This window comes from Pituophis catenifer, unplaced genomic scaffold (genome assembly GCF_029215685.1).
Source record: "Pituophis catenifer annectens isolate HBS135680 unplaced genomic scaffold, rPitCat1.0.hap2 SCAF_7, whole genome shotgun sequence".
Taxonomy (NCBI): domain Eukaryota; kingdom Metazoa; phylum Chordata; class Lepidosauria; order Squamata; family Colubridae; genus Pituophis; species Pituophis catenifer.
The window spans coordinates 62,428,632-62,561,672 of record NW_027256887.1 but is presented as its reverse complement, the minus strand read 5'-3'; the positions used below and the strand labels follow the sequence as shown (position 1 = coordinate 62,561,672).

The 133,041-nt window shown below is 39.7% G+C and overlaps 3 protein-coding genes across 4 annotated transcripts; 1 reads left to right on the top strand and 2 right to left on the bottom strand.

The window, feature by feature from the left end:
- Positions 1-56,254: 56,254 nt before the first annotated feature.
- PICK1 (protein interacting with PRKCA 1) lies at positions 56,255-74,443 on the top strand. 2 transcript variants are annotated; one of them, XM_070946671.1, is made up of 13 exons: positions 56,255-56,374; positions 59,277-59,363; positions 60,941-61,052; positions 62,172-62,300; positions 62,407-62,473; positions 62,594-62,683; positions 63,087-63,140; positions 67,660-67,722; positions 68,693-68,826; positions 70,730-70,822; positions 71,092-71,142; positions 72,296-72,440; positions 73,332-74,443. In XM_070946671.1, the coding sequence occupies exons 2-13, from the start codon at positions 59,323-59,325 to the stop codon at positions 73,583-73,585; spliced, it is 1,233 nt and encodes a 410-aa protein (XP_070802772.1). In that variant the 5' UTR covers positions 56,255-56,374; positions 59,277-59,322; the 3' UTR covers positions 73,586-74,443. The 2 variants fall into 2 exon arrangements, with proteins under 2 accessions (XP_070802772.1, XP_070802771.1); XM_070946670.1 differs by having other exon boundaries at positions 56,255-56,378.
- Positions 74,444-80,213: 5,770 nt separating this feature from the next.
- On the bottom strand, positions 80,214-86,318 carry SLC16A8 (solute carrier family 16 member 8). The gene is made up of 4 exons (XM_070947891.1): positions 86,090-86,318; positions 84,287-84,430; positions 82,090-82,947; positions 80,214-80,593 (listed from the first exon to the last, which is right to left on the bottom strand). Exons 1-4 carry the CDS (start codon positions 86,316-86,318, stop codon positions 80,214-80,216), a joined length of 1,611 nt encoding a protein of 536 aa, XP_070803992.1.
- Positions 86,319-99,807: 13,489 nt separating this feature from the next.
- On the bottom strand, positions 99,808-129,775 carry BAIAP2L2 (BAR/IMD domain containing adaptor protein 2 like 2). The gene is made up of 14 exons (XM_070947362.1): positions 129,715-129,775; positions 126,863-126,938; positions 126,022-126,108; positions 122,976-123,037; positions 115,790-115,861; positions 115,340-115,456; positions 114,388-114,534; positions 113,293-113,433; positions 110,891-111,020; positions 109,668-109,902; positions 108,717-108,770; positions 107,509-107,695; positions 102,230-102,270; positions 99,808-99,980 (listed from the first exon to the last, which is right to left on the bottom strand). Exons 1-14 carry the CDS (start codon positions 129,751-129,753, stop codon positions 99,908-99,910), a joined length of 1,461 nt encoding a protein of 486 aa, XP_070803463.1. The 5' UTR covers positions 129,754-129,775; the 3' UTR covers positions 99,808-99,907.
- Positions 129,776-133,041: the final 3,266 nt, after the last annotated feature.

The following is a 133,041-nucleotide window of genomic DNA, read 5'->3' as shown; positions in this document are numbered from 1 at the left end:
ATAAAGAAACAAAGATAGGAAAATATGGACTACAGATTCTGGATTCCGTTTTCCCACAGAACTTAATTAATTATACTTCCCATTTATTTCATGATTTCCATTTTCTGCTGCATAACAATTGCAATTTTGTAGCAACATTAATAGGTATATTACATACCAGCCTTTTAAGAGTCATGTATGCCCTTCAATTCTATGTCCCTACTGGAGCTAACAGCAGTTCTTCAGGATCTCTGGCAGATGACATGTTAGCACTTGCTTATTTCTAATTGAATTTATTTCTAATTGAAAGTGTCAGTGACTGAATATTAGATTTTTCTGAGTGTAAAAGATACCATTAAGTACTAACTGTATTAAGGTTCCTTCTCCTTTAGGCTGCCATTAACGAAAATGCATTACAAGTATGTTACATTAATAAAAATTGGACTAGTGTGATTGTGGTGGTTCCTGTTCAGCATTAGTCTCCTTTGCACTAGTATTATTCTACTTTTGATATTTTTTTGATATTGGCTAGTATGAACTTCTCTACATAGTGATGTCCATCTTAACTTTCTCTGTTTAAATCAACAGCAGAAACAAAGGCCTAATCTAGACCTCCCCAACTGAACTAATTTTCTATTCAAAATTAAATAGAGAAATTAATGAACACATTAGAAAAACAACTTGTCAGAAGAGAAATTAGTCAATAGATTCCACATATCAAGGAGAGCTGAAGGAAGAAAATTAAGCTTCCATATATTATTTATTTTCTTAGAAAACGTTTCAGCCACTGAAGAGTTCTGATGTTTTAATTATCTCAACCTTTGGGGGAAATATACACACAGGTGGGTTATATACCCTCAATTCCACAACCGATGTGTCCAGACACATTGTAAATATGATAGAGGTATCTGTTGCAGATGATGCTTGTCTTGGGGGCAACAGACTGGTGTCATACCCCTTTGGAAAATTGGAGGGACTCTATTAATTATTTCTATACACTAGAGCAATAACGGGTGAAGGAAAGAGGGGAAAACGTTCAACACGCAATGGCTGAACAATAACGCCAGTGTGTAGACAGAAAGAGAGACCCATGAATTGAAAGTTTGATAAGGGCTCTCTCTTTCTCTCAACAACCCCTTCAATTTCTCCCCCCTTCTCTTGCCTGCTTTCTTGTTTGGGCTTTTTAACAGTGCACTGCCTTTGTTCAAGATACAGGTGAACAATAATCATGTGATTAAAACGCACACACACACACACCACACACATGCACACAGCTTCTTAAAGGCCCGTCCTTTTTGCCCAGAACCAGGCAGCATTTAGGGCTGTAAGAAGCAGAGACCACAAGAGCCGGGCTAGTGGTCACAGCACAACTATGGCTGAGCCTTTTCTGATGGCTCTGGACTGTTCAGGGCCTCCCTGGAATGCAATGCTTCCTCACAGAACAAGAAGTAGCCTCAGACAGTGGGAGAATGGGAGGAGAGGCCCATTTTATTCCTTGCTTCAGAGGGAACTATAAACCCCTGGTTGGTGGTACCTTTTTTTATATCTTTGAGATCACCATGCCGGTTTTCTGATTCTCCACCATTTTCCTAGGTTATACTGGTAGAGCAGATCATTGGCACTACTTGGAACTGTCAACTTAATCTGCCACTGCCAATGCTTGGAAGTCTTGCTGGAGCTAAATCAGGGGAATGAAGGTTAGTTTTATTTATTTATTTATTTTCTTTTAGTTTTATTCTGTAGAAGGAGGAGATGTATAAAATGCAGACTTCTAGCTTCTCTTCAAGTTCTGATAGATGCTAAGATGCTAGACCCCATTCAAGAAAGGACTCACATGTCATCTTCCTTTTTTCAGATGTCATGAAAAACGTCTAGGTTACTTCTTTGGTAGAAACACAGAAATGAATGTCACCCTCTACTGGGTTCTGTGGGGTAGGTAGGCTCCCTTGCAAGAGCAGATAAGCAAAGAGATGGAAATTTTCATTAGATCTTTTCAAACTGGGGTTAAGGCAAAAGGCTACAAATGGGAGTCCATGTATTTCAAACAATTTATAATCTAATGGAGATAAATTTAAATGATTTTGTTATGATGAAGTCTAGTGGGTAAAAAAGTAATAAAGCCACAGGTGTTGAAGAATTGGAAGAAGTAACAGTATATTTACATTTGTATATGTAATTTCTTCTTCTTCTTCTTCTTCTTCTTCTTCTTCTTCTTCTTCTTCTTCTTCTTCTTCTTCTTCTTCTTCTTCTTCTTCTTCTTCTTCTTCTTCTTCTTCTTCTTCTCCTCCTTCTCCTTCTTCCTGTTCACCTTATTTCTATCTTTTCTACTTTATTTAATCTTTTCTGTATTACAAATAGTGAACACTTTTGCTGCATGGACTTTTAATATTCCTCCAACATAAAATCCTGGGATTTGAGAACTGCTGCCCAAAGACAGTTCTATGACACAACAATCTGAATCCTTATCTCAAGCCTATACAAAAAGAAATGCCTGTAAAGTCAGACAAATTTGCATAGGATCTACAGAACATGCCCTTTGTGCAATATAAATTCAAAGATGATGAGTAGAAGGAAGGAAGAATGGAATGCCTCTCTTAGGATGATGTTAAATCTATGTCTTTAATTATGAACATGAATGTAAATTGGCTGATTATTCCTCATATTGTTAGATATTGATCTCTATTTTATTAAGACCATTTAACTTCTGTGACAGTCTGAAGTCTATCAGGTCTATGCCACAAATATACAAATGTTCTTTGTGCTGGATGTTAGGTACTACAAAATTACACCCACTACAAAATTAGTGGGTGAAACCTAAAAAAGGAAATTGGTTTCCATTTATTTGCATTACATGTAATTAGAATTAATATAGTTGATATTATTATTGTCTGATAATGTACAATAATTATCTGATAATTTACAGTATATATCAGCTTTTTTTCTCACAAATTGATAACTGTTCTGAGATGTCTCTATGGTTGTATCCAAAAGTTTCAGGAATATAATGGAACTTAAGGCCTCAGAGGACATCTTTATTTTTATAAAGATACCATTTATTAATTTCCTTGCTTAGAATGAAGCTTCAGATTTGTAATCTAAGTCTATATTGTGAATATATGCACTTAAAGAAACAAGTCTATTTTTAACATATTTCTTTTTCAGAAGTATGAGATGTGAATGAACTCTGTGGAGAAATAGAACATATAGGGCACAATCCTATCTGAGCCATCTTTTCTACGTAGTTATTGACTCTTTTGAGGCTACAAATGTAGTGATATGTCAAATTATAATTCCAATCCACAAAAGATTGGAAAGGAATTTGGCTACCCCAATAAACATGTCCAATTTCTCTCTTTCTCCCCCTCTCTTCCTCCCTCCCTCCCTCTCTCCATCTCTCCATCTCAGCTCATTGTGGGATCCCCTTGTCTAGCTGACTAGCTGACTAGCTGACTAGCTGACTACCTAGCTATGTGCTTCTGAATGATGCTGCATCTCTGTAAGCACATTTGACTTGCATAAGGAATAAACATGCAAATTCCCATACTCTTCTATATCAAGAAAGCCCTTACTAATCCTGTTTCATTTCATGTTGAAGTAAGATGATTTAAGCCACAGAAAACTGGAAGCACCATGAGGACAGTAGCAGCTATATAGAACCTATGGCTATCCTTCCCCAAAGAATTTTGGAAAATACAATTCTAGTTATGTATGGTGGCCATATAAATCAATTTATTTTATACACAAGGGATCACTTTGAAAATGGATCATTATTACCAGTGATGTATTTAAAGGCCTTCTTGGTCCCAATTTATCTTCATGTCTGTTTAACTGGTTCAGAAATCAGAGTGCCATGCTTTCTGTTGACTTGATCACTGATAAGAATCACTCTACATCACAGGTTGACATATTATGTTAAACAGATCTCCAAGATATTGATTAGCAGTTTTAACTTTTTTCCTTCAAAGTGTTTCCAACTCTCCCAGAAATTCCCGTAGTAGGTGAAATCTAGTGATGAAAACCTAACTAGGGAATATCTCTGAATATTAACGTTCCTGATAAGTTTTAGTAGCTAAGTAATTAATTATTCTTATTCTTATTCTCTAATGAGTTATTTAACAAACATCCTGGATTAGACACTGCAGTTTATTTAGTCTTTTTCCATAGCCTGGAAAGTAGTCTCATTCATGTGCTGGATTGCTGCGTGCACATACTCAGTTCTTAAGGAGATTAAAGGAAAGCTTGAAAAAAGGCATGCCCTTCCATATAAGAGTAACTTTTAAGCCGGGATTCTCAGGTACTGCAGCTAAGTTTTAGTAAATGCTATTAATCATAAGAGTGGTGACAGAGTGTTAATATCTGCAATATATGCGAAGAAGTCTGTCAATTTGCTCTGCTCCTCAGGGCTCCCAATACAGATGCTTGGTTATCACTGTGGTTTATTACATAAAGAGGTGAAAGAAAGAAAGAAAGAAGGAAAGAAAGAAGGAAGGAAGGAAGGAAGGAAGGAAGGAAGGAAGGAAGGAAGGAAGGAAGGGCCCTCGGTTATGTAATAGGTTGCATGTCTTCTGTCTGTCCTGTTTGGACAACCGTGTAATTGATTAGATTAACCGTATGTTCAGGTTGGGTATCTTTGTGCTTCAAAACATCTTTTAGGATTTATATTATAGTTTACATATGCTTCCTGCCATGAAATGTATCTCTGCTGACTTGGGGTGAAATGATCAGGAAAAATTTATGAACTGCAGGTTATCCATCACTGGTTGAGATGAATTTAGAAGATCATAATATAATTCAAAATCCTGGTACAATTCTGAGTTTTACTGACATCTGTGATTTTTTTTTTACTTGTTGGCATGCTTGCCAAGAATGCTATAAATTAAATATTGTTGTATTACACCTCTATGAATTGAAAGAAATTTCAGGACCTAAATTTTGTTTCTTTTAGAAAGTAGCTAGCTGGAAATTTGCTGGCAATAGATGTTAGATGATAGGTAGGTACGGTAGGTAAGTAGATAGGTAGAGATAGCTAGCTAGCTAGCTAGATGATAGATAGATAGATAGATAGATAGATAGATAGATAGATAGATAGATGATAGATAGGTAGATAGGTAGATAGATATGCAGGCAAGTAGGCAAACAGAAAGCAGACAGATAGTAAACATTAAAATATATAGAATTCTTGAAATGTAACATTTAAATTTACTCAGAAAAAACAAGGACGAAATGAACATTTTTTTCACAAACAAATGGAGGTGAGCTTTTAATATTGAATGCATGCATGCATGCATGCATACATACATACATACATACATTTGAATATAACATTGAATGCCCTTGTCTCAAATGGAATTGCTAGGCCCCTGGATAGCACTCAGAGAAGCCAGCATGCCAAGGACACACACACATAGACATACACACATGCAGCAGTGAAATCCGGCCGGATCGATCAGGCTCATGCAAACCGGTAGGGCTGGTGGCGGGAGACTCCGCCCACCAGCTGGGATGTCATCAAGTGCCATTTTTGTCCCTCTGCGCATGCGCAGAAAGCTCTGCGCATGCACAGAAGAGGTGCACGCTCTCTCATTTCCGAACCAGTAGCGAAGGTAACTGCATTTCACCGCTGCACGCACACCCAGGCTTCCTGCTTCACCTAATTTTGCACATTACAATAATAAATACATAGGAAGCTGGGATGGTACAAAGGAAAAGTATTTTTATTTCAAAAAATGTTTTTGGGGCACAAATGGCTCCATGCTCATTTAAAAAAAATAAAAAATATCTGTGCATTCATATGCAATCATTTAATAATGCTCTACCGTATCTCAGCAATACTTTTATGAAAGTATTCCAAATGAATCCATCTTAGGATAGCTAAAGACCAAAGTCAGGTCTGCATCTTCCAGTGTCTTTCTCAAGTTACTAAATCTGCGTTACTATTAATCTTCTCATCATTCCTATCACCCATCTTCTCCCACTTATGATTATATGACTGTAACCTTGTTGCTGGTATCCTTAAGATTTATATTGACTGTTTCCCTATGACTATCATTAAGTGTTGTACCTTATGATTCTTGACGAATGTATCTTTTTTTTTATGTACACCGCAAGCGTATGCACCAAGACAAATTCTTTGTGTGTCCAAACACACTTGGCCAATAAAGAATTCTATTCTATTCTATTCTATTCTATTCTATTCTATTCTATTCTATTCTATTCTATTCTAAAGTTGCATTCAGACTGTGGTGATTTTGTCTTTAATGACAAAACATTTTGTATCCTTCCCTTACATAGAGGAGTGTGGGTCTGTAATCTCTTCTGATCATCATCAAACCTTCTCGCCTAGCAATTAACATCATGGATGATTAGGACTACTTTATCAAATTAAGATATGGCTCCTGTGCCAACCATACTGATAGGCCTACTTGCAGAGAGTTCAATCTAACAGAAGTTAAGAACATAGGAATATTATCACTATCCTGTATCTCATTTGTGGAATACTGTATACTTGAAGTATTGCACACTGTGTCTTTCTCTCTTTTAAATATTTATAGGCAAAAGTAACTGGAATGATTTTTATGAATTTGGGAATCAAAATGTAACTAGATTAGGCTTTTCTTACACAGTACCTGGCAAATTACCCATAACATTTTCTTTGGGGACCCAGATATATCTGTTCATTATTTGTAATTTGTTTTGAACTTTTCACACTGTTCCTTCTTTATTCTGCCCTCTGGAATGACCTACCCCCAGAGATACGCATGATACCAGACCTCCGGACTTTTCGTTGGGCCCTGAAAACTCATTTATTTCATCTAGCCGGGCTGGCTTGATCCCATCCTTTCGGTTTTAATTTGAAATTGGTTTTAACTGGGTTATTTTAAATTGTGGGCTGAAATTATTTAATGTCTTTTAAACTGTTTTTTAAATTTTATATGTTGTGTTTTATCTCGGCTGTTCACCGCCCTGAGTCCTGTTGGAGAAGGGCGGTATAAAAATCAAATCAAATAAAAATAAATAAAAAATAAATTTTGTGCATGAGGAAAATGTAGAATAGCTATGCAGTATGATTTTATTGAAATCTTTGGATCGATCTGAAAAATGTAAGAGAGTCAGCGTAACATATCCAACTATTTTAGAAAGAAAACAATGTCTACAATTGCCAGAGGATCAATTTCTTTGCCTACTTCCCATTTTAAAGGATGAAAGAGGACAGGTGTACCTCTTCACTTCCTATTCCTTTGTTCTTAACCCTTCCTGCCCTGATGGAGAATAAAAAGTTTCTAATATCAACTACAACATCAGTTTTAATAGCTTTTTAAAATTAGCTTTCACCCTCCCAGACTTGCATTATCTACTGTAAGATTATGGGTATCTTTTACCATTAAGTCCTATATACTGTAGGTTTTGATACAGTAGTGGGTTTCAATTTTGTCCGCTACCGGTCCGCTCAAGGGTACAGACATGCGATGCTTCTGCACATGCGCAGAGACGTCCGGGAAGGTGGGCGGAGCCTCCCGCCACTGATGCTACTGGTTTGCCCGATCCCGGGCGAACCGGTAACAACCCACCACTGTTTTGATATCATAATCAGTGTGACAAAGAATGTTTTTAAAACAATTTGCTAGGCTGAAGGTTAGCCTGTATGCGTGAAACAGATATGAGGGTGTTTGGCCATGTTTTGGCAAGGCACTCATCTTTTAGGGAATATTCATGGAAAACCAGAATCACGCAGCAGTACTTGTGTCTTTGGCACCCTTGCTCTGTGAAACATCCCAGGAAGTCAGGGAAAGGGTTAAGCCAAGAACATTTCGGCCTGCTGCCTCCTTCCTTGTAATTCCTCCCAGGGAATAAGAACAAGGAGCTCTTTCTGTTTTCAAGAATTAATAGCAAAGAGTCATCTGGGGTGTCATTCAAACCCTGATCGGCTCCCAGAAGAATGTGTGTGTGTGTGTGTGTGTGTGTGTGTGTGTGTGTGTGTGTGTGAGTAAAAGAGAGAGGGAGAGAAAGAGAGGGTCCCTGAGGCCGAGATGCCAAAGCAAGGGCAGAAATAATTCTGTTGGCAAGTAGAGAACAAAATGGAAAAGGTTCAGAAAGACATTTTTCCTTTCTTTAAATTGTTTCCTTCCCAATGGCCCAACCAGAGATTAAATGTTTTGAGCCACATTGATCAGATCTCTCTCCTCTACCATATAGTTGCTCTTTCCTTATTTGCTGTACCTGTGCCTGAATCTATATTCTGAGAAATTTCTGATTAGATCAACATTACCTGCTTTAAAATACGAAGTGCAACTTTTTCTGTGCATGCATATGCAATCATTTAATAATGGTCTATCCTATCTCAGCAAGACTTTTATGAAAGTATTCCAAATGAATCCATCTTAGGATAGCTAAAGACCAAATTCAGGTCTACATCTTCCAGTGTCTTTCTCAAGTTACTATGTCTGCATTACTTTTATCTTTTAATAGATTAACACTTAACGCATTGTAAGCCGCCCTGAGTCTCTGGAGAAGGGCGGCATATAAATCAAATAAAAAAATAAAATAAAATTTAAAAAAATCTTCTTAACGTTCCTATCACCCATCTCCTCCCACTTATGACTGTATGACTATAACCTTGTTGCTGGTATCCTTAAGATTTATATTGACTGTTTCCCTATGACTATGATTTTCTGGCTCAAGAGCTATAATTGGGGCATGTTTGGGGCATGTTGCATGTTCTTCACCTGCAAAATTTTATAGCTTCCAAGTCAATTTTGTGTCCATGTGGTCAGATTCTATAACCTCTGTTGGGACAGTAGGACTGATTAACTTTGCCAAGATACAGTACAAAAAGAATCACTGTTAATGTATCTTGCAGCTGGATTTTCCCACTGACAAGGGTTCCCAAGTCCTAAGCTTTTCCCCCTCCCTTAAACTTCTCATCCATGTTACCCTTGCAACAGTCCTTTTAAACTGGACCCAAGAGACACTATGCAATTTACCCTCACAGTGATGTTTTTTAAGCTGCCAAGGGAAAAAGCATTGCATTAAGATCTGGGTAGGAGGTAGATATTAGGAGGATGTGTTGCAGTGGTGGGTTTCAATTTTTTTTACTACCGGTTCTGTGGGTGTAGCTTGATGGGTATAGCTTGGTGGGCAACGCAGGGGAAGGAAACTGTAAAATATCCATTCCCTCCCCACTCCATGGGAAGGTTACTGCAAAATTCCCATTTCTTCCCGATCAGCTGGGATTCGTGAGGCAGAGAATAGATGGGAGCGGGGCCAGTCAGAGGTGGTATTTACTGGTTCTCTGAACTACTCAAAATTTCCGCTACCGGTTCTCCAGAACTGGTCAGAACCTGCTGAAACCCACCTCTGATGTGTTCCCTTCTTGCTTAGTTGGAAGGCCAGCACAAATGGCATGGTGGAACTCTTCTCAGTCAGCAGAATGAATTCCAATAATACCCAACTACACCAGAATTATTATCTTTTCTGTTTTTATACTATATTACAGTGTACAGATATTTGCCTTTCCTAGAATATGCAACTCCTAATTAATTCTAAATTCCAAATGATTGGATAGGAAAGTTCTTTCAGTTTTATATGTGATAGATGGACAGACAGAGACTCTGGATAATGAGATGGGCAGCATATAAATTTAAAATGAAATAATAAATAAAATAATAAAATAAATAATAAAATAAAATATGATCAGTCTTACAAGTTCACACATTAATCTTCAGAGTTTGATATATTTAATCAAGAATGCCTACTTATTTTTCCCAGCACAACCTGCAGACTACAAATATATTTTAGCAACTAGATGTTGGAAAGATATAAAGTTGCCAATGAAACTTTCAAATTATAAAATGAATATAGAAAGTGGAATGGCAATTGCTATTTTGTAACTACTGATTGATGTCAATATTTGTAAACTGAAAATAATGGATAAATAACTGAAATCAGGAACATCTTAATTGAGGTGGCACATTTTAAAGTTAGTGCAGGGACAAATCTTAAATTCTGTTAATACATTTTTCATAATTTTTATTCATCAGACTAGTAAAAAGTAGCAATAAAAATATTTCACACCTATTGTTCCACTATGCTATTTGCTAATATGTACATCTGTTTTATCATACCATGTTTTTCTTTACGTCCTCAACATTTCAGTTTCTGCATTTTGTCATTTGATTTTCAGTTATAATCTTTTATCTTTGGGGCATATTCTTTGGGGCTATTCTTTTTTCCTCTGTTTGCTATTGATTTGCATTGCTTTATCATCACTTCAGTTTTATAAACTGAGTTATATTTCATACTAGCCATCATCCATTGGAGCTCAAAAAATGGAAAAATGCCTACAGCTGAATCTCTGTGTGCTTCTTTCTCAGTACCTCAAAGAAATTCTGAATATACAAACCCTTCACCCTATAAAATAAGGGCCCATTGTACAGGAAGGGTTAATAAATGATGTAAAGAGGGGACCATTTAAGACACGACAAACCTTGACCTTTCATAAATCATACTAGCTTGGGTGCAAGTGTGTGGGGGCTCTATGCAGCTGCGCGCGACGTTGACATTGTTCCCACCATCTCTAAATGCAACAAATCCCTCTATTGTCTTCCTGGTTTATCTGGTTCCTCTTGTTTATTAGCAGAGGTTGTTTGGCACTGGTTCCAGCTCTGGGCGGGTGGAAAGAGTGCTGGCACGCACCAAGGAGGGAGGGAGGAGCGGGTGATGAGAAGGCTGTATCAATGGCGTTATTGTCCCACCATTTTTGTTTCGCTGTAATGATATGTTTGAAAAAAAGGGGGGGATTTAAAAAGAAAAGGAGAGAGAGAGAGAGGGAGGGAGGGAGGGAGAGAGAGAAATCTGTGCGAAGGACTTGGTAGGAATTGTTGTCTGGGTCTCGAGCGGATGCTACTGCAGCTGGAGGATGGCCCAGGACATGGGCATGACAGGGCTGCAGTAGCCCTTTATTCTACTACTTTGGATTCTGATCTGTCACTCTGTGACAAGCACTGGAATCCACAGGTGTCAATTATTAAAAAAAGATCAGTGGTCATCCTCCGACTTTCACATCCGCTCACCAGAAGCTCGCTGTGACAAGGAGTTCACACCACATAGATATCAAGGGCATTATTGTAAAGTTATTGCTAATGTGTTTTTGTCACAACTCTTCTCTTTATTCCTTCTTTTCTCTTCCTTCCCCTTTCCAGAAAAGCTATATTTATATAATAATCCTCTCATAGGATTAGACTCCATGTATCTGATGATTACACTGTCAACAAAAAGTTAGGTAATAATAAATTTGCTTTTATAATGCCACAAGATTCTTCTTTGAAGCATTTCCTAATTATTATTGTAAAAAGGAGCAGAAGTGATATTTACTAACCCTGAATTTCATTTTATGTTTTTTTTTTTAAATTAGCACATTGTTTTAACCAACCCCCGCTGGCATTGTGTCTTGATTAGACAGATAATTTAGGGCTAATTCATGCATTGTGTAGAATGGTACACTTTTGATATGGTAGAAATTTCTCCCCAAGTTTCATATAGGAAAGTATTCACTTCAAGGAACGTTCCATCTTCTTTTTCTAAACTGGACAGAATTCTAAATTAATCCTTCTTTCTGATCCATGTGAATGGGAATTATTTTTAAATACAGCAGTTTTCATTTAATGTCTCTCCGTTATTGGGGAAAAAAAACCTCCTGAGCTAATACAGACATGTGAAAACTTAATTGCATTATGAATGCAACTTTGGGAGAAAAAAGGAAGAAGTTATAATTCCAAAGCCTGACAAGAGATTATTGCCAAAAAAGGGAAAATGTGCTGCAAAAATGAGCTTAAAACATGATATTAATTTGCATGAAATGTGTGCTAGTTTACATGTTGAGATGCACATGTAGACATAATTATCATTATATAAATAAAGTGCTTTTATCATAAGGAACACTGTGATTGGATGGTTATGGGCTAGCTCAGATTGTCGTCAAAGTATTGAAGGTTCCTACTCAACTTTCTTAAGGTTCTTTATATTCTCATTGAAATTGATCTAGGCAATTATTAGGACTGTGCTTAACAAATTCCCACAAGTAGACCACAGTTGGTCAATCAATGTATCATCTATAATTTCATTAATAGTGCTTACTGATTTGTATTCCCACTATACTAGCCTTCCTTAACTTGGCACTTTCCATCATTGCTAACTAGGAATTATGGCAGTATAATTCATTATGTCAGGATGGCATCCAATAGGATTAGTTTTTCAAAGCCTATATTACATGCTAGCGGACATTGAGAAGATTTAAGTGGTATTATTGACATGAATAAACATGAACATGAATAAACATGAATAAAAGCTTTACATCCCAAAGACAGATAAGCACTTTATTTAATTTTTAAATCAATAAGTCAATATTTTGATTTTTGGAAGAATTGAGCCAATGAAATAGTAAAAATGGTAATGTACCTTATTTGGAAAAGGCGAGCAGTTTTTTTTAAAAAAAGAGTTATGGGATCTCATCAAACTTGACTCATAACTATAGAATACAAATCTTATGGACCTCGTTTCCTCAAATCATCATCAATTAATTGATTTTCAACCAAAGATATTTCTTTTATGAGGTTAGGTTTCAGGATCATCCATTGAAACTAAATATAGAAAAATATAGAACTGAAAAAAGAAGTATTTCTTTACACAGTGTATAGAACAGATTATGTTGAATTTGTTTCCAACAAATATAGATGGTTTTAAAGAGGAATGAACAGATTTAGGGAGAATCAGACTATCAATGAACCTAGTGTTGTTGGTTGGCTACTACCTCTGGAATCATAGGCAGCAGACTTTGAAAACCAGCTGCAAATGGAGCAACATCAAAAGAAAAAAATCACCCACATGTCCATGCTTATGAGCTTCCTGAATGCTTTTGATTGGCAACTATATGGCAAATTCCAGAATTAGATGGTATGTTTTCTGATCCACAGGGTTCTTCTTATGTTACTCTCCACAATAAAAACTCCTCTGGGTCCCTGACTTTGTTCATTCTGCTGTACTAGTTTGCAGAATTAGTGCATCAGATGATGCTTCTGTTTCATTGTTGATAACCTACTGTCAGTTTATTACTCAGGATCTTAGTGCAAGTGGGGAGATCAGGGAGTGATCTTGGGCAATAGAAATGCCATGTCTTTTTGCAATCTTTGGAATCAAACCTCAGAGAACCAGTCCATCCATTACCAGCAGCTTCCCACCCTTTTCTCAGAAATACACATTGCAAGGAAACTGGCCAAGACCTTTTAAAAGAATTCACATTCAGATGGAAGAGTTTCACATGCTTTCAGCTAGATTTATCCTTGAAACTGAAAATGGAGATAAAATAGTCTTTGTTGCAGGATCTAAAGAAAAAAATATGATTTGTTCCAGAAAACAAATTGTAGGAAGGATTACTCCTTGCTTCACTCATTTTGTCTCACTCTCTAGCAAACAGATTGTTGTTCTATTTCAGAAATAGAACAATTCTAGCAATCAGATTGTTGTTCTATTTTTATTTGGCCTCATTAGTAAGAATGAAGGCACATCTACACATTCTGTTTCCCAGTCCTTCAGTTCCCAAAGTGGTGTCGCTATAATTCACAATAGTCTACTTTTGAATAGGTAAGGAATCCTTGTATGGATGTGCCCTTAGTCAAATAGAAACAGTGTGATGAAATAACAATTTTCTCAAGTAATTGATAACATTCTTAAATTGTCTTTTCCAGTCCTGCATCATTATAAATTAAAGTTGGATGGATACGACCTAACAGATAAGACCTTGGAGTACTCATCTCAAATGATCTAAGTGCCAGAGCTCACTGGAACAGCATTGCTAAAAAAGCATTAAGAGTTGTTAATCTAATCTTGCATAGTTTCTTCTCTGGTAATATTGAACTGCAAACTAGGGCATAGAAAACTTTTGCCAGACCAGTTCTTGAATACAGCTCATCTGTCTGAAACCCGCATTGCATATCGGACATTAATACAATCAAATGAGTCCAGAGATATTTCACAAGAAGAGTCCTCCACTCCTCTGCTCGCAACAAAATACCTTATGCCACCAGACTTGAAATTTTGGGCTTAGACCACCTAGAACTTCACTGTCTTCGGTCTGACCTACGCATAGTACATAAAATCATCTGCTACAATGTCCTACCAGCCAATGAATACTTCAGCTTTAACCAAAACAATACAAGAGCACACAATAGATACAAACTCATGGTAAACCAATCCAGACTAGACTGCAGAAAATACAACTGCAGTAATAGAGTTGTCAATGCCTGGAATACACTGCCTGACTCTGTAGTTTCTTCCCCAAATGTCCAAAACTTTAATCTTAGACTGTCTACTGTAGACCTCACCCCATTCCTAAGAGGTCTGTAAGGAGTGTGCATAAGCGCACCAGTGTGCCTACCGTCCCTGTCCTAATGTTTTCTTTTATTTGTATCCTTTTCATGTATTTATAATTATGATTACACTTATATCTGTCATAAAATACATACTTGACGAAATAAATAAAAAATAAATAAAAAATAAAAAGTTAGTTCTATACATCCACATACCTTCTGAAATTTGACCAATGGGGACACTGCCCTTGACTATGATGCCTATATTCTTAAATATAAGAGTCTTCATATTACTGAAGAGGTCCTTTTTACAAAGTTGACTACGTGTCTATATAGCAAAGTCAGTTTTAACTATTAATTAGCTAGACAATAATTCTCATAACCCTCAGCCATTCTGATGAACAATTAGGAATGTTAGGAGTTTATTTATTAATCACATTTATATCACAATCATGAAATATTCTTGGTGGCCCACAACATATAATAGAACAATACATAATACTACAAGTCAGGTGTATAAAAGCTTACAAGCTGAAAAAACATCTGGCATCAACCCCTACATGGCTCATGGAAAAGCACTATTTTCAGCTGCTTTTGGAATGTGACCAAAGTTGTGGGTGACTTGGAATTCAGTGCTATTTAGGCTCCCAAAACTGGAAAGCACTGATATAGGGGTTGTTTAGGACTGTGAGTTAATTGTACCATGAACGTTATACATTGTGGTAAGCTGATATGAGTCTGGAAGAATTGGCAACATACAAATTCAATAAATAAAAATAAATCATCATCACCATCCTTCTTGGAAAGGACTCGATAGGTAGACAAAAATGTCAAATACAGTCTGAACATCTGATGAACCATCATCATCCATCATCAGCATCATCGTCATCATCATCATCATCACCATCGACAAATTCGTGTTCAGGCAATTGCAAAAGGCAGCTTTATTGGGAACAGCTTCCATCCCGCGACATCTGTAACACCATCAAACATCCAGATCTGCCTATCCCAGGTCCTTGGTAAGGACTCGGTAGATAGACAAAAATGCCAAAGCAACTCTGAACATCTGGCTGACTGTGTGATGATTAACAACAACAACAACAACAACAATAATAATAATTCAATCCTTGCCATGACAGAGGGCCTGATGGATTTTCAAAGACTCAGATTCCCAGGCAGAGGTCTTTCCATCACATGCTGCTTAATTCTTTTCATCATAGATCCTGAAGTTGAATTTGAGATCTTCATGTCAAAGCAGATGTCATGAAAAGCAGATGCTCTGTTACAGAGTCATCTTTTCCCTCAGGTTGTTAACTGAACCATCACAGTTTCCTGTGTGACTTTCAAGATAAGTTTCATGATCTGTCCCATCAGATTAATGAATACTAGAAACAGGACTTGTTCAATAGTTGTGCCAAAACATTGGAATGCCTTTCTTTGCAAATCCTTAGGCTCCTTCCTAACATTTTAGAGGGTTATTGTTTATTGTAACTTCTTTTTTTAATGAACTTTAAATGTCCTGATCTGCTGCTATTATGGAACACTCTGTGTTGAGTGTATGAATGATTTCAATACTGTGACAGTACTCATTTCAGTATTGATTGTTAGATTTTTAAATAATAATGCTTCATTTTGTTCAAGGTACTGTAGATATTTGGCATTACTGACTGAAAAGCAATGTGGTGATGAGCTCGGTTACAATAATAGTTATGCTCAGTGGTGAAATCTGAACCGGTTTGCCACCAGTTCGCTGGATGCGCATACGTGGTTTGCGCCAAATGTGCGCTGCATGCAGGCGCATGCACAGTGCGTGCCAAACGCATGCTTCGCACAGAAAAATGAGGCTTGGGATGGTAAGTAGAACAGCAAGGGGGGAATAACTGTGCCGCGCGATTTAGATTCACTAGAAAGGAGGATTTCCTGCTTTCTAGCGATTTTAAATTGTGCGGCACAGCTGGTAGTGTTTCACAACTGGTTATGCTGCAGTGAGTCCACTTTTAGTTATTAAAGACTAGCTGGCAGTCATGCTACAGTATTTAGCATCATGACCCAACTGTGAAAATGGCAGAAGAGGTTTTGTTGTTATCCTTTGCTGTTTATGCTGTCTTTATAAATGTTCGTTCAAGTTCAAACAGTTGCAGCCTATTGCAATCAAATAATGTAGGTTAATGTAGGTGGTTTATATCCTTTATTTTCTTTAAAAGCTTAAGATACTGTACATAGTATTCTGTTCTCCATTTTTTTTCACAGTTCCTTGAGATAAACTGGACTAAATAATAGTGATTGTCCCAACTCACTTTGTGAGCTTGTAGGGATGAGGCTGGGTTTGAACCTGGATCTTTATGGATTTAGTCCAATACTCTAATACTGGTACATCACTACATAATGACTGCTCCAGGCAGTCAAGCAAACATCTCTTCCTCCAGCAAGCCATTTGTTTGCAATGGATAGTCCTTATTCTGCATGGATGGCAGAGTTCATTTCTAGATTATGTCACTTTTGTGTCTGTTCATAAACCAGCCACATTCTAATTCCCTACATATCCATCTGCAGTTTTACAAAATCTGCATGGACAACATCCGATACGTTCTTAGATACATTTTCCTAAAAAAAAATTTGAATTTCTCAAGATATGGTCCTATAACATAGAAGAGATAGTGTGACTGATGATAAAGGAATTTCCAAGTTCTCCTCTGGCTGATGTTTTAGGTTCTTCAGGGTTTTTAATGCTGAGGCTTCCATGAAGAGCACATTTTACTGGCATTTATTTGTTGTTATTAACAATATTTACATGTTGCCCAATATTTTATACTTTGTTTTGTTATCAGTGCAGTTTACAAAAACTAACTGGTAAAATGTAACAATGAACAAAAAAGTAACCAAATAGATTGAAAAATAAATAATAATAATGGAAATAACACAGTAGACACATCATTCATGGTGAAGACTGTTTTTCCTCTTCTCTTTTTTAAAAAATGAAATGATTCCAATAATTAAAATAATATATTTTTATTGGTTCACACCAATAAGGGTGAACCGGTATTTGATTGCATTTGGTGGAACTCATCTGGGCTCGGTAACATAAGCAGGTTTGGTTAGTACTTGGGAGATTACAAGGGAATCTCAGGACTGGAAAGCAAAATAGGAATCCCTTTATCTTTTGCTCGACAGGTTGACAATAATAGTTCTCAAATGGCTGGAACTTGCTGGTAAATGGTCCTCAAGGGACTAATCTGAATAAGCAACTCAGTTTTACAATAGTGCTCTGGAAAATGCTCTAATGCTGGGAAACGTGGAAGGAAGGAGGAAAAAGCTAGAAGGATTGTAGACTCAATTGCAGTGGGGATTGGTGTATCTTTGGAAGACCTGAAAGATAAACCAGGTTAGGGACTGTTCATTATGGAGGAAATAATCCATGTGGTCCTTAGGAATTAAAAACAACTTGATGTTATATATAATCAGCATCTTAAGGAAAAATATAAATAATATAGCTGCTTAAATGCTGTTCTAAAATAATTATTTCTATTGTTCTTTTCTACTTTGGGGAACTTTTTCTTCTCTCTGCCCTAACTTTTATTTTTCTCCATCAACCTCCAAACATTGTAATAGCCAATTACTTTTTTCCAACCTTTTTTTAGAGACATGTTATCCCCGTCCCCTCTTCTAAGGAATAATAGTCATGCTTTAGTCATGAAAGCCAACTGTGTGACCTTGGGCCAGTCTCTCTCTCCCTCTCCCTCTCCCTCCCTCCCACCCTCTCTCTCCCCCTCTCCCTCCCAGTGTCAGGGTTCCAAGTAACACCCCCAGTGAAAGAAAACTCCAAGGCTTGAGTTTCCTCAAAGTTTCATTTTATTAGAGATGTCATATTGGCACATCTGGGAAAACCCGAATCTGAGAGCTTCCAGGTTTCCCCCACCCAAAGGAAAGTTCAAGTCCCTGCCCAACATCCATATGACCATCACATGGTCCAATCCAAGCACCATCCCAACTAGAGATGCCTCCCAGTTCCAGACGTCCAGGTGCAGGGCAAGATGTCCTTGACTTTCTAAGAAAGGAATGTTATTATGACTATCTATCACCCTGGCTTCGTACAATCCCACCTCCCAGTTTTCCACAGTGGTAAATGTGGCAGGCCTGAAGTTCCAATGAAAAAGATGGCTTCCAAGCCTGACATACTTCCTCTCTCTCTCCTTCCCCTCCCTCTCTCTCCCCTCTCCCTCCCACCTTCTGTCTCTTTCTTTCCCTAACTCACTCACCTAACAGGGTGGTTGTTTTAGGGAAAATAGAAGGAGAAAGGTGTGTTGGATATGTTCGCTGTAATGAATAATTTACAAAAATTATAATGGCAGGACACAAATACAGATATAAATCTATCTTTTGTGTGATCAGATGCTATAGTCATAGAAGGGAAAATGAATACACTAACCACAAGGCCTGTCCCCATTTCCAAGACACATTTGGGAAAATGAGAACTTCCTTCAATCCATCTCATTCAGAATTCCTAATTTTGCCCACCAGGGTCAGAACAATGGCAGTGAACTTTTCTACTGCTCTTTAAAAAGCACTTTGCAAAATAAATATGTAAATAAAAGTAAGATTGTGCTGCAAGGAAAACGTTCAGTTGTCACATTAGAAAGGCTTAGTTGTCCCAGATGCTAAAGCTTTGTTGTCAATCTTGTATTTATTCAAGAATAAATCATCCATAGACATTAGACACCTCTGTGGAGACAAGGGGTAATGAAATGATTTTTTAAAAAAATGGATTAAAATATTTGATATAATTAGAAAGCTTACTGGGTAAGTTATCATTAATTTATATGACTTCCAGTTAAGGTATAGAAATTATGGGTGGTCCTCAAATTACGACCACAATTGAGCCCAAAATTTCTGTTGCTAAGCAAGACAGTTTTTAAGTGAATTTTGCTCCATTTTATGATTTTTCTTGTCACAGTTGTTAAGTGAATCACTGAAGTTGTCAAGTTGGTAACAAGGTTGTTAAGTGAATCTGGCTTCCCCATTGACTTTGCTTGTCAGAAGGTGATCACAAAAGGTGATCACATGACCCTGGGACACTGAAACTGTCACAAATACATGCCAGTTGCCAAGCATCTGAATTTTGATCATGTGACTATGTGGATGCCGCAGGGACATAAGTATTAAGAAGTCATTTTTTTCAGTGCCATTGTAACTTTGAACAGTCACTAAATGAACTGTTGTAACTCAGGGACTACCCGTATAGTTGAGAATGGGATCAGCCCTCTCTACAAATTAATTGCAAAAGAAATAAAGAAAGGTCATGTGAAGGGAAGGAGTGAAATTAAGGAGGGAAACTGCTAACTTCAGCAATAGAAAACATGAAGCAAAATAATAATCACATCTAATGTTTCACTACAACATATAAAAAGGTGCTACCCTGTTTCTCCCAAAATAAGATATTATTCCCCTGATATTAAGCCCAATCGGGCTTTTGAGCACATGGCAATAAGGCTAAGCGCTTATTTCAGGGTTCAAAAAAATATAAGACAGGGTCTTATTTTCAGGAAAACACGGTAGTATGGGAAAAATACATACTAAGATGTAAGTATAATGTATAAATGAGATATCGGAAATCAAATGTAATAAGATTAGGGAAAATATGTTAGCAATAAATTGATAATTTATTAATAATAGAGAAATAAGCGTTGTGAGCCTATGAATGCAAAAATGGCAATTAACTACATTAAACTTGCTTCAATTAAATATTGCATATTCTGAAAATGTTTATTAGTTTAAAAGGTGAATCTCCAAGATGGCAGAGCACTGAACTACTATCCTATTCAATTTATGCAGCATGTCTTCATTATTTAGTTTTCCCCTAATTTGTAACTTTAAATATCATCACACATACTCCCCTCCACGTGAGCTTTGCCAGCTTTTCCTCTTGGGATAAAAGATTTGCCACTTTGGGACAAATAAATGCAATTTATCTTCTGCTTCCTCTTCCTCGCCCTCCAAGCAAAATTTCTTATGCCCCGCCACCTTGTCCCCCATTCCCCAAACCTGTGTGTGTGTGTATGTGTATGTGTGCGCACGCATGCGCTTCTCTCTCTCTCCCTCTCTCCCCCCCCCCCCTCTCTCTCTCTTACTCACTGAAAGTTCCCTGCAGCTGCAGAGCTGGCTAGACAATCGGGTGTTTTAGAGAAATACATTTTTGGGCTAATTTGCCATGCATAAGTGTTTCTCCTACCCTTTAAAGGCTGGGAACAAAGAGTGCATTCTGCGAGAACTCTGCCCTGTTGTGAGCGCCCTGCAGCTGTACAGAGCTAAGCTATGCTCCTCTCTCTTGCTCCATTCTCTGCTTTGCTTTTTAGAGAGCTGGGCCTCTGCATTTACCAATGCCCCAAAAGACCACGCCATCTCCAACTCCCACCAAATGTGCCTATTCTTCCTTTGAAAGGCAGAATGGAGCAGGTGGGGAGGACAAGAGGCAGTGGCAATATGGCCCTACCTATAGTGGCTTGTATCTTAAATAAGTTTATTTCTTTAAAGAACATTCTTTTGTTTTAAGAGACATCTCCAGCTTGGTACATGGCGCCCCATTTTCAGCATCATATTAACAAAAATGTCTGATGTGATGACAATCAGAAAAATGGTGACCCTAGATAGGATATGAGATTTAGATTATACATTATTGCATACTTAATGGTCAGAAGCATAATGTGGTTAAGCCTATACCGACTGAAAAGAATTTTTGAAGCTCAGGGTTGAACTGTAGGGTCCTTGCTCTGAGCTTGGTTGTTTTCTTGCAGACATTTCATTACCAAACTAGGTAACAACTTCAGTGCTAGTAGGGAGAAGGTTTGCTTTCATTTAATATGCTAGTGACTTGCTCTGTCAGTATTAGTGGGAATGGTCTTGGTGGTTCCTTGGGCTGTTGTTGGCTTTTAGCTTGTTAGTCTGATTTGCTAGATCCTTGATTGGGGTATTGTTTGCTTCTTTATTGTTGGTCTAATGTTAATCTTGGTGTTGATCTCTGCTCACCTGGATACAGGTTGCTGGTGCAGAGATGTTTTGGCCTTTTTGTTTCCTTTTTAGCTATTCGATTGTCTCCTTTGGATGGCCTGTAGATGTTTATCTCTATGTGGCTGTTTATGGCCAGTTTATGTGAATGCCAGGCTTCCAGGAATTCTCTAGCATTATTGGACTTGGCTTGGTCTAGGATGCTCACAGTTTTCCATTTAAAACTATCATTAAGTCTGTCCATGTGTTGTTAAATTAAGGAGTTTTTATCTTGTCTATTGACTGCTAGTTGGTGTTCATGGTTGTGCTCTGCTAGTCTTCTGCCTGTTTGTCCTACATATTACAGTCCTTTCACTGTATATTGTAGATGATTCCTGTTTTTTCTTCTGGGGATGCTGGGTCTTTTGGTTTTCTTAGGGTGTTTTAGAGGGCTTCAGTTGGTTTATATCAGTGGTGAAATTCAAATTTTTTTATTACTGTTTCTGTGAGCTTGGCTTGGTGGGCTTTATGTGGCTTGGTGGGCGTGGCAGGGGAAGGATATTGCAAAATCCCCATTCCCTCCCCACTCCTGGGGGAAGGATATTACAAAATCTCCATTCCCACCCCACTCTGGGGCCAGCCAGAGGTGATATTTGCAGGTTCTCCGAACTACTCAAAATTTCCGCTACCAGTTCTCCAGAACCTGTAAGAACCTGATGAATTTCACCCCTGGTTTATATGCTATGTTGATGCCATATAGTTGTAATAGTCTATAGTTCTGAGATGCTTTTGATGTATGGCAGTGTTATCTTTTTTAAACTTGTGTTGGTATTGCTATATTGGGTTGAATAGTTAGGCGCTTTTTGATGGGTACCCATTTTGTTTGACGATATATAGATATCTCTTTCCTGTTTCTGATGTTCAAGGTTGCCGCAGTGTGATTGTGTTCTTTGTTTTCTTCTTTCCTAGTGAATTTTATTCCTTTGAAAATATCGATGATGATTTTGTGTGTGTTCTCTAGTTAGTCCTTTTTTATTATGGTGAAGGTGTCATCTACATACTGGATCTATACAGCTAAGACAATGCCTATATTTGGAGCTGATTTAGTAGTATTTTATTTCTTCCTATGATTTTTCCCATGAGTGCAGAGTCCACATCATTGATCCATGGGCTGCAACAGAAATTAACAAACTGGCTTGTCACCCAAGCCTGACGTCATGGACTGAGACAGAATGACGGGCCCAAAGCCACCCAACTGGCTTTCACGCCTAAGGCAAGACTACTATGTTTCCCCGAAAATAAGACCAGGTCTTATATTAATTTTTGCTCCAAAAGATGCATTAGGTCTTATTTTCTGGTTAGGTCTTATTTTGGGAGGGGGGAATACGGTACTAAATGCATCCATCTGGCTGACAATCTTAACTGGGGCTTATTTTGGGAGTAGGGCTTATATTATGAGCATCCTGAAAAATCATGCGAGGATTTATTTTCCGGTTGGGTCTTATTTTCAGGGAAACAGGGTAGAACTCAGTTTCTGATTTTTAGCCTGGCTCTCGTAGCTGATTTAGTAGTAAACAGTAAACAGTAGTAAAGTAGTAAAAAAAAAAAATCCTTTAGCAGAAATCTTTATTTTGAAATAATAGAAAATACTTGTAGCTCAGGTTTTAGATTTTGTCAGTGGTTTGCTCTCCGAGCTTGTTTCAATTTAGTTTCTGAACGTTTCGTTACTAGACTAGGTAATATTATCAGCAGGATTTCTTTGTCCAATTCTTCTTTAGCTTATTATAAATCTCTTGTGTGCCAGTTTGGTCAGTTAGCTGTGTGATTGTTTGCTATTTCAATAATAGCCATAGGAAAAGGACAATCAGAACAGGAATAACAGATACTTTTCCCAGAGGCTGCAGTCCTAACAAAAATCCCTGAACTTATTAATATTTTTGCCTAGTATTTGTCCATTCTACAGGAGTGGGCGTTTTGGGCTTGTTTTCATGGCTTCTTGTTCTAATCCTGGTGAAACCATAGAAATCAGATATATTTATTTGTTTTTATTTATTTATTTGTTCAATTTGTATGCCGCCTTTCTCCGAAGACTCAAGGCAGTTTACAATGCATTTAAAAACCATATATAAAACATTAAAAGTTAAACCATTAAAAACAATTAAAACCCTTTCACACCATTCATGGCCGGATCTCGCCAAATCGCAGCAGCGAGATTAACGGCCCCAGGCCTGCCAGAAGAGCCAGGTCTTCACTGCTTTTCGGAAGGCCAATAAGGTGGGGATGGTCTGAATCTCAGGAGGTAACTGGTTCCAGGTAGAAGAGGTATCTAGAGGGAAATCAGGAAAAAGAAGAGATGGGTTCATAGAATTGAGATGCCATGCTATGGAGAAGTTCAAGGAGTACTGTGCTACTGAAAAATGATGAACTACCTGGACAACTAGTAGATTGGAGTAGGTGGGGTAGGGACTTGGAGTAGGGACTTAAGACTAAGTCCCTTCATGCTGCCATTGTGATGTTTTATTGAACATATTTTAGAGCACGTGGTTCTCTAAAAGAGCTTATTGCTTTGGTCAGTTGTCCCTAAGGCAGTGGTATCAAACTTGATTTCATTGAGGGCCATATCAGGGTTGTATTTGACCTCGGGAGCCAGTGTGGGTGTGGCCAGTTTGATGTCACTCATGTCGGGGGCGTCTGTGCTGGCCTGAGCACTCTGTCAGTGAAAATGGGCTCCTGAGCTCTGTTTTCAGCCGTGACGGCCTCCTGCCATCCTCTGCTAGTGAAAATGGAACTCGAGGGGCCATGTGCTGCCCTCCCAGCTCCATTTTCGCTGGCAGAGGGCAGCATGAGGCCGTTGCAGCCAAAAACAGAGCCTGGGAGGACCGTCTGCGGCCCTCCCGAGCTCCGTTTTCGCTGGCAGAGGCATCACAGGCCGGTCCTTTGCTGTTTCTAGGGCAGCTCCCCAGGCCAGATCTAAGCACCCCATGGGCTGGATCCAGCCCCCGGGCCTTGAGTTTGATACCCCTGCCCTAAGGCATTGCTTCAAGGAGGTTCTGGGGAATAGCTTTGGCATATGGCTGATAGTGGTGATAGAGTACCCCCTAGAGTAAACATGATTTTTGAGTTTCTTTTTTTTTTTTTTTTAATTTGATTTATATGCCGCCCTTCTCCGGAGACTCAGGGCGGCTTATAGTGCGTTAAGCAATAGCCTTCATACTTTTGTATATTTTATACAAAGTCAGCTTATTGCCACCACAAACTGGGTCCTCAATTTACCTACCTTAGAAAAGATGGAAGGCTGAGTCAACCTTGAGCCTGGTGAGATTCGAACTTACAGTAATTGCAGACAGTTGGTGTTAATCACAATGCTATCAGTCTGCTGAGCCACCAGGCCCTTCTTGGGCTACTTTCAAAATCTTCCATTTTTAAATCAGTACTCCTCTTTGGCGATGGATATAGTCCCTTTCCTAGAGTTGCCTGGGAAGTTCTTTGGCAAACTGAACAGTGAATAAAACCCCTTGTAACAAGTTTCGGATTGCTTGATTGTTTGTAAAGCTGTGTATGAAAAGATAGGTTACTGAATTAACCACAACTACGTTGAAGTGAAGTTATAAACTAATTGACCATTTAGTAAACTGGTACACTTTGGAACTAGACTATTTTTCCTTCTAGGGTTTTCAATTTGTTAGTTCAAAGTTTTCTCACTCGCTGCCTGTAACTAATATGGTAAAGGCTTGCAATTACTCTTTGGGAAATGAGGAAGCATTTTTTTCTTGTTACAATAATCAACAGAGCAGGGTATGAACAGAAACACCAGCCCAGGCTTTATTCCTGGCAGAGCCAAGGGCTTCTTTGCCTGATTGCTTGTTTCCAGAATAAAATGAAATCTTTCAACCAAAATGTCTGGATATAAAGAAAATACAAAGTGCTAAATATACATGAACAGGGAACTAGCATGCCCAAATGACTCCTTAACAATCAAATGAATGGCATGGCGTGGGAAAACTCATACTTTATCATTTTAGCTGCTTTAGTTTAACCTGTGGGTCTTTCATCCCTCTGTTGCGGCTCCCTGTCGCTCAAAATATGCGTCACAACCGCCAATGTGCGACACCTACCGGCATGTGATTTTTTGAGCTTTTCGACTCATCTTTGTTTTTGTTGCATATGCAGAAATAAAAATGTGTTTTCTCTGTAGCAGGTCATAGATTTCATAAATGCAACACACTATAGTTTTTTTTTAATACATAGCATAAAGGTAAAAAAACAACAACTCAATATATGCAATGTCATCTTCATTTTAGATGTCAAAAGGGTTTTGTGGCTCCCGGCGTTTTTTTTTCCTGTGGGAAACGGGTCCAAATGGCTCTTTGAGTGCTTAAGGTTGCCGGCCCCTGGTCTATACTGAAGTAGTAAGCAAAGACTGAAGAAATGTTTAATTAGTATTCCTTTTAAAAATGCTTTCAAAATAATAATAATAATAAAAAGATTTTCATTGTTGGCTTTCCAGTTAGATGTTGTACTATGTAGATTACCAGCCTTAGTCATATTAGTGCACTGCATGCAGCATTCAGTGGCTGTGATGGTCAATTCTGAGACATTTTGTCCTGTTTGCCACAAGCACATCAGGACCCCAGTTTTCCTTAAAGCCTGCTTGTGCAAGCAAGACTCTTTAATCTGGAACATTACACTGACAGAAGAGAATATTTGTGACTCAGAGTTGAACTCTGGGATCCTTGGTGCTCTCAGAGCTTGGTTGTTTTCTTGCAGATGTTTCAAGAAAGCTCTGGGAGTACCAAGGACCCCACTGGAATCTTTTGCTAGCTACATTCCTTCATCTTTGTCAAATGATGTGAAAGTCTCAGTTGATCACGAAGAGAAATGGTGAAGTCACACTTCAAATAAAATAAGGAGGAAGCTCAGCAATCAGCGAGAATCAAATTGCAAAACAAATCTATGAAGCAAGAGTAAATGGCCTTAGAAATGGAAAAATAAGACCACAAAGTTGTGGTTGACTTATTTGATGAAATCCTCAAAAAGGAAGGGGCAAGAATCTTAAATGCAAAGTGCAATGTATAAAGAACGTATGATTGATTGTTAGTTTACAAGGATAGAAAGCTATGGAGAGATATAGTGAATGGTTTTGGTGTAAACAAGATTCCTTTTTCGTGATTTAACTTTTTGACTTAATATTTTGTACTCTGTTTTGGCACTCTGCATACTGTTGTTTACCTCAAATGGAATTATTTGATAGGGGTGTGGGTATGCACATAATATACAGAAATCTCCATAAGAAAGATCAGCAAACTAATAAGGGTAGCCACAACCATACAGCTTTGCCCCCTTTTTATGTACATTATATGCACAAAGCATGTGGGAAAAGGAGTGAGGATTCAACAGTACGCCCACTGCTGCCTCCTTCACTTTTTTTTACCCCTTTTGTGGGGTGCATGTATATGTATATGTATACTAAAGTAAATGTGTGTCTATGTGTCTCTCTGTGTGAATGACAATCAGAATAGAGCTGCAACGGACCTTAGAAATCTACTAGTCCAGCCCCCGTTCAAGCAGGAGACCCTATACCATTTCAGACAAATGGTAATGCACTCTCTTCTTAAAAACCTCTAGTGATGAAGCACCCACAACTTCTGATGGCAAGCTGATTAATTGTCCTCACTGTTAGGAATTTTCTCCTTAGTTCCAGGTTGCTTCTCTCCTTGATTAGTTTCCATCCATGGTTTCTTGTCCTGCCTACAGGTGGTTTGGTAAATAAGTTGATCCCCTCCTCTTTATGGCAACCTTTCAAATACTGGAATACTGTTATCATGTCGCCCCAGCCCTTCTTTTCTCTAGACTAGCCAAACCCAAATCTTGCAACTGTTCTTCATATGTTTTAGTCTCCAAGTCTTTAATCATCTTAGTTACTCTTCTTTGCACTTTTTCCAAAGTCTCAACATCCTTTGTTGTTTGTCGTGGGGACAAAACTGGATGGAGTATTCCAGGTGTGGCCTTATTAAAGCTTTATAAAGTGGTACTAATACTTCACGTGAGTTTGATTCTATGCCTCTGTTTATGCAACCAAGGATTGTATTAGCTTTTTTGGCTGCTGCTACACACTGCTGACTCATATTTAAGTGATCCTCCACTAGAAGTCCAAGTTTCCTCTCACAGTTACTGTTTTTGAGCTAGGTTTTGCCTAATCTGTACTTGTACCTTTGGTTTTTCCTGCCTAATTGTAAAACCTTTCCTTTCTCCACCTTAAATTTCATGTTGTTGGATAGGGTCCATTGTTTAAGTCTGCCAAGACTTTTTTGGATCCTGAGTTTGTCTTCTGGGGTGTTGGCTATTCCTGTGTATTAGAAATTTGTTAGAGGAAAACTTAGGACATGTGATCATCTTATTAGATTATTGTACAATGAAAAAATCTAAATGTTATGCTCACACATAGTTTTCAATAAATTGATCAGAATATATTTCCAGATCAGTTCACTCCTATTGTCCTCCTGCTCATGATCTATAATTATTGACAAAAAAAATATTCAGATTATTCAGATAAATATATGATTTTCTGGATTGTTCATTGATTTTCATTCCCTGCATTAAATTTCAACTTATTATTTCATCTAAAATGATTGATTTGATTAAATAATTATATATGCTGTATGGTTAGGCTCTCAAATAGGAAGGGATAAATAGCAGGATTTATATATCATGCTAATCCATGTTGTTGCTTATTTAGTATTAATGCCTTGTTTAACAAAGCATCATTAAAGCAATTATGGTTTAGTACAAATGTATGAACTCCAGACATTCATAAATATTTGTTTGTATAATGTCTGAACACAAGCCAAGAGTAGTATGAATAACCTTCAGTTTAGGCCATAGTAACCTTCAATCTGGAGAAGAAGCAGAAACTGGGCAAGATTATATCTTTAGGGATAGATTACAGTCTGTTCCTCCTTACTGTACTGTATATCAGTTCTAATTTAAATCACCTTCTCTGTCCTTCCCAATTTCAATTAACTACAAAAGGGAAAATAGAAAAAAATATGATTTGAGAGCTTTCTTTCTCTATTTCTCTTTCTATTCCTGCAGCCAAAAGCAACTGGAGGCGGGAGGAGATTTCAGTCAGGAAAAAATGGATCATAGCCCCATTCAAAACCTCCTAAGCGATAGCTTAACATTTGCACAAAGATAATACTTGCTTACTCCTGAGTTGTTGAATAAGCCACAAGTAGCTAGACTCACCCAATGACAGCCCATAATTTCTGATTTGCAATAGAGTTTGTTTCCCATAGTTCGCTCACCTCCTGAAGCCACTAAGGCTCATTTTTGCAGACTCCACTCTACCTCTAGCATCATCAACATAAAGCAGCAAATTGTCAATTTTGTTTGGTGCAATGTTTCATGTTTAAAAAAATAATTGAAGTGTTTAAAATAGTTTTTGCTTTTCACTAGGGGTACTCCAGAAGAGGCAGCTGTGGCCATGGGAATGATGCCTTGCCCCTTGCAGCACACTTTTTGAAAAGAGACAAGGCTTTGATCATGCAATGATTGTTTGGGACAACCCCCCCACACACACACACACGGGGATGGCCTTGCAGTCCATAGAAAACCCACAAAGGCGGCTCTAACTTTTTGTTGTCCTGTTTGATAATATTATTACATCATCAAGAGCCTCTTTGTTGGGAAAAATTTTTAAAAATGTAATACAAATCAAACACACCATATTGTGATTTATGAATCGAATATAAAGCAAGCCACAAAGTAATTAATTTCCATATCTAGTGTGGGCCTGAGACTGCAATACACATGCAGAGAGATAATCTGAATTCAGTGATACAATATTGAAAAATCCATAGGGAATTGGCAGAGAAAATATTGATGAGCAGAGGTACGTAGCAAGAAACACCTCAGATCCCTTGCAAGAGGTACTATTCAGAGGTGGGTTTTAGCAGGTTCTGACCAGTTCTGGAGAACCGGTAGTGGAAATTTTGAGTAGTTCGGAGAACCGGTAGTAAAAATTCTGAGTCGCCCTGCCCCCATCTATTCTCTGCCTCCCGAGTCCCAGCTGATCGGGAGGAAATGGGGTTTTGCAGTAATCTTCCCCTGGAGTGGGGTGGGAATGGAGATTTTACAGTATCCTTCCCCTGCCATGCCCATCAAGCTACACCCACAGAACCAGTAGTAAAAAAATTTGAAACCCACCACTGGTACTATTGCTAGCATTTGTAAAGCCTAAAGAGAAGGCAAAGGAGATCAAAGGGAGCGATCGGGTCATGCTTCCACATGATTTCCTCAAAGTGCTGCTGAACTATACACACTTACAACACATGTGATCTCGTATTTACGAAAGCAAAGCATAAAGCATTTACAAAAGCATAAATCAAAGTGCATCATCATCTGCCTATCATCCCACCCAACCCACATGTCTCTGAAACGTCTAAGGGCTTTGTAGCACAAAGGGCACCAGGAGTATAGAGACAGCTAACCCGGGAAAATCACACAGCTCCTTCAGAGAAACCGTTAGCCTGGCCACCGCCTATTGTCATGCCCCTATGCTGAGGGTCAAGGGCAGTGGTGAAATGTAAAATTTGTTACTACCAGTTCTGTGGGCATGGCTTGGGGGGGGGGGTAAGGTGACTGGGTGGGCGTGGACAACTTTTTTTTTCTTTTTACTTTTAAAAGCATTTTTTTACAACCACTTTGGCCGAAGAGATTGTAGAAAAAATACTTTTTTGAGCCGCGCGATCATCAGAGGCTTTTTAAAAAAACTTTTAAAAGCACTATTTGGCTGAAGAAAAAATGCTTTTAAAAGTAAAAAAAAAAAGCCTCTGATGATCATGCAGCTCAGCTGGGCATGGTGGGGGGGCAGGGATTTTTGCTACTGGTTCTCCAAACCATCCTCCGGCATCGTTACTGGATCGGGCAATCCGGAGCATTTCACCCTTGACTCAAGGGTATTTCCAGGGACAGCATTATCATCATTATCCAGAATATGGATAATGGCTTCTCACTGGCTTGGTTTCCTGGAAATATTAAAATGTAGAATTTGTGGCTTGCTCTGCTTCACTCCAAGTAATCAGAAGTCTGAATAATCAGTACTGTCACATGTCTGATTAGTCCCTGATACTTTCATTGCTCCACAAAGCAAAGTGATTCTCCTTCCTTGGTTTTAGTGCAGATATAATGGGGATTAGTCCCATTCCTTTGAATTACAAGGGTTGCCCAACGAACACAAGTCTTAAATAGTGAGATTGTACTGAAATGGGTGGCATTAAAAATTCCATTCTGAAAATGTGAATCTTACTGGAAAGCCACAGAACAACCACAACAAAAAAAAGTCCAGTTAAACTGTGCTTTGTGGTTATCCCCACAACTGGCTAAACTATCTAAAGCTATTTTGAGGACTAAGTATCAAATATCATAAATATAAAATATCATAGACATCAGCATTTAATATTCCAGAGGCAAGTGCAGTTCAGTGTTCAGGATTGGAGTCTGCAAGTTTGGCATTTGCCAAATATGTCTAAATTAATGAAAACAAGAGCATGACTTGAACTTTTTTTATCTCCCTTGCCAAGCATAAGAACAGTGACAGTGCTCAGAGAAGGAAGAACAACACTGAATTGCCTTGCCATCTCTTTCTGACAATGGGGCTGTGATTGGGCTCAGCAGGACAACAAAGAACAGGTAGTGGTAGCAGTGAAAAAAACAGTTTTTTTCATGGCGGGCGGCTTACTGAAAGTTTCTTGCCTAAATATTTCCCACAATGTAATGCTACCAATTCTCCAGTGATTTTTCTCCCAAATAGTTCCAGATTTAGAGACTGATATATTCAGGGGTGGGATGCTGGAGATTCGCAGGGTTCGGGAGAACCTCTAGCTAAGATTCTGTGCAGTTCAGAGAACCCCCAAATCCCACTCCTGGCTGGCCCCGCCCCGCCCCACCCCGCCCTGTCCACCCCTCCCCTCCCTGGAGTCCCCACATGGCCTGTTTTGGATGCAGGTAAGTGCAGGGCGCGCACGGAGGCTTGGGGAAGGTGAAAAATGGGCCTACCAGACGTTTGGGCCCATTTCTGGCCTCCAGAGGGACTATGGAGCCTGGGGAGGCCGTTTTCACCCTCCTGGAAGCTCAAGGAAAGCCTCCGAAGCCCGGGGAGGGCAAAAATGCCTCCCCCCTGCCATAGTGCAGGAGGCCGACTAGGCCATGCCCACCATAGCCATGCCCACCCAGCAACCAGACAGCAAACCCCTTGCTAAAATTTTTGAAGCCAAGCCCTGGATATATTCTGAATATATTATTTTGTAGGTTTGTCAACTTTCATCCAGCTAATATTTGGAAGCTTTGACTGGTAGCACTAATGACAATTAGCCAGTAATGAAATCCTTAGGTTGGCGAGGAACAATCTACCATCTGAGCTTACAATAAGACAAAACACAATAATTTGGGGGTTCTTGTAGTTGCGGAATCAGTTTTAAGACTTGCTTTAATAAATCTTTATGTCCCGATTGAGGTCAGACGTGACAAAACCAATCATTGCTTCTCCTCATTCTCAAATAATATCCTTAACAGTAAAAATATAACTATGGCGCCTTCCTCTTACACCCTACTGCATTGCCCTCGTGAAGGGTTAATTTAGCCAGGCTCTTTTTGCTCGGAATTGTTTTTTAAGAATCAAAGAGAATAGTTCTCTTGTTACAAACATGGCTTCTGGGCATTTGGTGATGCTTTCCCTTTTTTCTTCTCTTCTTGTACTACAAAGGAATCTTTTGTTCCCTCCTCCCAGACTCCTTTCCTCACCCCCATCCTCCAGCTCTGGCCTCTTCCCCTCTTGGCTGCCAACTAGCTATGGAATGACAAAAAAATGACCAAACCATAGTCATGGCAAGTATTTCTCTGGTTATTATCTGAGTGGGATCTTACGGTTTTCTGTAATGGGTGTGTCCCATTAGTGGATGAGTCAAAATGGAAACAGATCTACTCAACCCAATACATGCATATGATATCTTTCCTAGGGATTGCAAACGAACATTCTCCAGAACTGGATAAACAGTTAGACCCGATCTGTGATAGGAAAGAGTTTGGATGCTTTGGACGAAATGGTCGTAACACCAGGCTATTAGTCACCTTGGTAAGGCTTATAGGACTTCTTTTCCAAAAACAGATTGAGGTTGGAAAACCTAGATTCCAATTGCTTCTAAAATATGAAGATGGGCTTGCTGAACCTGATCCTGAAAACTGAGCTTCCTCATAGATCTCAGTCAAAATATTCTTTTAGCCTATAGAAGAAGCACCAGATTGAGAATCAAAGTACAGAAAGGCAAAGGATTGCTTGAGTTCAAAGCAGTACACTTCGATAGTTCACTTGAAAAATAGGAGTTCCTTCTAATTTAAATTATATTGATATTGTTTCCTGATTGCTTATTTGTACCCTATGACTATCATTAAGTGTTGTACCTTATGATTCTTGATGAAGGTATCTTTTCTTTTATGTACACTGAGAACATATGCACCAAGACAAATTCCTTGTGTGTCCAATCACACTTGGCCAATAAAAAATTCTATTCTATTCTACTCTGATTCAAAATAATTAGAACCAGCTGGTTTCTCATAGAGGTTAGTTTTCTGTGTAAAAACTTCTGGTTGAAACTTGGATTAGTGATAATGCTGATCTTGTGATTTACCTCTGTAGAATATGTTTTTATGAATGCTAGATGCAGAGACACCTGCTGGAACTGGCAAGGGGATGACACAGGTTGAAGGTGGTGTTGTGAGATGGCTTTTGTCATTGTGAGAAATGTGTTGCTTCTGCCTAGATCACACCTTGTTGTTCAACCCTTGACATTGTATTTTTCTGCACTGTACAATGAGAAATCTCAACTAAATCCTTTTCTGTTGTGAATAAACTCAGCTTCTTTAAGTAGAGATTAGTGGAACTATATAAATATATAGGAATAGGGGGGGAAACCCTAAATTAATTATTTATTGGTTATTTCCCATGATATCAGTAATTACTTCTTTCTGTTTTGCTTTGTGGCAACTTTAGGAAGGGCTCTGAGAGCCACAACCAAAGCTATCTTGGAGCCTAGGATTGCAGATTGTGCACCATTGGTCTATCACCATTCAGAATTACAAATCATTTTTCTTAAAAATGCAATAGTAGTGGATTGGTATTACCAACTGTCTACTGTTAGTTATGAAGAACACAGAATGGATTATTCTTTAGATACATTTGTGTGCAAGACATTGATATGGAAACAACAAGTAATCTGAAACGTCCAGAAGAAAGTTTCCTTTCTCCCCCCTGTTTCTTCCAGGATTTGTGGTGACCGCTTGAAGAAGACAATCGGCAAGATAAGAATTGTAAAAGGAGAGCATCATTTGAACCATTTCCCTCTATTTGGGAGCTCTCCAATCCAAATCCACTTTAGAGAATTCAGATTAAAGACCCATATTAGGAAAGAAACTCAAGAACTTTGAACTTGGACATCGAGTGTGACTAGAGGAATCCTTGTTAGAGGTAGACAAATCTGCAGATACTATTATGCCTGAATCTGTGCCTGGCCCTGTTCCCAGCCCACCTGCACATAAATTTCTAATCCGACTGGCTGGCTGCCACAAAAGCCTTACTTCTCCAACACTCCCCAAATGCCTTAACTCTGATAAGAAAACTGTAGAGACAGACATATGGAGGTTTCAGGAATAGGCATTGAGCTGTTGTCTTTTTCTGTCTTCCCCATTCACCTAAAGCAGCTACTTTATCCTTTCTAAAGGAAGAATCAACCCTGACTTTATCCTGACAATACTCCAATCAGATATATTGTATTTCTCATCGAAAGTAGTCATTGATTCTTAATAAACAAATCCAATAAAATATTATGCAAATTAACATCCTCATCTCCTAATATTTGGTGATGCATTTCCTACCAAGGCTGGGTTAGTCAAAAGGTTCTGATTAATTGGGTTAAGTGGTATCATATAATGAACTTAGAGGTATGAAAAACACGTCTTTCAACAGTAATTTGTTCATTAATGGAATAAAAAATGCCTTCATTGCCCAAATGTTTAAACAAATTTTGAAAGTGACATCCTCTCATTTTAGAGCAAAGGAAGGCAGATTATGGTTTCTTATTTAGATGGTTGTAGATGGATAAGGAAAGGCGGGCAGGAGGGCTAAATAAAGCCAATGAGATCACATGTTCCGCCTTTTTATTTGCTTCTCTCGTTCTCCTTTTGGACAACAAGGCCTCCATTGATACTCAGTTGGAAAGGAACAGGGAGGGCAGAGGAAAGGGGGTGTCAGCATCACCCCAATGGCCCCCGGTCACTTCTCCACGCTCCTTAATGTGATGTTCCCATCAACACAGTGAGGCTGAAAAACAGAATGATCTCATGATTTCAAAACTGATTCATGCAAAAAACACTAAGAGATGAAGAGAGAGATGGACCTGAAAGAGAGGGGGGGGGAGAGAGAGAGAGAGAGGGGGGGGAGAAAGAAAGAAAGAAAGAAAGAAAGAAAGAAAGAAAGAAAGAAAGAAAGAAGAAAGAAAGAAAGAAAGAAAGAAAGAAAGAAAAAGAAAGAAAGAAAGAAAGAAGGAGGGAAGTGAGTGAAAAGGGACAGGTGCATAGGCAGAAGGGCGAACGTCCAAAATTAGTGGCAGGTAGATCACAGGGAGCAGTAGAGTGAAAAAAGGAACAAAAGGAGAGATCCTTGTGATGACAAATGGGGAAAATGAGATAAACGGACAAGTGGAAAGATTTGGACAGCTTGTTGGCAGAGTAAGAAAGAAGATTAGAGACTTGCAGAGCAATACAGAAATCCATACTGTTAATAAAGATCCATCCTGCATCAAAGATCTCTTATCACAGAACAGGTCAATCTTGTTTTCTACTTTTTAGATAATAAATCCAAGGAGTAAAACAGACAGGGGAACAGACATTATGTTTTAGATAAATTATTTTTGGAATGTATATATAGAATATCATTTTCATAAGGTGATAGGACAGTGCTCTAATTAGATAAGAGATTAAATAAGAGGAAGACTTGCATTTTTATGTATTTAAATTTCTGGCACCTCATCCTCCTTATGCTGGTCTTTGACTGTAATACAGGTTGATTTGATTTGTCCCTCAGGTTTGGTTTGGTTTGCTTGTTTTTTACTTCCTGGTTTTGGAAGGGGCCATCTAAACCACTGACTCCAATCCTCAGTTCCAGATGAAAGCATCCATGACAGATGGCTGTCCAGCTTTTGCTTGAAGACGCCCAATGAAGGGGAACCTGTCACTTCCCTTAGTAATTGGTTCCACTGTCAAATTTCTCTTACTGCTAGGAATTTTTCCGAATATTGAGTGGGATTTTGCCTTCCTGTAACTTAAATGTCCTTATTCAATGGCTTGCCCTCCGGAATTATTGAGAACATGTCTTGACCTTCTATACAACATCCGTTCTGATGCTAGAAGAGTGTTATCATATCCCTTTTCATTTTCCCTTCTCAAGGCTAAGCATGTTGAGTTCCCTCATTCTCTTTTCATAGGACTTTGTTGCTAGTTCCCCAATTATCTTGGTTGCTTTTCTCTGAAACTCTTCCTAATGATTCAAATCTTTCATAAAATCTCATGCCTAGGCTGGATCAAAATACTCTAGATGAAATCTTACCAAAATTGAATAAAGTGAGACCATTGCTCCCTATGATTTAAAAACAATCTTTCCTTACAATTTACAACTGCAATTGCAATTGCCTTTTTTCCAGCTACATCATACTGCTGATTCATATTCAATTTGCAGTCCAGTACTATTCCAATTTTTTGGGTAAGTAATACTATCAAGCTAGGTAAGGACCTCCCAACACATATTGCAACCTACACCTATTCATTGAATTTCTCTTGCCCAAGTGAAGAACTTTGTGTATGCATATTTGATAAGCATTCCTTTCACATCTTTGTCCATGTCTTTAATACTGTAATATTATTGAGGGATCAAAATGCTAGCCTGTGGCAACCACTTAGGAAATTCTTCCAGCTTGATGAGGAACTACTGATGAATTCTCTTTTCAAATGATTTTTAGCCCCCCTGCCCCCATATATCCACTGAACCAGTGGTAAAATCCAAATTTTTTTACTACCGGTTCTGTGGGCATGGCTTGGTGGGCATGGCTTGGTGGGCATGGCAGGGGAAGGGTACTGCAAAATCTCCATTCCCACCCCACTCCAGGGGAAGGATACTGCAAAATCTCCATTCCCTCCCCACTCTGGGGCCAGCCAGAGGTGGTATTTGCCGGTTCTCCAAACTACTCAAAATTTCTGCTACCAGTTCTCTAGAACCTGTCAGAACCTCCTGGATTTCACCCCTGCACTGAACTGTCACGTCATGATTTATCTAGCTTGTTAATCAAAGCAACAAAGGGATACATTGTCACACGCTTTGGTAAAATCAAGATATATTATACCTAAGCATTGTCTAATCCAGGGGTCTATAACCCATGGTCGATGGACCAGCACCGGTCCACGGTATGCCAAAAAACAGTCCATGCAAACAAGCAAAGCTTCATCTGTGGGATGGAGGCAGCACACAAAACCACGGCCCTTCTGGTTCACAGAAAAACCTCTCTCCACAGAACCAGTTCCTGGTGCCCAAAAGGTTGGGGGACACTGGTCTAATCTATGAAATAGGAAAAAACAGACTAAGGATAATCTGGCAAAAATTGCTCTTAACAAGCTTCAAATTATTGTCCGGCAATTACTAGATTTCTTTAAAAAATATGAATAATTATTTAAGAACTGTGATAGAAGGATGTACTGGGGAGGCTATTAGTCAGTTTGAGGTTATAAAATATTTCTCAAAATGAAACAACATTGGTTTGTGTGTGAGAGGGACACGTAGTCATTTTTGGCATTGCCCAACATAAAACTATATTTCTTTTTTTTTTTAATAAAATAAATTTTTATTAGAGTATAAATATTAAAAAACATAACATAACATACAAAAAACATTTATACAACATATAAACAAAAAGAAAAGGATTATGTTTCCTTCTTAAGCATTATTTCAAAGTGACATTCTGCTTATAATATGTTTCTTCACCTCTCCTTAATCTAATAACATTTTTTATACCGATAATATTTCCCCCTATATTTTTTGTTTGTTTCTAGTTTTTAACCAGTTATACCAATTGTTCCATACTTTGTAATAGTCTGATTCTTCTCTTTCTTGTATTTCTTTGGTTAACCTATCCGTAAACTATATTTCATAAAACACTTTGCACCATAATTTTTTATCTGTAAGGTCTTTGGAATAAGTTTTGGGATAGGTTTTGGGATAAGAGCCTTCAGGAAATGTGAAGAAACACGTAAACAAACAACCACTAAAATCACAGAAGGCAAAAGAAGAAACCAGCTGTGCATTTACTAACCCAGGAAAAACAAAACAGGCAAAGATGACATTGTGGGATGAAACTGGAAAATAGGGAGATCTCAGCTTTTCTCAATTCTTTGTCATTGGATTCTTTAAACTGGGCACAATCCAGTAAGCTTCAGAATGTCTGCAGGATATGGTTGAAAAGCCAAGAGGATGGCTATGATATGCTTCAATTGTGAATGCACTGAAGGGTATTGATTTTGCTAAATGTCTATGCTCATTTGTTATACAGAATGAAAATATCATTTCCAGCCTTATTAGGCAGTAGGACTGTCAGATGTAAATGCCTTATTCTCTAATGTGTAAATAGTATATGAACGGGGTATCAGGGGTTAACTTATTCTTCACTTCTTAATGTATTCATAATTCACCACTCCCATATCTAGCTCCACCCATTGTATATATAAGGAGCTGTATGCACCCACTTCCTTGCTTCTATCTGTGAATATTCAGTGAATATAGAATGCCTAATGTAAATAAAAGAAGATATATTTAAACATTTAACTCTTGTTAAATTTATTGAGTCTGATCCTGAAAATATTGCAACAAGCTGGTAGCAGAGGATGGTTAATTGACTCAATAAATACTTAAAAATGTCTAAGAAAGATAGGCCCAACACCAGGGCATACAGCAAAGAAATGGAAACAGAACAAGAAATAATCAACGAATCCACAAACGCGATTTCGAGAGAATCCGAAGAATACACCACTGAAGACGAAGAAATAATAGATGAAAATGATGATCAGGAGGAAATCGAAATAGAGAATAACGAACTCAGGTCAGAGATATTAAAACTATTGAAGAGCCAGAAGAATGATGAAAGCCTCATCGCGAATCTCCAAGATATGCTGAGGAACAGCGGAGCAGCGAGAGAGAAGTACATCACTAATGAAAAATCAAAAGACCCAAAAATAGTGAGTGATATGACTGCAGAAAAAATTGTTCTGAAGAAGAAAAACGGTGATCCCGCGCGAAATTTTGAATGGCAGCCATCTTGGTTTCAACAGACCTCCAGGGTGAGCGAAGCAGAGCCAATCAGAAAACTCAATTCAAAATTTCTGGCGCGAAAAACATTATCAGACAACGAAAACGAAAAAGAAGATTCAAACACCTCAGAAGAATCAGAATCAGAAAGTGAAGGTGATTCAACAAACAATCAAATAAAATCAGCAATGAAAACGCTTTTTGCTGCATTTGGGCCAAAACTAAGAATTACTAAAAAGCTAACGAAGAAGCGAACGAGCAAGCCAATGCCTCAAGACCTGCCCGCTCCCATCCTGACTACGAGAGCGCCGACGCCCGAACCCAGAGAGCCCTGCCGATACCGCCCCACGCCACAGACCGAAGCAAGCACCAACGCACTCAAAAGAAGAGGAAGAGCAGCCACCATCGTCAGGACTCCCAAGATCGAGCCAGAGACCGATTCGTCTGAGGAGGAGCAGAACGAGCGAGCCGCAACGAGGAGAACCTCTCACGACGACTCCAGGGAAGAAATGGACAACGCGCATGCGCAAGACTACGCAGACGGTCCGGGAAGACATGAATTGACGAGAAGACCATGCAGGCTCGTTGCGAGCATCCCCACGCCGTTTTGTAACTTTCTGCATTTACGAGACCACGGACTACCTCAGGTTGTAAGTAATGGACCCAATAATGTCGGAAATTTACCCAGTGACTTCCCAAAGCTAAGGATAGATGGCATTAATTTGCAAGAATGGTATCAGCAGCTCCAGGTTGTCTTTATGAAGGAAAACTTACTGTTTTTTATCACTAGTCCCCCAAAAAGACCTTGGACTCTAAAATTAGACTGTTTACACCATAGAGCATTTTTCTTATTAATATCTAGTGTATCTCCTGCAATGTATCACAGCATTAAGCAAAATCTGACTGTTTCAGAAATTATTCAATGCATGTTCAATTTGTTTCACAGTGACAGTGTAGCTACCACCACAAGGATGTCTAAAGATTTCTTTTCATCTAGGATAAAACCAGGGGTTTCCATAAGTGAGCACTTAATATCTTTAAACAAAATAAGAGCTGAACTGCATTTAAGGGGGGAGGTGATTTCAGACCAAACAATGAAAAGTGTTATTATCAACTCACTTGATCCATCATGGGACAATTATATGTCACATTTAGACACAATCAATCTAGGATACTTATCCATAGAAAGTCTATCCAATAAATTAATAGCAGAAGACAATTCAAGAAGGGATCGTTCTAACAATCACATAGAACACAAACCATATAGGAAAGTAACTTTCCAAGAAAAATATAATGAAACATTTAAATGTCATAACTGTGGATCCAGGGAACACAATAGAAGAGATTGCCCCAAAACTTCAAAAGAAAGACATAGGTCTGAATATAGAAACAAATACAATTATAGACAGTCTTCCATGGATAGACATAGATATAGAAGCCCACCAAATTACAAAGAGAATAGAGGGGGCAGAGATAATTCAAAGGATAGAAAATCTGGTTCACTGAATGGATTAAATAAACAAGACAACACTAACATACAGCAGAATGAGAACAATAATTGGCTTATTGATTCTGGAGCAACTAATCACACCACTAATAACAAAAATATATTGTCTTCATTTGTAGAAGATAAATTTGTAATAAAGGTAGCTAACCAAGAAAAGGTTCAAGTATTAGGTAGAGGGAATGTAACCTTGCCTGGTCTAGGAAAAATAGAGGGGGTATTGCTAATACCTGAAATACCTCATAACATACTAAGTGCCATAAAACTAAGTAGAGATTCTGATATTAACATTGTTTTTTCTAAAGGAAAAGCGACTTTGGAGAAAAATAAAATAGATATAGGCACTGTGATGATTAAAGGAGGCCTACCTTATCTGATAACAAAGGAAAAATGGTTGCATAACATTGATTCAAATATGGAAGATTGTATTGAAGTAGATGATGGAAACATTAGCAACAGTGACAATGATGAATGTAAAATATCTCATGATCACAAAGATGCACACAATGAAAAAAAACCAAAAATAGGTAAGCCAATTCATGATGAGTGTGCTCACATCTTACATAGGAAGTTAGGACATGCCAGTTTTCCTGTAGTACAAAAAATGACTGAACACGCAGAAGGTGTTAAAATAAAAAATTGTGAAAACTATTTGGAATGCTCAGTATGTAAATCCACAAAACTAAAAACTAGCCCCAGGCCAAGAAAATCTACTAGATCAACCAACAAAATTTTTGATTTAGTACACATGGACTTAGTTGGTCCACTAACTCCATCAATCACTTATAGAAAACGTTACTTCTTGACCATAGTAGACGATTATAGCCGCTATGGATTTGTTTATACATTAAAACACAAAGATGAAACCTTTCAAAAATTTAAAGAATTTTATAAACGCATAGAAACACAACACAATATCAAAATAAAACAAATCATGACAGATAGGGGATGTGAATTCATGTCTGAAGAATTCTCCCAATGGTTAAAGGACAAAGGAATGTTACATTACACATCTAGTCCATTTTCTGCGTTCCAGAACGGGATTGCAGAGAGAAAGAACTCAACATTACAAACCATGATTAGATGCACATTGGAAGATGCTGGCTTAAGCAAACAATTCTGGTCAGAAGCCCTACATTATTCCAATTACACACAGAATAGAACCTGGTCCAGCATTGTAAATAAGACACCATATGAAGTGATGTATAATAGGAAACCAAAATTGGCACACATGCACATATTCGGAGTCACTGCAGACGTACACATACCTAAGCAATTAAGAAGAAAGGGAGAGAACGTGTCCAGAAGACTCAGATTTATGGGATATGAGACAGGCACTAAAGGGTACAGATTCATTGATAATAATAACAAATTTATAGTCTCCAGAACAGCTGTGTTCCATGAACAGGCCAACTGGTCTAAAATACATCTTAATGAAATATTTCCAAGTAACAACAAAGATACAAAATCTCAAGAGAAAGGGACTATAGAAAAGCAAAATATCAACAAATATAAAAACAAAAACAAAACATGGATAAATAGCCAACACAAAATAAAGACAGACACACTAACAAAAAAGGAAGCAAGATATTTGCATGATAACAATAGTAAACCTGAAAAAACAATTAGAAACACCAGAAATCAGATGCCTAATAAATACAAGGATTATATAATGCATATGGATAGTGAGTCAACGACACCTAATACATATGAGGAAGTGTTAAAGCTCCCTCGTAAAGAAAAGGAAAAATGGGAATTAGCAATGAAAAAAGAGATGGAAAGCTTACAAGGATTAAATGTATTTACACCTGCAGTTGCACCAAAAGATAAAACAATTATTGGTACCAGGTGGATATATAAAATTAAGAACTTAGAGGGAGGCAATACCCTATACAAAGCTAGACTAGTTGCACAAGGTTATGCACAGAAATATCCGGAGGACTATACTGACACGTATTCCCCCACAGTAAGAACTGAGAGTGTCAAAACAGCTCTAGTGGTAGCATCAGCACTCAATCTCGATGTATTCCAATATGACATACAGACTGCGTATCTACACGCAAAACTAGATAAGGAAATATATGTAAGAGCACCTCACAGTCAATACACAAACAAGAATGAGACTTGGTTGTTAAACAAGAGTTTATACGGGTTAAAACAATCTGGTAAACGATGGTATGATTGTTTAGTAAAAGTACTTAAAACCATGGACTTCAATGCCACCACTGCTGATAACTGTTTCTTTGTCAAAAAGGGTGATGATTACATAGAATTTGTATTGATCTATGTGGATGACATTTTATACATAGGAAAACATAAAGAGAGAAGAGAAACTTTTGTGACTAAGCTAAGTGAACATTTCTCATTGAAATCTTTAGGCAAAGTAAACAAATATCTTGGTGTTCAAATTAATAAGACTAAAAGAGGATTCAAATTTACTCAGAGAGATAAGATCATAGAGCTCTTAAACAAATGCAATCTAAGTGATGCCAAACCTTGTGATACTCCTATGCAGACTGATTTTCTAAGAAATGCTGATGAATCATCCCCTGAATTTAAAGATAACACATTTTATAGATCAGTCATAGGTTCACTTCTTTATATATCTAATTGGACAAGACCAGATATCGCTTTACCCCTCAATTTATTATCCAGACATGTCAGCAAGCCAACAATGTACCACTGGGAAGCTGTTAAAAGAATATTAAGATATCTGAAAAATACACTAGACTTTTGTTTAATGTTGGAACCTAACGATAATAAAGAACCAAAGCTTACATGTTACGCAGATGCGGACTGGGCTGGAGACACCTCATGTAGAAAAAGCACATCTGGTTATATATTCCTCTTAAATGACTGTCCAGTTTACTGGTACACTGGTAAACAAGAATTAGTGGCCACTTCAACGACAGAAGCAGAATATGTTTGTTTATCTAAAGCTGCAAATAACCTTGTATGGTTTAATGATTTGATTTCAGATGTTTGGAAAAAACCTGCTTTGCCTTTTGTTATGCATGAAGACAATAAGGCAGCTATTGAAATATCTAGATCTGACGCCATTGGACAAAGGTCCAGACACATAGATATAAAATTTAAACATGTGAGACAATTATCTCAGGATGGATTTATTAAAGCAGTGCATTGTGAAACTTCAGAACAATTAGCTGACATATTGACAAAACCTTTACCTTCTAAGCAGCATAAATACTTAACTTCTAAGTTGTATGTTTTGTACTGTCCTGAATCTGAATGTAATTGGTGTTGCATAACGAATCGGCATTTAGAGGGGGATTTGTCAGATGTAAATGCCTTATTCTCTAATGTGTAAATAGTATATGAACGGGGTATCAGGGGTTAACTTATTCTTCACTTCTTAATGTATTCATAATTCACCACTCCCATATCTAGCTCCACCCATTGTATATATAAGGAGCTGTATGCACCCACTTCCTTGCTTCTATCTGTGAATATTCAGTGAATATAGAATGCCTAATGTAAATAAAAGAAGATATATTTAAACCTTTAACTCTTGTTAAATTTATTGAGTCTGATCCTGAAAATATTGCAACAAGGACAAAACTAGAAGCTACACATTCCTCAGAGCAACATTTGAAGTGGCATGGAATAGTAACATCAGAAACTGAATCTGTTATTCACACTCATTGTTTCACTTTCATCTTTTCCTGTAGTTTGGAGAGGCAGAAATATAGGTAGGGGGTTCATAAGTTGGTTAACCTTGCCTAAATGTAGGGTTAGCATATCAGGGCAATAACAATTCTGAAGATCAGTAGATGGCAACAAAGAGACAAAGAAAACATTAACTCTTTGCTGTCCTCCAGTGCTTGTTTGATTTTTGCAGCCCAAATGTAGCTGCATAGTAAACAGTGCTTGATAAACAGAATGTCTTTCTCCAGAGCCGTTTGGTGCAACAATCGTTAGATGACCTTCTGACAATTTTTCTATCATTTAATTGAGAATACAATAGAACAGGGGTGTCAAACTCAAGGGCCGGGGGCTGGATTCATCCCACAGGGTGCTTAGATCTGGCCCGCGGGGCTGCCCTGGAAACAGTGAAGGACCGGCCCACAGTCTGCCAGTGAAAACAGAGCTCGGGAGGGCCACAAGCGCTCAGGCCACCACAAGGGCCCCTGACATGAGTGACGTCAAGCTGGCCATGCCCACCATGGCCATGCTCACCCAGCCCCCCAAGGTCAAACACAATGCGGCCCTCAATGAAATCGAGTTTGATACCCCTGCAATAGAACAACTAAGCTCTGACCCTTTACTCCGTTATACCCATATTCTCAGTACAGTAGATTCTCCATAATGGGAAGGAGGGAAGAAACTTTCTGATATACTGTATATTTTTTCTATTTAAGATGGAAAGTTTAGGAAGGAAGGCAAAAAGGGTTTGAATCATAAAACCCAAAGGGAAATGAAAAGCTATTTCTTTGAGAATGCAGCAAAAATTCTTGGCATCCCACATCACTAGGTCTAAAAGTGTTCTATTTTTCCCCCCTTTATTTTTCCCGTAATCTTTGTTTCCGGGTATGGGTGCCAGAGATCAGTCACAGTTTTAGTTGCTGTGATCCTGACTGGCTTTCCCTGCACTTCAGGAGATTATAGTTTTTTTCAAATATGTATTCCTTCAATCAGGCTCCACATAGTAGATTACAGACCTGTAGTTATCCTATCAGAAATAATATTCTACCAAAAAAAAGAAAGAACTCTTTTTCTGTTCAGGGCCACATACCTTTGGGGATAAGCTGCAAAGGATTGGAAGCAGATGTGGCTAGAGATGGAGGGGGAAGCATAGCCCCTCTCTTTTTGTCTCCCTACTAGTGGACAAATCACTAGTCTGATCTCTTCATTTGCAGAGGGCTTTTAAGATTGCCTGCCACTCAACCTTCCTTAACATTAGGCAGTGGCAAAGTTCTCAGTGATGCCTTCCCCGTGTTCCCTCTTTGCTCCAACTACCAGAAGATAGATATGTCCATGGCTGCTTTTCAAACTAACTAGAAGAATTCCTTGCTGTGTTGGAACTAATGGCATTCTATTTGGATCAAATTGTGATTCATGATCATGCTAGGATTATAGATAACCATTTAACCTTTATGTGTTTGATAACCATAAAACCACATGGGTTCTCAAAGAAGGATTGCTTGTGCTATTACCCAAAATCTGGGATCTCTTTCCAAGTGGCAGCTGGACAAGACTGGCAGCAATCACCACAGAAGGAAAGCTGGAAACTAGGGAGGCTAAAGAGCAAACACACCAGAGGTGGGTTTCAGCAGATTTTGACCAGTTCTGGAGAACCAGTAGTGAAAATTTTGAGTAGTTTGGAGAACCGGTAGTAAAAATTCTGAGTGGCCCCACCCCCATCTATTCTCTGCCTCCCAAATCCCAGCTCATTGGGAGGAAATGGGGATTTGCAGTGACCTTTCCCTGGATTGGGGAGGGAATGGAGATTTTATAGTATCCTTCTCCTGGAGTGGGGTGGGAATGGAGGTTTTACAGTATCCTTCCCCTACCATGCCCACCAAGCCACACCCACCAAGCCACACCCACAGAACCTGTAGTAAAAAATTTTGAAACCCACCACTGAAATACACTCTAAGAGCCAGTTACAAGGTAGAGGTAGGACAGAAGCTCCAAACACTAAGCAATTCATTTGGCTCAAGTTTTCTATTCCAGGAGGTATTTGTACAAAGCACAAAACAGCTATTTCACAGAAAGCAAACTCTTTCTCTCAAGGAGAGAAGCAACCTAGAACTAAGGAGAAATGTCCTAACAGTGAGAACAATCAACCAGTGGAATGGCTTGCCTTCCAGGGTTGTGGGTGTTCCATTACTGGAGGTTTTTAAGAAGAGACTGGACAGTCACTGGTCTGGAATGGTGCAGGTCTCCTGGTTGAGCAGGGGATTGGACTAGAACAGTGGTCCCCAACCCCCGGTCCGCGGACCGGTGCCGGGCCGTGGAGTACCTGGCACCGGGCCGCGCAGCGGCCGGGGGACATGAACGCTGCAGCGCAAAGGCTCCTGGGCCATGCGCAAAAGCTCCTGGGCCGTGCGCAAAAGCTCCTGGGCCGTGCGCAAAGGCTCCAGGGAAGAGAGCCCCGCGCAGGTACGCACGTGTGGCCCAAAGCCCCCACCCCTGCGCGCGCTCAGCGGGCCACGGTAAAATTATCAAAGGCTGATTGGTCCGCGGCGATAAAAAGGTTGGGGACCACTGGACTAGAAGACCTCCAAGGTCCCTTCCAACTCTGTTATTCTGCAAAGAAGATTCTGTAAAGAATGTTCTGCAAGCAGGTCATGCGCCCAAATTTCTCTACATCAACATATTTACTCCAATCTCTTCCTCAGTTCTGTGAGCTAGCTAACTCAGCCAAATTCACGTTCTCTTACTTCCAATTAAATCAACCAGAAATTTAGATTTGCTCAGGCTCTTCTCAATAGTCAACTTAAAATGTTATCCATCAGCTCTTGAACCAGCATAAGACTATTAACTACATAACATTTACTACTCCCATTGGCAATGTTTATTTTGTCCCTGCCAAAGGGCGAGTCCTGATTTATGGTGTACAGGCCACATCAGTGTTGGTGGATTCTCTCAGCTGACTTTCCATTCATTTCAACAAATTTCACCATTGGTAAAAAAAAAAAAACACTCACTAATCGCTCTCCTTAAAGTATGTTAAGGCTGGGATCATGGGGAGATGAGTTTTAATAAGTGGCAGGTTCAACCATTTATCAAGTATAGTGCTCTATTTTTGCCTATGTATTTTGTTTAGGTGCAGTCAGAAGCTATTCAGACAACTAAACTTGGATTCAAAAACAACTTGAACAATAGCTGACGGACATATGGTAGGAAGAGTTGTATCATGAGTCAGCAGAGCATTCTCTCTCTCTCTCTCTCTCTCTCTCTCTCTCTCTCTCTCTCTCTCTCTCTCTCTCTCTCCCTCTCTCCCTCCCTCCCTCCCCACCTCTCTCTCATATTTTTTTGTCCAACTTCCCTTGCCATCAATCACTGTTACTCAACTGCTACCCAGGCTGGTCCCAAGTCTCTGAGCCATCATGGTGATCTGGTAGATTCAGAGGGAAGGCCTACTTTGAAATAATTAGACTCTCCTGCTGCTCAAACAGACTTGCCCTGAAGACAGTATACAAGGACTGGAGGAGTGGGATGTGCCTGCATCAGACTAACGCCTGGCTAGAAAATCCTGAGAGTTGAGGTTCACACATCTTCAAGTTGCCAAAGTTGAGCAACACTGGCCTAAAGTGACCAATATGGTTGGGTGACTCAACCCTTTAGGGCAGTGGTTCTCAACCTTCCTAATACTGCAACCCTTTAATACAGTTCCTCATGTTGTGGTGACCCCCAACAAAATTATTCCTAACACCATTGAAAATATGTGTTTTCCAATGGTCTTAGGCAACCCCTGTGAAAGGGTCATTCGACCCCCAAAGGGGTCCCGACCCACAGGTTGAGAACCACTGCTTTAGGGGGTCATCAGAATAGTCAATGAAATATATCAGACTGCATTCAGTGAAAAACCCTGGCTTGTTGCCTGCTTAAATGGGAAAATACTACTGAACACTGGAACAGCTTACAGACGACGTTACTCTTGCTCATGTATGGGTTCAGGATGAAATCAAGGCTATGCCATGAAGACATGGGGAAAAATAGTTTGCCAAAACAGGTTTGTGATATTCCTACCAAATCATTTAGCACAAAGAAGGAAAATAATGAGGGTTTCCCTTCTTTCTTGCCCTCTTCTATCTGGCCTTGTCCCCACTTGCACCTTGACATAGCATAATAACCGGATAAGATCAGTATCTTGCACTGCCATCATGGCCATCCAAGCCCATCAATGAAGTGGTCTTAAATCCTCATTCGGTATATCTATATCAAGTTGATCTTTTCCCTTCTAAGCTAAAACAATCCAGGCACAGCTTGAAGGTATGTAAAATTGAAATTCCTTGTCACTTATTATCTTGGAGGTGAGATCAGCTAATAAGGTATTGGGAGATGAGGCCATGTTCCCTTCCTAAATAGCATCCACTACAATCATTTCTCTCTCATCCTTTACCCATGAGAACTGTACCTCTCACGATCATCCCCATTTTTGATACCAACGTACCTCCAGACTTCTAAGAAGAGAGATGACGCTGCTTTGCTACTTTAGTTAGAGAAAAAAGAGATGTACCGGTATATTTGCACTAGTCCACTTTAAGAATATTTTGAAAGGTATCTTTTACCTTTAGATCTAGCATCCCCATTTTTCTGCATTGCGATGTCCAGAAAAGAATGAGTGATGTTGACTTTTGTTGCTTATTTATCTGTTTCTCTTAATTTATTTCATTCACTTCCCTCCTCATTGTGTAGTAAGAAATTAGCTCATTAACAGCTAATTCTGAATGTCCTTTATTTTAAAAGGCAGGCTCTTCATCTCTCATATTATTCTGTTGGAATTAAATAATTCTTTCCAGCTTTCTTTTGATGCACACAGATAAACTTCCTGAGGAATGGGGTGATTGGCTCCTCAGGGAAGCTCCTTTGTGATATTGTATATTTTCAGGCAAATAATTTCAGACAGAAGACACAAATACAGTAGCTATTTCCTTTTTCTTTTTAATCATACTATAAATCACCATGTGCGAGTAGGCGACAATAAACATTTTCTAAATAAATAAATAAATGTAACATAATGTAATAGCAATAAGTACATGTAAACATTTCCTACATTTAGTTTCTTATACAAACATAGAGCTGGAAGGGATGATTTTGACTACTGAGTTTGAACTCTTCTCATTGTGGGAATCTGAATTAAACTGTCTGTAGTTGGTGCCTATCCAGTCTAAATAAAAACAATTGGTGAAGGTTAAGAGTACTAGCTTCCTAGGCAACCGATCAATGGTTTGACTTGGCATAAGATTATTGGGGTTTTTTTCTTTATTGATTTTAATCACATTATACAGCCATTATTCCCAACCAAGTTTTAACTACAACACACCTTGGACTCTTCTTTCCAGATGGTGTGTATGCATCAGTGAATGATTTTTTCAGGAGCAATGCTATAAGGTTCTTGCATGCAATAATTACTTTCAATTACAATATGAGAAAGAATACGTGATTTGATTTAAGCTGGTTTATTAAGTTCCTTCTTCAGTTTATTCATAACTATGCCACAAGTTGGCAATAGCCTGGTCATGAAAACACAAACTGATTCATTTCCTTCAGAGACAGACGTGGGAGAGCAAATAGAAGGCGTTTTATTATGAAGCTCAAGGTGGTGGACAAAGCTGCAGAAATTTTAGCTTCTGGAACCTTTCTTGGAGGCATGGGTAACTACTCCAAGTTTGATAAATGGTTTATAATTACATGGACAGAGAGGGAATTTCTTTCTGAGCATGGATAGAAAAGCTGCCTCCTTCCTATGAAGGATGAAATGGGTGTGGGAAATTATGATGGGTAGAGCAATGCTTCTGAACAATTCAGCACTGTCCCCGACAATTGCATCCCACCCCCCTGAACAAAAGGCTCACACACAAGGGACCTGGCTGTGAAACTTCCATCTGCTTTCATCCATGACCCCTGGGGGCAGCCAGGTCATGAGGTCATCCTGCTTAAACTCAGGATTTTTAACCAGAAATAGAGTCGGGAAGTGGCAAGGGGTAACCCTGGGTAGAGGTCCCAATTTTATGAGGGGAATTTTTGAATAAATCGCTTTTTTTAAAAAAAAAAATCAGTTACATATTCTCCTTATTAATTAAATAAAAGAATGATGTTATTGTGAATAACAGCTGCATTTTAGGTTTGTGAGTTGATAATATGATGCATTGATTCATAAAGAACAAGAGTGAGTGCTGCCTATTTCAGATTCATCAATTTTGTGATCCACAAATACTGTCAAAGGGTTCCTTGGCTTACAATACTCTTAACAAATACCTAGAACCACTGAGACAGTGCTGGATTTCAAGCTGTTCTTCTGTCCAGAGTTCTGAGCCCAAACATTCCTTATGGATTATTGGAGTAAAGATATGTGACATCACACACTACACATTTGAAATTTTAGAAGAGCATCACGCTGGAATAAACTGTTTGTGGCATTTTCAGTAACTGGAAGAAAAGAGTAAAACAGGGATTTCCAGAGGTTATGGTGAAAAGAATTAAAATGGCAGCCATGATGGGGTGATCAAATTCTCCCCATTTTTTATGTATGATCACATTGTCACAACTGCCATCTTGACACCTTTGAAGTGAACTGCATGCACTCAAATTTCCAGATACAAAATTGAGAAGACTACAAGAAATTTAGAGGACACAATTAAATTTTCATTCATCTGAGGGTATCTGAGGAACCACCTTACCCTGATGGGACTAACGCTTCAGTTTCTGTCAGCCAAAGAATTCCAGGTGGCGGGGTCCAGGATAAGAGCCTTGTTTGCTGTGATCCCCATCCTCTGGAATATTCTCCTGTCAGAGATGAGATCTTCTCCCATGCTCCTGGCCTTTGGAAGAGCTTAAAAACTTGGCTCTGCCATTTGGCCTTGACCCTGAAAAGGCCTGCTACAATGGGGGGTGCCTCACCTCCCAAGCTGCCCATCATCTTAATTCTTAACTTCTTAATCTTTTTATTCAAAATTTAATTGTTTTTAGCACTTTTTAACTTTTTATTATATTGTAAGCCAACCAGTTGCTATATTAGTGAGATAGACATCAAAGAAATTTAATAAAATTATTGTAATACTGTATACACAAAAATGTGAAATCACAGCTGCCACACTTCAGATGGTGTTGGCTTTCATATGTACAAATAAGGCTGTAATCCAGTGGTAGCATATAGGTTTTGTATGCAGAAAGACTGAGGCATTTCCATGTAGAAAACTCTGGGGACAGGTGATACATGTGTCTCAGGCCATTAACTGTCTTTTAAATTTCATATATATTGCTTTCATAGCCCCATATCCTTTAAATCTGCTTTTGTGCATTGCCCAGTCACCTTTGATGAGATATGCAGCTATATAATTTATTGCATAAATACATAAATGATAATCTGTATTATTGTATTTCTTATGCGGCAAGACCATTCACCTACATCTAGGAATCGTCTGGCTGATACATGAGCCTAGATAACTTCCTCTCAATCTCTGTACTGAATAGAGATGCAGAAGAAATCTTCCATAGGTTTAAATGTGACAATCTTCCCAGGGATAGCCAGTTGTTTCCTAGTATTTGTCATTTTGTGTCCAGCAACAATTACTGGACTATGTTTGGGTCCTAACTAACCAGAATGATTATTTGAGGGGACCTCTATCTCAAAATTACATTGGGGTAATTGCAATTTAAAGGGGTGCTGGGGTCATTCTTCCTTTTTAAAAGTGTGTATATTGTAAATAAATAAAAGTAGTACATACATAGCTCCATAATTAGAAAAAACGTTGTGTACAGAATTTGCATTTAACTGGGATACCTGCATACAAAACTGGATCAACATGGAAAATTGCAAATGATTTTATTTTACAGAAATTGAAATAACAGGTGAACAATTGTAACAGTAACAAAATTTAGAGAGATATTTGTATCTCTTACACCAATCATGAGCTCCATTTTTCTGTTTTTTTCATTGTATGCTGATTCAGATATCTATTTCACAAATCTGAGCTTTTTTTTCTGAGGATGCCACTTATACCAATGAACCTCAAGGGTTTAGACTAGTGTGAACTGCCTATGGTGAGTTACACTATAATTTCCACGATCTCCAAAGTTCCTCCCCCATGGAATCCTAGCTTTCTTCTGCCTTCCACGATCTCCGTTTCTCCCCCATGAAATCCTAGCTTTCTCCTGCCTTCCACGATCTCCAAAGTTCCTCCCCCATGGAATCCTAGCTTTCTCTTGCCTTCCCCGATCTCCAACGTTTCTCCCCCATGGAATCCTAGCTTTTTCCTGCCTTCCACGATCTCCAACATTTCTCCCCCATGGGATCCTAGCTTTTTCCTGCCTTCCACGATCTCCAAAGTTCCTCCCCCATGGAATCCTAGCTTCCTCTTGCCTTCCATGATCTCCAAAGTTCCTCCCCCCATTGAGTGCCTCTTGCCTTCCGTGCCTCTTCAGATCTTTGCAGTTTCTCCCCCCATCAAGTGCTAGCTTTCTCCTGCTTTCCTGCCACGGAGAGGCATCTGCAGAGGGTAGAACCTGCAGAGATCGGGGAAGGCCCTGCCTCCGTTCATGCGCGGCAGAGACCAGAAGACCAGCTGGCCGATTGGAGGTGTGCGCATGTGCGGTGGACCTGGGCTGGGGCAACGGCTGGCATGCTGGCAGAAAGGGCTCTGTGTGCCACCTGTGGCACGTGTGCCATAGGTTCGCCATCATGGCCCTAGAGTCAAGCTTGACACATAGTGACTTCATGGATGTATCCACAATTTTCATGTTCATAATAATGTGGTTTGACATTATCTTCTTCCAATGTGATTCCCAACCTCCCAATTTAGCCTCTAGTCCTGGTATTTCCTGATGAACTCCTGTCCAAGTGCTAACTTGGTCTGACTCTGCTTAAATTCCAAGTCCAGTCAAGGTATTGCTACTGAAAATATCTCAAATATGACCTGTCAAAAGATTCATAATGCATATGAAGTTTAGGTTTTAAGTGAAAAGTTATCAGAAGTAACTTTTATTTCCTCCTTGATATGGACTAAATTAGATAGGAATTAATCTAGAGATGCCATTTGAATCTCATCAAGAGAACTTGTTGCAATGGAACAGTTCAATTCATGCTTTTCTGACCATGGTTAAGATTATAAGTAGTCGTATTTCCTTCAATTATGTATAAAACTGCATTTATATTCTGTATTAAGAAAGAAAAAAATATTCTCATAGAACAAATTCTTGATTATAACAGAGCTGTGTGTGTTCAGTAAAATTTCTAACCCCCCCCCCCCCCAAATTCATTAAAGTCCAGGAAAAACAAGGAATTAAACATTTTCGTAATATGGCTTTCATTTGGAAGTCTTAGGCAGATGACGTTTTAACTTAAAAGGGCTTATATAAAGAATATTTGGGTTTGCATTGTCGATCAGAGACTAAAGCCCATTTTCCAATGCAGCCCTTGCAATCTCCAATTCGTTTTTTACTTATTCTATGGTATGAAAAAACCATAAACATATTCATTACTACATTAAAAATAATTATGCATGACTACGATTTACATTTTGTTTTGCTCCTTGTGGTCAGATAAATGAAAAGCAATCTTGATACTTAGCCACATGATGGTGCTCTTGTACTATTTTCCCTGCTTATTCAGATTTTTATCAAGTGAGATCCAGTTTTCTTTGACTTGCATAATGGAGGCTGACCTCCAAAAGTCGATGGGGCCATGGCAACATTACATATATTTTAAAATACATTACAGCTAGTCCTCACTTAACATCTTGTTCAGGAACCATTCAAAGTTACAACCATGCTGAATAATGAGACTTAAGACTGGTCCTTGAAATTGTGAATTTAAGCCACTTCATTTAGAAACAGAGTTGCCAATTCCAATTATAGTTGGCGAGGATTACCTGTACACTGCATGTACCAAAGCATTTTCTCTTATGCAACTATGAAATTTAAAATTCAACTGCAATGGAATGGCTGCATGTTCACAATCTTGCTTACACCCCTTTTCAAGTAATTTTATACTTTTATAAAATTGAAAAAAGCTGTGATTTTATTTTTTTTATTTATTTGTATCCCGCCTTTATTATTTTTATAAATAACTCAAGGCGATGCACATATCCAGCATACCTTCCTCTTACTTTCCCTACACCACCACCCTATGAGGTGGGTTGGGCTGAGAGAATGAGTGGCCCAAAGTTACACAGCTGGCCTTCATGGCTAAGGTGGGACTTGAACTTACAGTCACCCGTTTTCTAGCCTGGTGCTTTAACCACTAGACCAAACTGGTTCAAATATGTATTTTATATTGTACTGAATTATATACTGATTATTTGGGATTTAGCATGTTCAGAACAAAGATGGATTTTTTAATGCTATAACAATAAAAGAAATAATTCTTGGATGGGAAAATACTTTATTTCCAGATATAAAGGGCTAGATATCAGAGAAATGTGATTTAGCAATTTTTTTTGGTCCTCTGCATGCAGTGTTCCTTATCTAGTGATTTCTATTCAGGTAAAACGTTTCCTGTAGAAAATATCTCCAACTAGCCAGTCTAGATAAGTAATCACACTTTATTCCAAATGAAATGGTTAATCCATTTAGTCTAATATTGTCTACTCTGATTTGCAGGTGCTCCAAGGCATCATCTAGATTTCAGGTGGGATCCCTCCCGTCACCTGCCACTGATTTTTTTTTTTGCTAGAAGATATCAAAGCTTGAATTTGTAACTCTGCATACAAAACAGATATAGTTGTAATGTATGATGGTTATTCTCTCACAGTACTGTTGCTTATAATAGGTCCTTCACCATAAGTCAATTAGTTGCAAGAATCTATTACTTGTCTCACATATATGAACATCAAACTCCTTCCTACGCATGACATGCTGCCATTCAACATGGGTGGCTTCACTGTCAGATGCTTTGATCAGTACTCCCATTCATGTCACTTAACTGTGCAGTTAAAACCTAAAGCAGCAAGAGAAAGAGAAGCAATTGTTAACAAAGTCATGTCCCACACAGACACATTTTTAAATAAAAGAAAGGCTCTCTTCTTCATGTCAAGAGTCAGGTCAGAAGACCCCTGGTTCTTCAGACATTTTAACAGCAGCTGGGAGGGAAATGGCACATGATGCAACAAGATTCCTTCTTGATTCCCTAAATCAAATCCCCCTTTTAAGACTCGAATTCTTTTGCAGAGGTAAAAATGTATGCAATATTTTCTCTGTCAAGCTATATCTCACACTTGGTTGTATACTTGCTAATATTGTCAGTACATAAATTCCAGCAGGGCTGTATAATTACATCTTGTCATTTGCTAGGAGCCATGAAGTATTATGGGGGGAAAAATTCCTAAACTCATAGCGTGACCATGTTTCTGCTTCTATTAGAAGAAAACCTAATGAACAAACTTCTGAGTTTCCTAGCTAGGGTGTTAAACTAAGTGAGGAAATACAGGCAAGAAGAGATAAAGGAGGAGGTCTTTGCTTTCAGCTGCCCTAAATGTTAATGAACCTGAACACAGAAAATAATACATTTGCCTTTTATCTCATCACAGATATCAAATGTCTAGGATCATTTTAACATTTATATTTTATTGGGTTCTACTAATTTAGACTAAATGTTAATATATATTGCTAGTCCATGTATGATATTGCCATATACCAGTACTTACTTACTTACTTACTTTACTTACTAACTAACTAACTAACTAACTAACTAACTAAATAATCACATATGTTAATTAGCTTCCCAATGCTAGCATATTTCATCTGTATGACTTTTTCCCCATCCTAGTATCTTGAAAAGTCACAGCGTTTCTTAAACTTGGCAACTTTAAAACTTGTGGACTCCCAAGTCCCAGAATTCCCCAGCAAGCATGATTCCCATTTTTAAAATAACTCCCCTCTTCCTTTGGCAGGAAATAACGGGACCAAGGGGGGGGCAATACTTGTAGCTCGGGGTTGAAATGATGATGTTACCTAATTTGGATAATGAAACGTCTGCAAGGAAGCAAGTAAGTTCAGAGAGCAGAGCACCAAGGACCCTCCCTCACTTGTGTTTAAGCCACTTGCCAATTTGTACCTCTGGAACAGACCCTAACCCGTGAAAACCTTTGCTACAACCAGTCTTCTGCCGTTTTGCTGAAAACGCTGCGCTCCACTTTCCACCTGCTCGCACCTTAACTAAGGAAACCAGACTTCTTCCCTCGGTTCCCCCCGCCCCGCTTTTGTGACGTCAAGAGAGCATCTTACTACATACACTACGTACCGAGGCGGCTCATTTCTAACACTAGATCGCACAAGCTTAGTATCGCGAGACGTTGTTAAGGTGATTTAACCCCCCCCCTCCCCCAGTGTTTCCTATACCTTCCTTAACTCAAAGCCTCCTGGATCTATGCAAGTTGGTGCTCCGGGCAGGTTTGGCAGTGACGTGGGAGACAAACACACACACCCCTCTTCCCCGGTTCCCGCTGCTTTTACGGGAAGAGAAAACGGGTAGGTGGGCGCGCAGCTGGAGGCAGAGGCTTCCGGTGAGGCAGTGGTTGACTGGCTCCATTTCTCTTGGGGAGAGCGTTGTCCTTCCTCTGGGAAGGGGCGATGATTGGGGGCAAGAGGGGTTCCCTATTGGCGTCGTCAGTAAATCCCCCCAGTTTAGCCACTGTTTCTGGTCCAGAGTCCTTTCTCTATGCAAGGGGACTCCAGTGCCTAAGGTTGCCAATGGGGGAAAAATGTGCTCAGCTTGTTCTTTTATTTAAATAAATTTGTTTATTTATTTTTATATGTCATTTTGCTTTGCTGAATGGGAGTGGGGTGGTGTGGGGGTAGAAAGATGGGGGGAGGGAGGGAGACAGCCTGGATTCTTTTTTATTACCTATACTTTTGCAAGGTATAGGTCATTTTTATTACCTATACCTTGCAAAAAACCTACCCTATGAACGAACATGTCTGTCTGCAGGTGATTTTTCAGCCCAAGTCAGTTTTGCAGCCTGGTGGCTAAGTTCAACTTTTCCAGTCCTCAAAACTAACAATTGTTTATTAGATATATGTCTTTCATCAAGAAGCTCAGGGTGGGATATATAGCTCGCCCAGTGGTGGGATTCAAGTAATTTAACAACCGGTTCTCTGCCCTAATGATTTCTTCCAACAACCAGTTTTCCAAACTGCTCAGAAAGTTAACAACTGGTTCTCCTGAAATGGTGCGAACTGGCTGAATCCCACCACTGGCTCTGCCTCTTCCAGTTTTTCTCTGCTTGAAAACTCCTTGAAGTAGGTTAGAGCAACTGCCTCAAAGTTATCCAATGAGTATTTGTGGCTGTGAAGGAACCAGAATCTCTCCAGCTCTAATCCTTAACACCTTAACCACTACATCACATTCTAACTATGATACCAGTTTTGTCATCTTCTGAAAATAGGTGACTCTTTGCACCCTCAGAAAGAAGCTTTAGCACCAGTTTGTATTTACATATCTAGTGGATATTGAAAGCAATTAATATCAAACTTTTAAAAGGCCTTTTTTTAAAAAAAAACTATTAGACTTTCCAAGATACAGGTCATAATGATGTTTCCAAGAAATGGCAAAATAGGAAGAGAAGAGAGAACAGTTGTCAAAGACCAACAGTTAACCAACTTGAACTTGTGTAGCAGGTTTTGGTCAATACAAATCACATGGATTTTTGAGAATGCACATACCTAATACCTAATTGCTGTAGATATTATGCATTTATCTTTAAAAAAAGAGTTACTTGTTTGGTAGCTAGCACAAATAATGATAGCTAAAAGGTGGTTTAAGCTTTGACAGTTCTGCTCGAAGTAGTTTTCAATTGAAAAGTCAAGAAGCAGGACTGGGAAATCTGGACTGCTTGAGATTGGGTAGTACTGCCAGCCAGACCAGACAGTACAGAGTTAGATAGACTAGTGCCGTGATGGCGAACCTATGGCACGGGTGCCACAGGTGGCACACGGAGCCATATCTGTGGGCACGTGAGCATTGCCCTACCTCAGTCCAGCACACGTGTGCGGTGGCCAGCTGATTTTCGGGCCTTCCGGGCCCACTGGAAGTCGGGAAATGGGCTGTTTCCGGGCCTCCGGAGAGCCTCCGGGGGGATGGGGAAGGCTGTTTTCGCCTTCCCCAGGCTCATAGAAAGGCTCTGGAGCCTGGGGAGGGCAAAAAAATGGGCCTACCGGGCCCACCATGCCATCACGTGCCAAAAGCAGGGGGAGACCTGGGGGGGTCATGCATGCATGAGTGGGGGGATGAGGCACATTGAATTATGGGTGTGGGCACGCGCATGCGCAATACCCCCCCACTACCCCGCTTTTGGCACGCAATGGCAAAAAGGTTAGCCATCACTGGACTAGTGAATCTGATTTAAAATAATGTTGGTATTTTTAGTCTGATGCTTTATCTGAGAAAAATATTTGATATATTTATAACCCCAATTAGGATCAGAATTTTGGCTGATAAGTGATATCATTAAATGAGTCATCACATAATTGGACCCAATTTTATTACCATTTTTACCATAGTGGTTAAGAAAATCATGTAGTCTGACTTCCCCAATTGATGTTGCTTGTTGGAAACTGCTGGAAAATCACAAATTGTGATCATGTGATAATAGGATCCTGCAGCTACTCGTGAATGTGAGTTGGCTATATAGCGTCCAAATTGCAATCGTGAGACCAGAAGGGTAGTTGACAATTATAACTTTGAGGACAAATCACTTTTCCTGAGATTGTCATAACTTTGAACCATCATTACATGGTCCTAAATTGAGGACTACCTGTGTACCAAGCTTTATGGACCATAAAGCACTTCTAGCAATTGTAAAGTTGTCATGCCACAACTGCCTGGCATGATCACAATTTGGGTACTTGACCACAGGCTAGTCTTTACAACTAGTTGCAGCTCCTTCAGTCATCTGAGCATGGTTTGTGAGTTTTTTTGCTGGTTTATGGCAAAAACACTCATTTGGGAAGAATGGATTCATATTTGCCAGTATGGAATTCACTTAATGACTTTAGATTTGCTTAATGATCACAGTGATTTGCTTAATGATGTCAGATATCACCCAAACAGAATCATTACTTGAAGACTGGACTTGAGAAATAAAGCTTTGGTAGTACTGAGATATAGCATCTGTTATAATTTATACTCTTTTAGCTGTAAACATTTTAAAGTTAGAAACTAGGCCTTTACATTATTTTGTGATATGTTTCGTATTTTATTAATAGCTTCATAGATTGTTTAATGATAATAACCTGAGAAAGGAGGCAGTTTTTCTTATTGTTCAACAGATACAGTAGAAGTTAGAAACACAAAAACGAAGATTTTGATTAGCATATGAAAAGAGGAAATGAGTAATCTCCATTGATGATCTTTTTTTTTCCTTTTAGGTAGTCTGGAAAAATCAGATTCTTCACAAAGTGATCAGTAATTTACAACAATGTTTGCAGACTTGGAGTATGACATTGAGGAAGACAAGCTGTAAGTTTTCTTTTTCCCTGTTTCCTGCTAGTAATGTGTGTCTTTGTATTTGATTTGGGGAGAACTGGAATTAGAATTGTTTGGAAAGCACACAACAATAATTTCTCAAATGAAAAAAAAGATGCAACAAGAATTCAGAAAAAATAGCAAAACACACTCAAAGACTAGTAGATTTAGAATCAAATCAAAATGCCTTAATTCTGGCGCTTTATTCATTTACAGACCTTTTTCTCCAGCTTGGATTGGGAAAGAGTATTCTATAGAAGTCAAGTCAAAATCTTCAGTATTTCCTTGGTTAAATGTCTAAAAAGAAACATGTAAACTAGGCAATTATGGATATAGTTTGCATTGGTTCGGACCGGATCACCTGATCCGGTAGCGATGGAGGCGGGTGGTTCGAAGAACCGGTAGCAAAAATCTCTGCCCCCACCCCCCCCCCCCATGCCCAGCTGAGCTACACAATCATCAGAGGCTTTTTTTTTACTTTTAAAAGCATTTTTTTTACAACCTCTTCGGCCGAAAAAATGCTTTTAAAAGTAAAAAAAAAAGCCTCTGATGATCGTGCGGCTCAGCTGGGATCATCAAAGGCTTTTAAAAGAAAAAAAACCCTTTTTTTCTTTTAAATGCCTCTGACGATCCAAGCTGAGTTGCCTGATCGTCAGAGGCATTTAAAACAAAAAAAGTATCTGCCAATCAGGCAACTCAGCTTGGATCGTCAGAGTCTTTTGAAAGCCGAAGAGGTTGTAGAAAAAATGGTTTTAAAAGTTAAAAAAAAAATGGCCACGCCCACCCAGTCACATTACCCCACCACCAAGCCACGCCCACAGAACCGGTTGTAACAAATTTTAGATTTCACCCCTGATGATTACTGTTTTTCAGCTTTTACTTGATTGAATTTATATTCTCCTGGCAGTCTTATTATACAGATTGTGAATTCAGAATCCAACAGATTTGGAGAGAACTGAGTGAGAAAATAATAAATTACAATAAGAATATAGATATAGGTATATACTGTCAAAATTACAAGAGAAGTTTGTGATACATGTCTGAAAAGATCAAATTTTAATGCCTGCAAGAAAAACAATCAGATTTTATTTTTAAGAAGACAGTAAGTCCTAGAAGTAAATTCGGTGCAACAAGTAATCTGTGCTGGAAAATAATGGAATGAACTTTGTAAATTTGCATCTGGCTTTATGTTTCCATGAAACTAATTTAAAATCTAAGACATGCTGGCTGGAAGTTAAAGATGGTAATCTGAGGCTAAAAAATATCAGCGACAGACCACAGTTTAATCATGCAAGATGTTTTGGCTCTTGCTATGCTTCTGCAAATAATTTGCGTGTTTTAATCAAGATAAACAAAGATATTGTTCACATTTTATATATTTATTTATCAAATTCAGAGACCACCTATCTCACTCTCAGATTGTATTTCATTGTTGCATTTGTCTTTTTAATCTAAACTTTGATGTTTAAGAAATAAGCATCTGACACAATTTTGATTCCAATTATTTATATCTCTGTTGTGATGAAAGCAGGGGCAGTTGGCAGGTATTGGTGTTTTTATCTCTGTTTTAGGGGGATTCCTACAGTACCTGGAACAGTGACCTTGAAGAAAGACTCTCAGAATCTGATTGGAATTAGTATAGGTGGAGGAGCCCAGTATTGCCCCTGCCTGTATATCGTCCAGGTTAGTGCTAGGGAAGAAGAATATATTCTGAGAAAGAAAATAAATAAATAAAAATTGCATGCAACATCCTGGGAGCAAAATTTTGATTGTGGGGACATTTTCTGAAGATCCAACCTTGTAGCCTATAGCGATAGCAACAGCAATAGTAAAAAAAAAAAAGCAAAGAGTGATGGACTCCAGTGCATGAAGCTTATGGGATAATAAATAATTTATTTTTTAATTGGGCTATTTATTTGTTTATGTGTTAATGAGATAAACTACCAAATTGATATATTTTCTGGTCTGGTATAGCTAATTTCTCTTTTTCATAAAAATAAGCATGGCCTGGACTAGAAAGATACTTCAAATTCATTGAATCTTATATGTGAACTCAACATTTAAAAGAAATCCTGTCAAGGATCGTAAACAAAAGTGGTTCAGGGAGAATTCAGTCATAGTTTTGAATGTATTCTAATTTCAAAAGATTAGACAATGAACCTCTTCACAAGTGGCAGTAAGATTTCTTTCTGCGTCTAATGAAGTATGATATGGGAAGCTGCCCAAATGGTGAGTGAACTATGGAAGGGGGGGGGGAAGACTGGTTTGAAATTTCTGCATTAAAAAAACACTTCAGGCATCTAGCAGCTTTTATTATAAAAGAATGGATATCAAATAAACCTGCAGTAGAATGGCATATTTCAACCAAGTAATACTAGCTTTTGTATGGCTTCAGCACCACATAGTATAGATATAAGCAACAAGTGTTTATGAAGATCCTGCCGTGATATTTCTGAAAATTAAGGTATTTTTATAAGTAACAAATGTGGAAAGAAAAGTAGCAATTATGCATGGAAACTATAGTTCTTTCTCTTTGGCTTCTTTGATCATAGCAATAGCACTTAGACGTATATACCACTTCACAATGCTTTACAGCCTTCTCTAAGTGGTTTACAAAGATATCATATTGTCCTCAACAATTTGTGTCCTCATTTTACCAACCTCGGAAGGATGGAAGACTGAGCCAACCTTTGAGCCGGTCAGGATCAAACTCCTGGCAGTGGGCAGAGTTAGCCTGCAATACTGCATTCTAACCACTGCGCCACCACAGCTCTACTATCATCACTATGTATTTCTCCTCAGGTATTTGACAATACTCCTGCAGCTTTTGATGGAACGTTGGCAGCTGGTGATGAAATCACAGGCGTGAATGGGAAGTCAGTCAAAGGAAAAACCAAAGTAGAAGTAGCCAAAATGATACAGGTGGTGAAGGTGAGAAACTTCAAGGATTGCTGGAATGTAAATTTTGGGTTTTTGCTCATGCAAGTAGTAGTCCCTTTCTCTTACAAACCCATAATATTTGGTTTTGGTCTTCTAGGGAGAGGTGACAATTTATTACAACAAGCTCCAGGCTGATCCAAAGCAGGGAAAAACTTTAGACATTGGTAAGGAAAGACTTTGACTCTTTTAAAGATTTGTTTTTAGCCTGTTTTTGTGAAATGCAGGGATTATGCTACATTTTGGAAAATGCTGCTTATGGATTATGTTTCTTTCCTGGAATGCAGTGCTAAAAAAAGTGAAGCACCGCCTGGTAGAGAACATGAGCTCAGGGACAGCAGATGCCCTAGGGTTGAGCCGAGCTATCCTCTGCAATGGTAAGTACTATGCTAGATTTGCGTGTTTTAATCAAGATAAACAAAGATATTGTTCAATTTTATATATTTATTTATCGAATTTAGAGGCCACCTATCTCACTCTCAGATTGTATTTCATGGTTGCATTTGTCTTTTTAGTCTGAACCTTGATGTTTAGGAAAAAAAATATCTGACACAATCTCGATTCCAATTATTTATATCTCTGTTGTGGTGAAAGCAGGGGCAGTTGGCAGAGTTTGTGTTTTTATCTCTGTTTTAGCGGGATTCCTACAGTACCTGGAACAGTGACCGTGAAGAAAGACACTATCATTTCCAAGTGCAGGATGTAAAATAATAGATGTAACACTTTATGCTCCTAAAATAATTTACTGTTGTAATCCACTCCTTTTATTTATTGTTCTAGATGGCTTGGTAAAGCGATTAGAAGAGCTGGAGAGGACTGCAGAACTATATAAAGGTAATGACACTTTTTTTTTCTTTGGAAAAATGTATCATTTCTTTTTTTTTTTTATTGCAAAAGTTTTACAATTACATTTTCACCCCATTTCCCCCCCCACCCACCCCAAACTCCCCAACCTAACCCTCCCTAACCCCCCCTAACCCTCCCCTCCCCCCCCCGGACTTCCACAGAATATACTCCCAACAAAATCCCCTTTATATAAAACTTGAACCCCTCCATCCCCCATGTAATTTTTTATCTTCACAAAATTCAAATATTTCTATCTTTATATAATATTATCAGTGAAAGGCTATTTGATACTTCCTAGTTTGATATTTGTTCTGCACGTAATCTATCCACTTTTTCCATTCCCATTCATAAGTCTCTTGTGAGCGATCTTTTAAATATGCTGATATCTTCGCCATCTCTGCGAAACTGGCCATCTTCAAAGTCCATTCTTCAATAGTGGGCAAAGCTTCATTTTTCCAGAATTTACCTATCAATAATCTCGCTGCTGTTATCATATACAATATCAACTTTGTTTCATCCAATGTAAAACCCTTAACTATACCCAGTAAAAACAATTGTGGAGAAAATTGAATTGTTTTCCTGAGAACATTCTGCATGACCCACCAAATTTTTATCCAAAAAACCTTCACTTTCTTACAAGTCCACCAAACATGATAATATGTAGCATCTAAACAATCACATCTCCAACATTTTGGCTGAACATTAGGGTACATACACGACAATTTCTTAGGATCTAAATGCCATCTGTAAAACATTTTATAAAAATTTTCCCTCAAATTCTGCGACTGTGTAAATTTAACATTCTGAACCCAATTTTTTTCCCATGTTTCCAACATCACTGGTTCTGCAAAATTTTGTGCCCACTTAATCATACAATCTTTAACCAATTCAGTTTCTGAATCCCTTTCTAACAAAACATTGTAAAGCCTTTTAATATGCATTGGACCTTTCTCTTTTATATGTCTAACCAGTTCTTCCTCATGCAACATAATACCAATTTTTTGGTCCTCTTTCCATCTCAGTTGAAGTTGATTATACTGTAACCAAGTTAAATTAATCCCTTCGTCCAACAGTGTCTCTAATGTCTTCAGTTGCCATTTGCCCGCATCTGTAAAAAGAACCTCTTTATATAAAATCCCCCCGAGTGACATTATATTTGTATTCCACATAATATGACCAAGATCCAGCCATAGCGGTATTTTATAATCCCTTTTGAGTCGGTGCTTCTTCCAAACTCATCAAAGAGTCTCTAAGTATATGGCTTTTAAATACTTTATCCACTTTGTTTTCATAAAATAAGTAAGCATGCCATCCAAATTTAAGATCAAAACTTTCTATATTCAATATTCCAGTCTTTTTCCTTCCAAACCAATCGCTTGCTTGAGTCAAAGCTGCTGCTTCATAATATAACTGTAGGTTTGGAAGTTTAAGACCTCCCCTTTCTGGAACATCTTGCATAATTTTCAATTTCACTCTCGGTTTTTTCTCGTTCCAGACAAACTTATTCACTCCACTTTGCCATTCTTTCAGTTGTTTATCACTTTTAAGCACCGGAATCATTTGAAACAAAAAAAGAAATCTTGGCAAAATATTCATCTTAACTGCTGCTATTCTTCCAAGTAAAGACAGCTGCGGTTTTTTCCAAGTCTCCATATCTTTCTGTATATCTCGCCACAACACCTCATAATTATTTTGAAACAATTTCATATTTGATTCTGCAACCTGAACTCCAAGATATTTAACCTTAGGTACAATCTCAAAACCTGCCCTCCTTTCCAGTTCGTGTTTTCGATCTTGTGTCATATTTTTAACTATCATCTTAGTTTTTTTCTGATTCAGTCTAAATCCTGATACTATGCCATAGTCTTTTATAATGTCTTTCATCTGGATTATGGATTCCATCGGCTGTGTTAGGGTAACAACCAGATCATCTGCAAATGCCCTTATTCTGTAATCCTCTTGCCTTATCACTATACCTTTCAGGATATTCGAATCCCGTATTGTATTCAACAAGACTTCTAGTGTTAAAATAAATAACAATGGGGATAACGGACAACCTTGTCTTGTTCCTTTTTCAATATTAAAGTCTGTTGTCAAACTTCCATTAATAATAATCTGTGCCTTTTGCTCTTGATAAATTGCTGAAACCGCCTGTATAAATTGATCCCCAAAGTCCATCTTTTTTAAAGTCTTTAATAGAAAATTCCAGTCCACTCTATCAAAGGCCTTCTCCGCATCCAAAAAAACCAGCACTGCAGGGATCTGTTTATTCTTCTCAAGATATTTCAATAAATCTATAACTTGCCTTACATTGTCCTTCATATATCTGCCCTCTATAAATCCCGTTTGATCATCATGAATCACCTCTTGAATTACTGGCATCAACCTGTTGGCTAGTACTTTTGCATAAATTTTATAATCATTATTCAGAAGAGATATTGGTCTATAGTTCTCCGGTTTTTTAGGACCTACTTGTTCTTTTGGTATCAAAGAAATATAAGCTGTTTTCCATGATGGGGGTATTTTACCCCCTTGTTGTATATTACAAAATAAGTCTCTAAGTTGTTCCACCATTTCTGCTTGCAAAGTTTTATAATACATTGCAGTCAAGCCATCAGTTCCAGGAGCTTTAGCTGTTTTCAGTTGTTTAATTGCTGCAATTATCTCCTCTACTGTTATAGGATGATTCATTCTTTCCTTTTGTTGTTTGGTAATTTTTGTAACTCTTTTATTTTCTAAATATTTTTCTATAAGTCCATTCTGTATATCATCTTTAGCGTATAATTTGGTATAATAATCTACAAAGACTTCTTTAATTAATTTTTGTTGAGAAATTTCTTTCCCTCCAATATCGATACTGTCAATAGTCCGCATACTCTGCTTCTTCTTTAATGTATAGGCCAACCATCTGCCCGGTTTATTGGCATTATAAAATGTATTATGCTTTGCATATTGTAAATTTGTTGCAGCTTGTTCCGCCATAAGCATTTGAAATTGATCTTTCAAAAGTTTTATAGCACTACATATTCTTTCATCTGTTGGATTTTTAATAAGTAACTGTTCTTTATTCTTTATTTCTACTTCCAGTTCAGATCTTTTCTTTTGTCGATTCAGTTTATGTTTAGAATTCATATAAATGAGTACCCCTCTCATATACGCTTTACTCGCATCCCACACAATTTTAATTGGGGTACCCTTATTCAAATTTATTTCAAAAAATCCTTTCATCTGCTTTTTAAGTTCTATTATATTTTTTTCATATCTAAACAAGTTTTCATTTAATCTCCATGATCTTCTCTCAGTCTTTTCAGTCTCAATTTCTATCCATACTGGGCTATGGTCGGTTAGAGTTCTTGGAAAAATCTTTGTTCTTTTTGTCTTAACAAGTAAATTCATACGAGGGGAGTTTTACTGTGTTTCGATTCTTGTGTGTTAATGGAGTGGGGGAGGCTTTACTACCATCTTCACAATATCATTAGCCATGGTTGAAATGATACATAACTAATGATATTGTGAAGATGGTAGTAAAGCCTCCCCCACTCCATTAACACACAAGAATCGAAACACAGTAAAACTCCCCTCGTATGTGTTGACATTGCCCTGTCTCCCACCTTCTGCTATCTTGCAGATTAGTACAATAACAGTTTATGAATTTGAGAGTGAATGTTTCTCAGCTGTTTACAGTAGAAGGAAAGAAGCAGTAGTGGAGACAAGTAGAGAATATATGGGAGCTACAAGTACCCGTGTTTCCCCGAAAATAAGACCGGGCGGGTCTTATATTAATGCATTAGGGCTTATTTTCCACTTAGGTCTTATTTTTGGGAAAATACGGTACTAAATGGCTGACAATCTTAACTGGGGCTTATTTTGGGGGTAGGGCTTATATGAGCATCCTAAAAAATCATGCTAGGGCTTATTTTCCAGTTGGCTCTTATTTTGGGGAAAACAGGGTAGATCCTAAGATTAGGATCACAGTTGACTGGTGGAATTGCCCATTTGTTTGCTTATAACTTGTTTACCATATAAAAGCATTTTGAAGCATTATGTTGCTTTATATATTGATAACATGGCTTATTATCAGTAAAATTTTCAGCATGGCTTATTTTCAGTCTTGCTGACAAGTTATTTGGTCTGTAGGTACAACTGCTTACCTAGAGCCAAAAGCAGATGTCCTACATTAGATGGCCATGGAAAGAGTTGATGCTTTTGTGTGGTTTAGTAACTATATGTCCATTGTGGTGAGCAAACTGTTCCCAGAAGCACAGAATATAACTAGTGAAGAGCAAAGAATGACTTTTGCATTTGGTCAGTATAGCTTTTGCCACTCAGTCACTTCTGTAGGTAATCTCAGAATAAAAACATACCAGTGTTGGCTTGTCCCCAACCATATTTTGATTTTGTTTTATTTTACCAAACATCTGGTTTAGTGTTAAAATGTAGACTGAAAAGTAACAAAAGTTCCTAGATAAATGAATGACTAATATTTTATTCCTTCCCCTTTGCCTAGGGATGACAGAACATACCAAGAGTCTTCTCAGAGCCTTCTTTGAACTGTCTCAGACTCACAGAGGTAAATGGATAGAGCATTTGCCAGTTATGGCCATAACCTCCTTAAAAATAACATAGCAGCTTGTATTGTGATGCTAATGAGTGCTCCACCTATTTTTTTACCCCTTCTGTTCAGTTGTGTCCAATTTTGGAGACTACCTGGACAAATCCCTACAGTTTTCTTGACAAGGTTTTTCAGAAGTGGTTTGCCATTGCCTTCTTCCTAAGGCTGAGATAAATTGACTGGCCTAAAATAACCTAGCTGGTTTTGTGCTTAAGGCAGGACTAGAACTCACAGACTCCCAGTTTCTACTCCGATTCCGCCAACTTGACTCTGTCTAATTTATTTTTTAGTTCATTGTAATTAAAATAAATATGCAACTAGCATGCTACAAAATAAAAAAACAAGTAAGCATGTTATATATTTCCAAGATTCTTCTGGGCCCTGCTAATGAGAGGTATTTATAAGAAAAAACTGATAGGGATCTGCAGTAGTATTTTGGAAGTGCGTTTAGTTACCTAGAAGAAAAACAGAAGGAAATTAAGGAAACAGAGAACCTTGCGGGGAACAATCTCAGGTTTATCACTGGCCATAACCATCATGGCACCAATTTTGTCAGAATGGCCGTAATATTCTTTCCAAATTCCAGATATGGCCACTGGTTTTCAAAATTTGGGCTATTCTATTGGATAGAATATCTCTGGGTTGCATGCAGGGCTGGCTTGTGTGAGCCATTATCCAGAGCAACCTATTGGAGAAATACCTTCAAGCTTATTGACTAGAGTGAGATTTAAAGTGGGACAGCATAAAGTCTAAATCTAGACATGTTTGTATTCTGGTGCCCTCCTGACATGCCAGGTTTCAAGTTCCATAATCCTCAGGGCTATCAGTCATTCTGAAGTGGTGAAAAATTGAGTAATATAGACCAGAGAATACATCTATAATTTTTGACTCCAGTTTCTATTGCATGTTTTTGCTGTATGATGACCAGCATTTGGTGATGTTTTTTCGGTTATTGGTGTACGGGAACCTCAGCCAGCAGCCAGTGAAGCGTTTGTAAAATTTGCTGATGCTCATCGCAGTATTGAGAAATTTGGAATCCATCTTTTAAAAACCATTAAACCAGTAAGAATATGTATTTTATCTTTGTTATGCTCAAAACAATAATTCTTGATGTAAAAACCATACACGCATGCTTAGACTATATTTTTAATATGTCTATGGAGATTCTCATTTTCTTTAAATAAAAACAATGATTAACTATAATTGATAATTTAAATATGTATTTGTTGTTTTATTGTAATGGTTGTAGGCTCCCTAGAATCACTTCGTGTGAGATGGATAGCCATATAAATTTACTAAATAAAATAGATAAAATATCATTTTAGTATGATAATCTAGGTAGGTAACACAACTGTTTGAGAGTTGAGAAGTGTTATACCATTGTGTCTGAGGTACAGGTTGTACTTGACCTATGGCTGTAATTGGGACTAGAATTTCTGTCATTAAACAGTCCAGTTGTTAAAGGAATAGTGTCTGATTTCCTGCTATAGTCGTTAGATGAATCCAGTTTCCTCCATTGACTTCACTTGTTGTAAGCCCCCGGGAAGGTCGCAAATGGTTATCGTGATCTTGGGTCACTGCAGCGTCATAAATACATGCTAGTTGCCAAACTGCCAAATTTTGATTATATGACCACAGGGATGCTGCAACAGTTGTAAGCGTGAGAACTGTTGTAAGTTGTTTGTTTCAGCACCATGGTAATGTCAAGCATATGTTAACCTAATGATTTTAAGTTTGAGGACTACCTTTATAGAATTCCAATGTAGCACTGTCAGTACCCAAAGATATAGATGGGAACCTTTTTCTTCTAAATCAGGGGTGTCAAACTCAATTTCATTGAGGGCCACATCAGGGTTGAATTAGACCTCGGGGGGCCGGGATGGGTGTGGCCAGGGTGGGCATGGTCAGCATGATGTCACTCGTGTCGGGGGTACTTGTGGTGGCCCAAGCGCTTGCCAACAAAAATGGGCTCCCAAGCTCTGTTTTCAGCTGAAATGGCCTCCTGCAACCCTCTGCCAGCAAAAATGGAGCTCGGGGGGCGGGGGGGCACACACGGCCCTTGCAAGCTCTGTTTTCGCTGGCAGAGGTACTGCAGGCTGGTCTTTCACTGTTTCCAGGGCAGCCCCACGGGCCAGATCTAAGCACCCCGTAGGCTAGATGCGGTCCCCAGGTCTTGAGTTTGACATCCCTGTTCTAAATGGCTGTCGACTCATGGGATAAAATAGTGAAGCTTACAACTATTAGATTGTGATGGTGACAGAGATGACAGGGCCAAAACCAAACAGTAATCTAGCATAGTGTTCAGCTCTTTCTGTTATCTGACATATATTCCCTACTCTCTTTCTGCTGATCAACTCACACAAAATAAGGAGCAGTGTTAAAAGTTTACTGTTTCTGGGGATGTAAAAAAAAAAGGAGGGACAAATAGTGTTCGATAAAAGGCATAAGAATATGAGATGGTTTCATCTGACTACACTAGTGAGCTACAACTCTGCTTTCTATGGCCTCTTTGGTTATTAATCAGTGAGGCTTTCCACATGACCTGTTTATCTGGCTTCCATGTTTATCTTAGTTCTTTCCAAGCTAGGCGAGAAATAAGGGCAAGGCACTTTCCCATATTAAACTTGAGATAAAGTTTATTAGCCTGACTTGCCTTGTATTGTGACAGGACAGCATAATGGAGATGGCAGGATAGAAATAATATTGTTTTGGATTGGAACAACCCAGCACTGGTACTCAGAGCTAGCTCAGATTGGCCCAGGAATAAGATTGTCATATAATGTCCATATAATGACAAAGTTGATCTATTATTATGTGTCAAATGGTGTAACTACTCTGAGACTTGATAGAAATGTCCCCAAATCATATACTAGCTAATTTTGGGTGGTGAGCCTTCTCACATGCGAAAGCCTGTCTGTTTTATTTTGCTTTATCTTCATTTTTCACTCCCAGTATTTCCTTACAGATGTTGACTGACTTGAACACCTATCTGAACAAAGCAATTCCTGACACCAGATTAACTATCAAGAAGTATTTGGATGTCAAGTTTGAGTATTTGGTGAGCTGTTCTTTTTGTTTTAATTATTCCTTTAGAAAAAACAAGGGGCTTACAATGCATATTCTTTGAAAGAGAATTTCAATCTTTGTTATGCTTTGAATGTAAACTTTTCTGCTTTTTAAATTTTTTGTGTGTGCATTAATATATCTAACAATTCAGGATAATGCTGCATTTAATGGAATGGACTGTGGACATTTTATTTTTGTCTTTGTTATAACTGGCTGGTTATTCTGCAACTTGTAAACACTGCGCTTTTTGTTCCCTTTCAGTCATATTGTCTAAAAGTGAAAGAGATGGATGATGAAGACTACAGCTGCATTGTAAGTACAGAGGTTCTGAGATTCCAGATTTGTTCATAGACATACTCAGATACTTGCTTGTTTTCAAAGATTTAAATTTAGGGAAGTTTATTGTGTACATTCCGTGTTGAATCTTGCATTGTGTCACCAAGTGTTATCAAATGAACCTTCTAGATACCTCAGTTTTCCTTAACTCTTAAGATGCTTAAGAATTAAGTTTATACCTTATTTCAATTTTTCAAACTGAGATCGATAATGTTTTATGTCAGCTATCATTTTCATCCGGCATGCTCCAAGGGCAGCCTTTCCATCTTGACACCTTCCAGAAACGTTGGACCAGATTGGAATTTTGAATGCAGTAACACAAGATTGATTCACTTGCGTTGTACAATTATAGATAGTTTAAGTATTAATGAGTTCTACTGAAGAGAGGCCAAGTGTTTGATTGTCACTGCAGAGAAGCTGGATAGATAATATCCCAGTGGACTCAATAGAGAGATACGTTTTGTGGCTTTTGTTTCCCATAATGACGACTATGATCTCCAGCACATCATCCTTTCTCAGCCTTAGATGGAAAGGCCAAATCGTCTGCTAAGCATCTGGTGTGCCATTATTTTTATTTGAGCAAAAGAAAAACTTTCTAAAGTTGAAATCTTGAGAACCAGATTCATAGCAGACTTTTCTTTTTTACTGAAAAAGCGTATGGTAAGAATTTGAATAAAATTATAGCGAATGCAAATTACAGAGATTAAAGGTTCAGGTTTAAAGATTAAGATTAAAGTGTCAAGCAAATAGCTCCAGGGAGTTTTGAACATATTCTGTCAATATTGATTTGCATTAAAGTTTCTGTAATTATGGGATAGATTCACCATTAATTTGGAATGGAAAAACTGACAATCTTTCTGATTTGTTCCTTGATCTCATTTACCATGTGATGACCTTGTGATGAGTTTCTGTTTCCTTAAATGTTGGTTTTCTTACCCTCAGGGTTCTAGGCATCTGCTCCTTTAGCAAAAGATGCTTTAAAGTCTGACTGTTGGCCAAGTAAAGATGTAGCACCGTCATGTGAGGAGCCCACAGTTTGCTAGAATGCATGAAAGACGCTTTAATAGATATATAAGATGTTGCCCAATCTACCCTGTCGGTTGTTATAGTAACGTAGTATTTTTGGTAGGCCATGGGAGAACCTCTCTACCGGGTTGGAACTGGGAACTATGAATATCGCTTAATACTGCGCTGCCGCCAGGAGGCACGTTCACGTTTTGCCAAAATGAGGAAGGATGTGCTAGAAAAGATGGAGCTGCTAGACCAGAAACATGGTAAGTTTGGGGTGCTTTTTGTTTAGATCCAAATGACCTCCCAGAATGTTGAGTGACTTAGATCTGCAGATGAAAACTATCAAGCTCCTTAGAAACAAGAATATGGGATGAAAAGAAAATATGTTTGACCCTGAAAGAGCCAAAGTATCATCTCAGACATTTATAAAGTGCTTGGTTATTGCCATGCATAGGAAGACAAGCACATGCTTGGCCAGGGGTGTCAAACTCAAGGCCTGGGGGAATGGATCCAGTCCGCGGGGTGCTTAGATCTGGCCTGCAGGGCTGCCCTGGAAACAGCAAAGGACCAGCCCACAGTGCCTCTGCCAGCAAAAACAGAGCTCCGGGGCCCATTTTCGCTGGCAGAGCATTCGGGCCACCACAGGCACCCCTGACACGACTGACATCGAGCTGGCCATGGCCACCCTGGCCCCTCGAGATCAAACACAACCCTGATGCGGCCCTCAATGAAATTTTAATAATTTAATTTAATTTAATTTAATTTAATTTAATTTAATTTAATTTAATTTAATATTTAAATTTATATACTGCCCTTCTCCCGAAGGACTCAGGGCGGTGAACAGCCAGAAGTAAAAAACATCAAATACAAAATTTAAAAAAAAATTAAAAAAAAATTAAACAATTTGGCCCGACAGTTAAAATCCCCCATTAAAAATCCAAATTAAAATACACAATTGGAGAGATTAGGCCAGCCCGACTTGATGAAATAAAAAGGTTTTGAGGGCCTGACAGAAAGTACATAAGTCCGGAATCATCCGTATCTCCGGGGGGAGCTCGTTTCAGAGGGCAGGTTGTGTTTGACAACCTAGGCTACAAGCTGGGGGTAATGTATATTTTTGTTCCTCTTTGTTCAATTATTTCTCTCCTTTGCAGTGCAAGATATTGTATTCCAACTCCAGCGTTTTGTGTCCACGCTTTCCAAGTACTATGATGATTGTTACGCTGTGCTAAGAGAAGCAGATGTTTTCCCAATTGAGGTGGACCTAGCACGTACCACATTGAGTTACGGCCAAAAGGATGTCTTCACGGATGGAGCAGAAGATGAGGAGGAAGAAGAAGGCAGTGGAAGTAGAGAATGCAATAAAAAAGAGGAAGAAAATGGAGAGAAACTCATTGATGATGCCTGAATTTCTGAATCCTGTCAAAATCCCATCAGAGACTGATAAATTTTATTTCTCTAGACAGCTTGTCCACAGTGACTCTTCTGTTTGTACAAGTCCAACTAGGGAATCAAGATTCTGTGTTGAATGGGAGCATTTGGGTAATGACGTATGCAAAATCTTGCAAAAAAAAAATCTATCTCTTTATCCGTTTGTGCTTTTTTCAAAATCTCACGGACCTCCTCCAGAGCTGGTGGGACTGAAATTACCTTTAAGCAACCTTCACCCATCTCCCCAATAAGGTTTCCTGCGCAGATGGACTATGATTAAATATACAGATCTTTCTTTTCCTGTCTCTCAGTCTCTCTCTCCCTCTCTCTTTCAGTAGCTGGGTATCTCATGTAAAAATGCTGAACGCTTTGGTTTCCTAGGGTTTTCTTATTCCATCACTTTTCTGTTATTTTTAATCTTGAATGCTATTGCTGCCAGCAGGTGAATTTAATGTTAAAATGTTGATGACTCTGCATTGTCAAGGCCCTTAAAAGGGAGACATAAAGATTATTGAGGTTAACAGTAAGTCCACTATTTTAAGACTTAAGTTCTTAATTTACACAATTCATTATCATTATAGCTACAATTTTTTGTCCCTTTTGAATGTTGTCTTTGTGGACAGACTATTATGTGTGTCCCCCTAGCACCCCTTTACCTCTCATTAATCATCAATTCGACAGCCTTAGAAATGAGAATGATAAAACTGTCAAAGGAAATGGGGAGAATTACTAATATTTCTCTCTCTTATATTTTCTTGAATATTCAGATGTGATCTAAAAACAAAATTACAAAAATAAGCCAGAAATAAAATCAAAAAGACAAAAATTATCTGCAATAATATTTATGCCAATGGGGGACAACCTATCAGAAATCATTGCTAGAACATATTAGATGATGGCTAATACACAATGTGAAAATTTGAGAATACCACTAATACGTTGTGAAGAAATCTTACTATCCTATATCACAGTTTCCATAGTTGCCACCCTCCAATTGCAAGTCCCATCACCCACAAAGTAATAGAGGAACACTGCTCAAAATTTTGTTGAGTTTTTAAATAAAATAGTTTAATTATAAAGCATCGTCTTTGAGAAGAAAGGGCCTTTTGTTCCTCCTTAAATTGGTGTAGTTTCTGCCAATTGGCAAGAAGAAAAACTATATGAGTATTATGACAAACATGTTTCCCTGTAGTTTTTGTTTTTGCTTCATGTTCACACACACACACACACACACACACACACACACACCAAAAGAAAGCCAAGCTAGGGTCAGAATGATCTTAGTGGGATTTTACATGTCAAACAGAATAACTAACACAGAGAAATCTTAGGGGTGACATGATAGCTGTCTTCCAGTACTTGAAGGGTTGTCACAGGGAAGAGGGCATCTATTTATTCTCCAAATCACCTGAGGGTTGGACAAGAAACAATGGGCAGGAGCTCGTCAGAATGAGATCCAACCTAAGGAGAAATTTCCTGACAACAATTAAGCAATGGAGCAGCTTACCTCCTGAATTTGGGGGGGGCGGGGGGGGGGCTCCATCGCTGGTGGTTTTCAAGAAAAGATTGAACAGCCATTTGTCCAGATTGGAATACAGACTCCTGCTTTGACAAAGGGTTGGATTAAGATAACCTCCAAGGTCCTAGCCCCATGATTCTATTTGATTCGACTCCACTCAACTCTTATTCTCTAATAAGAATATGAAGTTTCTGGTCTTTTTCCTTCCAATTTAAGCTTTAGGTTTGTGTCTCCTTAATCCTTCTGTTTACACCATAGTAAAAAATTTGAAAAATGGAAGAATCAAATTTCCTCCAGATTGCAGGAGTCATTTCTTTCCAAAAAGGAAATGTTTCCAAAATGTTCCTAAAAATCAAACCCACAAAACACACAAACACAAGATGATACTTTCCTGTATCATCTTGATCAGCAACTCCTCAAATGTGCTAGAAATGAGAAAAGTTGATAGGCACCTGTCAGGTGTGAACAACCAAACTCATACTTTTAGAATTCAAACAAGCTACTTTATTGTTCTATGTCTATTCCACAGGAATGCCGCAGCTGGTAGCTTTTGCCTGGGAAAGACTCAAAGGCATTCAGGAGGGGTCAGACCTTGCTCTCTTGTGTTTACATAATGATTCAGGACTAATTTCCTGCTTGACCCCTTCTCCCAACTGGGATAGTTGCTCTCCATCAGTAACCCACTGAATATTTCAATGTTGGAGAAGGCTATAGATAGCTATGGTATCATATCGTGTAATCAAAAAGCTATTATAGGAAGTTTTCCAATTGAATTTCTCTCCTGTATCCACATCAAATGCAGCAAATGTAAATCCAATGCAGTTCTTTCCCTACAAATAAGGCTGGCTGTGTGCAGAATTATTACAGGAAGAACTGGCCATCAGAGCAGATAAATAAATTTCTGTGCCTATTGCCTTGTGTGAAAGGGAAGGTTGCTCTATGTGATTTTATGCTCATCTCACATGTGCAGCCTAAAATACTCCTAATCTGTTGGACTACAACTCCTATCCTACTCCAACCACATTGGCATTATTATAATCTGAGAGACAGCACATTTTGGAAGATTAACATTGACTGTTCAGAATATATGGAAATACGGTTCAATTTAGATTAATGTTATGGATAGTCATAAAGTCACGTGGCAACTTCTTGAACTCATAACTTTCTGCTTGAGCAGAATAATGTTACTGGCTTAAAATATTCAGTCCCCTCTCTGCCATTTTACCTCTTCCTTTCCTTTTTGTCTGATTTTCCCTTTAACGTTTCCCCTCATATCACCTCCCAGGAGTGGGAGATATCTGGCAAACAACCTGTCTCACCCACCCACCCCCAGCATTGTTTGAACTGAAATCCTTACATTGGTTTTCCTGTCCTGTGTGAAGAACTGAGCTATAGATCACAAAAACTCATGCATACTTTTAATGAAATGTGTTAATTGGAAAATATACTATCACAGTGTTGGTGAGCCTTTTCATGCCGAAACAGGTGCGTGCACACGTGCACAGGGGAGTGCTGGAAACTGGAAGAGCAGCTCCTCGGCATGCACGCATATGCGCACCGGAAACTGGAAGAGTAACGGGCGATGGCTGGCATGCTCAGAGAGATAGCTGTGCATGCCACTTCCGGCACGCGTGCCATAGGCTCGCCATCCACTGTGATATTATCCCTGATTTTTTTTTCCAAACCAAAAGAGCTGATCTACAATGTCTGCAATCAATGAAAGCATCTATAAATCCAAACTATAAAAAAATTAAACCTTAAAAAAAGTCTGTTGCCTTCCAAATTCACATCTAGAAAGCCCTAGAAATCTCAGCGTAGCCAATCCATGACCCTTAGTCTAAGGCAGCTGTGACTCTGTGTATTTGTGTGTGTGTGTGTGTGTGTGCCTGTTTGTGTGTACATGCACACACATAACATACACAATATATGAACAACACATGGATCAGATAAGGTTTATTTTTTTTTTAAAAAAATGAATCTTTCTAGTTGTGTATAGACTTTTAAAGATTCCAAGACTATTTTTTCCAGCAGAATGCAAGCAAAATATACAGAACTGGGTCTGTTAATAAGATAAATATTTATGGCATGTTTTTACTTTTAGTCACATACTGGTCACATATGCTTATAGTTTTCAATTCAATTTTCAATTTAATTCAATTTATATGCCGCCCCTCTCCAAAGACTCAGGGAGGCTCACAATACATTTAAAATCCTAATAAAAAACATTTAAAAATTTACAACTCTGAAAACATATTAGGCATAAAATTCCTGTGATCTCTGTTGCGAACAATAAATATGAGTATTTACTTTGGCTTTTATTTATTTATTTTATTTATTTGTTCAACTTGTCTGCCGCCTTTCTCCGAAGATTCAAGGCTTTAAACTTCTGTGCCCCCAGTCCTGCATCATATAGTCAATGAGGATCTAGATGTTGAAGATAGTTTCTTAGTTTCTAGTAACAAATTGTTCCCACAAAGGACAGTCACTTACAGTTTATGGTTTGAGTCATACCATAAATTATCTGATATATTTGCAACAGGCATACAAAAATTCTAATTTCCGTAGCACCATTATGCTAGCTCCTATTTAAGGCAAAGCTAAAATTGTTTCTAATTTCCTGTCATGTGTATTGAACAGGCTTATTCTGAAATTTACAGAATCTGGCACATCTGTCATCTAATACTAATTTAGAAGGGATAAAAGCTTTTAGTTTTGACCAACAGAAATGCAGTAACAAGGATATGATATTTGGCCACACTTTTAAAATGCCTGCTTGCCCATTTGTAACATTATTCCTTCTTCAATCCTAACTACAAGGATTCTTTTATTCTACATTTTTGATATTATAAGTAAACACATGTTCAAGCTAGAATAATCACAAGGTTTAGTTTTGCTGAACACCAGGACTGTAGAGGTAGATGGATAAAGAAGTTATATTGAATTAGCAGCCAACTGATCCCTAAGACTAATGTAGGTGTAAGGTAATGTAAGTGCTGATATACAGCACTTACATCTATATAAATAAAAATGTAAATGTCCGTTTGTACATAACCGCACATCTCCGAAAATTCTTCACCGATTGCTTTCAAATTTTGACACAACGTTGTATTTGATTACGGGCGTGTTTTTATATGCCTATATTATATACATGTCACACCTGTGACAGGTAAAAACATGAAAAACATTGGAAAACATTGAAAGACATTGACAAACATTGAAAAACATTGAAAAACGGCACCATCTGCTGGACGTAAAACCAACATAGCCGCCTCCCAGCCCTGATTACACTCAACAGATTTCTGCTCCTTATATTTAGACTCCATATTGCTTCCAAGAAACTGCGCATTTGGAAGCAGAGACGCCCGAGGGCCATATCCTGCCATCAGGCTCGGCAGGTAGGCAGCCGGCTCCCCACCGGGAAGCCCTCGCAGTTGGAGCTTCTAGGGCTGGGCAGGGCCCGCCCGAGCCTGATCGGACCTCCCCCTCCCCCGGCCACCCCGCAAACTAGCCTTGTCCACCGCTGTTGCCCATCCCCCTTGCCAGTCGCTCTCGGGGCTCCCTCCAAAGAACACCTGGCAACGAAGCTGCCTGGGTCCGCCAAGCGGGAACCCTCCATCCCTCGCCTGGCCCAAATCGCACCTGGTCCAGCCACTAACCGGCGCTATGCGGATCAGGTCGGTGAGCGGGAGATGGAGGCAACTGGAGCCTCGGGGTCGCCTTTGACCAGCACCGCCTTTGATTCCCAGGTGGGCACTCTGGCAGTTCCCAGAGCCTACACAAAAATTTCAGCCTCTGGCAGAAAAGAGGCTTCGGGGGGCGGAAACGGGCAGGAGGGAGGATGGCCGACCCTCCTTCATTTCGCCTGGAAGAGCGGGGGATTTAATCATTCCCCTGCCCTTGGCAGGCGGGGGAGGAGAACTGCACAGCAGGGGTCCAGTGGGGTGTGCGTGGCTCCTGGCTTTGCCGCTTTCTTCCTTTGGGCGGGAAGTCCCAAACCAGCCTCGAACCCCCGCCACACCCTGTCCCTCCCTCCCTTCCCTTCCCTTCCCTGCTATGCGTCTCCCCATCGAGCCCCCAGAGAACATCTGTGTAGAGAGGATGGAGGGGGCCCCTGAGTTTCTGCTGTGGTGCAGAGAGCTGCGGAGGCCTGGCCTGAAAAGGTAAGGGCGATGGCGGGGGATGCAGAAGAGGCTGGGCCAGAGACAGAGATAAACAGAGAGAGAGGGAGAGAGAGACATAGAGAAATACAGAGAGATGTGGGGGAGAGAGACACACATACAGAGATACAGAGAGAGAGGGTGGGAGAGAGAGAGACAGAGACAGATACAGAGAGAGGGGAGGAGAGAGAGACATAGAGATACAGAGAGAGGAGGAGAGAGACAGAGAGATGGGGAGAGAGAGAGACATAGATACAGAGTGGGGGAGAGAGACACACATAGAGAGATACAGAGGGGGGAGAGAGAGAGAGACAGAGAGAGATACAGAGAGAGGGGGGGAGAGAGAGACACATAGAGAGATACAGAGGGGGGGAGAGAGAGAGACATAGTGAGATACAGATGGGGGAGAGAGAGAGGGAGGATTTTGTGGTTCCCATTGTTTTTTAGCAACCGGTTCTCTGCCCTAATCACCAGCTGGGTAGGCGTGGCTTGGGGGCTGTCATGTGACTGATGAAAGTGAGTGATGGCCACGCCCACCAAATGTTCGTGGAGAGTTTGGAACTTCAGCCTCGCTCCTTTAGCCCAGCGGAAGCACCATACTGGGCCACAGCAATGCGTGGCCGGGTACAGCTAGTTACATATATATATGTATGCACATATATATGCATGAGTGCAAACGCATATAATATTGAAGAGAATTATACAATTCTTTATTCATGCGAGAGGTATACTATGGTTTGGATTCCATAACTTTGTTTATAGTACCATTTTGACTATATGTATTTAAAAAAAAAAAGCTGCTCAGGATTCTCTCTCTGCCCTCCTACCATTCAAGAATTTATACTTTCCATATCCTCCTCTTGAGTAAATCAGATCCCATGTGCTGATGTCACTGGGTCCTTGGATCTTTTTGGTTTGTTTTTGGATCTCTATGTTGCTAAAACTCTTTTCTCTACCTGATCAGTATTGCAACCATCTGGAACTAGAGCTATATTCTCCCCTTTGGGCTGTCCACCATTTTTGTATATTGCAGTATGATTCCCTCTGTCACTTCCAACACTGTCAGTGCTTTGGGCCAGAGACTGATCATTGTCGAGGCTTTCCTTTGCTTCCTGTAGATCTGCTTCTGCTTCTTCCGTTTCACTGTTACTTTTAACTATAGATGGATTCTCTAGCTGAGGGGTAGTTTCTTTTTTCACGTTCAGGCAGCAGTATGAAGCAACAGCAAGGAAGACAGCAGACAAGACAACTTCTGAGCCAGCCAGATAGAATATAATTTCATATTTCTTGAGTGCGTCCACCAGTCGTCCTGCAATTTTGAAACAAAGCATAGCATAGCTGCATTGTAATCTCTTCCCATAGTTTCATATGGATGTCATATAAGGTGCTTAAATTTGCAGCTTGTAAGTTTGCGGTTTTATAAATGTAGAACTTCAATCAGACCTGCATTTAGTATGAATTCCAAACATGCATATAAACACATTTTCATACATCCCCCTTTTCATTCACAGGATTATTGAGGGCTCTACTAGAATCACTATGGAAGAAATAAAATCAGTATTTCTGTGACATGGAGATTTATTTGTTTATTTGTATCCTGCCTTGATTATTTTTACAAATAATTCAAGGCAGTGAACATATCTAACATACCTTCCTCCTCCTATTTTCTCTACAAGAACTCTGTGAGGTGGATTGGACTGAGAGAGAATGACTGGCCCAAAATAACCCAGCTAGCTTTCATCGCTAAGGCAGAACCTGAAGTGACAGCCTCCGTTTTCTAGTCTGGTGCCTTAAATATTAGATCAAACTGATTCAGTGGTGGGTTGCCCCTGGTTCGGACCAGTTCTATAGATCTGGTAGTAAAACCAGCGGGAGGCTCCGCCCACTGACCCTGACGTATCAGAAGCGATCTGCGCATGCACAGAAGCAAGGTGAGTGCGTGAGCGAAGCGAGCGTGCGCGCGTGATCCCATTGCGAACCGGTAAGGTAAGTAGAACCCATCCCTGAACTGACTCTCCCACTAGACCCTGTATGGGGCTTTCAAATGCTGTTGACCTCAAGTATCCATGAACATTAACCTGATCAATAACTAATGGTAGTTGCATGGGCATTCCACACACATTCCACATCACTCATTTATTATAGTACAACCTTAGATTTACTATAAAGTAATTCAGCTGTTGTGGCTGGGAAAGCTTTTGCACAGCTTTGTCTTGTGTGCCTATTATGCCTGTTCCTGGCCCAGGAAGTTCTGTCACAGTCACTCTTGCCCTTGTCACCTCCTGAGTGGACTGCTATAATGCTTTCTATGTGGGGCTGCCCTCGACAAGTATCAGTTGATGCAACATAGAGCAGTGCGGACAGTTATGTGTATCCCTAGAGTAGCATATGCCATACCTTTGCTCTGCAAACTGCATTGGTTGCCAGTTTATTTCCAGGTCCAATTCAAAGTATGGGCTTTGACTTATGCATTATTTGAGGACCACCCAACGACATCTGCCTATCCCATTAGGTCTGGCAGAAGAGGTATGCTGCAGATGAGGTTTAGAGAATCAGCATATTGCCCCTAACAATTTAGGTCCTCATTTTACCTACGTCGGAAGGATGGAAGGCTGAGTCAACCTTGAGCCTGGTGAGCTTCGAACTGCCAAATTGCAAGTAGCCGGCAGTCAGCAGAAGTAGCCTGCAGTACTGCACTCTAATCACTGCTCCACTGTGGCTCATGAGAAACAAAATAAATAAATAAATAGGACTAATCCTGGATATGGCCTACCTCAAAGGAAGCTCTACACAAGCAAGACTTACCTGCGGAAGGTGGTCCAATGAGTACAGCAACAGCCTCAATGAGCAAGTTAAGCCCAATTGCGCTGGAGAATTTCTGTGATCCAACAATAGTCATGAGCACTTCAAACTGCAGAGCTCCCACCATGCCATAGGAAACACCAAAGAAAATGCAGAAGATGACAAGGGATGTGTAGGTGTTGGCCCTGGCACTAAAGATATCCGTCAGGCCATTGAAGAGCATTGCAAAACTGAACAAGTAGGTTACATGGGGTCGTATCCTCTTCATCCCGGCAAACATCCCACAGGATGGACGGGCAAAAATATCTACGAAGCCAATGATGGACAAAAGAAACGCTGCCTCTTTGTCAGGTATTCCTGTATCTTTGGCATAGTTGACTAATAGAATTGTGGGCACAAAGAGGCCCAGGACCATGATGAACTTGGCAATGGTGTAAATGATGAAACCCCGGATTTTGAAGATTGAAAAATTTAATAAGCTTTTCGTTTTCTTGGTCTTTTTCTTTTTGAGTTCCTTGGGTTTCTTAACATTGTCCAGGGTGCCGTCCACCTCTTCTGCTCTTCCTCCCATTGGCAGCATCTCTTTAGTTTCATAAGTGTCCGTGATTTTCTCCCTTGTGCCAGCTGCCAAGGGTCTCATGAGTGCCCCACATGTGCAGCAGTTCAAGAGGAGCCCCCCCATGATGAGGAATCCCCCTCGCCAGCCAAACTTTTCCAGCAGGACCTGACCCAGTGGAGAAAGCGCTGAGAGGAAGACCGGGCTCCCAGCTGCAGCTAGACCATTGGCCAGTGGCCTGCGCTTGTCGAAGTAGGATCCTAACATAATCAAAGACGGCTGGAAATTCAGAGCCATTCCTAAACCTGGAAAAAAAATGGCAAGAGGATTAGTTGATGGAAAGACATCAGCTCTCAACTGATACAAAGGTCTCAAGGTCCGTATATTTGAAGGAAAGGTTCCCCTCCCCCCCAAAAATATGCTATTTAATTTAACTTAATCAATGCAAGTTGTCCTTTAACACAAGGGATTAAAAAAACTACAGGTAGTCCTCGACTGATAACCATAATTGAGCCCAAAAGTTTTGTTGCTAAGCGAGACATTTGTTAAGTAAATTTTGCACTATTTCATGGCTTTTCTGGCCACCGTGGTTAACTGAATCACTGCAGTTGTTAAGTTACTAATATGGTTGTTAAGTGAATCTGTTCTAACTAACTAACCCATTGACTTTGCTTGTCAAAAGGTCGCAAAAGGGATCATGTGACCTCAGGGACACTGCAACCGTCGTAAATATGAGTCAGTTGCCAAGCATCTGAATTTTGAGCATGTGACCAGGGGGATGCTGCAATGGTTGTAAGTCTGAAAACGGTCATATGTCGCTTTTTCAGTGCCATTGTAACTTCATGCGGTCACTAAATGAACTGTTGCAAGTCAAGGACTACCTGCATATGCCAATGTATGTTGCTGAATTACAATTCTCAGAATCATTTCTCACTGATCATGCGGAGTCTTCTGAGAACTGTATATTAGAAATATCTAGAGAACCATAAGTCCCCATGACTGCTTTCCACACTTATTTAAAGCAATTTCTCCTTACAATCAATAGGAGCATATATGACTGTGATGGCAAACCTATGGCACGCATGTCACAGGTGGCACGTGGAGCCATATCTGTGGGCATGTGAGTGTTGCCCTAGCTCAGCTCCAGTGCGCATGTGCATGCCAGCCAGCTGATTTTTAGACCTTCTGGGCCCACCGGAAGTTGGGAAACAGGCCATTTCCGGCCTCTGAAGGGCCTCCAGGAGGGTGGAGAAGGCCGTTTTCGCCCTCCCCAGGCTCCAAGAAAGCCTCTGGAGCCTGGGGAGGGTGAAAAACGAGCCTACCAGGCCCACTGTACCATCACATGCCAAAAGCGGGGGGAGCATGGAGGGGTCGCGCATGCATGCGGGGGGGCGCACTGAATTATGGGAGTGGGCACGCACACGCACGACACCCCCGTGCTCCCCCCGCTTTTGGCACACAGCAAAAAGGTTAGCCATCACTGATATATGAGCTTCTCTCAAACATCAAATCTGAAGTGTAAACATTAAAGCTACATTATATGGCATACATCATCCTGACAATATTCCAACAATGTCATGTTACCTATCATTTTCTAAAGTAGATTTGCACAATGGGGTTTCTTTCCACTTTGCAAATGCTCACCTGTCAGCACTCCAGCAGACAAATACAGTTCAATTATGTTGGTGGTGAAGGAGGCCAGGATCATTCCAGAGGAAGCCAGGATCCCTCCAACAAGCATCACAGGCCGGCACCCAAACTGGTTCACCATAATGCTGCTCAAAGGTCCTGCAGGGCATCCAAGAAATCAGAAAAGGGGCGAGACCAGAATAATATGAAAGGAATGCAAAACCGCAGCAATTTCCTAATGCCAAACAGCAGATGATCTTAAACTGGCTTGGATTGGTTGAGTAGTGAAGGTACCTTTGCCATTACATGTTTTTTGTGGAGATTGAGAACTTTAAGCTTTGCATATGTAGTGTTGGGAGCGAGGGGGAATGCCAGAACTGTGGAACAGATACAGATTTTTGCTTTCTTGATTAGCAATGATTGTGGGTAAGAGTTTTCCCCAATCAGGTGCTGCTAGATGGAGCTAAGTCCCAGCTGCGGGGGAATTGCAGACTGGCATTATTGCAGGCCACTCAGTTCAGGAAGAGTGGAAAACTGCAAGCTTTAAAATGCAGAATTATGCTAAAATATTGAAAAGTAAGATGTTTTGGAGAAGTGCAAAAGTGTCTAGTTTGTTTTAGAGCTTCCTGGAATTTTAGATGGTATCTTATCCATCTTATTGGGTGTATCTAAAGTGTGATAAAGAATGTCAGTTTTGGTTGTCATGGGCTGCGTTCCAACAGGAAAAATTGTTGGGAGCTGCATTGGGTGTGGGTACAGCCATCTAAACCAGTGGTTCGAACCGGTTCGCAAGAACCGGTAGTAAAAACGGTGGGAGCCTCCGCCCACTGCCTCGGATGTCATCAGAAGCGATCCCATTGCGAATCGGTAGTAAAGGTAAGTAGAAACCACCCCTGATCTAAACTCTTATGTCACATTCCTTTTCCCCCCACTCTATTTTGCTGACATAGTCTTCCCTTTCATTTTCTTTCTACTTATTCAGAAATCTATCTAGGGAAAGGACAATGTAGTTGTCCTGTAGCTTTGACTGTAGCGTTCATAAAGATTTTTTAAAAATTAGGTAACACAAGCAATGAAGACAAAGGCTCCAGCTTTAACATTTGGCGTGGAATAAGGTTTTCTCTGCTCAACTTTTCAAACTTGCAAGAAAGCCCTGTAGGGTAATTATTAAGAATATAACATGACCCATGATCTAAGGCATGGTTCGAGAAGTTATTTTTAGCTTGTGGGGTTAACTATTTGTGTGTGTGTGTGTGTGCACGTGCTGTGTAGAATGAATAGAATTGAACTTTTCAACTTTAAAAAAAGATGCATTTGCATGTTGGTGGGTGTAGGGGTTTTCTTTCTTAACATTTCCTTCCCCCACACACACACCCCAAATAAATATTGGGATTGAAGACTTTTAAAAAGCTCAGTGGATACCATAGGTCTCTGCCAAACTTAAGGTAATGGTAGCAATGACCTGCGAATAGGAATGAAGGAAGACAGATGGAAAGGGCTGACTTTTGCATAACCGTTCTCAATAAATAGCCAAATCTTTGATGACATTAGTGTGGCTGTATACAGTTTTGCTCTAAAGATATGGGGATATTTTGCTGTTAAAATTCATGGAGGCCTAATCCTAACCCTAAATGGATTTACTTCCCAATGGGATTTTTCCATGTATTTTACCAGGAAATGTAGATAAGACTGATTCGAAAAGTCAGTGCCCTCCTAAACATACCAATACACTCGGAATTCGTTGCCAATGTCCATTTTGCTGTCCGAATTCAAGGAGGCCTAACTCTAAGTGGATTTACCCCCATTTGGAATTCTTACCTGTTCCATACAGCATGGCCAGCATGATGGATGAGATCCAAGCTGTGTCACTGTATCCCACATGGAAATCATGCATCAGGTCCTTGAAATAAATGCTCACTGCCTTAGGAAAGCCATAAGAAAAGCCAGTGATGACGAAGCAGCCCAGTAATATGATCCAGCCCCAGCCACCATCAGGAGGCTTTGCTTTCTCAGGCAGTTGCCCTTGCTCCACATCATCTCTGCCCATGGCCCAAATGAGGAGAAGAAGCCTGAAACCAAGTGGAGCACAGATTGTAGCAAAGACAGAACAAGAATGGTCACAGGGGCAGAAGGCAGAGACGTCCAATGGACCATCTGTTGCTTTGGGCATCCGCCTCCTTTTTTGTCCATGTACATCATTTTCTTGCCCCTGAAATTTAGACCAGTATTTTCCAACCTGATGCTCACCAGAGAGGTTGGATATTAGTATTATTAGCTGATTATTAACTGATAACTGATTAACAATAATATAGTTGTTTTTAAAAAAGCAGAGGACAGACAAAACATTTTCATTTTTAAATTTTGCTTTTTAAAACCAAATATTGGGAATAAAATAAATCAGCCTTTACAAATGTCTTCCTTGGGCAGTAAAATTCATACCCATTGTTGAAAATATATTGGTCGTCTCAGAGGTCCAGACTAAAAGTTCAATGCTGGCTAATCTTAATAATCATGGATGGCAAGGACCTACTGAGCTAATGATTGCCCCCAAACAGTGTTCTGACCTTATGCTTCCATGCCATAGCATGTGCAAATAGTAGTGACCTTACCCAGGGGTAGGGGTTCGCAGGGGTTTGGGAGAACCTCTAGCTAAGATTCTGTGCAATTCAGAGAACCCCCAAATCCCACTCCTGACTGGCCCCTCCCACCCCACCCCTCCCAGGAGTCCCCACGCGGCCCATTTTGATGCAGGCAAGTGCAGGGTGCACGTGGAGGCTTGGGGAGGGCAAAAAACGGGCCTACTGGAAGTTCAGGAAAGCCAGAAATGGGGCCGTTTCCGGCCTCTAGAGGGCCTTCGGATCCTGGGGAGGCCGTTTTCACTCTCCTGGAGGCTCAAGGAAAGCCTCCGGAGCCCAGGGAGGACAAAAACGCCCGCCATGGTGCAGGAGGCTGACTAGGCCACGCCCACCATGGCCATGCCCACCCAGCAGCTGGGCAGAGAACCCCTTGCTAAAATTTTTGAAGTCCATCCCGACCTCACCTGTAAAATATATAAATGGAACAGAGCAACCACCAAGCTTTCTCTGCCACTATCACCAATGTAACAGCATGCCCAGTTAATGGGTTTGAAGGCAAAGGTTTTTTACCTTAATCCTTTTATTATTCATGCTCTGGTTATCAATATGAAGCTCCAAAATTCTCCAGCTGAGGGGCTTTGTATATACGTCATTGCCTCAAAACAAACCTCTTGGAGGTTTCAGAACCTTTTCTTCAGATTACCTGTCTTTACTTAGGCATGAAGACTAACAAGTGGTTCAGTGGACTGTATGACTCACAGAATGTTGACTTTGTGTCAGGCTTCAAGCACTAAGTACAGAGGTTTAAAAGTGATTTTAGACTAGGGTGATTTTTCCATCTGATCGATCCACTTGGTTAATGAACTTGACTGTTTATTTTCTGCTGATCACTTGACTTACAAGAAAACCCCTACAAGAGCCACTTTAAATAATACTTTAAATAATCCAACGTGGTCAATGTATTCCATATCTTAGAAATAAGGAAACCACTGGGAAAATTAACATTCTGTATCTAATTATGTACCATCAACAAACCTTGCTGGTCACTATCAAGATTATTGTACAGGTAGTCCTTGACTTAACAACCATTTGATTAGTGATCGTTCAAAGTTACAATGGCACTGAAAAAAGTGATTTCTGTTTTTTACACTCATGATTGTTGCAACATCCCCAAGATCATGTGATCAAAATTTGGATGCTTGGCAACTGGCATGTATTTATGATGGTTGCAGTGTCCCTGAGTCATGTTGTTGGAAGAAATGTCCATCTGGTTCAGTTCCAAACCGGGAGAAAGACACTGGAAATGCTGGTTGGAAAGATGGTTTAATGATGAAGCAGAACCACATGGGTTTGAAGTCCTGGGCAGCTGATCACATGGAGTTGAGAGTGGAGGGTATTTATACCTTCTCTTGGGCTTTGCACTTGAACTTCCTGTTCCTGTGCAAGAACAAGTATTCTATTGGCTGTTGTAGGGTTCATAGCTGGCTCTGTCTGAAGGTTTGGTTGAAGTTTGGACTTTGATGCAATGTCCCTAGGAGATTGTGCAATATAGTGAGCTCTGCTGCTGGTGGGTTAATCCTATTATGTCCTGGAGGGTCATGTCTTAACCCCATCATCCTGGAGCTGAAGGTCTTTTGTTTTGTAGATAGGATGGCCCAGTCTTTCTTAATGGGCAAAAAAATAATATCTGCTGGGGACTATTAAGAAAGGTGGGGGCTGCTTTCCAAGAGCATGTTTTTCCATTTCTCATCCAGGGAAATATAATATTCTGCCTTTTTAATATTTCTCAAAATATTTCATTCTTCTATGAGAGGGGGTCTTCCCTCAATGGCATCACCTTTTCTGACTTTCTGACAAGCAAAGCCAATGGGAAGCCAGATTCACTTAACAACCATGTTACTAACTTAACAACTGCAGTGATTCACTTAACAAGCATGACAAAAAAGGTCGTAAAATGGGGCAAAACTCTTGTTTAGCAACATAATTTTTTTACTCAATTGTGGCCATAAATCGGGAATTACCCATAGAACTAGAAGCCCTCAGTTACCTAATAGTTTTGCTGTTGGCTGTTGCTTTGCCGGCTTGCTTATTTTCTCTCTCCTTTTTTTTTTCTTATTCTGTTTTTTTTCCTGAACTGTCTAAATAAAGACCAACAGACTGAAAAAATACACATAAAAATCAAATTAGTAATGCTAGCCACAGTAAAGATAGAAACTTCACAGTGATAGCCTGTCTCTCATGGAAATTGGTCTTGAGAAATGTTCCTGGCTCCACTAATAGCTATTTTAAACAGGGTTTTTTTCCTTTTCACGTTTGATGTTCAGATCTTCAAACCTGATTCCCAGCCACTTCAAAGTTGCTGGGAAGTTGCTCCAATACTTATGGAGCTGACCCTGAAGACAAAACTCTATCATAGAGTAGTCTTTTTTAAACAGGGCAGTAGCTGGAGAACAAATGCAGCAGATATTAGCCTCTGGAGTTTTTGTTTGTTTGTTTGCCTTCTGTTGTGGATGCCTGCAAAGCAGTGGTGGGTTTCAAAATTTTTTACTACTGGTTCTGTGGGTGTGGCTTGGTGGGCATGGCATGGCTTGATGGGCGTGGCAAGGGAAGGATAGTGTAAAATCTCTATTCCTACCCCACTCCAGGGGAAGGATTCTGCAAAATCCCCATTTCCTCCCAATCAGCTGGGACTCGGGAGGCAGAGAATAGATGGGGGCAGGGCCAGTCAGAGGTGGTATTTACCGGTTCTCAGAACTAATAAAAATTTCCACTACCCGTTCTCCAGAACTGATCAGAACCTGCTGAAACCCACCGCTGCTGCAAAGGATTTCTATTCATCTTGATATTTTATTTATCAAACTTATATAGCCACCAATCTCACAGCCTTGACTCTGGGTGAATATATATTAAACAAACAGTGAAAAACAAATCTAAAACAATAAAAACCAATTAAATATAAATACAGGTAGTCCTCGACTTACAACCACAATTCAGCCCAAAATTTATGTTGCTAAGTGAAACATTTGTTAAATAAGTTTTGCCCCTATTTTACGACCTATCTTGCCATAGTTGTCAAGTGAATCACTGCAGTTATTAACTTAGTAACACAGTTGTTAAGTGAATCTGGCTTCCCCATTGACTTTGCTTGTCAGAAGGTCCCAAAAGCTGATCACATGACCCCAGGACATTGCAATGGTCATAAATATGAACTAGTTGCAAAGCATCCAAATTTTGATCACATGACTATGGGGATGCTGCGATGGTCGTAAGTATGAAAAATGATCATAAGTCACTTTTTTCAGTGCCATTGTAACTTTGAATGGTCACTAAATGAACTGTTGTAAGACTACCCGTATAAATAAGACCATGGGAGATTGCTCCATATACTGACAAAATGCAGGAATGTAACTGGATTGTTAGTCATACATTTTCAAAAAACATCTTATTATATAAAATATCAACCCATTGGTCCATCTATTTCTCAATAATCTTTTTCAATATTTACTACCTGGGAATATGTCAGTGATGGGTTGCTCCCGGTTCTGTCCGGTTCTATAGAACCAGTAGTAAAACCGGTGGGAGGCTCCGCCCACCTGCCACGACGTCATCATGGGTGATCTGCGCATGCGCAGAAGCGCGTGATCGTTTTGCGAACTGGTAGTAAAAGTAAGTGGAACACACCCCTGGAATAGGTAGAGCCTACTACTGAGCTACGTTCCTTCCCTATATCATCTTTCTAAACAAATACACACAAGCATACACATCTCCTTCTTTTTCAGGTTGTAAGTCGTATATTTTCAATAACTTCAAATATTAGCACACAGAGGTTTTTTTCCACTGCTAAACCTGTTACTGTATAAAACAAACTAGAAGACAAATCATCAGAAAAAATTATTATCCCTGAATAAGTAGATGAAGAAGATTCTTAGTTTAGTGACATTAATTAATTCAGAACAACGGGATTGATTGATGGCCACATACTATAGCTATAGTTTTAGGATGTGCATGAAGTTTACATGCCTTCTCTTTGCTGCTGGCTTGTGCATATATGTAGATAAAAGGTTAAATGGCCTAAAAATGAATTAAATTGTTTTCTTTTTCTTTTAAGTTTAATAAGGCAAGAACAACTAGATTCCAAAGCTTTTAGGGCAAATTAATTTGGTCTTTATTGACACACCTTGAACAGTTTACTAAGATATCAGATCAGTACTTAGCCTTAAAGAAAACTAGTTGGACATCTCCCACTGCTCAGCAAGGTGAAATGGACTTGGTTATTGTGGCTGTGAGTGCACAGCTGGAAGACCTGAAAGATAAGATAGGATAGGATAGGATAGGATAGGATAGGATAGGATAGGATAGGATAGGATAGGATAGAATAGAATAGAATAGAATAGAATAGAATAGAATAGAATAGAATAGAATAGAATAGAATAGAATAGAATTTTTTATTGGCCAAGTGTGATTGGACACACAAGGAATTTGTCTTTGGTGCATATGTTTTCAGTGTACATAAAAGAAAAGATACATTCGTCAAGAATCATAAGGTACAACACTTAATGATAGTCATAGGGTACAAATAAGCAATCAAATCATACTAGGAAATAATCAATATCAATATAAACCGTAAGGATACAAGATCAGGCTAGAGACAGATCATCATGGAGGACATCTACCTATGTGGTCACTAAGAGTTGACACCAGCTTGCTGGCACATAATCAATTTCTTAAAAATCAAAATTAATGACAACAGATAAGTACATTCATCACATTGAAATAATACAGTGTCACCAATATAAATATACAGACCTGGATATTCTGTGGCTTTCCTTTCCAAGGAGACCAACACCTTTGAGAATCCTCTCTTTTGGCCAGGTATAGTTTGAGGGAGGAAGGTAGGGATATTTCTTTAACCGGCTCAGACCATGACAATATAACTCTTGGAAGAAGCCTTCTGTTTACAGTTTTCTAGCCAGCAAAAGTTTTTCTTCAAGCTGGGTTTTCAAAGTTTCAATGGCCAAGAGTAGTGATCATCTAAATGGCTTCTAGCCTGGCTTCTCCAGATTGCCCTGGAGTTCAAGGACCAAGCTGTTCAAAATGCATGGATGTGGGTCAGCAGCTGCTTATGTTTGAAAGTGCTAAAGAAACAGAAATTGCATTAGCAGAAAGAAACCACTTCACTATTTTTAAGAGGCTTTCCCAGCCAACGGGAATGAAAAGATTTATAATTGTGCCAGAATCCTCTAAGGAATTCTGTTTTTTCCCAAAAAGAGGCAACAGGAGAAGGCACAAGGACTCATTAAATATTTCTGCTCTAGAAGACTTCCTGCAATATTTGAGGAAGGGGATTGGTTAGGATAAACTAATGAAATATAATGAAGATGCACTACTGCTGCTAATATGATACAGTAAAGTAGTATGGCACTGAGAGGAAACAACAAGCTATAAATCCAAAGTAAAAGAAATGGAAATAAAGGCAGGTTACAGGAAACATCAGATAATCACCCCAAGGCACAACTCCACTTCCAAACCATTTTTACACTTGGATTGATAGAATAGAATAGAACAGAATTTTTTATTGGTCAAGTGTGATTGGACATACAAGGAATTTGACCTGGTGCATATGCTCTCAGTGTACATAAAAGAAAAGATATGTTCATCAAGAATCATAAGGTACAACACTTAATGATAGTCATAGGGTACAAATGATTTCCTTCCTCCCTCATCCCCACCCCCGCAAATAAAAGAAAGATAAATAAAAATTTAAAATTTATTTAGCCTCAAGCATAGAAGTCATGCTTGACTTTTGAGGCTTGCTAAACCTGAAAATTATTTATCCTTCCTTCCTTCCTTCCTTCCTTCCTTCCTTCCTTCCTTCCTTCCTTCCTTTTTCTTTCTTTCTTTTCTTTCTTTCTTTCTCTCTCTCTCTCTCTTTTTCCTCTCCTCCCCTTCTCTTTCGACAGGCATGTGGATTTTTTAAAAAAATCTTGAACAATACTATATTCTTTAAATACATTGTTTATATTTATTTCACAACGTGGCACCAATAGGCCCTGGGTAATTCAAAACAATAAGTATAAACAATGTCTCCGAACAAAAGAACCATAAAATCAACCTAAAAACCATAAAATTTAACATAGGCTCAGCAAAAGGGCAATGACCAGGTCCAATGTGCAGTAGTATCCTATGCAACCATCTGCGTTCCTTAAGTCTGTTGAAAGAGGAAAACTTTCACCTCTTTCCAAAAACAACATCAGAGAAGAGACTGTTCTGGTTGGGGCAGAAGGATTGTCCTGTTCCGCCCCAACTTCTCCTCGTCTTCTTTTATCTTGTGATTCATGCAGGCACCTTAATCGATTCCAGTGCTCCTCGGTCTTAGCAACTTTAAGATGTGTGGATGAGTGGCATGGAAGGGGACAGAATCAAATAAAGCCATAGCAGGTGCACTATTGGAAGGTTAGGGACAAATCACTATGGAGGAAATGTGGTCACTAAGAGTTGATACCAATTTGATGGTACATAATCAATTGATCCAACAGGAGGAAAAGCTCTATCCTTAAAGTAAATACTTAGGAAAGGATTCTGTGGCACAATATTAAATGAGAAAAGTAGTGGAAAAGTAAGTGGGAATGAGACTAGATCCCTCCTATAAACTGGCACTCCTGGTACCAGTGAGCCCAGGGACTTTTAATACCTACCCTCCCAGAAGTGAAAGGTCTTGGCTTTTAAGCTGCTAAGCTTCTTAACTTCATTCTCACCTTCACCCCCTTCCTTTATCCAAACATTCCTGTCATAGAAAAAAGACTAAGAGCCCAGGTAGGAAAGGCAGCCTGAAAACTGGGCTTAATTTCTTTTAATAAGGCTAATCGGCTGAAAGAGCCACAACAGGTCTCCCTGCTTCCCCTCTTCCCTCCCACCCATGCAAGCTCCTGAAACAATGCCGCATTTATGTGGAGGCCCACATGAGGCCTGGAGATGTAGGCTTTTCTGGGGAAGGCAAAACAAGCTTTCCTGATCAAAACGAGCAACCTCTGACCATGAAAGCCAGGCATATTTTCAATTAAACTAGGTTTAAAGGGTAACTGACAGGTGTTTTACCCTACTCAACTGAAGTAGAAACCGAACTCCATGCAGGTGGATGGACAAGGGACATGCTTATGTGACAAGAGAGAGGGCAAAGGGAGGTAAATGCTATCTGTCTGTCTTTGTCAGCCTACCTGCCTCATTTCCCCCCCACACACACACACCTCCCTCTCTCTCTCTCTCCTCTCTCCTCTATCTATCATCTATCATCTATCATCTCTGTCTGTCTGTCTGTCTGTCTGTCTCTCTCTCTCTCTCTCTCTCTCTCATTTGTCTATCTAATCTATCTCAACCATCTATCATCTATCTCTCTTTCTATCTATCCATTATCTATCTCTCTATCTCTCTATCTATCTCTCTATCTATCTATCTATCTATCTATCTATTTGTCTGTCTGTCAGTATCAACTATCATCTGTCTATCATCTATCTATGTACCTATCCATCTATTCACCCATTTATCATCTATCCATCTATTATCTATCTAATTTCCTTTGAAGAAAATAGCTGCCAATCAAGTTAGGTCTTTTATTATTTTGGTTAATTTTCTCATTCTAATATAGCACTTTTGAGCATCATAATTTGAGAAAGTGGTGGCCTCTGAAATATAGGAAATAATATTTGGATTCATTGCTCTCTAGTTTCCAACCATCTTTTCAGATTAAAATAGCTTTGGTGTCCCTATCACAGTCTTTTTTAATGTAGCATATTGGGAATATGTTAGGAATATTCACCATCTGAACTGTCAATTTGGATATTGTTGTCCCACTATAGTGGAGGAATGGGAAAATACACTTTAGCTGACGCTGCTGGATCTTTTAACAATTTCCAGTCCTTTCAGTTATGAAATACTTTTGAACTTCTCCTCCAGCTAGGACCTGGGGATGATGTTTCTGGTGATTCCGATCATTTCTGGAGGGGCAGTTTCAGACAATGGGACTGGACTGGAGGGTCTCTTGTGTCATGTCTCAAAGTTCCATCATGTCTCGCTTGCTTTAGTTTTGGTATCTATGATATTTGTTGGGAGATATTCCCAACAAGCATCGCCCCGTCTCTGGTTGCAGTTAATAGAGAACAGTGGAAATTCTGCCGCAGGATTTTGGATGGATGAGAGTGAATACAGGAGGTCCTCAATTTATGACCACAATTGGGGGCAGAATTTCCATCTCTAAGCAAGGCAGTTATGTGAGTCAGTCTGATTTTATAACCTTTTTGCCGTGGTTAAGTGAATCACTGCATGGACATTAAATGAATCCAGCTTCCCCATTGACTTTGTTTGTCAGAAGCTGGCTGGGAAGCTCACAAATGGAAATGAACATGACCCTGGCATGCTGCAACCATTGTCAAGCACCCAAATTTTGATCACGTGACCATGAAGCTGTTGCGACGGTCTTAAGTGCAAAGACTGGTTGTAAATCACTTTTTTCAGAGCGGTTGTAACTGCAAATGGTTGTAAGTGGAGGACTACCTATAATGGAAGTTAAGGTATGGAAACTATGGTGGGTTAGGAAGACTGCTGATATAAATGGATGACTATTTATACCTGGTTTTGGTTAGGAATGTGCTGACTATGAAAGACTAGGATTATAGTTTAAGGCAGTGTTTCTCAACCTTGGTAGCTTGAAGATGGGTAGACTTCCAACTCCCAGAATCTCCCAGCCAGCAACGCACCCATCTTCAAGCTTCCAAGGTTGAGAAACACTGGTTTCAGGACATAGAAAAGATCAATATTTTGCTGTGTGTGGGCAGACATGTTTCTATTTCATGCCAAACAAATGCAATCCTATCATAACAGCACTTGGAAAAGAGACACTCCATCATCCCTTTACCTTTTTTCTAAATTTGTCACCTCAGTGTGGCATTGTAGACACTGTAATAAGAAAGACAAAAGTATATGAAACTGTTATCTAGGCAGAAGGGACTGAAATATTTTTTTAAGTCCAGAGCAATTAAATATCAGATGGAAGAGGCAGAATGTGGCTCTCTGTCTTCTCTGAATCTATTTCTGCCCAGTGTCTTCTCATATCTTTCTTTAGTTCACATTATTTTAACTTGGGAGATGCCCAATGGAATGTTTGAGCCTAGGGAACTCCAAGGAGAGGCCATAAAGTCAGACATTCTTATTTCTGGCAACAGCGGATGTTTTCCCTGCTGATAGTGCTGTGCTGAAGATGAATAGCAGCAAAACTGGAGGAGAAAACTCACCACTTTTCTTGCCTATAACCAGTGGCACACTCACACCGGTCATGGCAATCGTTCGAGGCAATGATTTGGAGGCAGGGCAAGAATTAGCAAGGGAGATAACAAATACTAGGTGAGGATTGCTTCATGGAGAGAAGGCACAAATAGCACTTGTATATCAGAGAAAGGCCAATAGTTATTTTAACTCAAGAGCCTGAACTGACTCAAGGCAATATTCTAGGGGCTAATTATATTACAGTTGCCAACTCATCCACTCCAACAATGGGGCTCAGGCAGGATATTTACAAAAAATCCATCACTGCAAGATCCTTTGATGGCTAGCCTGTGCTGCCACCTGGTGGCTATTAGCTTAAACACCAGACAAGTCAACTCTGTTAGGGCTAGGCCGTGGTGAGATACGGCACCTGTTTCCCAAAGATACACCAACATTATTGACATTAAAATTGTTATGACTGATTAAATGTTCAGATTTACTTTGATAATATTGGGTGAAATTTTCAACTTAGTTCTTCCATGGAAAAATGTTCTCATTTTTCATATTCGTACAAACCTTGGAGTTGTACCACAGCTACAACTCTTTCTTGCGTGCGTGGATGGTGCAGTGTTAGTTATATTCACACAAGCATGGAAAAATATGAATTGACAATACAGGATGAAATTATAGTGAAATGAAAATCACTAGTAAGGTGTGTCTGTTGGTTTGTCAAATGGTTTTTTTATACCATGCTTCTACACAATTTTGGTTCTCTAGGTATCTGTAGAACATAAATCAAATTGTTTCCAGTCTTCACAAGGGCCCAGCTTCCCCACAGCAACACATAGACAGGAAGACCACACCACTAGTATAGGTCTCCTGCATGAGCAGGGGGTTGGACTAGATGACCTCCAAGGTCCCTTCCAACTCTGTTACTGTTACTTTCTAGAAAGATTCACCACCCCAGAATCTTGGCAGGATTCATCCACATGGGGATTTAGGTGATCTCAAAAGTGCATCAGCCGATTGGATTCCCACATTAGCACCAGGCTGAGTAGCCAAGCCAGTTTCCTTCAGCTTCCCTAAGTAAAATTATAACAAAACATCTATTTTGCATTGGAGATGCCAGAGTTCCTTGAAACTTGAGAGTGGCCTAGTTTCTTGTTGACTAAAACTCTCACCAACCCATGTTTCCCAGTTCCTCAGCTCTCTTCCCACTCCCTGGAGCTGGTTATCTTTTTATTAGAGTTTAGGGTAAGCCCCGGCCATTTGCCCTGCGCAGCAAGAAAGCCAGCAAGGACAGGAGGTGGGAGCAATGGGGTGTGTGTATGAGTATTGGCTACCCATTCCTTGTTCAGCTGGAGGAACTTGCTTTGAGGCAACCGGGTTGCTTTGTAAAATTGAATCTAATGGGTTGGGAATGTAAACTGTGGTGTGTAAAATGCCTTCGGTTATTTCCCCTTGTACTAATCCTTAAATAGATTTGCAAGTAAAAGTTGGAGTATCAAATTTGGGAGAGTGCCAGATTGGAAATGACTGAAGCAATTGTATCAACATGGTCTATTTTGTCTTGAAAGTAAAATACAACCCAAAATAATAGACGTAGCGAAAAGAAGGGTTAGGGTGCATTGATTTAGACCAGGGGTGTCACTTGTGATGACATGTTGTTGTCATGTGATGTATCGCAACTTTCCCCCCTTCGTTAAACAGAGGTGGGCGTGGCCAGCGTGTGACACATCCGGGCCGCGAATTTGACACCCCTGATCTAGACAATGTCTCCTGCTGTATAGTTCACCTATCAAATGTATGAAATAGCTATTCAGCAACCAGTGTCCAATATGATTTTTAAAAACTATATCCATTTATTTTTAGTGAAAAAAAACCCTTTTTGGTTGATATTTACCAATACAAACTGGAAAAAAATGCCTAATAATATTCCAAAATTATTCCTAGTTATTATCAAGTCAAGTATTTGATTATAACATGTAGATGGAAAGATACTAAAGCATGGATACACATTTAATAAGACTTCAAACTGTATGGATTGCATGAAAGAGGGAAATGTTGCATACACCCTAGTTTCCTGGTTACCCAGGAATCTATATTGCAATACTATCCCCATATAGATTGTTGGGTAGCTGATTTGTCACCAGAGTAAATATGAACGTTTTTTTTAGAAAAAATAATTTGAATGGATAATTTTACCTATAGCCACAGTACTGTACTTGGCTTCTCTTAAGTCCTCAATTTTACCTATACCCATTCTTCTTCCACAAGGGGCTTCATCAGTAGGTAAGAATAGAATAGAATAGAATAGAATAGAATAGAATAGAATAGAATAGAGTAGAGTAGAGTAGAGTAGAGTAGAGTAGAGTAGAGTAGAGTAGAGTAGAATAGAATAGAATAGAATAGAATAGAATAGAATAGAATAGAATAGAATAGAATAGAATAGAATAGAATAGAATTCTTTATTGGCCAAGTGTGATTGGACACACAAGGAATTTGTCTTTGGTGCATATGCTCTCAGTGTACATAAAAAGACAAGATACACTCCTCAAGAATCACAAGGCACAATACCCAGTGACAGTCATACGGTACAATAAGCAATCAAATCATACTAGGAAACTATCAGTATCAATATAAATCACAAGGATATAAGCAACAAGTTACAGTCATGCAGTCACAAACGGGAGGAGATGGGCAACAGGAATAATGAGAAGACCAATAGTAATAGTAATGCAGCCTTAGTGAATAGTTTGACAGTGTTGAAGGAATTATTTGTTTAGAAGGGTGATGGCATTTGGGGAAAAACTGTTCTTGTGTCTAGTTGTTCTGGTGTGCAGTGCTCTATAGCGTCGTTTTGAGGGTAGGAGTTGAAACAATTTATGTCCAGGATGTGAGGGGTCTGTAAATATTTTCACAGCCCTCTTTTTGACTCGTGCAGTATACAGGTCCTCAATGGAAGGCAGGTTGGTAGCAATTGTTTTTTCTGCAGTTCTAATTATCCTCTGTGTCTGTCTTGTTGGGTTGCAGATCCAAACCAGACAGTTATAGAGGTGCAGATGACAGACTCAATAATTCCTCTGTAGAACTGTATCAGCAGCTCTTTGGGCAGTTTGAGCTTCCTGAGTTGGCGCAGAAAGAACATTCTTTGCTGTGCTTTTTTTGATGACGTTTTTGATGTTAGGTGTCCATTTTAGGTCTTGAGATATGATAGAACCTAGAAATTTGAAGGTCTCTGCTGTTGATACTGTGTTGTCTTGTATTGTATTGTAAGAGGTGGCAGTATGGGAGGGTTTCTTAGGCAGCTGCTTCCTGCCTAATCATTCAGATAACTCCTTCACACAGAAACAAACAAGAGTTTCCACCAAGTACAAACTCAACAGAAGCCAGAGGTAATATCAGCTTTTGGTCTAAGGCAGTGTTTTTCAACCTTGGAAGCTTGAAGATGGGTGGACTTCAACTCCCAGAATCCCCCAGCCAGCAGTGCTGGCTGGGGGATTCTGGGAGTTGAAGTCCACCCATCTTCAAGCTACCAAGGTTGAGAAACACTGGTCTAAGGTATCCTATATGTCATATACAGTAGATGTAAAAAGCCTGTACACCCTTGTTAAAATGCCACATTTCTGAGGTAAAAAAAAAATCACACCAAGAGAAATCACTTCAGAATTTTTTCACTTTTAATATAAGATATAAGCTGTACAATTCAACTGAAAAAACTCACTGAAATCTTTTAGAGGGAAAAAATAACAATAAAAACGTACAATAACATGGTTGCATAAGTGTTATGATGAAATTATCCTCATCAGATGATTGGTGCTGATCGATCATTGGTCACGGTTGGACGCAGCTTGACAGTGGCAAATGGGTTGGTACCTCTAAATGGATGAAAACGAAATGAAATGAGTTCAATCACTGGAACAGAAGATAATGTCACATCTTCAAGTTGTCAAGTTTGAAAAATGCTGCACTAAAGTGTAAGAAATATATCAATGACCCAGTCCTCCTGGAGATCCCTTTGGCATTTATAGCCAGCTGGCTGTGAAATGCTAATAACTGTTCAATGTTTTCCTGATGCATATTTAGAATAAAATAACAGAGTTAAAAGGGACCTGGGAGGTCTTTTAGTCCAACCCCCTGCTCAAGCAGGACCTTATGCTATTTCAGACAAATGTTGTCTTGAAAACCTCCAGTGATGGAGCCCCCATAACTTCTGAAGGTAAGCCATTCCACTGATTAATTGTTCTCACTAATAGGAAATTTATCCTTATTTCTAGATTGTATCTCTCTTTGTTAAGCTTCCATCTGCTACCCCCTCTTCTTTGTGGCAGCCTCTCAAATATTGGAACATTGCTATCAGGTCAACCATCTCTCTTTTTAACAGCCCAAAGTTCTTAGATTAGAGAATGATCTAACAGCAACCGAGCAAGTCTCAAGCCATACAATAAATGACAATTGTTTAGAAAACAGATGAAAGTGATTCTGGTTATTTAAAAAGAAAAATCCCACAACATAAAATTATAGCACACATATACAAAACAACGGTACATTTGATCTTGCGTATTCTTTCAAGGGAGTGCAAAACATGAGATATAAATATTTTACAATGCAATCCTATAGCCATGGTACAGTACCCTTCATCCAGCAGCTTCCAAGAGAGTGAACAAATATAATAATTATGCCAAGAGGTATTAATATCACAAGCAAAACTGCAGTCTTAATAGGACAGAAGATAAAAATATACAGCAGGCTAAGGCATTTAACCTGATTTAAAGAAACTCACTTTTAAAAAAAAAGCCTTAATCCAATCCAAAAAAATTGAAAGTGTGGCTAGGACACTTATGTTTAAGGAGGGTGATTCCTAAATGAAATATGAGGCTAATTGTTTTGTTGTGTAGGAAGAAATATCCTTCTGGGTTCTGCTCCAAGTGGGGAAAAAGATACTGGAAACATGGAGACTGCTTGGAAAGATGGTTTAATGGTGGACAGGATCACATGGTTTGAGTTCCTGAACAGAAAAGAAAGGGCAGATACAGCGAATCCTCGGGTTTTTATGCTCTCTCTGGCTTTGAATTTCCTGGGGCCCCGAAAGAGTATCCTGATTGGTTGTCAGACTCCCAGGAGATTGGGGGTCTTAGCTAGGCTTGCTGGCTGATGTAATCTTCCCAGGTGCCATGTGGTGAGTTTCTGTCCTAGATGGGTCCCATTGTTTTGCAGATTATGGTCCTTTGACAAAGGATTGAGTTTCTGCCTCTGGCCCATTAACAAAGGTGTGGGGTGGGGAGGAGGCAGGAAGCTGCTTTGTCTTTAAAACATGTTTCTCCATTTCTCATCCAGGGAAATATAATATTCTGCCTTTTTAATATTTCCTAAAATATTTCATTCTTCTAGGAAAGAGGTGGGTGCTAACTTCCTACAGTTGCAGGGCACTTGCATTTTAGAAGGAATTTGGAGATGATCTTCAGTGGAACAGGATGATACAGGGAGAGGGGTTCCATGAAGGAATTGGATCTTATGGAAAGTTAATAGTGACATGTTGATAGTGTTATAAGGCTGGGACAGAGCCAGCTCACTCATTAGGTAGGTTAAAGCAGCTATTTCAATCAGGAGAATATAGATGCTTGCAGCTACCAATGAGCTAGACAGCCACAAGGTGGCAGCAGAGAATCACAGAAAAATGTAGGCTTCCTTCTAATAGCCATCCAGATTTTAGCACACCAGAGCAGGCGACCCTTACTTAAAAGACACAATTTTATTTATTCTTAATAAAATTTTGTTGCTAGATGAAGGGAGAAAGACATGTAGGAATTTTAATTTTTAATTTTATCTTTTGCCTTTGCCCATATACTCAACCTCTCCATTTTGTTTCCTGTTTTTGAAACAAGCCAATATATTAAACTGACTTTAATTATCTAAATAAACAATGATTTAGAATGATCTAAATCCTGGTTTACTTCAAAGTGATTGCATTTGCAATAGTATGAAGGCAGAAGTTTTAGCCATCATCAAACAGAGATTAAAAAATGTATCTAGAAAGATGGTTTTTTTGTTATTTCTTGAGTCTTAATAAATGACTCAAGAAAAAATGGATAGCATTGATTCCAGCTCAAATTTAGAGAGAATGTACCTGGGGAAAAGCTCTGGAGGGTGATCCCATCTTGCTGGCTTCTGCAATAAATCAGATGTTATTTATAAATGTTAAAGCTTGGAGGAAATCCCCTTATAAATATTCAGAAGAGAAAAAAAGCATGAACACAGCAAATGCATACACACATACCATGCATATGACTCCAGAACTGCTTTTCTAGGAGGCCAGTCTATTTTTGGTTCAAGGGATCCACAATATGACTCTGTCCCTGGTGTGATTTAATCACACACTTTGCTCAGGCCATCTTCATTCCCAGCTGTCTGGCAAATGAACACCCCACCTCTGCTTCCTTTCACAGTATGCATGTACGGGTAGTTCAGAGGTACATCCCTAGCCCACCTAAGCCCCAGCTGTAGGACCATGATATGACCTTTCTCAAGTAGAAAGGTGACCTTTCTCATCTTTGGAAAGATGTAGAGCATTTTTTAAAGGAAGGAAGAAACTGGTCTTTAAACTTTCTAAGGCTGCTTCTACACCATCGTGACTTGCATTCCTCAATCAGTGAAAAACAGTTTTGAAGATTATTCTCAGTTTTCTACAGGTCCTGCTATCCTAAGAACAAGAAGCAGTGAATCACAATCCTGCCCCAAGCAGCTGGAGATTCTAAAGGAATAACATGTCCCCCACATGATAGAAGAAGGAAATAAAATGAATTACTTGGCCACACATACCCTTGCCCGAACCATGTTCTTGTGTACATCATGTGCAAAAATGATGTACACAACAAAAAACCCAACTATTCTTACAAGGGTGATACAAGGTCATAATGGACCCTTTTGTTGTGGTCTGCCAGCAGCCTGCGGAGCTGGCTGCGGAGTCGGACAGTGAGGAGGCTGTGGAGGAACATGGGCCAGTCCTGGAGTCTGGGGAAGGCCCGGACAAGGGCTCTGCATCGAAGGCAGAGATGGGGCCAGGGCCATCTGGGAGTGATGCGTGGACTCTAGAGCCTCCAGAGTTGGACAACAGAGAGGCAGAGGAACAGGAGGAGCCTGTTCCTAGTGCGCACATGCGCAGAGCTGCCGGAAGGCAAGAACAGTTAAAACAAAAGGGACGACTTGGGAATAAGGCCTGGAGATGATTGGCCCCTCCCATAAGGCTTAAAAGAGGAGCAAAGGCACGTGGGCGCTTTGCAGGAAGGCATTGTTAATTCTGTTCCCAGTCACCATCTCTGTTTGATTCTGGACTCCGTGGGGCTTTGCCAAGTAGGTCTTTGGCAGAGTGTCAAGGGAGATAAAGGTTGGTGATTATCCCAAAGGACTTCTCCTGAAGGACTTTTTGCAACTAATTGGGACTCAGCTGTGAATGAACGTAATTCACAGCTGTTGCAATAAAAGGGGTTTTTGGGACTACTCGTGTGTTTTAATGACTCAGGAAGCCTAGGTCACAACACCTTTCTCCTTGAAAGACGTGTGGACAGGAGGATGGGACACAGTAAAGCAGGGATTTCTGGACTGTGTGCAAACTTCGCATGGGCTCAGTATTTTTAAAATGACAGATTAAATTAAGGATGGTTTCACATACAATACAGGTGAGCCAGAAATATTGGCTTTTCGTGTGGAGAGATTTGGTTATGTGAGCAACTTCCTTCTTGTTTCACTTTGTTGAAATGCATATGCACACTTCAAAAAATACTCACTACACCCGAGGATATGTTCACATGAACAGCACTGGATACTTTGGTAATGGCTATTCCAATGTGTGCACTGAAGATTTTGAGCTTATTTCAACTTTATACGATATACATAATGTGTGTAGTGTAATACTTTTTGTGCTTTAGTATATTATGGACCATTCCAGGAGAATGAGTGGTTTTAATCAGATTGCTCCTTCTTGGGTGACTGCTCTCCAAGTTCTTACAGCTGCCGTGTTTTCCAGCTTTGCTGTTGGCATGTCTTTTAATAGATATATCCTGGCTGGATAAAGAAATATAAATCCTCTTTTCAGAACTTGCAGAGTTTTAAAATGTATTTGCTTTGATGTTTGATGTGATGAGCAGGAAAGATGACTTTTTTTTCATTTTTCAGAAATAAGCACTTCTCTATGGAGTGTTCACATACATTAAGATGGAAACAGAAAACCCAGTTGTGTTCCTCCCCATCATACATGTTAGGTGAAGTATCCGAAGAAATCACAGAATTCTTTTACTGAGCAGATAAACGTATTTATGGGGTCAAATTGCATGTGAGTCTAAATGCATCACTTCAGAGCCACGGATCAGTGTTGAATTCTAAACAGCAGGTGTGAAGGATAACACATGACGGGTGAGGCATGGCCTTCCTTATGATCCCAAGAAAAATTACCTACAGAAGCACTTGCAAGTCCTGAGAAAAGCACTCAATGTGGGCAATGCAAACTCCTCTTTTAAAGGAAAAAGTGAGTCTCCAGGCTTTGAGGAGCCCAGGATGCATTTTAAGATCACATCCTAGGTCAGGGGTCTCCAACCTTGGCAACTTTAAGCCTGATGGCTGGGGAATTCTGGAAGTTGAAGTCCTCCAGCCTTAAAGTTGCCAAGGTTGGAGACCCCTATCCTAGGTGGAGTGGAGTTGCCCATTTACAAACTAGCCATCATTGGGATCAGTCATAAACTGTTTTCCTGAAGGAAAGGCACTGAGGATGCTTCCTGTCAATATCTCAGTGTTTCTCGACTTTGGCAACCTTAAGATGTACGGACTCCAATTCCTAGAATTCTCCAGCCAGCAAGCTGGCTGGGGAATTCTGGAAGTTGAAGTCCCCACATCTTCAAGCTGCCAAAGTTGAGAAATATTACTCGAGACCACCAACAAACTTTCTACTCTCTGTGGCTTCCAGAAACAATGGAGTGTAAAATAGGTAATTCAAATGCTGCTTTTCTCATGTCAGAATTAAAGAACATTGAAGCACATTTTTTAAACCCTTCATGTGAACACAGCCTGATTCTCAATCCACAGCAAACAACAACACTGTTTTTCATTTCTGGAGGCGGGGACCACCATAATACTAGCATTCTTTTATAAATTAAACCCCTTTGGAAGAGGTACTCTAAAGTGCCCAACCCAGAAAGAAAACCAAGGAAGGCATCTCCCCAGCTGGCCCATTCCAATCACCATCATCCCAGTCCATGTTCACCACTCAAGGGTCCTACTGTTAGCAGAAAGAGCTGCTGCCCCGGAGCCACCAAAAATCAGGCTGGGATGTCATGGAGAAGAGGAGAGAACTGAAGGGACCCTAAGAAGGGAAAGAGAAGTGACTGAGACTCTTCTGATGGGGCAGAAGAGCAGAGGACCAAAATTGATATGGGTGAGGGGGGACTGGAGAGAAGCAAAGAAGGATGGGTTGTTATGTTTCTACACAAAAAAAGGAAGGAGAATGACAGCTCCAGAAAAGATTGAAAACTTCCTCATAGTAGGGACTGTAAATTAATTCATCAAGAGGAATTGGAGAAGTTGTGGGAGGTTATGGCGAGACTATGACAGAATTCACTGGGTATGAAAAGGGAAATTCCTTAACCATTTGGGGTCAAACTAGGTGTGATTTTGGGAACACAACTAACATACAAGATTTGTCCCTTTAAGAGAGCAACTTTAAGGGAGCAATTTTCACTTTCGCCACAGCAAGGAGTAACTAATGCACTCTGCCTTCCTATCTCATGCAGTCCTGCTACATCTTGTGGGAAGGGTATGTGGGGATCTTTTCCCTGCAGGTACTAATTGTGTTTTCAATAAATGCTCATGTTTATTGTCTTCAGTGCAATGGGCATTTTATGCAGTGGGTCCAATAAAGAGTTCATATTAAAGTATTATTTTAAGGCAGTTGCTCTCTTAGGCTCAATAGATGGGGTTCACAATCTAATTGGCTATCATATATCCCATAGCAGTATCCCTCCCAAGCCTGATATTCAGTTTAATTGCAGGTATGCAACTGAGGATATGATGTAACACTGCTTTACAACCTTTGGGATATGATCAAGCATAACTTGCTGTGCCCTCAAACTCTGGAAGTACCTTATCCTGAACTGGATGCTTATGTTACTGCCCCACTTTCACTCCAGGGCAGACTGGCATGCCACATACAGTAGATGAGTAACTATTTTTGTACACCAAATTCTACTAAATGTGCAACTACATCCTTTGATACATGGCCTAATTCTACTTGTGCATCTCTAATCTCTAATAAGAAACATCTAACATCTCTAATAAGAAAACAAATATGGGATGATCAGGAGATGTTAGGTCTACCTTATCCACCAGCTTCTTCCTATAGGAGAGCACAAGGAAGGGCCAGTAAAAACATTTCCCATAATAAGTTGTTTATCCCCGGGGGTGGGAGGAATGTTCTTGGTCACAAAGTCTGCCCTACTCAGCCTCATAATCAACATCAAGCTACCTGCAGAGCTGTTTGCTGCTGGAGGAAGAAGTAAACAATAGGAGGCTAATTTTTACAATATAAAGTAATATTTTACAATATAAACTCGCACATATGTGCTAGTCATTCCCGACTCTAGGGGGCGGTGCTCATCTCCATTTCAAAGCTGAAGAGCCAGCACTGTCTGAAGACGTCTCCGTGGTCATGTGGCCGGCATGACTAAATGCCAAAGGCGCACGGAACGCTGTTACCTTCCCACCAAAGGTGGTCCCTATATTTCTACTTGCATTTTTTACATGCTTTCGAACTGCTAGGTTGGCAGAAGCTGGGACAAATAGCGGGAGCTCACCCGGTTACACGGCACTAGGGATTTGAACTGCTGAACTGCCGACCTTCCGATCGACAAGCTCAGCATCTTAGCCACTGAGCCACCACGTCCCTTTTACAACCACTATATTGCAATTTTTACAATATAATGGTTGCCAAAAAACGCCTACTCCTACTTAGACCAATTCAAAAATATTGCCCAGATTGTGTTTGCTTTCCACACTTTTGTGCTCTAATTAATTAATTAATCTAATTAATGTGGATGACCATATAATTGTCCTTATTTACAATGCAGCTGCGGCTAGATTGGTTCTAGCACATTTTCAGTAAACATAGGAAATCGTATGATCTGAACACAAGCCAACTCTTCTACTGTACTAAACAATGTAAGAAAGATCTTTATAGAATAAGCTTCTCCAACCTGCTGTTGGGGCCCAAACTACCAGAATTTCCAACCAGGATGCATTCCTAACCCCTTTGGAAGGCAATGTTGAGGATGTCTGCTGCAAACCATCATCCATCCAAATTTACTGATCTGTCATTAAATCTGAAAAGATCTTCAAATACTACTCATTAATATACAACTTTACCTTAGAGCCCGTGCTGGGAGTTGCAGTGTTAGATATGCTGTTTGGAAGAGTGCCTGCTCCCACCGAAGATGGAGAAGAAAGTGGAGATTGAGGCCTACTGGATTTCTGCCAATAATTATCTGGCGCTGAAGCAGTAGACTGACCTAGAAGATTGTCCACACTACGACTGCTCCTCAGGGGGAAACCTCTAAGCAAGAAAGGAGAAAAAAGTTGACAGGGAAATAAGTAAATATACCATTTTATATGGTCTTAACCTCCAAACGTCCTGGCATTTCCCTCATTCCCTTGCTGTATCATCACAAAAATTTTGTACAAGTTTATATGCAGTAATTTGCAATTGGAAATAGTTTTAGGACCGAGGAGAGATTTGAACCTGAACATTCCCAGTGTGGTATTAGGCTATGGTTCCATAATACTCTATGCTGGTCAAACACTTCCCAGTTTACCCTCTTTCCCACACTACACTTTAGCCAAGATTTGAAGCTTACTGTCTTGTCTCATTCTGGAGTGAATGTCAGTTTGAATTTGCACAGGCTGGCATCTGAAATGGGCTTGGTTACAAATTCCATTTTGTGTCAATTCAGTACAATGGAAACTTCAGACTGAAGTAATACAGCAATACATGAGGAGATAAGGTGGCTACACATTCAAGCTCATTAGCCAAATTTTCTTAATTAATGTTGCCAGGTGTCCACTATCTGAGCGGACAGTCTGCTTTTTTCACATTATGTTCACTATTTTTTTTCACAAAATAGTGGACATTTTTTTTATTCAAAAGCTTTATGATGAAATTAAAATGTAATTTAATATTTTACATATTATTATAATATATTTGATGTTTTGAATTTTAAAAAAAGTTTTGAAGTGATTATTTTAATACATGTTAAAATGTTTGTAAGAAAATATATAATGTAATTGTAATTTTTTAAATTTTTTTAGTACTTAACACCACCCCCCCCCGCTTGTCCACTATTTTTTGGAAGCAGACCTGGCAACCCTATAATCTTAATCTAGTGCAGGGGTTCCCAAACTTGGCAGCTTTAAGACTTGTGGACTTCAACTCCTAGTATTCTCCAGCCAGCTATGCTGGCTGGAGAATTCTGGGAGTTGAAGTCCACAAGTCTTAAAACTGCCAAGTTTGAAGACCTCTGATCTAGTGTGCCTCCTAAACTTCACCACATACACAATTCAGGTTTGGAGTATTTCACCTGGGGGTTGACTCCTCCAAAGACTTTACAAAAGCTTCAGGAAACCAGCCACTCCTGAAATCAAAGGCACAAGGAGTCACTTTTGATGTGGAACCAGGAAAAAAAATTGGACATAAATTTAGATTTAATTAAAATTTAATTACAAGAATAAAATATATATTCGTCTTTATGTCTTATATACTGCTGAAATAGCAAATCTATACCTGTTTACCTATATGAATTTTTTAGAGCAAAATTTTGATTTTGGGCTTTTCTTGACAGAGGGCAAGAGGGATAACTTTTGAGCATAGCTTTTGAAATTTTTTAATGATATAAAGTTCCAGAATTTTTGAAAATCTAATTTCAGTCACCATTGTTTTACATACAAAAATGCTAATTGTTTTAATAAAGCAGAATAACAGAGTTGGAAGGGACTTAGAGATCTCCTAGTCCAACCCCCTGCTGAAGCAGGAAATCCTATAAAATTTCAGACAAATGGTTGTCCAATCTCTTCTTAAAACTTTTTGGTGCTTCCCCAGCTTCTGGAGGCAAGTCGTTCCATTGATTAATTGTTCTAAATGTTAGGAAATTTCTCCTTAGTTCTAGGTTGGTTCTCTCCTTGATTAGTTTCCATCCATTGCTTCTTAACCTGCCTAAAGGTGCCTTGGAGACTAGATTAAACCCCTCTTCTTTGTGGCAGCTCCTTAGATATTGGGACACTGCTATCATATCACCCCTGATCCTTCTATTCATTAAGGAATAAATAAAATAAAATAAAATAAAATAAAATAAAATAAAATAAAATAAAATAAAATAAAATAAAATAAAATAGTATTATATTTAATAATTTCAGCCTTCTGTCCCATTACCAATTATTGCATTATGAGAAGATCTGGGAGCTGTATCCAAGTTTACCAGGCCCACATCTGCCATCCAACCCCATTTGACAGAAATAAATCTGATGAGACTTACATTGATGTGCCTTCCAACTTGCCATACAGCCAGCCATTTTGAGCTTCTGGTAGGAGGACAGTAACCATATCTCCAATGCCAAATGGCAAAAGAGTCTGGTTTGAACCCGTGACATGAGGCACAATTGCTTGTACTTTGAACAGATGGCTGCTGTTGCCCTCTTTACTGCCAGCCTCTACTCTCCGTGCTGCTTGTTCTCCAAAGGAGTTGGAGCGAGAAAGACCAGAAGCAGAGCCTGTGACATATGAGAGACCAAAACTCTTCATGAACTTACACTGCTGTTCCAAAAGAGACCCAAACTCCATAATGATTGGTTCATAAGATGTGCCACCTGAGCAGAGGTGGGTTTCAGCAGGTTCTGACCAGTTCTGGAGAACCAGTAGTAAAAATTCTGACTAGCCCCGCCCCCATCTATTCTCTGCCTCCCAAATCCCAGCTGATTGGGAGGAAATGGGGATTTTGCAGTAACCTTCCCCTGGATTGGAGAGGGAATGGAGATTTTACAGTATCCTTTCCCTGGAGTGGGGTGGGAATGGAGATTTTACAGTATCCTTCCCCTGCCATGCCCACCAAGCCATGCCATGCTCACTAAGCCACACCCACAGAACCGGTAGTAAAAAATTTGAAACCCACCATTGCACCTGAGGCAAAACTATTTGGTATCTGTCTTCCTTACTTTCTGCCCCAGAAGTTAAATGAGTTCCATTTCTGTTAATATCCAGGACATTCTCAAGACTTGGTTATGCCAACAGACTTGGGGATCCCAGAGAATCAGGGAAGATGACTTCCCTATTGTGAATGATATGTAGTTGCTATACTTACTTTCTCTCTTTGTGGTTTTTATTTTATTTATTTTTTAAAAAAATAATAATTGTCCATAATTTTATAATGATTATTTTTATGATTTATTTTATATTGTTGCTTTATTTGATTATTGTGTGCCACCCAGAGTCATCTAGTGAGATGGGCAGCTACTGTATATGAATTTGTTTAATAAGTACAATTCATTTGTCATAATTGCTTTCATTATATTCATTTTTATGTAATCCCAAATTGCTTTATTTGATCCTCACAATAATGCTTTAAGGTAATTTAAATCCCGACAGACTGGTTGAAATAAACACAAATGTCCATATTTCACTCACAACAAGCATCTCTACCAAATGTGTTTTAGCAGAGATTCTCAATCTCGTAATCCCTACATTATCCCTGTAAAATCTTACCGAGTGAAGGAGTTCTTGGTGTTGTTTTCCTTTTTGTTTCTGGCTGAGAGGATGGCACCATCTGTAGAGGCTCTTGGGAGAAGCTCTGTCCTGCCATAATTGGACCAAAATCGCTTGGAAGCCTCTGGAGCTATACCAAAAGAAGGACAGCAAGAGTGAATCCTTCCAGAAAAGGTTTCAAGAAAGCAAGTTCCATTGCAGTGATTGAGATATTCTTACACCAAAAATTGCCATATCTTCTGTTGGTCCAGACTAGGAGGTTTAGGCCCACTATTTCCTTTATGTTCTTCAATTATTTTAAAGATATTTAATTATAATTTAAAATTAAGTTATTGTTAACTAGTTTAATTAATATGTAATTTAAATTAAATTATGCACATACATCTCAATTAGTGCTGGAAAAATAAATTCCCTAATTTTTTTTAACAATTCTACAATTTAGACAAATACCAAGAAAGAAACTCAAAATGCACAGTCATATATAGCAAGCAAGGTTTAGAAAGGGGACCAATGAGAAAACTGGATATGAACATTATTATATCTTTCAGTACAGAAAATTCATAATTCTACTAGGGTATGGCTAAATCTAGTACAGTATCACCAAGTGACAAACTACAAAATGATTTTGTTCACCCCTTTATTGCTACGAAAACAGTTGTTACTTGGTTTGTCTAAGTATCATCTAAGTAAAATGAGCTTATACAGTATAAACTTATGATTTAATAATGACCACAGTTATGTGTGCAAATAGATTCTATAATCCACTTGCATGTCTAAAAAGCTACATTTATAAATTATATGTATTTAGGCAAGAACCAAGAAGCCCAGGAGCATCAACAGCATTTCTTTGTGTGCATTATGTATCTCTCTCCCTACTATATCCCAATGAAAGAAACTATAAATGAACATTAAAATGTGTATGTGATTAGAGCAATATGCATATAATTTTTGCCTAATTAGCTTCTTTATATTTCTGTCTCACTGTCTGCAACAATCTGTATAGTTAACAAAAAAAATACTAAAAAACAGGAAAACCCTAATTTCTCACCACCTCCACCCCATTTGCTTTGTATCTAATATCCTACAAAAATAATTTAGTGTTAGTAGAGTTCAGTTTTTCAGATGCTGCAGAGTTACCATGCACTCCTACAGTGTTATTTTTAACCATTTTTGGTTGAGGCTGAGAAAAGCAATAATCTAAGAAAAGAACCTATAACTAGATATAGATACTTCAGGGGAGTATAAATAAAGTTTTAAAGCTGGCTCCCTCCTTGCTGGATAAGAGATGCATCCATAGCCCCCTCCCTCTGGGGACCTTAGTTCTTTAGACATACTGCTCCCCTTGAATCAACTCTCAGGCAACTTATACTTTCAGGAGGAAAGGAACACAAATTCTGAATATCTACACCAACCATAACTTCACTTATCATGCTTTTCCCAAACCATCTTTTTTTTCTATTTTCTATATCTGAAACATTCAAAGCATTTAGTGAACATTTGGCTACTAGGTTTGTCTTCTTTCAACAACTTTTTAAAATATGCTAATAAAATTGCATGTACTGTAATATCGTGAAGATTTTGATGGCTATAACCTACTTTTTAAGTCCGATCAATGCATGTCTCCAAATGCAAAAGAGCTATGCAATTCAGTTAATCTTCAAAGACTATGATTACTCGGCACTTCCACCACATGTGAGCGTGCATACTTTCAGTATCCAAAGGCCCCTGATTTCTGACTGGGTTCAGCATCTCTTCCACTTCATAATTCATGTTTCTCTCAGTCCCAGCCAAACTTGGCAATAAGGCTTCAAGTAGCATTGAAAGTTGCCATGCAACTTTTGCAGGCATTGATGAACTTTTGCATTAGGAAATGAAGCAGATATAATTTCCCAAAGCAATCTGCCCAACTGCACTCACAAAATGCATAAACACAGAAATGTGAGGATAAATTCAGAGATTGCAAGACAGATGAATGCTTGAAACTCTTTTTGCCTTTCCTTAAGCTTTGGGTTGTCTTTTTGTTATTTATCATTTCACAGAAAGTGGGGAGAACAGTGACAAGCATCGTATTTGAAAGAGAAAGAATGGGGACTGGTTGGCCGATTCCCCCATAGTTGCTCTGTCTTCTAGTACTAAATTGAACTGAATATGAATTGGGTGAAGGTGCTGTCTGTGAACTGCAGTCATGCTGCCACATGGATTAAAAAAAGGCCCAGGTGCCTCTGAACTGCAGAATTGGAATGAAAGTTGATGCACAAAAAGTTGAGATATAGAATGTCGGGAATCCATATTGATATAGTGGTGGAGACTCGTCTCCACTCCTTGCTAATTCTAGCCTAAAAGTCATTCATTTGAAGCTTCCTCCCTTCCTGGAGCTTCTGCATTACTCCACTTTCTCTTACATTTTCAAGGTGAGTAGGAGTGAGGTGGCCAGAGGGGTGTCTCTGGCTGGGTATGGAGTTAAGCACATTTTGCACAGGATTGTGAGAGGCCTCCAATTCCTCTTTCCACAGTGGTGCCTTGTTCAGGATGAGGGTCCGAGCCTTCAAAAGCAAATTAATTAAAACATTAGTTCATCTGAAGAAAGGTAAGAGAAAGGAGCCATCAGTTGCACAGTTTTAGCAGGGCTAATAAAAAGAGATTTCATCCTGAATATTATTGTAAAAAGCTGTAGAAGACATAAAATATTCCAAAATATTTTACTAAAAGAACACATTTGAAATGCTCTCTGGTTCCCTTAAAGTATGCAGAGGTTCTCCTGGAAGGAGTAGGGTGCGATTAAAAGGTTGAGGGTTAAGGGTTAATTGCATGGTTATGGTCCTCTTGATTTTTTGATCCGCCTGCAGACCCCTTTCGAAGTGCTCCAGTCTTGGGCAGATATAAATGCTCTCAAATGTAAAAATAAATAATATCAGACAATCAATAATGTTAACCTTGTGGTTTGTAGGCATCTTTATTTTGCACAATCAGCATTTTTTTCTTCTTTTCCTTTCAATTCATTTACCAGGATTCAAAAATGTTGAGGTTACACATATTGAAACTCAACAATTCTGGTGCGGCACAAGCACTTGCCATCACAAAAAGGGGATGGAATCTTTTTTTTTTTTTTAATTAAAAAACTGCACTATTTGGCCACTGGGTTCTCCTTCAGTTTTTAAATCTCAAGCCATTTCACCCTTTCCTGATCCATTTCAAAGAGAACTAGAAGCTCAGCATCATTTAAATATATGGGCTTGGGGTTCTGTCTTGTTAAGATGTCATCGTATCTTCATTCATGGTATAAACATTCCATGATTGTATTTAACTTGAGGCTGACAGAGAGAAGTAAACAGCTTATATTAAGATCCTTGTTCCTACTCTCTTCACACCAGAAACTATCATATCCAGGACCTTTTAAAATAAAAATAAAGGTATCTTACATAAAAACCAATCTATGCCAATGCACACATTTGTCTCCATCTCTTCCCCTTGTTACATTTGCCTCCCCTGCTCCTCACTTTGGTGTAGAACTGGAGAAGAGTATTGGACAATAACTGGTGCTTCTCAGCCATGAAGCGATAGCGGCGTTTCTCCTCCAGCTCAGCAGCCTGTTGGCTTTCACTGACGAAAACTTGCAGCTCACTACGCAAGTGAATCATGTTGTCCTGGAGTTAGAGAGGGGGTGGGGAGAAAAAAAATCCTTGTCAACCATGTTCTCCAATGGGGAAGGTCATTTCAAGATCTCAGGTATTGTTGAGTTTTTAGAGTTGACTGGGCCTACACAGCAGTCATTGAATCATTGCAATGCAAGGTCCATTCCCTTTTGAGATACTTTCTCAACCCCCATCCCTCCTTTGGACTCAGATTTCATTTATCGGATCACTGTCTAGGTCACAGCTCTTCCTCCTGCCTCCCAAGGTTATTCTCACAGTCCATTACATTTCCTGATGTTTGCTTCATAGGGAATACTTTAGGATTACGGCATAGTAACTTCCATGGTGAGTGTGTCCAAAGTCAAGATGATGACTATGAATAACACACCTACAAAAGTGATAATACGTTTGAGGTCGCCATCTTGATTTTTTTAAAACTCTCCTTTGGATCTCCTGGTAGGAATTATGCATGACCCATCTTTGTGGGAAATTGGAGACAGATTTAGACATGTCCTAGCATCCTACTACTTCTCAAAACAACTCAAGGCAACTAACAAGATCCTTTATTTTTATTTTTTATTTTGAAAAAGAAGAACCCTCGGGAAACAAATTTAGTTTTTAAAAATCACTAAAGTTGCCTGTAAGGATACATCCATCCAAGCCACTGTATGGATGTGGGGATCTAAACCATCTCTCCATTGTAATCCAATATTCTGGAATTACTCCACTGTTTGTTAAGCATTTAGTTTGGCATAGCTGGATCCTCAACTCTAGTCTTCCTCCACTTCTCACCAGATCTAGCCAGCCTGCTTCCTACCTTCAGCTCCCAGACATTCTTATCTCGATGACTCTTCATTCTCTGCAGGTCCATCATGGATTTATCTATACTGGCTAATCTATGCCGGTATTCCTTCTCATATCGTTGGCGACTATCCTACAAGTGAAATGTTTAAAATAGATAAAATATTTACTCTGAACTCAGGAAAAAAATCAACAAGTTAGTATAAATATGGTAGAGTTACAAAGGCTATAGGTATGGCTGGTTAGATTTCCTGGCCATCTAACATCAAGTACCAGCCATTATGTACACAGCTGTTTGGTTCATGAACAATAAATTGTTTGCTCAGCCAAGCCCAGTCATTAGTATACTGTACATAGCAACTTGTAAAAGACAATAATAATTCAAAGGACACAACAGCTACAGTGGTGGTTCAGAGAATAAGAGAAAGCTAAGAAGAAGAAGGCAAAAGATCCATCTGACTCTTACGTTAATAAACTGTACATCCAGCTTGGTGTTTTTTTCCATGTGCTGCAACAAATCTACACGGAAGGTCTCTGCCTATTCAAAAAAGAAGGCATTGTCAGAAATCATGTCTTGCTCATTATACCTGGGCATTAAATGGGGATGAGACCATCATTCAGTAGTAGAGGACATACTTTATTTATTGTATCAAGCATCTCCAGTTCCCTAATTAGAGTCATGTAGCAAGCATCTTTTGCCTAATATTAATCAAGGCATAAAACAGCAGCAACCAAAGAACCACATTTGCAATTATGATCAAATAGCATATGTAGGGCACTGAAAATCAATTGTTGACTAATACTGCCTACAAAAATCAGCAGTGTTGCATGTGAATGTTCTGGATTTTTTGAGCAATCATCTCTCAAATTGCCTGCAGCTTCCCTGGCTTCTTGTTTTCCAGTTAAATTCCAAGGAAAGGTATGGGGGAAGGGCGATTCTCATGGGCCTTTTCCAGTAATAGTGCTGCTGTTACAACTCTATTGTTAGTTTTTTTTTCTTCACTTGAAAAAATATGGAGAAATCATTCACTCAATTTTTCGTTTCGGGAGAGTATGTTGACTTGCAAGTGTCTAAATTAGAGATACTATCTTGTATAAAAAAGAAATGTTTCCCCTGTCCAATTCTAGTGCTCATCTCTGTTTCTTAGTGTTGTCTGTGATCATGTGGCCAGCATGACTAAATGCTGATGTGCATGGAACACTGTTCCTTTCTCATTGTAGTGGTACTTATTTACCTACTCGCATTTGCATGCTTTCAAACTGTTAGGTGGGCAGGACCTGATGCAACAATGGGAGCTTACCTTATCACATGGTGCTTAGGACTCAAACTGCCAACCTTTTGGTTGACAAGCCCAGCATCTTAATCTTGCCGCCACTACCTACCATAGAGTAATGTAAAACTGTATACTGTGGCCAAAACATATCAAACCTAACTATTAGCAGGAAAAATACATTACTAGGGCTGGTAACCCAGGTGATACCTCTATCTTACCAAAGTAGCAACATGTACACAAAATTATCTGCTACAATGTACTACCTGTCAATGACTACTTCAGCTTCAACCGCAATAATACACGAGTACACAATAGATACAAACTCAATGTAAACCGCTCCAAACTCGATTGCAGAAAATACAACTTCAGCAACAGAGTGGTCAATGCCTGGAATGCACTACCTGACTCTGTTGTTACATCCTCAAACCCCATAACTTTAACTTTAAACTATCTACTGTTGACCTCACCCCATTCCTAAGAGGTCTGTAAGGGGCGTGCATAAGCACACCAGCGTGCCTTCAGTCCCTTCCCTACTGTCCCCATTTACTCGTTCCTGTATTCATATCCATGTTTATACTTATTCCTGTTATGTACAGGAACATCCTATACATGTTTGACAAACTAACTGACTGACTGACTGACTGACTGACTGACTGACTCACTGACTGACTCACTGATTGAATAAATGAATAAATGAATAAATGTGAAAACCTTGTGTGACCAGTGCCATAATGGTGGGCCACTGTCTTTGGGCTCACCTAATGATGACCAAAACATACGGAACTTAAACTGTAAAAGAAGTAAATGCTAAACAGAATGTAGCAAGATGTACTCGGCAGCTGAGCTTCTTGTTCTGCGAGATTCCCCCCTCTCGCAGGATTGGCCCTCCACTCTATCGAGGGCCTACCTCGATGACGGGTTTTGGAACCCCGAGAGGTGGCATGCGGCGAAGAGGGGGCTGAGGGTTTTTTTAAAATTGTCGTTAGCTAATCTTTTAAGGGGTTTGGGGGGAGGGTTGTTTGGCGAAGGAGAGGGAGGGTGATTTGTTTGGGGGGGGGCAGGCCCGGCACAGGGTCGCATTAGGGGAGGTGCGGAGCGGGGAGTTGAAGGGGCTAGTGTTGGTATGGAGGAGGGCGATTCCATCAGGACTTGGGTGGGAGGGGCAGATATGGTGGGAGCAGGGGGCCACATCGTGTTGTGGGGGCACGCGCCCGCTGTCTCCAAGCAGTGACGTGCTCCGGCCCCCAATGCTCACCTCGTTCCCTGGGTTGCCCAGAGTCTCAGAGCCCCGGTCTTAGGCTGATGCTGTGCAATGCCAGGTCCGTGGTCAACAAAGCCCCCCTCATCTGTGAGCTGATTCAGGAGGGGGGAGCAGACCTGGTGGGTATTACAGAGACCTGGTTGGGCCAGGAAGGGGGGGTCCCCCTTGTTGAGATGTGCCCACCGGGTTTCCGCGCATTTCATCAGCCGAGGGCCCAGGGTAGGGGTGGGGGAGTGGCGGTTATTGTAAAGGAAGGCCTCGATCCTAGGGAGGCCACTGTACCTCAGTTAGCCGGATGTGAGTCTCTTCTTGTGAAGTGGGGCCATGGGATGCAGGTGGGCTTGCTGATTGCGTACCTGGCTCCCTGCTGCGTGGCAGCGGCCCTGTCTGAGCTCCTCAACGTTATAGCCGGGGTGGCGGTTGATACCCTCAGGCTTTTGGTCATGGGGGATTTCAACCTGCCGTCCATCGGTGAAATGTCTGAGGTGGCTCGGGAGTTCATGGCTTCCATGACAGCCATGGACCTGACCCAGTTAATTCATGGCCCTACTCACACAGGAGGACACACTCTGGACTTGGTTTTTGTCTCTGGTCAGTGGTTGAATGGCCTAGATACAGGGGATATAGTCATCGAACCCTTGTCATGGTCAGACCATTCTCTCCTTAGGCTTGACTTCCTGACCACTACACCCCACCGCAGGGAGGCGGAACCGACTAGGTGGCTCTGCCCCAGGCACCTGATGGATCCTGATAGGTTTCAAATGGAGCTTGGACCATTCCCTGAGACTCTGGCTCATGACTCGACAGAAGACCTGGTGGCCGCCTGGGATAGGGCAGCCGCTGGTGCTTTAGATCAGGTCATGCCTTTGCGGCCTCTGACCCAGCACCAAATCGGCTCAGCTCCTTGGTTCTCCGAGGAGCTGAGGGAGATGAAGCACCAGAAAAGACGCCTAGAGAGTAGTTGGAGGGCTAGTTGTTCCAGATCTGACCGAGCACTAGTGAGATCTTATATCAAGACCTACTTAGTGGTGATAAAAGCGGCAAAGTGTAACTACTTTTCCGCTCTTATCGCGTCAGCAGATAATCGCCCAGCTGCCCTGTTTAGGATGACCCGCTCCCTTCTCCACTTGGGAGCGCGGGAAGACCCCTTGCAAGTGCGTGCTAAGGATTTTGCGCATTATCTGCACGATAAAATCACTCAAATTCGGGACGGCCTGGACTCTGACTGGGTAGGTTCAGGCGAGGTGTCCGAGGCGGGTCTTGAGAATGTTATCTGAGAGGAGTTTGATCCTGTGACTCCCGAGGACTTGGACAGGATGCTGGGGAGGTTGAACGCAACCACATGTTTATTGGACCCATGCCCCTCCTGGCTGGTGCTGGCTACCCAGGAGGTTACACAAGGCTGGCTCCAGAGGATTATAAATGCTTCTTTGAGTGAGGGTTTCTTACCTCTCGCCTTGAAAGAGGCGGTAGTGAGGCCCCTCCTCAAGAAGTCCTCTCTGGATCCGGCTGTTTTGGCAAATTACTGTCCTGTCTCCAATCTTCGCTTTGTGGCGAAGGTTGTTGAGAGTGTGATTGCGCGACACCTCCCGCAGTACCTGGATGAAACTGTCTATCTGGATCCATTCCAGTCTGGCTTCAGGCCTGGGTACAGCACGGAAACGGCATTGGTCACTTTGGTTGATGATCTCTGGAGGGCTCAGGACAGGGGATATTCCTCTGTTCTGGTCCTATTAGATCTCTCAGCGGTTTTGATACCATCGACCATGGTATCATGCTGCGCCGGCTGGAGGGATTGGGAGTGGGAGGCACCATGCTATGGTGGTTCTCCTCCTATCTCTCCGACCAGTCGCAGTCCTTGTTGGCTGGGGGGCAGAGATCGACCTCGAGGCACCTTGTTTGTGGGGTGCTGCAAGGGTTGGTCCTCTTGCCTCTCCTGTTCAACATTCATGTGAAGCCGCTGGGTGAGATCATCCATGGATTTGGGGTGCGGTGCCATCTGTACGCTAATGACACTCAGCTGTACATCTCCACCCCAGACCACCCCAATGATGCCCTTGAAGTCCCGGTGCCTGGAGGCCATACGGGTCTGGATGGGGAGGAACAGGCTCCGACTCAACCCCTCCAAGACCGAGTGGCTGTGGCTGCCGGCGTCCCAATATAGCCAGCTGTTGCCATCGCTGGCTATTGGGGGTGAGTCATTGGCCCCCACGGAGAGGGCTTGTAACTTGGGCGTCCTCCTGGATGCACGGCTGTCTTTAGAAGAGCATATGACAGCCGTGGCCAGGAGGGCTTTTTATCAGGTTCGCCTGATATGCCAGTTGCGTCCCTTTCTGGATCGGGACTCCTTATGCACGGTCACTCACACCCTCGTCACCTCTCGCCTGGACTACTGCAATGCTCTCTACATGGGGCTCCCCTTGAGGAGCACCCGGAGGCTCCAGCTAGTCCAGAATGCAGCCGCGCGGGTAATTATGGGGGCGACATGGCGCTCTCATGTAACACCTCTCCTGCGCGAGCTGCACTGGCTTCCGGTCGTCTTCCGGGTGCGCTTCAAGGTATTGGTTCTCATCTTTAAAGCGCTCCATGGCTTAGGGCCCGGGTACTTATGAGACCACTTTCTGCCACCGATAACCCCCCACCAGCCAATGCACTCCCACAGAGAGGGTCTCCTCAGGGTGCCGTCGGTCAAGCAATGTTGACTGACGACCCCCAGGGGTAGAACCTTCTCTGTGGGGGCACCTGCCCTCTGGAACGAGCTACCCCCAGGAATACGACTGATCCCGGACCTCCGTACTTTACGCCAAGCCTTGAAGACTTTCTTATTTCAGCAAGCCGGGCTGGCTTAAAATTTTAATGGGTTATTTTTATGGGTAAAGGGTTTTAAAATTTGGGGAAGCCAAACTGATTTAATTCTGTTTTAACTTATTTTAATTTTTATATTGTATGTATTTTAATCTTGGCTGTTCACCGCCCTGAGTCCTTCGGGAGAAGGGCGGTATACAAATTTAATTAATAATAATAATAATAATAATAATAATAATAATAATAATAATAATGATGTAATGAATAAAATTAGAAAAAAATAGATGTGTATTTGTAAAATCAAGAAAAGATTGGGGGATTCAATAGATTTGAATGATGCTAGTCTATTTTGTGTTGATGAATGTCTCCAGTAAAGTGAAGGATTAAGTTTAATTACAGATGATACAGCTGTTTGTCAGAAAGTAGGATGTGGCATCCATTTAGACCAGTGTTTTTCAATGTCAGCTACTTTCAGATATGTGGACTCTAATTCTCAGAATTCTGAAAGTTACTGAGATTGAAAAAAAGCTGATCTAGAGTATTGTGGGTTCATATGAAATAGCAATATAAAGGCAGATGATTGTTAGATGCTACTTCTTTACTTCTTTTACTGCTTTGGGTTAGAGTTAGATATTACACCCCAGTGAATTATGATAATAGAGTAACAAGGGATTAATTTTACTGAGAACTGCAAAATTCTACATGCAAGGTAAAATATTATGTTAGATTATATGAATAGATGGTTGAGAATGAGTTGAGAGAGGCCATTTGAACATGGAGAAATGAGCAAGAATGCAATTGTTCAGTTTGTAAATCTGTTCGAATATGTGGCTTAAACATTATTCAGGCATTCATATAACAAAGCAATGAATTCAAGAACATGATTGATTGGCTTACAATGATATAGAGGAGGAATTAATGATGCATGCAAAATGAGAGGTTCTGAATAGCGATGGGCCATTATTTACGTAGTAATGTCAAGAATAGATGTTGGGCAAAAATGGACATAGAAAAAAAATGAAAAAAATGAGAGGGAAAGTAGAATGTTTGCAAAAATGGGAAGTACAAATCATGTATGAAATAGCAGCGGAAAATAAATGTATAATTATAATTAATAATTAATAAATTACTTTCCCAACAGCTTGAAAGAAAAATGGAGATAAGAAAAAACAATGGGGAAATTGCTTGTGATAGAATGAAAAGAATTATATTACAGAGAGCCACAGAATTGTGTGGAGCTATGCTTATAGGAAGTACAGAAGGATGATAATATGATGAAGGGAGTGGTGTAAAAGAAAAAAATGCTGATAAGGGAATGATTTCTGTAGCATATGGCATTTACAGAGGTCATGCAATCACTGATTGTAATCACTTATTTCTGTCAAATGAGAAAGAGACAAAAGTAGCTGCAAAGCATATAGGAGAGACAGCAAGGGAGAGAAAATGCAAATGATTTTGATGGAAATAATTTTAAAATAATAGAGAAATGGGTGAAATGGAATGAAAAATAGCAATGATGAAATGATTGGTATGAAACTGACATGAGAGAACATTCAGTAGTTCAATAGTGTGTGGTAAGTAATATAAGGATGTGTGCATTTTCCTTGATTATTGACTGCATTTATGGACATGAGTAAGAAATACTTGCAGGGGTGTTAGAGGTATATTGGATGGAAACATGAATATGAGTGTACTGTACTATATTCAGGCAATGACATGTTGGTTGAGAATCTCTGCATAACCATGTTCAGAACTTTGTGCAAATTAAAAAGCATAAATATATTTAGTTAGGAATGTAAAACATTTATCTTCCACCCTTCTTCATAAAAGGCTGCTAGACTGGCCTATAGAATAATAAAAAAGAAGATAAGACTCAACCTTTCACACCTGATATTATTTCCTCTTTTTTTAATTGTGTGTGTGTGTGTGTCTGTAAATTGTCAACCTTTGGCCATTAGTCATGCTAGATGGGGATTAAGTGATCTGAAATGCAACATATCTAGAGGCAAATAGGTTGAGAATACTGTACATATATACAGGACACAGATATATGACCAAGCTATAATAGAGATACCTTATGTAACTTTGCAGATACTGTATGTCTCTGCACATATCCCCCTCCCCCATGTCTTCGTACAAATAAAATTTGAGTCGCCAGCAACTCAAAAAGAGTTGCTTTTCAGTAATTGTTTAGGACAACACAGAAAATATGTCCAAAGGGTCACAACTACAACTGACAGAACTTTTTGTCATAGTTCTTCTGACAAAGTAGCAATAGTACATATTAGTAGCAGTATCTCCAAGATACTTACAACTATTTCTAAGTTGCGGTTCAGATGCATTTGGTTTTCCGACATCTGTATCAAAATTTCACCTTTAGAAGGTAAAGAAAAAGCATTTAATTATTTTTCTTCTGGCAATAGCTGGGAATTCTAAAAGATGTAGCGCCTCCAAGCATATCCAACATTACTGTTCATCAAGAATTGTGATTTATTGAGCATGTGGGGGGAGGAAATTGGAAAAGTGGTATTATTCCAGAGGTCAAGGAATGATCATCAGAAATGTGTGATCTATCTGTTTTGAAAAAAGCAAAACTGTACTTTTCACTAATCAAAGGATACAGCAATATGGCTGTGATACTTACCATAATATCTCGCATTATTTATATTATAGCAGTGAATTAATTGGTATACCAGCGATTTAAAAAATGTAAGTTTTTTTCTGTATTTTGTTTTCTCCTTTTAACTGTTTGAAAATTTTATCTGTTTTTAAAATTAAAGATTAAAGATTATTTAATATAGATATTAAATAAATAATAATTGAAAAAAATTGTAAAAATAATTGTAAAAATATTACTGATCTGATCTGCATTACCTGAACCAGAGGTAAATTATCTAGATTTCATACTTCTCCAAATGTCATAACAGCAATAGCACTTAGACTTATATACCACTTCATAGTGGTAGATGTGCTTTTCAGCCCTCTCTAAGCAGTTTACAGTCAGCATATTGTCCCCAACAATCAGGGTCCTCATTTTACCGACCTCGGAAGGATGGAAGCCTGAGTCAACCTTGAGCGGGTCAGAATCGGATTCCTGGCAGTGAGCAGTAAATTAACCTACAATACTGCATTCTAACTACTGTGCCACGACAGCTCATGCAGTTCTCAACTCAAAATACACATCTGAATGCATTTGACTCCAAATTTTAAGAAAAATAACTAAAAATGAATGAAAACTAAGAAACAAAATACATTATGTATATTTATCAGACAATTAAGTTTGTTTGTTTGTTTTAAAAAAATAGGAACTTTAAAAACTTGCACATGAAAGCAGAACTGAGTCAGATGAGCATGTTTGAACTGGTCCAAAATAGGAAGTAAATCAAACAGCCTATTGTATCTGGATATACAAGTTTCTATTTTAGCTCAGCTACACAGTCCTTGCATAAGACTGAATTGTATCAGTTTGAAACATGAGTGTACTGTGAAAAGGATGGATCAATCAATGGTTGGTACTGGCTTCCCAGGAGGTGACACGAGGCTGGCTCCAGGGGATTATAAACGCTTCGTTGAGTGAGGGTGTCTTTCCCGCCACCTTGAAAGAGGCAGTGATGAGGCCTCTCCTCAAGAAGCCTTCCCTGGACCCGGCAGTGTTAGCTAACTATTGTCTGGTTTCCAACCTTCGCTTTGTGGCGAAGGTTGTTGAGAGTGTGGTTGCGTGACAGCTTCCCCAGTACCTGGATGAAACGGTTTATCTGGATCCATTCCAGTCAGGCTTCAGGCCTGGGCACAGCACGGAAACGGCATTGGTCACGTTGGTTGATGATCTCTGGAGGGCTCGGGACAGGGGTTGCTCCTCTGTCCTGGTCCTGTTAGATCTCTCAGCGGCTTTTGATACCATCGACCATGGTATCTTGCTGCACCAGTTGGAGGAGTTGGGGGTGGGGGGCACCGTGTTACGGTGGTTCTCCTCCTTTCTCTCCGACCGGTCGCAGTCTGTGTTGGCGGGGGGGCAGAGGTCGACCCCAAGGCGCCTTATATGTGGGGTGCCACAGGGGTCGGTCCTGTTCAACATTTATGTAAAGCCGCTGGGTGAGATCATCTGTGGTTTCGGGGTGAAGTACCATCAGTACGCTGATGACACTCAGCTGTACATCTCTACCCCGGACTTCCCCAATGATGCCCTTGAAGTGATGTCCCAGTGTCTGGAGGCCGTGCGGATCTGGATGGGGAGAAATAGGCTCAGGCTCAACCCATCCAAAACCGAGTGGCTGTGGTTTCCAGCGTCCCGATATAGTCAGTTGGTGCCATCACTGACTATTGGGGGCGAGTCCTTGGCCCCCACGGAGAGGGTTCGCAACTGGGTGTCCTCCTGGACTCACGGCTGTCTTTAGAAGAGCACCTGACGACTGTGGCCGGGAGGACTTTTCATCAGGTTCGCCTGATTCACAAGTTGCGTCCCTTTCTGGATCGGGACTCCTTACGCATGGTCACTTATGTCCTCGTCACTTCCCGCCTGGACTACTGCAATGCTCTCTACATGGGGCTCCCCTTGAGGAGCACCCGGAGGCTCCAACTGGTGCAGAGTGCAGCCGTGCAGGTGGTTATGGGAGCGACGTGGCGTTCCCATGTAACATCTCTCCTGCGCGAGCTGCACTGGCTCCTAGTGGTCTTCCGGGTGTGCTTCAAGGTTCTGGTTACCACCTTTAGAGCACTCCATGGCTTAGGACCTGGATATTTACAGGACCTCCTGCTGCCACCAATAGCCTCTCACCGGCCAGTACGCTGTCACAGAGAGGGGCTCCTCAGAGTGCCGTCGGCCAAACAGTGTCGGCTGGCGGCCCCCAGGGAGCCTTCTCTGTGGGGGCACCTGTTATCTGGAATGAGCTCCCCCAGGAGATACGGAGGATCCCGGATTTATGCACCTTCCGCCGCGCCCTCAAGACCTTTTTATTCCAACAGGCTGGCCTGGCCTAACTTTCCCTTTTAAACAGTATATGAGTAATTTTAAATCTGTTTTTAAACATGGGGATGTTTTAATTCGTCTCGGGCCAAATTGTTTAATACGTTTTTATACTGTTTTAAATTTTATAATCTGTGTGTTTTATCGTTTGGGCTGTTCACCACCCTGAGTCCTTCGGGAGTAGGGTGGTATATAAATCTAATGAAATAAATAAATAAAAATAAATAAAATAAATAAATGTCTAGATATAAACTCACAAAATATCTTTGCATACTGAAGCCAGTAGAATGATGAGCAAGCATAGTATATTTAGCCCTTTATATTACATAGTAATATAAATTATTGTTATTACCAGGTGACAATCATATATCATCTCATGGAAACCCATGACTTACCCAGAATCTGTGAAGTAGAAGTCTGAAGAGCTTGTTCTCCAATCTTCTGAACTGCTGTAAAATATACATCTGCTGCCTCAGATAATGCTGCAGGATTTTTTTTTTAAGGAAGAAAATTAGAATGCATTTCTCGCTGAGAATTCTCTTTCTCTTTTTAATTTTTTTTTCTAAAAGAATTGTTCTTCAATTATTAAAACATTTTCAAATAATTCATTCCTTAGGTTCTCCTCTGCCAAAGATTCAGGTCAGCTCCCAAACTGCCTCTCTGCAAATCTTTTGAAGTTTGTGTTGGGCAAAGAAAAGAATAGGACTACTTGAAAATTCCATTTGTTTCATGTTATCCACAAGCAGAGCATACAAAGCTGTGCATTTCCTCATATGTGTTACAATATGCACAGTACTGATTGTGGTGCATCCGATTATACAGATGAATTTGTCTGCACACTGGTTATCTTCTCTATCCATGAATGGTGAGAAAGATCACCTCCTCTCTCATGTATATGTGAAATTCTAACGAATTAAACATGAACTAATGCAGTTATTATTTGCTCTGCTATGTCTGCCCAACTCCAAACGATTAAGGGGAGCTTATTTTATTTTAAAAGCAAGAAACAATAAGAAATCATGAAACAAATCATGCAAGTGAAAAAGAAAGGACATTATATAGCATGAAAAAAATTATAATAACTTAATGGGCTCTCAAGCCTATTCCAGGTCCAGCAGGACAACCAGTTTTTCAAGGAATCTTGGAGTATCAGCAAGGTGTGTGTGTGTGCTGCAGTTGCAGAAAGAATGTTCCAGATTGTAAGCAAATAGACATACAGCTAGCTGTGTTACTTACCATAAAACGCCTGCAGATACTTGTTGCCCAGATATATCAGCTTCTCCAAAGCTGGATTAAACTGTTCCAGGATGCTCTGTTATCCATCCAGATGAAGAAAAAATAAAAACAATCTTACATACAGCATCTGGGTCTCTTTAAAGAAAACTTACTGTAGTCCAGGCATTACTGCTTTCTATATTCTAGACCAGGGATGTCAAACTCACGCTGTCACGGCGGTATCACATGACATATCGGGACTTTCCCCCCCCTTTGATAAACCGGGCGTGGGCGTGGCCAGCATGTGATGCATCTGGCCTGCGGCCCGGGAGTTTGACAGCCCTGTTCTAGACAATCAATGAAGTGGGCTATCCATAAGGTTTAAAAGTATGTTATGCTTAAAATACCTTATCCACAGTTACTGGCCCCAATTTGGAAGAAAATTGGTGCCAGACAACATAAGGTGGCGTTATGGACCCAATGTTGGGATTCAATGTTAACAGTGAGCAACATGAGGGTAGATACAACACTTTCTTCCCTTCCCCCACCCCCAGAGTTAATCAAGGTCATTAATTATGCTTAGTTAGCTATCTTCCATGGCTACTAGAATGTATCATCTAGTAAAATGGATGTTCAGATGCCTGTTTTCCCTTAAGGATTGTTCATTGAGTTAAAATGATCCCATTTCACACCATCTATCTCCACCTTTGGTGATCTTCCCTTTACCCAGGAACCTTTTGCTGTCTCAGCCATCTTGGATCAGGCTATTCTTCAGCAGCCAGAACTGCCTAGATACAAATTAGTTTGTCAACCATCATCTTCTATGCTGCTTTTCCAACTCCAAAACAGCTCTGTCTTCCTGCAAATTCCTTAGCCAAATTCCTTTCTCACCCCCACCCCCAAACAAGAGCTCTTGCTATATATGTGGGGAAGATAACCCTTCATCATTTATTCTTTTTACCTTCCAAGTTGCTATCTTCCATATGCTGTGGCCATTACCCGAGGGGCCCATAGATCTCTGCTGCCTTACATGGCTTTTATCAATTGAAGGTTGTACATAACACTTTTGTACACTTTCTCTAAAAGGTATAGCTTAGGTTATCAGTCTCAGTTATACCCTTCCATGTGCAGTATTCTCTGTCTAATGGTAACAATAGTATTACTGTGTTTGGGTAGAGTTAACTGTGATCCAGCATGTTGATAAACACTGCCTTGCTAGGCTTACTTAGATAACTATTGTAAATCAATGAGCTTGCTGTTGAGTAAGTGTGCAAAAGATGTCAACCTTTGTGTGTGCTGAACAGCCAACTATAGTTTCTATTTCATCTAGCAATTAGTTTTCACTGCATATTGGATTACCTTCTTGTTACTTCTAAGCTGAACCTCTTGGCCTCCCAATAGTTTTTCAGCTTAGCTAGGCCAAACATCACCGGGCAAGAGGTTAAACCAGATGTCATCCAAGATTTACATTCTATGATTCTATGAAATGCAAAATTTGGGGGAATCAAAGAATGGAAAAAATGGAAGTCACATGCTTATTACAATCCCAGCTGGGAACAACCTACTAATTTCTACATTTTGCTCATTTCAAAACACCTCCTTACCTTCAACTATTTCTTTCATTCTTAATGTTCGTCAAGCTTGTCAGTTGGTCCAAAATCAATATCCCTGTTTTCATCCAATTTTTCTATGTTACTATTTTCCCTCAATTTTTAATTTCCAGTGTTGGAGCATTCACAACTTCTGCAGGCAAGTTGTTCCACTTATTAATTGTTCTGTCAGGAAATTTCTCCTTAGTTCTAAATTGCTTCTCTTCTTGATTAGTTTCCACCCATTGCTTCTTGTTCTATCCTCAGGTGCTCTGAAGAATAGTTCGACTCCCACTTCTTTGTGGCAACCCCTGAGATATTGGAATACTGCTATCATGTCTCCCCTAGTCCTTCTCTTCATTAAACTAGAACATACCCAGTTCCTGCAACCGTTCTTCATATGTTTTAGCCTCCAGTCCCCTAATCATCTTTATTGCTCTTCTTTGCACTCTTTCTAGAGTCTCAACATCTTTTTTACATCGTGGCGACCAAAACTAAATGCAATATTCCAATGCAGTATTAGAATGCAGTATTAGAAATGAGTACGTGTGTGTGTGTATAAAATGTTTATTTGTGTGTGTCTGTATGTTTGCATTAAATAATTATATAAAGAATTGTAACTGTTTACTGGATCATATTATACTTTATATTTTGGGTTTTTTCTATTGTATTTTTTATTTATTTTTGAGCACTCATTATGCATTTTTATTATATATTTTTGGATTTCGTGCCTTTTGTTTCTTCTTTTTCTGTTATTTTAAAAAGCAACAAAAATATTTTTAAAATACAGAAAGATGTATGAATTTGGTCTTTGTATGAATCTACCAAGATGTATGAATTTGGTCTTTATTGGAAACAATGCTGCCTCTACTATGAATGGCTGCACGATCTGATAATATAGAACAAACTTGGTACAAACACAATTGCTGCATATAATGTGAATAAATTATTTCCGTATTTCTAAATTTGCAACTAAAGCAGACTGAGATTCAAAGAATTATGTTCCTCAGTTACTCTAAGTATCTCACAACTTAAAACAGAGATTAGTAACTTATTCATAAGTTTTTTAAAGCTATAGCACGTAGAAGCTATACTCTTAAGCAATCTGGATCAGTTTTAGTAACAGTTTTTCTCCATTTATATTTTAACAACTTCTTTCTACTTCCATTTTGTCTCCTGCAGAATCCATTATTAACGAAAAGTCTTCTTAAACCACAACATGTTTCTCTTGGCCAATCAAGAGAGCCTGTTACAATCCAGAGAACAAAGAAAATTAGGCCTCACCTTATAAATAGTGATTGTCGATCTGTAGGATTGCTCCATCCTCAAATATTTTAAGACCCGAGATTCACTTCTCCAGGAATGGAAATGTTTGAGAAGATACGCTGGCTTGCTTTGAAAAAGAAGAACACACTGCCAGAGAGTTTAATAATTAATTCTCATGTCGTGCTGTTGGAACTTGATCTTTAGGTGTAATCAGATATCAGGTAGGGCAGAATCTTGTGACAGCTATGGGGGTCATATGATCTTTACTCTTAATTATGTATTGCAATTTCTATATATGGTTCTTTGTGGAGCATTGTTCCATCGAATTATCTTGACTGAAATAATTATGATGGGTTGAGCACCTTGAACAACTTTATCTCTGGATTGGCTTAAAGGGCTTTTTCTACTTCTGCCTAACCAGGCAACACACATACAGTCTGTACCTTTTTTATGCTATGTCTTCATGACATATTATCTCATCTTCAGTCCATGAGTGGAACAAGCTTGTTGCCCTTAGTTGTCCCAGTGTTAAAGTAATGTTTTCTCTTTTATTCTAATACCATCACTTGGGTGGCCATGGATAGAAACATAAAGTTGGATATCATCAGCATATCTCACTCCATGGCTTCATGTAGATATTAAACAGGAGTGAAAAGAGTGCCAAGCTCTATGAAACTCCACAAAAAAGGGACCATGGTTAGATCTTTCTCCCAGATCAATATTGACTGGAACGAGTCCCAAAGCAAGAGAATCAGCATAACATTATCTGCTTACTCCCAATCTCCAAGAAAATACTCCAAAGATACCATGATTAATGATATCAAGAGCCACTGAGTGGTCAAGAAGAGCAAAGATGGGAGCACAAATACCATCCCACTTCCACCGAATGTAATCAATGCCATTTTATCCTGTACCCAGGTCATAATCCCTATTGAAAGAAATCCAGATAATCCAGTTTCCCCAAGGTTTCTGGAAGTGCCATATAACCATCATCTTTCCAATCCTCCTTATAAAGGGAAGGTTGGATATTAGTTGAAAATTGTTCATTATGATTGCATCCAGCAAGTGGTAGACAAACTATCACATTTGTAATAGACAGAGGAATCGCCCCTCTCAAAGAATTCACCATCATCAGAACCTAGCCACATGTCACCTCCCAGGACATCTTAGCCAACTGGAAGGGACATGCTAAAATATAGGTACCTGAGTTTGTAGCCCCAAGGACCCAGTTCTTGTCATTAGGACCAAAAGGACCAAACTCTTCTCAGAGAACCAAGCCAGACTGAGCCTTGATCACCTCCATAGGACTTGCAAGAGTTCAATTTGGAATGAATCTAAGTGACTTTATCTGATAGGTGCCTAGTGCAGGGGTCTCCAACCTTGGCAATTTTAACCCTGGAGGACTTCAACTCCCAGAATTCCCCAGCCAGCTTTGCTGGTTGGGGAATTCTGGGAGTTGAAGTCCGCCAGGCTTAAAGTTGCCAAGGTTGGAGACCCCTGGTCTAGTGTATTCCCCAGCAATTTTCCAAGTAAATTTCTGAGTCAGCCCGTGTCAGAAGGGCTCAATTTACATTAACCAAAGCCACCAAGTGGTTATTCATAGACACATTCCAAGCAAACACAGGACCAGCCTGAAACAAACACATCCACTTGTAAAGGCCCACTGCTATTAATTATTGAGTACTGATTGCCAGTGAAGTAAGGCAGCCTTTCATAAAATTGCACCCGCATCTGCACAAACACACAGCAACTGAAGGGAAAACCTTACTAAAGGGAGGCACTAGGCTTTAGTAGGTAAAAGAGATTTAATTAATGCAGCTAGGTTGAGATTTGCATAGGAAGCATGTGCCACATTTGGCACAAAAGGGAACTATTTCATCCAACAATCAAGGAAAAAACCAAGGATTTCTCTTTTAGATAAACACCATGCCCAAGAACATAGTGTCACATGTTACTTAGTTCCCTCTTTAGTTCCCATGTCATCAACGCATGATCAGTATTACTCCCAAATAAAAAGCAAGAACAACATATGCTTCTTTCTGTTTTATAGTGATCTAAATAAGATGGCAAATCTAGACAGCATACTAAAAAGCAGAAACATTTCCCTGCAAACAAAAGTGCATATAGTCAAGGCTATGGTTTTCCCAGTTGCAATGCATAGCTGTGAAAGCTGAGTGCCAAAGAATTGAGGCCTTTGAACTATGGTGCTGGAGAAGACTCCTGAGAGTCCCTTGGACTGCAAGACGATCAAACCGGTCATTCCTAGAGGAGATCAACCCTGATTGCTCTTTGGAAGGCCAGATCCTGAAGATGAAACTCAAATATTTTGGCTACCTGATGAGACAGAAGGACTCACTGAAGAAGAGCTTAATGCTGGGAAAGATTGAGGGCAAAAGAAGGGGATGACAAAGAACGAGGTGGCTGGATGGAGTCACTGAAGCAGTAGGTGTGAGTTTAAATGGACTCCAGAGGATGGTAGAGGACAGGAAGGCCTGGAGGAACATTGTCCATGCAGTCACGATGGGTCGGACATGATTTCGCAACTAACAACAAAATAAGGCCCTGCTGTAATAACATTGATGTAATATTGGCATAGTTTACAGTGGCATGCAGTTTTGTTATAGATATTAAATTCGTTCAAAATGGAAGAGGGTCAGCATCTTTAGCCCCTCTTGACTATGACTCAGTCCTGATCACACCTGGTTGGATTTAGAAATATTCAGCTATACTGCTTGTAGCTAATGTAAAAAAATGTCAAATCTTGCACTAAATGTTCCTTTCCAAAAGCATCTTGCTTGTTAAAATGTGGGTCTTCCTTATTAGTTTGGGCAATGAAAGAATAAAATGCTTACAACTTGGGTTCTATCAATTTTGTAGCAGCCGGGGAGAGCTGCACACACACTTTAAAAACCGGAAACAAGAAACGAAGCCACTATTTTACCCATCACATTGTGCATAGCAAATATATGTGTGTGCTTACTCTGAACTAAGTTTTACTGAGCTGAATGGCTTGTATTCCCAGATTCATCTGGACTGGTGATGCTATCTATGCTGTGGCTGGATCGCTTCATTCAGCTTACTCTATGTTAAGATCAGCTGAGAATTCAGGAAAGGCAACATTAAGCTTCTTTTTCCCTTCTGTTTGCAAAAAAGCAAGAAATCAATAAAGTCTTTGTACTCAGTTGCAAGCATAAGGAAACCCATCCAGTTATTGTATAGTTGGTTTCATTGAGTTTAAGGCTCCTTACTTCCTTTCAGGTACCATATTAATCAAACTGTCCTCATTTCCTTCCCAAATGTGATTTGGTTAGCATTTTCAGTGGATAGAGAAGCTTTGCCCTAGGG

Bases quoted from the DNA above. Each gene is read 5' to 3' on its own strand.
- SLC16A8 (XM_070947891.1), bottom strand. From the start codon at position 86,318: ATGGGCAGAGATGATGTGGAGCAAGGGCAACTGCCTGAGAAAGCAAAG. The intron at 82,948-84,286 runs GTGAGCATTTGC...TTTTTTTTCCAG, and splicing joins GTCTGCTGGAGTGCTGACAG to GTTTAGGAATGGCTCTGAAT. The intron at 80,594-82,089 runs GTAAGTCTTGCT...TCAAAATTGCAG, and splicing joins CATTGGACCACCTTCCGCAG to GACGACTGGTGGACGCACTC.
- BAIAP2L2 (XM_070947362.1), bottom strand. From the start codon at position 129,753: ATGGAGCAATCCTACAGATCGACAATCACTATTTATAAG. The intron at 113,434-114,387 runs GTGAGGAGCAGG...TTGCTTTTGAAG, and splicing joins TTCTCCAGTTCTACACCAAA to GCTCGGACCCTCATCCTGAA. The intron at 107,696-108,716 runs GTGAAATACTCC...TTTCTTGCTTAG, and splicing joins TTGGAGGAGTCAACCCCCAG to AGGTTTCCCCCTGAGGAGCA.
- PICK1 (XM_070946671.1), top strand. From the start codon at position 59,323: ATGTTTGCAGACTTGGAGTATGACATTGAGGAAGACAAGCT. The intron at 62,684-63,086 runs GTAAGTACTATG...TTATTGTTCTAG, and splicing joins CCGAGCTATCCTCTGCAATG to ATGGCTTGGTAAAGCGATTA. The intron at 72,441-73,331 runs GTAAGTTTGGGG...TCTCCTTTGCAG, and splicing joins GCTGCTAGACCAGAAACATG to TGCAAGATATTGTATTCCAA.